The following is a 144,179-nucleotide window of genomic DNA, read 5'->3' as shown; positions in this document are numbered from 1 at the left end:
GCCATGAGCTATGTATTTATAGGCTCAGGATCGTACAAACCGAAATCCCTCATAATCGGGATATTTCTGTTACTCTCACAATATTTAATTAATAATAACATTTAAAATACAACAATATGCGACTTCTTTGGGATAATCTGAGAGATTCTCGCGTAGGTACGACTAATTCTAGCCGAAGCCATTACTGGAATTTCACTTGCATAACGATGATCTGTCTAGTCGTCCAACTTCACTCCTTGAAGAAAGACTGCTCGGCCAAAACAGCTGACTGGTGAGCCATGCACTCCACCGGTCGGCCAAATACTTCACTGGTCAGCCAAACACTTAACTGGTCGGCCAAACACTTAACTGGTCTGCCAAACACTTAACTGGACGGCCAAGACAGGTGACTGGTTAGTCAAAAATCTTTACCGGTCGGACATAAATTCTACCAGGTCGGACAAATCACTTCCAAACCAGATAAGCAATTTTCATATCAGTAATATCACCAGATTAATTAACTCAGCCATTTCTTGCCACTTGTCACTTTTATTGCCATGTCATCATTTTCAAATTTTGGGAATAAAATTTCTCAATATCAAATAGAATCCAATATATTTCCTAAATTCCCAGAAATACCCCTAGGCTAGCCTCGAGCCGGGTATAAATTCCCACCGTGACTTTTCGCTAGACCGCTCACTAGGATCGCCTCGTGTCACAAGTTACAAATATATCCACATAATAATGTGCTCTCAACAATTTATCACAAATATTTACATTTATGCCCTCAACGGGCCAAGATTACGAATATGCCCTTATAACCTAATCAGGGCCTACATGCATACTAATACACATAGTCATGCATCACATATATCCAAATAATAATATAAACATGATTTTAATCATTTAAATCACTAATAATCCAGTTATGCCCTCTCGACACACTAATCAAGGCCCTTCAGCCTTATTAGTAATTTTGGGTCGTTACACTGGCTCTGCTCTGATACCATGTAATGAGATGTGAAGAGAATTGTATTTTGTTTTGAAAATATAACATCTATTTATACACAACTAGAGAAGTTATTCTAGGAAACTAAATCAACTAATTAATCCTAATTTTTAACGTAACTAATATTCACACTATAACACAGCTAATATTTACACTATAACACTCTTCAAGATTCTTGAATATCCTCAATGGTGACTTCATTGAGCATTGATCCTCAAGTGAATGACTCCACCAAATATCGTCCACCTCAACAACATGAAGCTCCAGCAGCTCTAGCCATTTCAGCTCCAGCGAATCTAGCTCCGACCATTCCAGCTCTAGCAATGGTGATTCCTGGTCACATGGTGGCTCTGAATCTCCGTCTCACTCGCACGAACTACACATACTGGCGCTCACAAGTTCTTCCATCTATTCGAGCACATGATCTAGAAGGATTCCTCACTGGTGATCGTCTCTAGCCTCTGGCTACTATTGCCGATCCTACTTGTCTCGTTCAAAATTCAGGTTTAGCTCCTAGCCTCACTGGATCAATTCTTGATGAGCTGGCTTCTCAACTCCATATCTGAAAACATACTTGGACATGTTGCTCGCTACACTTCATCTGCTCAGATCTGGCGTGAACTTGCTCAGATCTTCTCCAATACCTCCAAGGTCAGAATTCTTCAGATTCATACACATCTTCAAATGACAAAGAAGGGTGCCGCTCCTATTGATGAGTATGTTCTTAAGATGCGTTGTATTGTTGATGCTTTAATGTCTGCAGGACACATCATTAGTGCTGAGGAACTCATTGTGTACATCCTCGGTGGTCTTGGACAGAGTTTGAATATGTGGTAGTAAATCTCACTTCACGAGAGAATGATGCTGCAACTGTGGATCTACACATTCCATTAGCAAACTATGCTGCTTCCAACAATTCTGGACAAGGCGGTCGTCCCAACACGAGCAACACTTCCAACAACAATCAATGATATCATGGTTGCGGCGGCTGTCACAACTCAGGTTGAGGGAACACCAATTCCAATTGTCCAATTCGCCAAATATGTGGCAAACAAGGCCATGTAGCCTTGAAATGTATCACATGCTTAACCTGAGTTATCAAGGAGATAACAACTCCTGTGGAACTGAAGGTGAATCTATTGAGCCTGTACCCCAAGTAAATCTTGTCTCTCCAGCAATAGTAGCTAATTCAAATTGGTATATGGATATTGGAGCCTCATCATGTAGCTTCTAACACCACTGCTCTCAATGTTCCCACGACATACAAAGGCAAAGAGAAGCTATTTGTTGGTAATGGATCTAAACTCTTAATTCAAAGTATTGGTGATACTCACATATTACTACCAGTAGATCTATGCATCTTAAGGATGTCCTTCATGTTCCTGCAATAAAGAAAAATCTCATAAGAATTTCTAAGTTTACACGTGATAACAATGTTTCTATAGAATTTACACCTAACTTTTGTTTTGTCAAGGACATTGTTACGAACCTGATTCTACTTCAGAGAATGCTTAAATACAGGTTCTATCAGTTGGTCCTAATTGCTAAGTCATCTTGTAGTCAAGGCTCTTGTGCATCACTCTATCTTAGTGATATTTAGAATTCTATTCATTCCTCAACGTCTACTATCACTTGTAATAAAGATACTTCTACTACTGTTTGTAATTCTTTCAGTCGAATTATCAATTTGAGACATAATAAGCTTGGTCATTCAACCTCCAATGTTCTTTCTAAAGTTCTAAATAAAATGTCAGTTTCTTGTTCCAAATCTGAGTTTAAGTTTTGTGATGCATGTCAATATGGGAAAAATCACCTTATGAATATTTCAAGTTCACAAATCAAAACCATTGCTCAATTACAAATGATTCATTCAGATCTATGGGGTCCTTCAACTCACCCTTCTCCTGAAGGCTATCATTACTATATATTATTTGTGGATGACTTTACTAAATTTTCATGGATATATCCTATGAGGCTTACATCTGAAGCTGTTAGGAAAACTTATATATGACCTTTATTTAATTTCATGTAGATCTAATATTAAACAAATTAATATACGATAACCTTGAAAATGTTTCTAAAATTGAATTCAAATAGAAATAATGATAAGAATAATTACATTATATGCAGCGGAATGAATGAGTCATTCCTTCAGTTTCTCTAACCCTTGTATCCTTTCTGTCGCAGAGTATTACCAAGAAACTGAACCAATCTTCAATTTTCTTCACAGCCTTCCAAAGTATCCTTAGAATCACCTAGACTAGAGTGGGAAATTCTCAACACATGAGATAGATACAGAGAGAAGAAGAATAGAAGAACAAAATTGAGGCTTAGAAATGACTTATGTTTAGAGAGAATCTAAAACCTACCAGAAACTTGTGTTTCAACTTGTGACTTGACTTCTGTTTTCAATTGTCTCTTAACATTCATTTTATAGACTCAATTATGTCATTTATTTAATTAAAAATCAATAAAATAATATCAATTTAATAGTCCTAGGTCAAAATTATCATGGGCTTTAGGCCCGTGAAATTTCCTATTTGATTATAAGCCCGTTGGACTTAAAATCAAGGCCTGTATTATTTTCTATTGATTTAATTAATTAAATAATTATTTAAATCATTTATCAAATTAATTATTTATAATTTGAACCTTGATTTAAACTTATTTATTAATTTAGATACCAATTTATCTTAATTAATAAATCTGCCCTTATTTCTCTTTTCTTCTCAAAGTTGTATAACTCTGTGAAACTATCCAAAATTGACCTGATCAACTTTGATAATTCTAATTGATAATTAAATCAATTAAATGAGACTATCTAGATGATTTTATCCAAGGTACAGTGGAGACTATGGGCCTATGAAATCAAGCTCCAATAAGTTATCATAAATCTAACAAATAAATTTACTAACTTATTAATTCCTCGCGATGCCACTAAAGACTCGAAATTGAACTCTTGAATTCATAGAACGCTCTATAAAAAATATAGATACACTATTAATTATCCATTATTACTATCATAATTGTCACTCAATCCTCTATAGACGGTTTACAATGAGATGGGACTAAAATACTATTTTACCCCTCATTGTATTTTATTCTTAAAACACTTAGTTCCTTGTAAATGATATTTGAGTAAACTAATATTAATTACTAAAATGAGATATCTATCATTTAACACATGAATCAAACTAAAAGAAAACCATCGTTTCACTTCTTCATCAGAAGCTATAAATGTTCATATCTATGATTAACACTCCCACTCAATAATACAACCGAGTTCCCAAGATGTAAGTATGGGCTAGTTCGTAGGGTAAGCTGGTAACGAACAAGTCAAAGAACTCAAATAATACAATTAGTTAGAATACTAACCACTCATAATTGAGATTGAATTGACCTATGGTTAACTATATGATATGACTAGAATAAATAATAACGGTATGTTTACTTATCTTATCAACTATCAATATCGTTCCAGTCCGATGTAACAAATACATCCGATCTTATCTACTTTGCTAATGTTCTGGAAAGAACATAACACTACAATGTGTAAGTAGATCATATCATAGATTAGCAAGTCAGTGTAAATCTCGTGCACTGACTAATCTTAGGACTAACTTATTTTGAACATATAATCATATTTATACTCCACTGTGATTATGTCACTATAAATACGATTAGCTATATGCTCGGGATTTAATAGAAGTTTATATTAAACAAATAATCATGAAAATAAAACATATGAGCAAAGTGATTGACCAAGTCAAAAAATAATTTCTATTCTTTTATTGATAATAAATGAGATTACAAAGAAATTGAGTTTTAATTAGGGCATAAAACCCTAACAAACTCCCACATGCACTAATTGAAACTAATGCCTTAATTATACCAATCTCATTTCCTTGATATGATTATCAAATGTAGCTTCTGGTAGTGTCTTTGTAAATGGATCTGCAAGATTGTCTTCAGATGCAATCTTCATAACCTTCACATCTCCCTTGGCCACAATATTCTCGAATAATGTGATACTTCCTTTCTATATGCTTACTACTCTTGTGACTACAAGGTTCTTTTGAGTTGGCGATCGCCCCTATATTGTCACAAAACAACACAAGCGATTTATCCATTTTTGAAATAACACCAAGATCTGAATAGAACTTCTTAGAAGACTATTTCTTTAGCTGCTTCTGACGCGACTATGTACTCAGCCTCCATGGTGGAATCTGAGATTGCAGACTGCTTTATGCTTCTCCATATCACAGCTCCACCCCCAAGACTAAACACCATTCCAGAAGTAGACTTCCTGTGATCGACATCAGTCTGAAAATATGCATCGGTGCAGCCTACAGGGTTCCGAACACCACCCTTGTAGACTAACATATAATCCCTAGTCTACCTTAAATACTCCAGGATATGCGTATCTGTTATCCAATGTTCCTGTCCTGGGTTTGATTGATACATGCTCACTACTCACACTGCATAGTAGATATGTGGTCTAGTATACAACATAGCATACATCAGACTTCCAAATGCAAATGTGTAAGGAACTTTTCTCATTGCATCTTCTTCTTCAGGAGTCTGGGGAGACTGCTTCTTTCAAAGATGAATTCCATGGCGGGATGGTAAACGTCCTTTCTTGAAATTTTTCATTGAGAATCGTTCAAGCACTTTATCTGTATAAGTTGCTTTAGATAGAGCTAAAATTTTGTTATTTCTATCCCTAATGATCTGGATACCTATAACATAACTTGCTTCACCCAAATCCTTCATTTGGAATTGAGTGCTCAGCCAATTCTTCACATCTGATAATTTCTTAACATTGTTTCCAATGAGTAAGATATCATCTACATAAAGAACCAGGAATACCACTATTTGATTTGCCTTTAGTTGGTAAACACAAGGCTCATCAATATTTTGTTCAAAGCCATAGGTTTTGAATATTTCATCAAACCTAAGATTCCAGGAACGAGAAGCTTGCTTAAGTCCATAAATGGACCTATTCAACTTGCAAACCTTTCCTTCTTGTCCAGCTACTTTAAAACCTTCTGCCTGATCCATATAAATGACTTAGTCAAGCTTCCCATTAAGAAAAGCCGTCTCGATGTCCATCTGTCAGATCTCATAGTCGAGAGCGGCTGCTATGAATAGGAGGATGCGAATTGATTTGAGCATGGCTACTGGACTAAGAGTTTACTCATAGTCCATGCCTTCTCTTTGGGTATAACTCTTTGCCACTAATCGAGCTTTATAAGTCTCGACAATTCCATCAACACCTCATTTCTTCTTGTAGATCCACTTGCACCCAATGGCCCAAAAGTCACTAGGTGCTTCCACAAGATCCCAGACTGAATTTGAGTACATGGAATCCATTTCCTGTTTCATGGCTTCGAGCCATAGTTCCTTTTTCAGGGCTAGCCATTGCCTGTTTGAAAGACAATGGATCTTCGTCATTAGTGTCACCAACAACCATATTGGTTTCACCATCCAAACCATAGCGAACTGGGTTCCTTGAAACCCTCCCACTACGACGAGGCTCCATGACTGTTTGCTCAAGAACAGTGGTGCTATCTTCATTTAAATCGACTTGATTGGTTGGACAATGTAAAGATCCAACTATTTCTAAGACCTTGGACCATTAAAACTACTAGACATAGCTGCTACTATTTGGATACAAACATAAGAAATAACATAACTTTATTAAAAACCCAAAATATTGTGCCAATACAAAATAAGATAAAAATATTAAATAAAATATGCTATGGTATGAGATCCCATTGTTTATAAAACATAAAACATAAAACATAAAACATAAACTTTAATTCAATTGTTTAAAAACTAAGTGTGGAATTACAAAATAACATAATTCAAAAGACTAAATAATGTCATCCTCGATCGACACGTAGTCCATTCATCCTTAACACACAAGCCAAGCTGCCAAGAATCCTTCCGCCTTCCATAATCATTTTCATGCATCACACTAAAAAGAAAGGAATGAGCCTAATGCCCAGCAAGGAAAAATCTACTAACAACATATAACATAAATCATAAGCATAAGACTATATCATAAATGTACACTATAAAACATATGACTATAACAAAAAAAAACATATATCGTATAGGAATACAATGTTAATGGCCATCATAAATTCTTGGGGCTTGTTAGCTAAGCAAGTCATATGCCCATAAATTTGTTGGGCTTGCTAGCTAAGAAAGTCATATGCCCAAGGACTAGAAAACATATTCTTGGGGCTTGTTATCTAAACAAGTCATATGCCCAAGGATTACAAGACATACTATACAAATACATATCATAACATCAACATATCATAACATAAACATATCATATAAGCACATAAAATCTATCCTATTTTCCTTACCAAAATCCGGGATATTTGGGAACAAGAACAGGATTAGAACACTCCTATCAACCAACAGTAAAAATGGTGAGAATCTAAAGAAAAGAGATGAAAAGAATACTAAACCATCCAAGAAGAAACTTACCAAGAAGAACCTTAAGTTTCAAGAACTTAAATACCTAATCAAGAATCATAAACAAGAGTTAGGTTTTGAATAAAAGAAAACTATAGAATCGTGAAGAACTGAACTTAGATAGGAATACCTTGAATGATCTTATGGATTGGTCTAAACCTCAATACCGAAATTACACTGAATATCACTTCCCAAGTGTTTAGAAAATCTTAGAATAATAATGATTTTATCCCAAACCCAAGTGTTTCTCTCTACAGTAACACTAGCACCTTGGAGGCTCTGATCAAATGCTTGAAGAATGAAGAAAATGGCTGAGTACTAAAAGACTTATTAATGAAGTTCAAGGAGAGAAACTAACCTCTTTTAATTTGAATAAATAAATGAATATAAAATGAAAAAGATTTGAATTTTCGTTCAACTGACGCCCATAACTCGGTCAAAATCGTTCAAAGGCAGGTCTAAGTAGTTAAGGGTAATTTTCAAAATTAAAAACCAAACTTTCAAAAAAACCATCTTGGAGGCAATATATCCCCCCCCCCCCCCCCCCCCCCCCCAATTGGCGATATATAACCTCCCCCTATATTCCCAATCCCCGTTCGATTGTTCGTGCAAAGTCGACGTGTTTTCCGTATCTTCCGTAGGCGATACATCGACCCCTATGCTGCGATATATCGACATACGTGGATATATCAAACACGTATTTGCACTTTTTTAATATAATTTGAATTGGATAAACAACTTTGACTGAGTCATAATACGATCCTAACAGCTGCTGGAAGGTTCTAGAGCTTCTAGATCTTTCTTTTAATTAAACTATTCATAAAAAATACTTAATTCCTCAATAATCATGATTATGACAAGTGTCATGCTCTTATTGGTTCTATCTAAACCTTAGGTTATAATAAATATATATCTATGACCAGCAATATTAATCAAACCTTATGTTATAATTAATATTCTTAAACTATAGGTTAAACTTATAAAATCTACAACTGTTGCTATGAGTTTCCAACTAAGTCCCGGTTTGAACCAAAATCCACGGTAACTAACATACTACAAACTAATACTAACTACTACTACTATCTAGCTAGCTAAGTAAATATTTTGAGATACTACAATTCTCCCCTACTTAAAAGAATTTCATCCCCGAAATTTACTTACCAAACAATTCTGGATACCGGGCTAACATGTCTTCCTCCAACTCTCACGTTGCCTCCCGTTCAGAACTATTACTCCATAGGATCTTGACTATCAGAATACTCTTAGACCATAATTCCTTCATCCCTCTATCTAGGATGCTAACTGGTCGTTCCTCATAACTCAAGTCTCTGGAGTGCTATCGTATCATACTTGAGGACGTTAGATGGGTCTGTCACATATCTACGCAGCATCGAGATGTGGAACACATTATGGCTATCTGCTAGAGCTGGCGGTAAGGCTAATCTATATGCAACTGTTCCCACCTTGTGAATTATCTGAAAAGGACCTATAAACCAGGGACTAAGCTTGCTTTTCTTCCCAAACCGCTTCACACATTTCATAGGAGATATCTTTAAGAAGACTTGATCTCCAACTTTGAATTCCACATCACGCCGCTTGGCATCTGCATAACTATTCTGACGGCTCTAAGCAACGAGCATACGCTTTCTAATCAGTGCTACTGCATCCTAAGCTTCTCTAACAACTTCGGGTCCAAGAAGTTGCCTCTCTCCTACCTCGTCCCAATGTAACAGCGATCGAAATATGTATGGTACGCTCAGACTGACCATCGGTATGTGGATGAAATGCCGTACTAAGACTTGACTTGATACCCATGGCTTGCTGCAAGTTTCCCCAAAATATTGATGTAAACACTAATCCTCTATCGGATATTATGGTCTTAGGAATTCCATGCAGTCTTACTATTTCTCGGACATAAACGTCTGTGCACTGATTTGCTGTGTAAGTAGTCTTGACAGGCAGAAAGTGAGCTGACTTGGTTAGTCTATCTACTACTACCCAAGCCGAGTCATGCTGCTTATTTGTTCGTGGAAAACCCGACACGAAATCCATAGCTATGTCTTCCCACTTCCATTCTGGAATACTAAGCAGTTGCAATAAGTCTGTAGGCTGCTGATGTTCTGCTTTCACTTGCTGGCATACTAAGCATTTAGACACATACTCCGCTACATCCTTCTTCATTCCCAGCCACCAATACAATGCCTTAAGGTCGTGAGTCATCTTAGTCGACCCTGGGTGAACTGAGTATGGGGTATTGTGCGATTCTTCTGAAATCTTCATCTTAATCCCATGATCATTCGGCACGCATACCCAATCCTTATATCTCTAAAACCTCTGTCTTGAGATCGAGAAATTTGTGGCCTTCCTTCTTTAACTGCATCCATATGTGCTACTAATGTGTCATCATGCCCTTGTCTGATCCATATATCTTCTAACAGACTTGACTGGATGGACAAGTTAGCCAGTTTACCAATGACTACTTCTATTCCGGCATTGATCAGGTTTTGCTGTAGCGGCTTTTCTATTCCAACTAACGCTGCTAGACTTCCATAACTCTTCCTACTTAGCGCATCAGCAACTACATTATCCTTTCCCGGGTGGTATAGGATTTCATAGTCATAATCCTTCACTAGTTCTAACCACCTGTGCTGCCTCATGTTGAGCTCCTTTTGTGTGAAGAAATACTTTAAGCTTTTGTGGTTTGTATAAATCTCACACAGTTCTCCATAAAGAAATGGCGCCAGATTTTCAATGCAAATACCACCACTGCCAACTCCATATCATGTGTTGGATAGCGTTGCTCATATTCCTTCAGCTGCCTTAAGGCGTAGGCTATTACCTTGTCATTCTGCATCAGCACACAACCCAAACCTTGCTTTGACGCATCACAATAGACTACAAACTTGTCATTGGGTGTCGGTACACAAAGTACTGGTGCTGAGCATAGCTTATCCTTAAGAAACTATAAGCTCTCTTCACACTTATCCGTCCAGTTGAACCTTTGTTGCTTCCAGGTCAGGTTAGTGAGCGGAGTGGCTATCTTAGAAAAGCCCTCTACAAACCTCCGATAATAACCTGCTAGTGCCTGAAAACTTCTTACCTCTGACGTGTTCTTAGGTCTTGGCCAATCCTTCATAGCCTCTACCTTAGATGGGTCTACTGCAACTCCTTCCTTGGATACTATGTGGCCGAGGAACGCTACATGCGAAAGCCAAAATTCACACTTCTTGAACTTGGCGTAAAGTTGATGCTCTTTTAATCGTAACAAGGTCAACCTTAAATGTTCCTCGTGCTCAACTTCGTCCTTTGAATACACCAAGATATCGTCGATAAATACTACGACGAATCCGTCCAAGTAATCCTTGAAGACCCTATTCATTAAATCCATGAATGCAGCTAGAGCATTGGTAAGACCAAAAGACATAACTAAAAACTAGTAATGTCCATAACGACTTCTAAAAGCTGTCTTGGTAATATCCTCTTCTTGTACCTTGAGCTGGTGATACCTGGACCATATATCAATCTTTGAAAACACAATCACGCCTCGGAGTTGATCAAACAAGTCATCAATTCGAGGTAGCGGGTACTTATTCTTAATTTTCACCTTATTCAGCTCGCGATAATCTATACACATCCACATGCTTCCGTCATTCTTCTTCACAAATAGAACCAGTGCTCCCCATGGTGAATGGCTCGGCCTAATGAAGCCCAAGTCTAAGAGTTCTTGTAGTTGCATCTTTAACTCCTTGAGTTCGGTCAGTGCCATCCGGTATGGTGCCTTTGAGATAGGTTCGGTGCCCGGTACTAGTTCGATTGTGAAGTCAATTTCCCGAGTCGGCGACAACCCTGGTAAGTCGTCAAGAAATACTTTTGGGAATTCCTTTATAATGTGAACGTCTCCAACCTTTAGCGGTGTTTCCTTTACCACATTCGTGACGCTGGCTAAGAATGCGTGACATCCTTTTTCTATCATCCTCCGAGCTTTGAGGGACGAAACAAACGTCGTACGTATTCCTGAAACCTTTCCCATAAAGCATAGTCTCTGACCATCAGGAGTCTCGAACGTCACTTTCTTGCGTCTACAGTTGATGGTTGCACCATACCTTGCTAGCCAATCCATGCCAAGTATCATGTCGAAGTCTTTGATCTCTAGTTCTATCAGGTCTCCTTCTAGTTCTACGTCCTCAATTTTGATCGATACGCCTCGTACTATCCGCGATGATAGGACTATTTCACCCAAAGGAAATTCTTTCACAAACCTAGTTCTAAATCTTTCACAAGGTTTGTCTAATTTCTCTATCATTCCTAACGAGATATACAGTGAGTGGTTCCCGAATAAAATAATACTGAACATACATTATTGAGGATAGGAATCTGACCTATGACCACTTTATTACTAGCTTCATCTTCTCCTTGGGTCAAGGCAAAGACTCTGGCAGAAACCATCTTGTTGTCCTTTTTCTCTTCTAGCTTGAGCTGGGGACATTCTCTCTTCCGATGACCTTCCTGACCACAATTGTAGCATCCCTTGGTGTATGCACGGCATTCACCAGGATGTTTCTTTTGGCATTTAGAGCACTGCGGGTATTCTACATAACCTGACCTACTACCTCCATTGTTCATCTGTGCTCTTTTAGCATTGTCGGATTGCTTATTGTCAGGATGCCTTCTCTTCTGACCATTATTGTTGCTTGGTTGATGGCTGTTGTGGTGGTTGTTCCGACCATTCTGAGGTTGACTCTGTTGCTTAGGCTCAGGCTTAATGGCCTCCTCCTTACTAACATTTGCCTGAAGCCTTTATACTTCTATAACCGTTTCTAGAACATCGACATAAGTAGTAGTTCCATGATTTTCTAGCTTAACTCCTAGCTCCATCATTGGTCTAAGTCCTCTAACGAACTTGGTAACCCTCAGAAAGTCAGTTGGAACCAACTCTAGTGCAAACTTGGCTAGTCGGTCGAACTGACGAGCATACTCTGCTACCGATAAGTTGCCTTGTTTTAGATTGGTGAACTCTTCCACCCTCGTAGCAATGACTACAGAGTTATAATACTTCTTGTGAAAGAGCTCAACAAATCTAGTCCATGTCATTGTGGCGACATTGTTAGTCTACTGTACTAAGTCCCACCATATTCTAGCATCCTTCTTCAGAAGAGAAGAAACACAAGATATGCGATCCGCATTGCCGAGATTCATGTGTGCTAGGATCGACTCTACATTCCTAAGCCATTATTTTGCCTCGAAGGGGTCCGTTGTCCCTTCAAAGTTTGGAGCGTGTTGCTTACGAAACCACTCGTAGATTGGCTCCATGTACTGAGCTGGGTATGGCGCATAGTTTGCCATTGGCCATCCCCCATAAGGACCTACTTGTTGGGATGCAATTTGCTGAGGCTGCGGTTGAGGCTGAGTCTGAGTTTGTGGCTGTGGCTGGGTCTGTTGTCGTTGTTGCTGCAACAATTCCTCCACTTGTTGTCGTAGCCTGACAATTTATGCAGTGTTGTCAACCGGCGGCGGCGATGCATTTTAGTTAGCAACAACAGTGGTAGTCTCTTGAGGGGCTACATTAGTCTCTTGAGTGACGCTGGAGGCATTGGTATTGGTTTGTGCAGACCTTCTGAGCGACATTTGAAGAAGAGTTCTAATAGTCGAGAAAAACATGTTAGAACATAACCTAATAGGCTCTAAAACAAAACTTAGGCTAAGCAAACATAACTCAGACCTACTAATTATGATATCTTATGAAGAATTATATAAGCCTTCTTTATAATTAGGGTGTGTTTCTATACTTAGAAAAATAAGCCATATTTATTATTTTCTAAGTCTGTTTCTAATCATCCTATATGACTTAATTCTCAGGCTCGAAACTCGTCGTTGTTCCAAAGTTAACCATATTGAGGGAGGGCTGGGATCAGTAAAAACGTTCCCACTACTATGGCCCCCTAACTCTCAATATAGAACCCGGTCCATTGATTTGTATCCACCCTCACCGAACTTGGTCATTATTTATTAACTTTATTATGATTGTAAAAAAAAAAAAAAAATCAAACTCATACATGTCATTCAAAAATAACAATAATATTCATTTGGAAAAAGGTTTTCACTAAGTACAATCATAAATGCAAAGATAATAAATAAAGAAATAAACTAATCTAAAAATTAGGATCTTCTACATCTGACCCTTCATCTAACATATCATCATCTATCTCCTCATAATCATCATTATCTTGAGCCTCAAAATTTCCTCGAGGAAGATTCATAGTGATTCTATGTTTTTGCTCATTAGTGAATTGGAATTCCATCTTAGTGGCGAACCTAAGTACGAGAAAATAATATCTCATTGCTACTGGTAATTCATCTTCATCATCTATAGTCTCCCATATTTCTTCTAAAGTTGCAATTACAGAAGGATAATCTTTAAAAAGCCTAATTACTAAAACATATTGCTCCGTTGCTCTCATCATGATTTGCTTAGTTGTTTGGAGGTGAACTATCTTCCTGTGGAATAGGAGTAATCTTCGAGTAATTCTTTCTAACACTCCTACAGTATTCCTTGGCTCTCTAATTCTTTTCAAGGCCTTAATGGCTCAGACATCCTCATAGGTCAAGGCTCCATCCATTCTTAACTAAAAATATAAGGGATAAAACGTTAGCTAATAACATAAACATAAACACTTACATTGGTGGTTAGATTCGAAACTTGAGTGTGTGTATCAAGGAGAACTTCATGCAAATGAACCGTTTCTCTGAAACCAACTGTAATGACCCAACTATTTCTAAGACCTTGGACCATTAAAACTACTAGACATAGCTACTACTATATGGATACAAACATAAGAAATAACATAACTTTATTAAAAACCCAAAATATTGTACCAATACAAAATAAGATAAAAATATTAAATAAAATATGCTATGGTATGAGATCCCATTGTTTCTAAAACATAAAACATAAACTTTAATTCAATTGTTTAAAAACTAAGTGCGAAATTACAAAAGAACATAATTCAAAAGACTAAATAATGTCATCCTCGATCGACACACTGTCCATTCATCCTTAACACACAAGCCAAGCTGCCAAGAATCCTTCCGCCTTCCATTATCATTTTCATGCATCACACTAAAAATAAAGGAATGAGCCTAATGTCCAGCAAGGAAAAATCTACTAACAACATATAACATAAATCATAAGCATATGACTATATCATAAACGTACACTATAAAACATATGACTATAACAAAAGAAACATATATCGTATAGGACTACAATGTTAATGGCCATCATAAATTCTTGGGGCTTGTTAGCTAAGCAAGTCATATGCCCATAAATTTGTGGGGCTTGCTAGCTAAGCAAGTCATATGCCCAAGGACTATAAAACATATTCTTGGGGCTTGTTATCTAAACAAGTCATATGCCCAAGGATTACAAGACATATTATACATATACATATCGTAACATCAACATATCATAACATAAACATATCATATAAGCACATAAAATCTATCCTATTTTCCTTACCAAAATCCGGGATATTTGGGAACAAGAACAGGATTAGAACACTCCTATCAACCAACAGTAAAAATGGTGAGAATCTAAAGAAAAGAGATGAAAAGAATACTAAACCATCCAAGAAGAAACTTACCAAGAAGAACCTTAAGTTTCAAGAACTTAAATACCTAATCAAGAATCATAAACAAGAGTTAGGTTTTGAATAAAAGAAAACTAAAGAAAACTATAGAATTATGAAGAACTGAACTTAGATAGGAATACCTTGAATGATCTTATGGATTGGTCTAAACCTCAATACCGAAATCACACTGAATCTCACTTCCCAAGTGTTTAGAAAAGCTTAGAATAATAAAGCTTTTATCCCAAACCCAAGTGTTTCTCTCTACTATCCCCAAAAAATGGAGATCGATGACGTGGCAATAGAGGTGACAAGTGGCAGTACATGGTCCGTAAAAGACACATTAAATAGTCAATAAATACATTGACTCCTCAGAGTTGTGATAAAATTTTGACTGGCTTGAGAAGTGTCATGATCGACCAGGCATGACCTTGTCCGACCAGTCACGACATTACTGCCCAGGAGTGACATTGCTGCCCAAGAGTGGCATGCAAGATCGAAGTGCCATGTTAGAGGAGAGACATGACATGCTAGACCAGAGTGCCATGTTAGAGGAGAGACATGGCATGCTAGACAAGAGTGCCATGTTAGACGAGAGACGTGGCATGCTAGACCAGAGTGCCATGTTAGACCATATGAGTGTATGTCCTACCAGCACTTGCATATGTCTAGCATGCATGTGTCCGACCAGCACTTGCATGTCCAGCATGCATGTGTCCGACCAGCACTTGCATATGTCCAGCACACACATGTCCGACCAGCACTTGCATGTTCTACCAGCACTTGCATGTCCTACCAGCCAAGTGCGTGACTGTCCAGTAGAGGTGTGTTCGACCAGCTTGAAGGAGATATGGATCAACTAGATAGAGGAGGACTAAGTCAAGATTCCCATAAACGACTTCAACAAGAATCGGTCTTGGCACACGCGGGAATCTCTCATTCTTCCCACAAATTGGGTGTTCTGTTATATTTTGAATATTTTTGTAATTTAAATGTAATAAATATAATAAAATATCCCGATTCTAGGGGATATCAGATGTATGATCCTAATCCTATAAATACATGGCTTATGAGATGAGATGGGGGCTTCTTCTTCTTTTTAGACTTTTTGGGAAATTTTGGATCTGAGTTTTCTAGAGAGAGAAAGTGCTTGTATCTGAAAGAATTCTTGTATTCTTGTAATCTGTACTGAAGAAACTCAGTTGGCTCAGTCCATCTGATCTTGAGTACAGATCTATAATCACAACTCTAAGTGGATTAGGCTATTACCAACATATTGGGGCTGAACCACTATAAAAATTGCACGTGTTATTTATTTTCTTTTCAAACTCGTCTGTGTCGTTTTATTTCTCTTGAAGGTTTGTCGTTTTTGACGTTCTCACATTGTTGGCCAAAAACGCGGTCAACACTCTCTACAGTAACACTAGCACCTTGGAGGCTCTGATCAAATTCTTGAAGAATGAAGAAAATGGTTGAGTACAAGGTCCTATTTATAGAGTTGAAGGAGTGAAACTAAGCTCTTTTAATTTGAATAAATAAATGAATATAAAATGAAAAGGATTTGAATTTTCGTTCAACTAATGCCCAGAACTTGGTAAAAATCGTTCAAAGGCAAGTCTAAGTGGTTAAGGGTAATTTTCAAAATTAAAAACCAAACTTAAAAAAAAAACCATCTTGGAGCCGATATATCGCCCCCCATAGGCGATATATCGTGTAACGACCCAAAATACTAATAAGGCTTAAGGGCCTTGATTAGTGTGCCGGGAGGGCATAACTGGATTATGTGTGATTTAAATGATTAAATGCATGATTATGTGATAAGCATGCTTATATGATTATTTGGATATATGAGATGCATGCTTTTGAGTATTAGTGTGGATGTAGGGCATATTCGTAATTTTGGCCCATTGAGGGCATAAATGTAATTACTTGTGATAAATTGTTGAGACCACATTATTATGTGGATATATTTGCAGCTTGTGACTCGAGGCGATCCTAGTGAGCGGTTTAGCGAAAAAGTCACGGTGGGGATTTATACCCGGCTCGGGGGAGCCTGGGGGTATTTCTTGGAATTTGGGAAATATATTGGAGACTATTTGACATTGAGGAAAATAATTGGTGATTAGTTAGGTGTCGGGATTTAAGCGATAATTATTAGGGACACTCGAGGAATGAGCGGGAATTGAGAACAAATGACCAAAATGCCCTTAGAATGTTTTAAGGCTTAGGTTTTAATGGGAGGGCAAAATGGTCTTTTAGGTGGTTAAAAGAGGATAAGTGATATTTTGTCTTTATAGACTTAGTGGAATTTTTAGAAGGTTGAAGAAACTGAAAGAAAAGAAAAGAAGAAGGGAAAACAGAACATTGAGCTTACCCCTTTCTCTCCCACTCGGTTTCCTCTTCCTTCACCATCTCTTGAGGATTTTTGAAGCTGTAACTCAGAGTAAGCTTAGGCTGGAGCTTGGTGCTAGGGTCCTTGGTGAAGCTAGAGGATTTAGCAGGAATTAGCTACTCAATTGAGGTAAGATTTAAAGGTTTTGATGAGTTTTCTGAGTTTTGTTAGAATTGATTTCTGAACTTGGGTTTTGGATGGAGTTTAAGGGAATTAAGCTTTGGGAACTGAGGAGTTAAAGGCTGGAAAGGCTTAGAGGACAACCTAGGGTCGAATTCCCCATCAAAGGTAAGGAATTCTGAGCTTGATCATCTGAGTTGCTGGGTTATTTCTGGTTTTTCTGATGAGTTCTTAAGTTTTAAGTATAAAGTTTAAATCTTGTTTTGCTATGTTTGATGGTGCATGTGGTCAACTTTGATGTTGTTGGGCCATGTGGGATGAGATGTAGTGGATGGTAGGCTTATTTTGAAGAGTGGTTGAAGTTTGGAGAGGTTTTAGGGAGGTTTGGCTTTGGGAAATTCGAAGGAAAATTCAGGGGGTTTTCTGGTGCTGAGAATAGTGCTATAGCGCTAGCTTTAGGGTGCTACAACGCTGGGCCTGGTTTTCCTAGGTGTTTTTGTCTCTGCTTGTAGCGCTAAGCACCCACTTTGTGGCGCTGTAGCGCTACCCTGTCTTCAGAAATGGATTTTTGGATATTTTCTTAGGGTTTTTGCCCGGGGGCTCGGGGTTTGATTCCACCACCCTATTTGGTGGAATTAGGGCTTCCCGAGGGCTTGGGATTGGTCTCGAGGTTAGGTTACAGAATTGATGTTTAGTGATGGTTCTAATTTATGGCTGTGACTAGGTGTATGCTAGGGCTCAGACGGGATCGTGCTTGAAGGTCGAGTTCACTAATCAAAGCTATCAGAATCAAAGGTAAGAAACTGCACCCGATTATGTGAATATGTCGGGAATAAGAGTTCCCTATATTTGTATGGGATGTCATGAGATGGTATTATGCCATGGGGACATGTGATAAACGGCCTAAGAGTGCCAGGATCAATATTTGCGCATAGGGCGCGACTCGGCCACTGGTAGCTGAGGTTAAGTACATAATCACTGAGCTCGGCCTAAGCGAGCCGAAGTCAGTGGGATAATTAGAGGGTGCGGCCTAAGGGCGCCGACCTTGGATTTTGGCGTGATATGTTTAATGTTGTTTAAACTGATGGTTGTGGCAAGTATGTTATCTGAATAACTGATTATTGGCTTGTAGATTGATATCACTGTTTATATGAGCAATATGACCTGTTTGTATCTGATTGATAATTCATGAAATATCTGACTGTTGTTTACCGTTTATACTCTATATTGTGGCTTTCTTACTGGGCCTCGGCTCACGGGTGCTTCGTGGTGTTATATTATTTTATAATATAATGTAATATTATATTATATTATAACATAATGTTTTAGATTAAATAAATGTGACAAAGAGTGTCACATATTGTAACATATAATAGAGAGTTACAATGTTTAGATATATGAGAAATATCAAAATATGTAACATATTTGGTGTTACAAATTCAGCTACAAATTTGTAACTTTCAAATATTACCCTTTATTGTGTAAATTTGGTGTTACACAATATTGAGATGAATTTCATTAAGCCATAGGTGAAATGGCTGCTAGAGATATGATTTTAACCCCAATAATGTGTTTTGGGGGTTACAAAATCATTTGGGAGGGTTTGGAACCGTTTGGAAAAACAACACAAAATTTTGTGCTGAAAATGGTCAGTGGCCGCGGCTTGTGGGACAGAGAGCAGTGGTCTTGGCCACTAATGTCCCTGGCCACGGCCACAGGCCAAAAACTGACCATTTTTTTTTCTTCAGTTTTTTCAATCTTTCTTGAACGGCTCAAAAAACCCAAATAACTCTCAAATCTCATTTTTAATTCCATAATAATCCAATTAATCATTGGTAACAACCATGGGGGTTGGTGAAATTTGAAATTCAAAGGGTGTCTCTAAACTCTATAAATATGAGCCTATTGCTCACTTGAAAGACACCATTTTTTCTATCTTTTAGAGCACTTGGCTAGAAACACCTTGTGGCTTGATAATTCAAGAAAGCATTTCCTATAATCCGTGAGAGATCCCTTAGTGCTTGAGTTAGGGGGAAATAAGCTTTTGCACAAAGGTTTCAAACCTTGTTCAAGTTGGTGATCCCCAACACTCTTCACTTTGGTAGTATGAGTGAGAGTTGTTTATTTTTTGTTTCTTGTTCCTTTCTTTTATTCTATTGCTTTTCATCTTTATATTCCTCTTCTCTATTTACTTGTATTTCTTGTTTAACGTTGTAATCTTTTCTTTTCTTTTGTTTCAAACACTTTATTTGTAATCTTTTGCTTAGAGTTGTATTTCACTATTCTCCTCTTCTTCTTCTTTTGTTCATTTGTATTTTCAGTTATAGAGTTGTAACACTTTATTTAATGAATCCTTGTCCATTGTAATATTTTTGCATAGAGTTGTAATTTTCTTACCATTTCCATTGAGACAAATACATATTTTCCTAACACGTGGTGCAGGTAAAGGCAAGAGCAAGGTGGACCAGTCTTGAGTTGGAGAGCTTTGAGGCTGAATGTACATAGTCAGCTGATCGACCGCCACGGCCGAGGAGTGGTACAAGACAGGAGAAGCCTAAATGTCTGTTTTGCCCTTAGAGTGTCCAGTACTTGTTTACAACCTGGAATTTTTGTAAACTGTCTTTTAAACTCTATTCTTTTGGGATCCCATGTACGAAATGTTTATCTAAATGAAATGTATCTTTTATGTCCAAAATCTTTTAATCCTAGTTCAATTATGGTTTCAGTAACACGTTTCTAACTAAATGACTTGATTAGCAAGTCTTGCACCTTTGTAAACACACAATGTAACAGTCTTGGCTACCCAGGGCGTTACATATCGCCTCCCCCTATATTCCCGAGCCCCGTTCGATCGTTCGTGCAAAGTTGACGTGCTTTCTGTATCTTCCGTAGGTGATATATCGGCCTCTATGTTGCGATATATCGACATATATTGATATATCAAACACGTATTTTCACTTTTTCAGCATAATTTGAATTTGATAAACAACTTTGACTGAGTCATAATACAATCCTAACAGCTGCTAGAAGGTTCTAGAGCTTCTAGATCTTTCTTTTAATTAAACTATTCATAAAAAATACTTAATTCCTCAATAATCATGATTATGACAAGTGTCATGCTCTTATTGGCTCCATCTAAACCCCAGGTTATAATAAATATATATCTATCACCAGCTATATTAATCAAACCTTATGTTATAATTAATATTCTTAAACTATAGGTTAAACTTATAAAATCCACAAATATTGCTATGAGTTTCCAACTAAGTCCCGGTTTGAACCAAAATCCACAGTAACTAACATACTACTAACTAATACTAACTACTACTACTATCTATCTAGCTAAGTAAATATTCTGGGACACTACAGACATGAAGAGTTGGACACGAAGAGTTGGAATTTCATCATCAACTTGAATTAATGATGATGGAACAATGGTTGGAGTCAATTCTTTAACCATCTCCTCTAAAACTACTTTGCTGCGCGGTTTGAAGTTTTGGACACAGTCATTTTTTAGAAAAGTAGCATTCGTAGAAGTAAACACTTTCTTTTCTGAATGACTATAGAAAAGTCCACCTCGAGTACCTTTAGGATAGCCAACAAACATGCAAACTTCAGTTCGCGATTCAAGCTTTCCTTCCTTTTTCCTCAAAACGTGGGCGGGACACCCCCAGATTCTATAATGGCGTAAACTAGGTTCACGACCATTCCAGCATTCTAAAGGTGTTTTGGGGATTGATTTAGACGACACGACATTGAGGATGCTGTTTATAGTTTCAATTGCATGTCCCCGGAATGAAGTTGGTAGAGTTGAGTAACTAAGCATGCATCTAACCATTTCCAATAAAGTTGCATGTCCCCATAACGAAGTTGGTAGAGTTGAGTAACTAAGCATGCATCTAACCATTTCCAATAAAGTTCTGTTCTGGCGTTCCATTACACCATTTTGTTGCGAAGTACCTGGGGCAGTAAGTTGTGATAAAATCCCAAGTTCTGTTAAATGATCTTGGAATTGCATATCCAAATATTCTCCATCCCTATTAGATTGCAAGATCTTTAACGTTTTACCTAATTGGTTCTGAGCCATTGCTAGGAATTCCTAAAACTTTGAAAATGTTTCTGATTTCCTATGCATTAGGTAAAGACATGAGTATCTAGAGTAATCGTCAATGAAAGTGACGAAATACTCAAAACCACCCCTGGCTTGTACATTCAAAGCTCCACAAACATCTGAATGCACAAGTCTACGTGGTTCTTTGGCCCTATCACCCTTTGCAGAGAATGGAAGCTTGGTCAATTTGCCTTCTAGACAAGATTCACTGACAGGTTATTCACCTAAGGTGAGTTCCCTCAAAGGCCCGTCCTTTGTAAGTCTTTGAATCCTATCATAGCCAATGAGACCTAGTCTCAAGTGCCATAAATACGTCATATTATCGTTATCGGTCTTTTGATGTTTGTTGGTCCTAGGTTTAGCTACTTTGAATAAATCATTGTTAAGAGCGAGGGGTTTGTTAGGTAGCAGAATATAAAGCCCATTTCCCAAACATGCAATACACAATTGTGATCCATTGAAGAAAATATATATATTAGAACTTGTGAAAGTCATAACAAATTGTTATAATTGCAACATGGAAATTGATATTAAATTTCTACTAAAATCTGGAATAAAAAATACATCATTTAAAATTAAAAAATTATTTCTGAACTTCAGACGAGCTCTTCCTCTAGCTTAGACTGCAACAAACGCTCTATTCCTAACTCTAAGCTATAAGCCGCCTTCGTCCACTTCCTCCCATGATTCAAGAAGCTGTAAAGAGTTGCAAACATGGTTGGTAGATCTAGAATCAACAATCCAAAATGATTTATCATTCTCAAAAACACATGTTTCTAAGATAAATGAACTATAATAATTACCTTTACCTTCCTTGTTTTTCTTGTTCTTACCCTTAAGCGTCTGCGCATTTGGTTGTGCACTAGTCTTTGCAGCCTTTGCAGGCTTGAGGTTGTTGATTTGTCCACCTTTCCTCTTGTTTCCAGCTTACAAAGACGAAGCTTGGTAAGCTTCAGCCTTAGCTGGATCAGAAGCAACATCAGTAGTCTTATTTTCTCCTCCTTTGCTAGGTCCGCCCATGATAGGCTCAAAAAATCTGAAGCTCATTCATGAGCTGCGTGAGACCATAGTTGAGTTGAACACGAACGTGCAGACACGATGCCATCCGAGCATTCATGGTGTCATCACGTATGTGCGGAGATGGTGCTATCCAAGCATTTGCGGTGCCATCACGAGCATTGATAGTGCCATCACAAATGTGCAGACACAAAGCTCGTTCTGGGGATTCCTCAATCATGACGAACTCGGAGTTGTCACCAATCAACTCTATGTTGATATTCTGCTTCTAATTAAGGAAGTTTTCTCCAGTGAGTTTCTCAATCGAAAGTTGAGAAAGGATATGAGTAGACACAACCAAACTTAAAACTACCAATTATCAATAAAATAGAAATCAATCACATTTGCTCAATAAAACTCCTATTCACACAAATTTCAAGAAATAGCACAACATATATCAAAATATGTAAGATATGAGAAAAAAATACAAAAATAATCATATCTCTATTTCTTTAGGGTTTTAACTAATCTATGATATCCTTGTCCCGATCGACAAGAGTAAAAAATACAACTAGTTAAACCAAGTTGTAAACTTATTTAATAATGGACACCATTATTAACAACCTACTATTTAATCAAAATAAGAAAACAAAATCTCTTATTTTATGAGCTAGACCCACGGTTTCGATAATCATATATTTAGTCCTAGTAGTCACCGTAGGGGTGAGTGTAGTAGAATTTGACCTATAATTATCTATCTTTCGAAATCTAACCTTATCAAAATAACTAATGAACACCTTTTGTAGGGGGACGAATCAAAGCGTCTCGAGGCCCCATTAAGCTATTGACTTTGTTAAATCAACGGTGGAGATCGAATATAATTCTTAAAATAAGCTCATTATAAAATTAAAATAGTATTTTTATTATTTATTTTTAGAAAATTAATGACTACAGTTTGCCAAAAATTCAAAAAAAAAAAAAGAATTTTAAAAACCAAAGTCCTATAATTTCCTATTAATTCTAAAGTGTCACATTGAAAAAAATTCAATTATTTTAGAATTAATTTGTTGCTAACCAATATTTAGGTTTAACTAATATAATGAACCTATACAATTCAGTCAAACTCAGGTAAATGGGCCTTAACAATTGAGCTTGTATGGAGGAGGGCTGAGTCCAAGATGTCGTTCCTACTACAAAGGCCCCTAATAGAGAGGAATTTAAACATTCATTTTATTAATTGTTATTAATTGGTTAGACCCCACTATAGTCATGCAAAGCAAATGGGCATTCACAAGTGAAATCACTCACAAGAGAGGAATTTAAACTTTACATTTTCTAATGGGCCCAAATAAAACATATTATTTTATGAATATTTTATTTGGCAAAATCCATATATCTAACAAATATATGGGTCACTATATGCATCTAAGCCCAATTGCAAAAATACCACATATAGTGCAAACAGACATGTTATAATTGGATGAGCTAATCATGTTACTATATGAGCAATTCTATGAATTTATGCAAAAATACCACAATTTATTTCATTTGCAAAAATATCACTATTAATTATCTAGAATTTATCAAAAAATTCGAATGAATTAAATTTTTACAAAAATAAGTCAATTTAAATGAAATTTATCAACAATTAACAAAAGTTAATTTATATTTCATTTATCAACAATCAACTTGATTTTAGGATAATTTGAAAAAATAATATTAATTTACTTTAAATAAGATTTATCAACAATTAACCAAAGTTAATTTAAATCCTATTTATTAATTTTTTTTAATTGGTTGAAAAAAATGATATTTTTCAAAATTTAACCAATTTAAAATTTTAAAATCAATATCTTAACTGTTTTTCAAAAAGTATCTTGTGTTGTTACAACTATAAGCTAATATTTTAACCATTTAAAAAATATAAAATATTAATATTTATAACAACCCTAAAATATCTTAAAACACTTCAACAAATTCAAATATCCATAAAAATATCTAACTAACAAATTTCAAATAATTTAAATATTAAAAACTATAGAATAAACAAATATTTATATTTTCAAATAAAGATTTAATAAAAATATCAAGTATTTAAAAGAAAATATCTTAAATATTTGATATCTTAATTCTAATATTTCAATTTTTTAAAAGATTTAAAATTAATTTGTTAGTCTTTTTTTTTAAATTTGAATTTGAATCTTTGTAGAAAATATCTAATCATTTAAATCTCAACTAACAAAAATATATTATTTTAAAAAACAATTTTAAATGATAAAATAAATATGATATTTTTGGTTTTGTTATAAATAATCAATTTCATATTTTTATTTTAAAAAAAATTTAAAAAAAATCTGGGATGAACAGTGACGCACGCATGTGCGCGCAGGGTGCGCGAATGCATGGGCAGCCAGACCAAGAAAAATTTCGAAATTTTTTTTTGTGCAATTTAAAAAAAAAAGGATGTTTTCTAATTTTTTTTTACCATGTTTTACACAAAATAAATCATATATAAAAGTTAATGGCATAAAAAAGACAACAAAATAACTTAAAATTTGCTAATAATCACATAAAATCAACATGCTTCATAAAAACATGAAAATCCATCAAATTATTCAAACATATCAAATAATTCAATTTTTAGCATGCTTATGCATGAAAATAAAGATTACCAAAAGCTCTGAGGCCAGTTGTTGGGAAAACTTATACACGATCTTTATTTATTTTCATATATGTCTAATATTAAACAAATTAATATGAGATAACCTAGAACATGTTTCTAAATTGAATTCAAATAGAAATAATGATAAGAATACTTACATTACACAGGAGAATGAATGAATCATTCCTTCAGTTTCTCTAACCCTTGTATCATTTCTGTCGCAGAGTATTATCAAGAAACTGAACCGATCCTTAATTTTCTTCACAGCCTTCCAAAGTATCCTTAGAATCACCTAGACTAGAGTGGACAATTCTCAACACATGAGATAGACACAGAGAGAAGAAGAATAGAAGATAAATGTCGAGGCTTAGAAAGGACTTATGTCTAGAGAGAATCTAAAACCTATCAGAAACTTGCGTTTCAACGTGTGACTTGACTTGTGTTTCAACTCTCTCATAACATTCCTTTTATAGACTCAATTAGGTCATTTATTTAATTAAAAAATCAATAAAATAATAGCCAATTAATATCCCTAGGTCAAAATTATTATGGGCTTTAGGCCCGTGAAATTTCTCATTTGATTATAAGCCCGTTGGACTTAAAATCAATGCCTGTATTATTTTCTATTAATTTAATTAATTAAATCCTTTATCAAATTTATTATTTATAATTTTTACCTTGATTTAAACTTATTTATTAATTTAGATACTTATTTATCTTAATTAATAAATCTGCCCTTATTTCTCTCTTCTTCTTGAAATTGTACAACTCTGTGAAACTATCCAAAATTGACCTGATCAACTTTGATAATTCTAATTGATAATTAAATCAATTAATTGAGACTATCTAGATGATTTTATCCAAGGTACAGTGGGGACCATGGGCCTATGAAATCAAGCTCCAATAAGTTATTATAAATCTAACAAATAAATTTACTAACTTATTAATTCCTGTGACTCCACTAAAAACTCATAATTGCACTCTTGAATTCATAGAATGCTCTATAACAAATATAGATACGCTATTAATTATCCATTGTTACAACCATAATTATCACTCAATCCTCTATAGACGGTCTATAATGAGATGGGACTAAAATGTCGTTTTACCCCTCATTGTATTTTTTTCTTAAAACACCTAGTTCCCTGTAAATGATATTTCAGTAAAATATTATTAATTAATGAATTGAGATATCTATCATTTAACACCATGAACCAAACTAAAAGAAACCATCGTTTCACTTCTTCATCAGAAGCTATAGATGTTCATATCTATGATTAACACTCCCACTCAATTATACAACCGAGTTCCCAAGATGTAAGTATGGGCTAGTTTGTAGGGTAAGATGGTAATGAACAAGTCAAATAACTCAAATAATATAATCAGTTAGAATACTAATCACTCAGAATTGAGATTGAATTGACCTATGGTTAACTATATGATATGACTAGAATAGATAATAATGATATGTTTACTTATCCTATCAACTGTCAATATCGGTCCAATCCGATGTAACAAATACATCCGATCTTATCTACATTGCTAATGTTTTGGAAAAAACATGACACTACAATATGTAAGTAGATCATATCGTAAATTGGCAAGCCAGTGTAAATCATGTGCACTGACTAATCTTAGGACTAACTTATTTTGAACATATAATCATATTTATATTTCACTGTGATTACGTCACTATAAATATGATTAGCTATATGCTCGGGATTTAATAGAAGTTTATATTAAACAAATAATCATGAAAATAAAACATGTGAGCAAAGTGATTGACCAAGTCAAAAAATGATTTCTATTCTTTTATTGATAATAATGAGATTACAAAGAAATTGAGTTTTAATTAGGGCATAAAACCCCAACAGAAGCTTATTCAATCTTTCTTTAGTTCAAAAACTTAGCTAAAAAAACAACTTGATTTACCTTTAAAAGGACTACAAGCTGATTGGGGTGGGGATTTTCAAAAACTTCAACCTCTACTACAACAACTAGGCATTATTTTTAGGCATCCCTGCCCTCACATACACCAACAACAAGGAAGAGTAGAGAAAACATAGCATGTCACTGAAATGGGACTTACCTTATTAGCTCAAGCCATATTACCCTTAATCTTTTGGTGGGATGATTTTGTCTCTACTGTCTACTTAGTTAATAGGTTACAAACCATTACTTGTCAATACAAGTCATGTAACGCCCTGGATAGCCAAGACCGCTACACTGTGTACTTATAAAGGTGCGGGACTCGCTAATCGAGTCATTAATTTGAAAACGTGTCACTAAACATGTAAGATCTATGGTTAAAAAGGTTTTGGTCTCAAAAGACTCATTTCATATATTTAAACTGTAGTAAACAAGGGATCCCATAAACACAAAGTTAAAATAAGTTTACAGACTTCCAAAAGTACATAAGTATCCACTAGCCATACTAAGGCAAAACAGACAGTCTTTAGGTTCCATGTCCTTGCCTAGACCTCAACCGAGGCGGCTGAGCACCTGGATATGTACATTCCTCTCGCCGAGCTCTCCAGTCAGGGCTGATCTAACTTGCCCTTGCCTTTACCTGCACCACGTAGCATCCGTGAGCCAAGGCCCGGCAAGAAAACATCACAGATAACTCAAACAATAATAACAGACAAATAGCTCAATATGCACGTATACTCACTAGATAGTCCACAACAGATAATCAGCATATACAATCCAACACAAGATACATTCTACCACATATACTGCTCATATCACATATTAATCAGGGCCGATGACTTAGGCCGCACCCTCTGTTTAACCCACTGACTCTAGCCCGCTTAAACCAAGCTCAGTGCATAATAAGCTGTCCTCGGCTACCATTTGCCGAGCCGCGCCCTGTGCGCTAGTGAGACCCTTGGCGCCCTTAGGCCGTTGGTTCACTAAATGGCTTGCATGGCATAATACCATCCTTTCAAGCTTTTACAATAGGGAGCCCTTAGTCCCGTCTCATATAATTAACCAGGTGCAGTTTTCTTACCTTTAGCTTTCAGATGAGTTAGTTATGGGCGATACTCCTTGAGCGCGATCCGATCCTCGAGCCCTAGCTTAACACCTAGTCACAACCATGAAGAAAGACACCATTAACAACCTTAAATGAGCTTCCAAGCCAAGTTCTAGTACTCGGAACATTGAACTTCACCAAATATGGTAAAAGACTCAACCCCGAGCACCCTAGGTTAAATTCCCAAGCCTAAAATCTTAAAATCCCAAAATCCCTTAAGCGCCGCGGCATAGGCCAGCCATGCCGCGGCATGGCCCCCAAACAGAGCCATCCAAGGCACAAAAACAGGTAAGGGCCGCGGCATTGCTTGGACCATGCCGCGGCCCGCCCTCCTTCCTCAGCATGCAACAACCTTGAAGGGCCGCGGCTCACCAAGAACCATGCCGCGGCCCGACCCTTCGAACCCAGAAAAACCACCATTTTCAATCTCTAAACCTCACCTTAAGATATCCCAAAGCCCCCAACTCAAAACCAATTAACTCCCAACTTCTTTAACATGATCTAAGCAACATAATTCCCAAGAAAACACAGTCTATCACACTCTAATCCTCTCCTTTCCATTTCTGAAACCCAAGTGCTACAAACACCTAAAACAGCCACTCAAACACAATCTAGAACCTCTAAACTTGGAGTTAGAACTCACCTTTGCTGTAGAATCACTTCACCAAGCTGTGGCCAAGTTAGGTCCCCAAGTTCCCTTCTTAATTCTGCCTTAGAACATCACAACTAAACTTGCTTCAGCACTTAACTAAAACCCAGCTAAAACTCATAATTCAACCACAGAAAACAGAGTTAGATGCTTACCTTAAATCTTGCTCCAGTTCCTTGATTAAACCCCTGAGCTAGACTCCCAAATCCACTCTACAAATCTCAGAATTTCCAACTTGCTTCTCCCTTAAGTTTTCTGTGTTTTTCTCTCCTTGGTTTCCTTTGAGCATGTAAGTGAGCTGAGAGAAAATGCTTAGTCGGTTTGTGTTTTTCTTCTAAAGGCTTCCTTAAGTCTAACTTATCCATTAAGTTAATCCCGAGGCTCGGGGTACCGGAACCGTCCCCAAGGCCGAAATGGTAAAATCCCCCAATATTCCCGCCTAGACACCCTAACCTCAAATATATCTCCAATTATTTATTTTCATCACCCGATAGTCTAAATCACTACCTGATACCTAAAATACCCCTGACTTGCCCAAAGTCAATTATAATACCCCGTTGTGACTTTTCCCGCTATCTAGCCCTAGGATCGCCTCGAGTCGCCGGCTGCTGATTTATCCACATCATAATGTGGTTCTCGCATATATCACATATCATATTACCACATAATATAATCAATTATCATATAAGCATCATTAAACATATAATTACTCATTAAATCACAATTATTCCAGTAATGTCCTCCTGGCACAATAATCAAGGCCCTTAAGCCTTATTAGTGAATTTGGGTCGTTACAAGTCACCTTTTGAATGTCTATATAAACTTGTCCCTGATTGCAAATTCTTAAAAGTTTTTGGTTGTGCATGTTTCCCTTTTCTATGACCTTATAATACACACATATTTGAGTTCAAAACATCAATCTGTGTCTTTCTTAGATATAGTCCTTTTCAAAAAGGGTATCTGTTGACGCGGTTCTTCGGCAACAGGTAATTAAGAGAAAGAGAGGAAGGGATTAGCGCTGAATGTAAAACCGAAACAGATATAAGATCTTAGTGAATGAAATAGGTGACTCAAGACACGTTTTTAAGTGGTTCAAAGGTTAGAATCCTTCTACTCCACTAGTCAATATTATTGATATATTCTGGGTATTTGGTTACAAAGTATATCTCTCCAGAGACTATTTTTTCCAACCCTTATCAACTCCCGGGGTCTCCATATTTATAGGAGAAGGCACCTGGAAGTTGGTAAGGAGGTCATCCCGTGACCTTCTTATTTGTCATATCAACTCTGTGACATTCATGATTAATTCCTAAACCTGACACATAAGTATGGTCAAATCGATGGGTAAGGAGATAATGGGCCGCACGGCCCAACCCAGTCGTGGATGTCTGAACACGCACGTTCCTGCAGCGTGTCCGAGAAGTCAGGGAGATATCAGACACGTGATGTCAGATATATGCACATTTATCTTGCGTGTGTTGACTTTACAAGGGGTCATAGCCTCCATATCCAGCTCGTACCACGAGCTGTGCATCTGACCCGACCTTCGGCCTTCCGATTCCTTGCTCCAGTCTTGCGAGTCCTTGAGGATTCCTCGAGCAAAGGGGGGTACGACCTCAAGACAGGAGCTCCGACCTGGGGGATGTTTACGGACTAACCATGATTAGTCCGAAGCTCGGCCTGCTAATCAGCCCGTGGGAAAAACAGGGCGTACAGTATCAATGCCTTCATCCTAGTGGTATAATTTATATTGCCTGAAGTGTCAATTTCAATGAATTTGAATTCCCTTACTATGCTCTATTTCCTAGCTCTCAAACACTTACCTCAGTCCAATTCAAACAAAATCTCACATCACCTGCCTTTGTCATTCCATCCGCACCTCTTGGTTTTTCACCAACACCACGAGTTTCTTGTCCTTCTTCAGTTTCAAACTCTGAGTCAAACTCACACACGGTATCATCACATAATCCTATGTCCACTTCACACCATGGTAGCATTACAGCTGATACTCCTGTACACCCTGAAGCTGAAAATTCTTCGGAACATATCCAAGACAACACTGAGGTTAGTGCATATGCTACTAAAACTTTGTCACCACATATTTCTAACGCTTTACCTAATGAAGAGAGAGTTGGCATGAATGCAATTCCTCCGAATCAACCGCCGTTACCATCAAGACATCCTATGCAAACCAGATCAAAATCTGGTATATACAAGCCTAAAGTGTACATTTTAGCTACATCATCACAAAAGTTGTATGAAGAGCCAACATCAGTCAATCAAGCTCTTCAAATTCCAAAATGGAAAGCAGCCATGGAAGAGGAATTTCAAGCTCTCATGAGTAACAATACATGGATTTTAGTTTCTGCCAAAGACAACATCAATGTAGTCAGCAGTAAATGGATTTTTTTGAACAAAGTACAAGGAAAATGGTTCCCTAGACAAGCTCAAAGCCAGGCTCGTTGCAAAGGGATTTCAACAAACACCAGCCTTAGACTTTATAGGCACATTCAGTCCTGTCATTAAGACATCTACAATCCTAGTTGTGTTATCTTTGGCAGTTACATATGGATAAAACATTCAACAGATAGATGTCAAAAATGCCTTTTTAAATGGTCACTTGAAAGAGCAAGTCTATATGAAGCAACCTAGTGGGTTTGTTGACTCCAAATATCCCCATCATGATTGTCTTTTGCATAAAGCTCTCTATGGTCTGAAGCAAGCACCTCGAGCTTGGTTTGAAAAATTAAAGAGTGCTATACTTAATTGCGGGTTTCATTATTCTACATCCGACACTTTATTGTTTTATACATCTACAAAAGGCCCTCCTCTAATTTTTCTAATCTATGTAGATGACATTCTCATCATAGGTGCTAACATTACAATGATTTCCTAGCTCATTTCAGATATTCATGCTTAGTTTTCTCTCAAGTCTCTATGGTCTATGAACTATTTTCTAGGATTTGAAGCACTGAAAACCTTTGCTGGACTTTATTTAACTCAGTCTAGATATGCATCTGAGTTAATTCGTAAAACCAACTTAGATGACTCAAAAGAGGTTCCTACTCCAATGGCACTTGGAAACAAGCTATGCCTAAGTGACAGTCCATTGTTTGATAAGCCAGAAGTGTATCGAAGTGTAGTTGGTTCTCTTCAATACTTGACTCTCATAAGGCCTGATTTATCCTTTATAGTCAACAAGCTTAGTCAGTTCCTAGAGGCTCCAACCACAAATCACTGGAATTCTTGTAAAAGGGTTCTTTGTTACATCTAAGGCAAACTTCATCTTGGTCTTCATTTTAAACCATCTACTATCTTGACCTTAGAAGCCTATTCTAATGCGGATTGGGCATCAATCCTTGATGACAGGAAATCTACCACTGGCTTTTGTCTTTTTCTTGGTGATAATCTCATCATATGGGGCTTCCATAAACAGCAGGCTATCTCCAGATCAAGTGTTGAATCATAGTATCGTGCTCTTGCCTCAGTTGCTACTGAGCTTATTTGGCTACACTCTCTGCTCAAGGAACTTGGAATTCAAGTTTCTACTGCTGTTCCGATCCTTTGGTGTGATAATCAGGGTGCTCAATCTTTAGCCTTAAATCCTGTTTTTCATTCCAAAACGAAACATATTGAGTTGGATGTTCACTATGTTCAAGCTCAAATTCAGGATAGGAAACTTGATGTCTAGTATATTCCCTGTGAATAACAGCCTACATATCTTTTCACCAAACCTATTTCATCACCATGATTTTAGCTTTTATGTCACAAGCTCCATTTAGAGTGCTCCATTTAGTGCACTACAAATATAGCTTGAGGGGGGCTATTAGAGATGTAACTGATTCTAGTGACATCTCAGTTAGTTAGGCTACTGTTACAAGTTGTCCAAATTGGTTTTCTGTTATAACCAATTCTGTTGTAGAAAACTTGTTATTGTCTAAGCTTCTTGAGCAATTCTTGTAATATATATTCAGTTAGTCAATGAAATCAAATACAATTTTCACAGCATTTCAAATCTCATTCTCTCTCTCAACTATAAGAACCCTTGGATAATCGGCAGTAGAGAGAAAATAGGGATTATTTTCAGAGGTGGTCCGACCGGCACGATCACTGTCAAGAACGTGAGTGGTAGAGTTGTCATTAGTGGAGTGAGGAAGCTTAGGATCAATGGTGGGAGAGAGAGGAGTGGAGCGGCCAGATCTTGTTCGAGCCATGGGAAATAGGAGAATTTGGAAGAAAGATGGAAAGAAAGAAAACAAGAAAATGAGGTTATTTCTCTGATACCATAATAGACCGGGAGATCAAAAATGAAAGAAAAGGAAAAATGCCTCTTGGGCTTTCATTCAGTAAAGAGGAGAAAATCACTACTACAAAAACACCATTTGAGGACACTTTTTTAGGGTACTCACCTAAAAACAGCTCATGGACTTTTTAGGGTTTGTGTTGTGAGTCCTTAAAAAATTTCTTTCGCAAGCCCTAAAAACTATGTGAGTCCTAAAAGTTTGAATTTTTTTTTTTAACAAACACCTTCTGGACTTTTTAGGACAATCATTACGAGTCCTTAAAGAATTTTTTTAGGACACGCGGTGCAAGCCCTAAAAACTTATGTGTATCTTAAAAGTTTGAATTTAAAAAAATCACAAATTCCCTCCAATCCCTCAAATCACTCAATATTATAAAAAAACACACACACAAAAATCACTCAAATCACTCTCTCTCTCTCCCTCGAAGCTCCCTCTTTCTCTCTAGCTCATCTATGCCATGACCAAACGACCGCCTTGCCGTCGCCACTGAACGCCACACGCTGCCCCACAAGATGCGCCGCCCCCCAAAACCTCCAACCACCAGAGCTCAGCCCCTCACGCGCGGCCTAAGGCCCTCAAAGTGCTTGTCGAAGTTTATGCGATTTTGGGGTTTCCCAAACTTTTCGACCACTTTCCGGCCACCTCAAGCCACCACAAGATGAACTGCCACCACCACCATATGTCTTGCATCTTCGGCTTCAAAACCCACTAAAAAATTAGACCCAATGGCCATCGTGGAGTGGTGCCGCCGCCACTTACTCCAACCATTCTTTTAGGGCTCACGTCAATTCTTTTAGGGCTCGCAATGCGAGTCCTAAAAATATTCTTTTAGGACTCGTAAAAAATCTCAGTTTTTAAGGCTCTCAAATAGAGGACTCGCGCCCCGCGAGTCCTAAAATGTCTTTTTTGTAGTAGTGAATGGACAAAAGAATGTTCTCTATGTTACTTGAAGTAAGTGAGAGCAAAGTAACAATATTTATATATGAGTAATGATATATGCACCCAAAATATACCCCAAATATTACACACAGTGACGTGTCACTTTTTTTTAAAACAGTGGGTCCTTGTTTTAATAAATGTGATTGACTATGTTAAACTGTCACATCACTGTATGTAATGTTTGTGTGTATATTCTAGGAACACATATCATTACTCTTTATATATACTATATAGGCAAAACAAAAATAGCCTAACCGACTAATAACAATAAAGAAACGGACTAAAAACAAATGTACGAATTATGTTACCTGTTGCTATTTTGGGGGCATTAATCATGACATGAATGTGAATTGTGTTTGTAAAATTTGTTTAACATGGTTTGAGACAATGTTTTTAATGGGGTTTTTTTAGTTTTTGTTTTTTTGCAAGAGTTCTCAACGAGATTAAGAGTGACATCATGGCTGACAAAATCTACGTAAAAAATTTAATTTTTAACGGTGGGTTGGGTTATCCTGAAGAATCTGCTTAGTGATGTAGAAAATTTTTATGAGAGCTACCTTCATGTTTCCATGCTATAAAATAATGCAGCAGAGTATTCATAATTGAAAATGGGACAATCATTTGACTGACATGGATTATTTTATTATCATTTCAGTTAATAATTACTACTCTAAACTTTCTTAAAAGACCAAGTGATTAAAAAAACTTAAGTTGACTGACTGACTGTAGATAATCATAAAACAAAATGAATGCACTCTTCTATATACAGAAGTTGTAACCATTGATAAATGAAATCAAATTCAAAGATAGGAACATAGCATAAGATATTGGCAAACTGATCAAACCAGTTGGAACGAAAAGAAAAATGATGGAAAGAAAGGTTTTGGTGCTACTCTCTTTTGTGGTCATTGTTTTCATCGTTGAAACAAGCAATGGAAAATCGGAGGCTACGAAAACGGGCAAACATTTCGTGCTAGTCCATGGGTCTTGCCATGGAGCTTGGTCATGGTACAAGCTGGTGGCCCTGATAAAATCATCGGGCCACAAAGTGACAGCGCTGGACTTGGCCAGTTCGGGAGTCGATCCGCGACGGGCAAATGAGGTCCGATTTATGTCTGACTACTTTAGGCCGTTGATGGATTTCATGGCTGGTCTTCGTCTTCGTGAAAATGAAAGAGTGGTTATGGTGGGCCATAGCCTCGGGGGATTGACGATTTCGAAAGCGATGGAGGATTTCCCGTCCATGATTGATGTGGCTATTTTTCTCACTGCCTTGATGCCTGGCCCCTCTCTCAACGTTTCCACCCTCTACCAAGAGGTAATCCTTTTTTCCATCAAAATTATATAAATGCAGATCATTTGGTACACACGAATCAAAAAAGAATATTGATTTTTAAACTCAAGATTAATTCATATTTTCTTTAGGATTTTGCTGGCCTCCTACTCCACCAGACCCCAAAAGGGAAAAGATAAAGGAATGATTTGTTTTTACATTTTAGACTTATCTTTTTATAATTTTTTTACTGTTACGCCCCCACTAATTTTTCATATTCAATTTTTGTATTTTACCTCTCATTTATATACATATACTACTGTGTCTGTGTCTGTGTCGTTATATAAATTTTTATAAATGCAAATATTTTGTATAATTAATATAACTATCTAAATTTTGTGCTTTGGTGGAAAATTTTGAACTTCCTTTAACTTTAAATTAAAGTTATTCTACAAATTAATAGTAGTGATTTTGAACTTCCTTTAACTTTGTGCTGTTATAGTCGTTAAAAATAACAGATGATCAAATGGACAATAATTACATATATGACAATGGTCCAAACAACCCTCCAACAGCTTTCATTTTCGGCCAATCGTTCCTGGCATCAAAGGTATACCAGAGAAGCTCGTATGAGGTAAGTTAACTTTTGGCAATTTTAAAACATCTATTAAGTGTTTTTACTAATTACAAATCTCCCTTGTCAGTATTGAGTCAATAAGAGAAATGATAAAAATGGTAATTTTGGTCATTTCTCTTTTTTTTCATATTAAATTCAATAAAAATAATAGCTTTTTGTGTCAATTACAATCATGATATGCATGTTTTTCCTTTTTTATATTTTCTTCCTCACCGATAACATAATTGGATAGTGATTTTTCTTATTAATCCATTTAAATGTACTGTATCTAGCATCACCCAAACATTCTTGAATGGTTTCAAGAAAGTTGTGGGATGTATAAGGCATCGTATTGATTTATGGTCTATTGTATAATAGGATTTGGAACTTGCAATCATGTTAATGAGACCATTACCATTGTTTAACGATGAGAACATGTCCAAAGAGCTAGTCTTGAGCGAAGACAAATACGGGTCAGTTGATCGAGTTTATATCATATCCGAGAATGATAAAGTGATGAATAAAGATGTCGAACGATGGATGCTCAAGAACAATCAACCTAATCATGTGGTTACAATTAAGGGTTCAGATCATATGGTCATGATGTCTAACTCAATTAGTCTCTGGAGTCATCTTCAAAACATCACAAAGGAATACAATTGATTAGAAAAATTAACGCTTGTGAGATTAAGTGATCTTGGTAGACTCTGCAATTTAAATATATATATATATATAAATATATATATCTTATTTTATATAAGAAGGATTTATATTTAACCGAGGACATTTGTCCTTTTGTATCTATTTTGTCTTTTTTATTTGCTGCTATTCTTTTTTTTTTTTTCTTTATACTTTATATATTATTAAAGAATTTTTAATTGTTATAAAAAGAGGTGAATGTTACTCCTATTAAATATAAAAATAAACATCAAATTTAAATGAAAAAGATAAAGATAAAGAACATTTCATTAAAAAAAAAAAGTAAAAGTAATTATGATTTTAGTAATATAAGTATCTAGTTACCATAAAGAACCCAGAAATATACACACATATCAGAATATGAAAGTAACCAGTTATCTCAAAAATATACACACAAAGAACGAGAAGGTAACCACTTACCCTAGAAATATACACACAGAGAATGAGTTTGTGTGGTTGGGGTTTGGACTCAAGTTTTAGCAGAAGAGTTTTTGTTATGTTAATTACCATAATATCCATCCTTTTGCTGATGTATTTTTGTTTAATTTTGAGTTTCTATATGTGATTAGTTTTCTCATAAATTGAGTTTTTATTGATTAAATTTTTCCATACAAATTAGAGAAAGTTTAATTTTCATATTTTTGCAAAATAATGGCTAAAAATCCATATTTATGAAAAATTCTCATATACTAGTATACCATATATACTCATCAATTAATATTTATAATTAATATTTATCTTTCTCTAATTGTTAGTGAATTTTTAGCCCAATTCTAATTCAGCCCAATTTTTTTTCTTTTGTTCTGCAATTTTTTCTTTTGTTTTTGGGATACATTTAACTTTGAATTTACCATATATTAATTATTAAAAAACTATTGTTATAAATTTATATATAAATATTATTTTAAAAACATATATATATTTAAACATATGATAAAATTATGTATAATAATGAGTAAGGGTGGCAATTTGGGTCACAACACGAAAATAAAGGAGTTTGGGTGACACGTTTAATAATCGCGTTTGTGTTCATGTTGAGTTTTTGACACGTTTAATAATCATGTCGAGTTCGTGTTTACCTTAATAGTGTCGTGTCATAATCGTATTGACCCGTTTAATAATCGTGTCGTGTCATAATCGTGTCAACATGATAACACGAATAATTATCATAGGTTTTATGATATTTTCATATAGTTATGATTAATTGTGCCAATTTCATGTTGTGTCATGACATATTAATCATGTCATAATCGTGTTCATGTTTTTGACAAGTTTAATAATCGTATCGTGTTCATGTTTACCTTAATCGTGTCGTGTCATAATCGTGTTGACATGAATCTAACACGTTACATAAATTGATAGCCCTAATAATGAGTATACTTTATGAATATCTAGTTTCATTGAATAATTTGTATAATTTTCATTTTTCCATTTTTAACAAAGTTATAGAATTTTGATTGTTATATGATTCAAAAACATCAAAATATTGCTTGGATTAAACAAAAAGGGTTATTGTTATCACCGTTTCCTCCCTCCATTCGCGGATCTGCACATTTAGTCCATGGGCCACCTGAAGGGACTTAAGGCCCAGATCGGGCCCAATAGACGAGGAAGGAGTGAGTCCCGACGGCCCAAATATCGGTAAAGCCCAAACGTTATCCTGGAATGAAAGTCGGGACTGCGAGGTTGGCATGTTTCAACTTCCCGGACCCTTCGTATGGTGTTGTCCGGGGTGCGATAAGGAAATTGTTTCCTCCAAGTCTAAAAATAAACCGAGACGACAGTAGATGAACCTGGATCCTAATAAACGAACCAGGGTCTTGGTAAATGAAGAGGGATGGTAGTAAACGAACCCGGACCAGGCGACCCAGATGGGCGTGATAAGTTGTCCCCGATACTGACATCACCCCAAGAAACACAGAGTTTTGTCCCCATAATATAACCTACAGAAAAGGTTACATACGAAATGTACTCCGTTATTTCAGAACCGTACTGCCACCACTTTGACGAATCATGTCCCTCGGTTCTCCTTAGAAGCCCACACGAACCAGACTGATGCTGCGTACTGTTTCCAGTCTTATAGCGTGGTTATGCTCCAGCCGGCCCAATGGGCCGTGATTAGTGCATTTTATTTATTAAACTCCTTTGTATTAAGCCTCCACCAATGAGCAAATAATGTTTACACCCTTATTGGGCTTGGATTAGTTTGACCCAAACCTATAACACTCAACTACCTATAAATATGAATAGTTGTGCACTATGGAGGGGGTCAGGTTTTTCTCTCGTAAGCATACACTTTGTCCAAACTCAGAGAAAAACTCCATTCCTAAAGCTCCTTAAGCTCTAATACAACAGACTCGTGGACTAAGGCTCTTTAACTCCCCAACCATGTAAAATTCCTTGTGTGATTATTTCTAATCCTTTCTTTCTAAGCTCTCTTATCTTTTCTAATTCTAGTTTCCGAAAAACACGGTAAACATTTTGGTGCTTTCATTGAGACCCGAAGAAAGCCTTTTAAAGAAGATATCGAATATCTGTAACGATGGTGAACACGAGACATACTGCGTTCGATCCTGCTCACCAAGAACAAGGCAATGGAGAGCCACTGCCCAATCAACCTCTCCCTCAAAATCAACCTAAGGATACACCTTATCAAATGCCCTAGCTTGATGAGTCCCAGAACTATGAAGATGGGGCAGATTACAAGGAAGGTTACTACGAGGAAGATGAGGAAAATGAAGTGGGATACCATGATCACGAAGCTGAGGATCCTGCGATCCCAGAAGAAGAATTAGACCCCGACCAAGAGGACCCAAAGGTGATTAAATTGAGACAACAAGTTGGATCAAGAGGACAGGATAGCCAAATAGAAAGAAGCCACTCGCCAGATGTAAGAATCCCTCTTGGCCCTACAGGCTTTCATTACTGCCCAAGGGTTGGCGACCAACCCTCCAGTTGTTCCTCCTCCAAAAACACGGCTGTCTACCCCGCCAGTTAGGGACAACGTTCCTGAAAAAACGAGGCCGATCCCTCCTCCGGGATAAGATCCCAGAGTCGGCCCATCTAACCCGGCTCAAGAAAAAGGGAAAGCCAAAGCGGATGACCCTGTGGGAAAAGCAAACCCCCAGAGGAAAACTCCTCCCATTCCAGAAACCGGGGCCAGCCTAGGGTTGCTCCCTAGGAAAGAGAAGGTGCGTCCCGTCCCAGGATGGGATCACCTGATCGATCCACGAAGGATGCGCCCGCAGGGTACTAGGCCCCGGGCTGTCCCTAGACAGACCAGACAGGAACAACATTTCCACCCCAGTGCCTCCGTGAATAAAAATCACCGAGGATGCCAGTGTGTTGACGAGCTAGACGCCGTTAGTTCAGGGGACGACACGTCCCGGGTAGACCTGCGTGACGATCTGAATGCTCAAAAGGAGCGGGCCCGCAAGGAGAAGATCTGCCCCCAAGGGGGAGACCAAAGAAATAACCTCAACGACAGGAGGAACAAGAGGGTCCCCCTGGACGATGGAATGGACAAACAGTTCATGGAACAACTGACCATGTTAAAGAAAGTCACGGACCATCTAATCCATAAACAGGAGGGAGGCGGTTCCGATTCTAAAGAAGAGGAAAAGGAACCATGCGCCAAACACATCCTAGATGTGGTGCTCCCTAAGGGTTTTAAAATGTCAAACTTTCCCGCTTATACCGGGAACACAGACCCAAGGGACCATTTGTCCCGTTATAATCAGTTAATGACCGTAGCCCATGTTTGTGACAATGGAAAATGCCTCTGTTTTTCCATCACTCTAGATGGACCCGCAGAAGAGTGGTGGAAGAGGCTTAAGCCAGGATCTATCTAGTCCTGGTCCGAACTACAGTCGGTGTTCCACAAGCAGTTTGTGGCTGCCATGAGGATGGACATGCAAATCAGCGCCCTCGCTAACATTAAACAACTCCCCATAGAGACTTTGAGGGCCTACATCCAGCGCTTCACGAAAGAGGCCTCAAAAACCAAGGTGGACAATGGGCAGCGCCTGGTGGCCCTACAGTCCGGGATCCGAGCCGGGTCCCCTCTCTGGAACGATAGGCAACACAATAAGGCAGCCACCCTCGAAGGATTCGTAAGGAGGGCACAAGGCTTTATCAACTAGGAGGAGGCCCGAATCCAGGCATTCGGATGGCAGCTGGCTCCCTAGCCGAGTGCCCAAACTTTTCCCGGGTACGGGATGCAGTACCTGGCCCCTCACTATTCAACACCCCTAGTGGCGCCAGGATCGATGGGTACTCCCGGAATGACTTTCGCAACCCCAACAGTCTACGGTCCTATGTCCTCAGGATACGCGCTGCCCTAGTCCACCCCGTTTTATGGATATGGGATGGCACTAGTTGGGTATAGTGCTGCTCCTGGCGGGGCCCAACCGTCCAAGATGGGGGGAGCAGAAGCAAGTGTAAACCCCTCCCGGGGGAAAAGATCGGGGAAAGGACAGGGCCGGTCTGAGCCCTCTAAGAAGGGCAAGAGGGGTTACGAGCCCCAATATTCAGAGTACGCCAACTTAGTGGATACCAGGGAAAACATATACCTGGCCAAGAAAAGGATGGTTCATTACCGGAAACCCACCCCCATGTTCAAAGGGGGAAAGAACTCGAGAGACACCAATAAGAGGTGTGCGTACAACAAAGACGTGGGTCACTCGACCAAGGAGTGTCGTCAGCTGAAAGACGAGATTGAGAACTTTATCAAGCTGGGATATCTCCACCAGTGGGTCAAGATGCCCGTGGGTGTTCCAGGACTGCCAGCGGCTCCCGGACAACCCACGTTCCCGGGTGCATCTGGATCGTACCAACCTCCCCAGGGAGGATACGCAACAGGCCTGGGAGCACAGGCCCTTCAGGGGGCCCCAATTGTGCAGGCACCCAGACTCGGGATGCCTTTCCCCACTAGAACCGCGCCCCCACAAATAGATGGTCACGTAGCCACCATCTCAGGCGGGCTGCACCTGGGGGGACTATCCCTGAATGATCAAAAGTGGTATCTCAACAAGCTTGACCACGACCAAGAGGTATGTGCCTTGGTCCAAGCCCTGGCTCAACGCCTGAAGTTGATGAACCTCCCCATCACCTTCACGGAAAAGGATGCCCGGAACGCCCACTTCTCGCATCATGACCCTCTGGTCATCAATGCCCAAATCACCAACAAAATGGTGCCCCGAGTTTTGGTGGATGACGGAAGCTCCATCAATATTTTGTTCAAGCCAGCCTTCGTCGCAATTGGCTTGACTGAGGCAGATCTGGCCTCGTGCCTAACTCAAATATATGGGTTCAATGGAGATTCAATACTCCCAATGGGGAAGATCCAGTTGCACGTGACATTGGGGAACAAGATCAAAGGCTCGTTCAAATTCTGCACGTTAGTAGTGGTGGACTGCCCCACTGCATACAACATCATCTTTGGTCGGCCCACTGTGGTCGATTTCAGTGCCATCACTTCCATCCGCCACCTCTGTATGAAGTTCCCCTGCAACAACGGAGGGGTAGGAACGGTCTGAGGACACCAGAAGAGCACCAGGAAGTGTTACCATGTATCTGCTCGACCTATTTATATGGTCCGCGAAGAACCTCTTGAGGAGGGAAACATCGATCCAGTCCCGCCTCCTCCCCCGGCACGAAGGATGGTCCGGGAAGAGGACGAACTGGATTTGTGGATAGGGGCAAACCGCGCTCTGGAGACCATGGAAGAAATTAAAGAGGTGTGCATCAGCGATACTGACCTAACCAAGGTAATCCAAGTCGGGAAGAACATGAATGCAGAGGTCCGGGCTGCCATCATCACTCAAGTGAAAGAGAACTAGGACGTCCTGGCCTGGTCTCATTCAGATATGACCGGGATAGATCACAACATCATCTGCCACACCCTAAACATCGACGAGGGCGCGACTCTGGTCTGGCAGAAACGGAGACCTCTGGGGGCGGAGAGGGCAAAGGCCCTCAAGTTAGAAGTTGAGAAGTTATACTCGATCAACTTTATTCGGGAAGCCTTGTATCCCGTATGGCTAGCCAATCCGGTGCTGGTGCCCAAGCCAAATGGGACGTGGAGAACTTGCATTGACTTCACGGACCTCAACAAGGCTTTCCCCAAAGATTGTTTCCCTCTACCTCAGATCGACCAAATGGTAGATGCAACATTTGGATACGAGATCTTGAGCTTCATGGATGCTTATTAAGGCTATAACCAGATCTCAATGCATGTAGCAGACCAGGAACACACCAGCTTCCAGACAGACAAGGGGGTGTACTGCTACATCATCATGCCCTTTGGACTCAAGAACGTCGGAGCCACGTATCAAAGGTTTGTCAACAAAATGTTCCAAGCCCAGCTGGTAAGGAATATGGAGGTCTATATAGACGACATACTGGTCAAGTCCAAAACCTCCGGAGGACAAGCCAATGATCTAGTAGAAGCGTTTGCCATCATTCGAAAGTATGGGATGAAGCTGAACCCGAAGAAGTGCACCTTTGGTGTGGCATCTGGGAAGTTCCTAGGCTTCATAGTAAGCTACCGGGGGATAGAGGCCAACCCGGACAAGATCAAAGCATTGATCGATATGCCCTCACCGCGGAAGCACAAAGACGTTTAAAGCTTGACAGGATGAATAACCGCCCTAAGCCGTTTTGTTTCAAAAGCCACGGACAAATGCATCCCGTTCTTCAACATCCTTCGGGGAAGCCAAAGGTTCGAATGGTCGGCTGAATGCAAAGAGGCTTTCTAGAGACTGAAAGAGCATTTGGCCCGAGCGTCAATCTTAGCAAAGTCGATGGATGGAGAGTCGTTGTACCTCTATTTGGCCGTATCTGAACACGCCATCAGTGTCGCGCTTGTACGGGAAGAAGAGAAGGCCCAGCTCCCGGTCTATTACATAAGCAAGAGATTATTAGGTGTGGAGTCGCGATACCTACTAATAAAAAAAATGACATTTTTCTTACTAATTGCTTCCCGGAAGCTTAGGCCTTACTTTCAGGCCCACGCCATAAGAGTACTGACCATCCATCCCTTACGGCAAGTGTTAAAGAAACCCGAATCATCGGGGAGACTCTTGAAGTGGGACATGGAACTGAGTTAGTTTGACATCGCATATGTCCCTAGAATATCAATCAAGGGGCAAGCTCTGGCCGACTTCATCATGGAGTGCACCGGGATCATTGAAGATGATGATCCCATCGACCCCACAACACCCTCATGGAAGGTTTTCGTAGATGTGGCCTCGAACGAAAATGGAGCAGGGGTCAGGATCATCTTAGTGTCACCGCAAGAACACTAGTTGCAAAGTACCCTGTGTTTCTAGTTTGACGCATCGAACAACGAGGCCGAGCACGAGGCCATGTTGGCCGGATTGCGTCTGGCCTGGGAGGTAGGGGCAGCGATCCTGGAGGTCTATAGTGACTCCCAATTGGTTGTTAGACAAATCTAGGAGGAATACCAAACGAAAGGGGAAAAAGGGCTGCTTATGTGACACGAGCTCGAGAGCTGCTTCAGTCTTTTAAGAAGTATTCCATCCGCCAGATCCCCAGGGAACAAAATGTGTTTGCAGACACATTAGCAAAATTGGCCACAGATGCTGAGGTGGAGCTCTTTGGGCTTGTCCCGATCAACCATCTTCCCGCACCAAGTATTTAAGCCCCCATGATCAATGCTATAGACTATTCCACGTCCTGGATGGGACCTATCATCCACTACCTAACAACCGGGGGGTTGCTTGCGGACAGGACAGTGACCAGGAAGATTCAGTACCAGGCCCCCAGATACATCATGATGGAAGGTAAACTCTATCGCAGAGGGTTATCCATGCCATATCTCTTATGCGTGTCTAGGATCGAGATGAGTGCAATCATGCACGAGGTGCACGAAGGTTTTTGCGGAGATCACACAACCGGAGTCAGCTTGTCCAAGAAAATCCTAAGGCAAGGATATTTTTGGCCAATAATGAAGAAGGATTGTGTCGATTATGTCCGCAAGAATGAACAATGCCAAAGGTATGCGAAGATCCTGTGGGCCCCTCCAACAGAAATAACCCTGATGACCAGTCCCTGGCCTTTCGCAGTATGGGGTATCAACCTAGTAGGGTCGCTCCCAACCGGGAAGGCTGGTGTGAAGTACGCCATCATGGCCGTCGATTATTACACTAAGTGGGTCGAGGCGGAACCAATGAACACCATCACCTCAAAAAAGGCCCTGGACTTCGTCATCAACAACATTGTGTGCCGATACGGCCTCCCTCACAAGACCATATCCGACAACGGGAAGCAATTTGACAGCGTTCACTTCAATGATTTATGTGAAAGGCATGGCATCATCAAAAGCTTCTTCGCAGTCGCTAGGCCTCAAGTAAACAGGAAAACAGAGGTCGTGAACAAGATCTTGAAGGGAACATTGAAGAAAAAGCTTTAAGCCTGCAAAAACAAGAGGCCGGAAGAGTTGCCCCGTGTACTATGGGCTTACCAGACCACCGAAAGAATGTCTACTGGGCATACTCCCTATTCCATGGTATACAGATGTGAAGCAGTCATCCTAGTGGAAATAGCTGTCCCGTCCCACCGACGGGACACGTATGATCCTGCCCAGAACCACGCCTTACTCCAAGAATCTTTAGACCTCATTGAAGAGATCCGGGAAGAGTCCCAGGTTCAGCTGAAGATGTATCAAGGAAAGATTGCCCGACACTTTAACTCTAAAGTTAAGAGCCGAAGGTTTGAAACCGATGATCTGGTCCTGAGAAGAGTCTTCCTTGCAACCCAAGATCTAGGAGTGGGGGTTCTGGGCCCAAGCTGGGAAGGACCGTACGAAATCCAACATGAAGTATGTCTGGGAATGTATCACTTAAGGAGACTTGATGGAACAGAGGTCCCAAGGGCATGGAACACATAACACCTCTGTAAGTATTATCAATAGTCAGGGAGGACGTGTTCCTATTCTTAAATTTTCTTTTAAATAATGTACGCCCCAGAGCAGTTTCTTATTTAATGAAAATGATGTGTACAAAACATCATAAAGAAATATTGTAAAAAATAATGGAAGTTCGTGTTCGTCTTCAAAAACAAGTGACCCAAGACTACAGTCTTCGCTCACTTGGAGGGGGGGTATAACCAATCGTACGAACAAGTCCGAGAACAAAAACAAACAAGATGAAAAACACAAAGTTTAGTCCTAGTAAGGACCGTACAGTTTGGGGGTAGCAGAACTCATCTCCTAACGAAAGGATGCAAGGCTCAGGCCTAGACCCTTACCCGGACATACATGGTCCAAGGGGTACAAACCCGATAGGACGAAAGGCTCAGGCCTAGTCCCTAACCCGGACATACATGGCCTGGGGGGTACAAACCAGAATCAGGAAAAATAAATTTGGTGACAATTATTAACTCCCTAAGTGGCCCAGGCCGTTGGAACCTGAGCAACAAGGTTAAAGTGAGTTAATAAGTCAAAATCTAAAAAGAGATCTCTGATGATCCAGGCCGTTGGAGCCCGTATCATAAAGTTGGGATGATTCACTCCAGGCCAAAAAGAGTCGAGCATGGGTCCCAGATGAGATAAATGTTTTTACAACTTTTCCCCAATGGTCCCGGCCGTTGGACCGAACATTCGACTCATTCATGCAAGGTGGTAAAACATTTAGTGAATTTCTAACGGATGGAATGGAAAACTTGTGCAAGAGATAAAATAGATACACATAAAAACTATCTTGGACGCACCCGCGTCCATAAAACTGTTACTAAAAATAAAGAAAAGCAAGTAAAAGACCCGGGCCTAGGCTCCGTCGTGCCTTGATGCCTCCGGGTTTGCTCCATCTTTCTCCTCCTCGGCCAAGGGCTCCGCGCCAGCTTTCTCCTTAGCCTCAAACTCGGCTCTCTTCACGGTGGGATTGGGGTAAAGCAGGAGGTTCATGTTCTTTTCCTGGAGCCAGGCCATGTAGATAGCCTCGTCGAAGGTGGCCTCCAACAAGGCATCCGCCTGCTCTTTCCCTTGGAAGGCCTCCTCGTGCATTTTCACCTCTTGTTGAAGTAGATTGTCCAGGACCTGGACCTGAGATTCAAGAGTGGTGATCTTCTCTCGATCCTAGCGAGACTGGGCTTCAAATGCCTCTAGGAGGATCTTAGATGATGCCTCAGTGCCCCGAACACGAAGAAACTCCACCTCCAAGCTATCCACCGACTTTTTGTGGTCAGTTTCCTTCCGGGATAGAGTCTCTTCAAGTTGGAACCGAGTTCAGGCGGCCTCCTCGCAGTCCACTTTGGCTTGAGAAACCTCCTTGGCTAGGGCCTTTGCTCGAGCGACCTCCTTAGTCAGGGCTTCTCTGGCGGCTTCCCATTGGTTCATAACCCCCTCCAACTCCAGCTGACCCATCTCCAGCTTCATCGCCATCTCCGCCACCAAGTCGGCATTCTGATGAGCCAGTAGGGCATCCTAGAACAAATCAAATTTAGAAAACACACGAGCTGAAAATGTAAGAAGCAAAGGAAAATATGGACATATGACTTACATCGGTGATCTGGTGACGGATGGCCTGGGAGATGAACAGGGTGTCCCGATTGGCCACGGTGGCGTACCATTTCAGTTGGAGGTTGGACATGGTAGTCCCAACCTGATCTAGCAGATTCGCAGTAAGTGGGGCCGTGTCCTGCCCCAGTTTGGGGAAAAATTCAAACTCGACAATGAGCCGGTCCACGATCAGCTGAGGGGCGCTGAAAGCAGCTGGGCTCTCGGATAATTCCACCTTGCACCGTGTCATCAAGGCCCTATAGACCTCCTCTTGCCTGTCTCGGCCATCTTCCCAGGCCCGGGATACCATCTTCGACCTCTCCTCCTGAAGGACTAGTCGCCCTCATCGAGGAAAGACGGATTAACTGAGAGAATGGGAGCCTCCGGGAGTTCCCGAATGGAGAGCTGGCTTTCCCCAGAAGAGTTCTTGGCCAAGTAAGAGTCCTTGGTCTTAGCCCTCTTGGCTCGATTTACGGACTCACCAGCAGCCGAGTCCGCAACTCTTTTCTCTGACCCTCGACTCGCCAGAGGCTTCTGCTCCAGGTCGATGACCGGAGGATGAGCAGGCTGAGATGAGGTGACTTCAACACATACTGTCGGGGGAGGGATCGCGGTTGGAGTCTCCTCGACAGCATCCACCTCTGGCGTCGAGCCCCCAAGAATTAAGTCCAGCACCTTGTTCTTAGGCACACCTTTGGTGGCCCTCTTCGTTGATGCCTGGGCCTCCACAACCTGTTTCATCTTGGCCACGGGATTGGACATGTTAGAATCGTCTAAAAAGACAAACAAAAAGAAAGTGAGCAAAATATACAAGTGAGGGTAAGAAGTAATTAAAAATCTAGTCTAAGGTCCTCCGAGAAGAACCCTTTTCTAGAACGGGCTCAACTCAACTCTCCTAAAGCGAAGGAATGGATTCAGTCCCCGATGTTGTCAAAGTGCAAGAAGTTACCATATTGAAGGGACCCAAAAGAGTACATGAAAGTCTCCTGGTCTATGACGATGGGGGATGACGGCCCCATTTCTCTAACGGCCCCGAACAAGTGGCCTCGATAAACTACTCTATCCCTAACTAAGTCCCCAAAATGGGGAGCATAAGTCAAAAGCAAAGGAGAATTACCTTGCCCCAATATACTAGCCCCGGGAGCCCCCGTGTTCGGCTGGGCCTCTTCAAAGAGGGCATCCAGCTCCTCAGAGGTGGCCCTCTCTGTTGGCTGGGCCTGCTCCCTTTTCCTCTTTTCTGCGTTTGCCTGGGCCACAACCTCCACGACCTCAATATGGACGAGAGCTAGCTCCTCCTTCAAGGCAGGGTCCTTCTCACATTGCAGCCCCCAGAGGCTAGGGGCCACAAATATCTGGTTAGCTGCCAACATCCCAATTGTTCGTAAGTTGGTGATGTTTACGTAGTCTCCTACATTTAGATCTTCTGCACTTAAAGTGGCATAGTACTTCTTATGGTCAAGGATTGACTGGGTGAGAGGGGTCTAGGCATATGGTCCTATCATCAAGGACTGTAAGTCAAAAGTGGATAACAAAAGAATAAAAAGAACGAACAAGACTAAGAAAAAAAAAAGATTACTTACCCACTCGCTGGAAGTCCAGCACCAATGTGGGGTTCTTATACAAAAGGAACCCGGATGTCATAAACCAACAATGTCTGACATCTGGGGGTGCTTCCAGGTGCTGGTAGGAGAAGGATAATTTCCGCGAGGCTTCAGTCTGTAGAAGCCATCCCGGGTCTTATCCTTGGCATTAAGTTGCGGCTCAAGCTTATAGAAGTACAACACCTCCACTGGGGTCGGCTCTGGAATCTCCTTCGCCACACAAAAGATACGCCATCCCGCAAGAAGTCGGTAAGCTTGGGGTAGGAACTGAAAGGGCACGATCCCCACAAACTTCAGGAACTGCGCGAAATAGTTGTGAAGCGGGAGAATGGCTCCTACATTGATGTGGCCCATGCTCCAGGCTCCGAATTCACCCATGCTGGTGTGGGCCTTTTCCTCCTTCCTAGCCAGGCGGTTATAAATGAATTCGGGAGTCAACTCCACTCCCAAATGCCTCTCCAGAACATCCAGCATCCAGTAGTTCCGGAACAAATTCTTCTCCCCGTCCATCTCCCATATGTTGCCACTAGGGGGTTTGTGTCCTTCCAGGACAAAAGGGGCCGATTGGACGTACTCTTCTAGATGGAGGGTAACGTCGTGACTCATAACTGGTGATCTAGGAACAAAAGAAAAGGAAGCAAATAACCAAGCAGTTATCACCAAAGCCCAAAAAGGTTGGTTAAGGTACAGGGGCTTTCCTACGAACTGCTTGGAAGAGTCCCCTCCAGATCAGATCAGGATAACCAAAGATCCCCAGAACCTTGATCGGGAACAAATAAGAGGAGTTTTTCAAAAGTTCTCCCAAGTTGGCCTATTACCGTTTGTCCAGGGACAACCCGGACCTGAGAGGATCCGGGACGACCCAGACAATTTGTTCTACTATTCTAGTATACCCAGAGCCACCCTAAAAGGTGGACCCGACTCTAACAACCCTATAGCCACAAATGTGATACCACAAAACGATAAGCACGAGAAAATAGAATTAAAAGGTTTGGGAAACTTACTGTAAAGTGTTGATCATAGAGGGTGTCGTGTTTCCGACGACAGGGATGGCAGAATCACGGTCTTGAACAGGCAGAGGCGACACAGAAGTTTGTCTAATGGTCGAGCCAAGGTCACACTTTCAGGCGAGGGCACAAAAATCAGACGCGCCGCAAAGAGACGGCGATGGAGATAGAGTAGTTGACGGAGAATTTTGTCGGTGAGCTCAGACATAAAAAGTTCTCTTTGTGGTTTCGGTTGTTCAGAATGCGTAAAATTTGTAAATTAAAATTTGGGGTATTAATAAGAACCAAAAGCGTGTTTTTGATCCAATCGTTCAGAACGACCCACCACATCGGACAGTCCAGGATCATGCAGAGATTTTAATTAGCCCACTAAAGTATCGGATCGCGGGTTCCCCAAGTCGTGATCCGCGCCATCTCGATCCAACGGTCCAAATGGAAAGTATTTCAAAAAACTTCCCATCCAACGGTTCTCAGTAATGCAGGAATATTAAAGGATCCGTTCATACATATGGGATGCTTCAGAATTTACACTGACGTTTGGTTGCCGACATGATAACCAAGAGAGTGTCTTTGAATCTGCCAGACGCGAGTGCCATCGACACATCCATTATAGGGAGACACGAGTGTGTAGCATGATGAAGTTGAAAGGTCGAGGATCATCCAAACGACCTTGAAGTAAACGAACCTGGGCTCTGGTTAACGAACCAGGGTCCTGGTAAATGGATCGGACCTTTGGGATTTGATCAGGGATGCTGACTTAAATGCTTTTTATACAAGTTCTCAACAATCAATCCCCCACAAAAACGGACCCGTCTCCTGAGGAATGAACCGGGATGCCAAGAATTGATCCGGGAAAGGAAGCAAGCCTTCACTGCGCAGGCATAGATAAAGGCTTGGGGGTAAATGTTATCCCTGTTTCCTCCCTCCATTCGCGGATCCACACATTTAGTCCGTGGGCCACCCTGAAGGGACTTAAGGCCCAAATCGGGCCCAATAGACGAGGAAGGAGTGAGTCCCGATGGCCCAAATATCGGTAAAGCCCAAACGTTATCCCAGAATGAAATCCAGAATGTGAGGTTTGCATGTTTCATCTTCCCGGAGCCCTCGTATGGTGTTGTCTGGGGTGTGATAAGGAAATTGTTTCCTCCAAGTCTAAAAATGGACCGGACGATAGTAGATGAACCTGGATCCTAGTAAACGAACCAAGGTCTTGGTAAATGAAGAGGGATGTTAGTAAACGAACCCGGACCAGGCGACCAGGTTAGGCGTAATAAGTTGTCCCCGATACTGACATCACCTCGAGAAACATGGAGTTTTGTCCCCATAACTAACCTGCAAAAGAGGTTTCATACAGAATGTACGTCGTTATTTCAGAATCGTACTACCATCACTCTGACGAATCCTGTCCCTCAGATCTCCTTAGAAGCCCACGCGAACTAGACTGACGTTGCGTACTGTTGCCAGTCTTATAGCGTGGTTACGCTCCGGCCGTCCCAAACCCAGAGCACTCAACTTCCTATAAATATGAATAGCTGTGCACATGGAGGGGGTCAGGTTTTTCTCTCGTAAGCATACACTCTGCTCAAACTTAGAGAAAAACTCCATTACTAAAGCTCCTTAAGCTCTAATACAACATATTCGTGGACTAAGGCTCTTTAACGCCCCAACCATGTAAAATTCATTGTGTGATTATTTCCAATCCTTTCTTTCTAAGCTCTCTTATCTTTTATAATTCTAGTTTCCGAAAAACTCAGTAAACAATTATAAAATATTAATAAGAACTATGATATCAACTCTAATAACATTCTAAATTAAAAAAAAAATTGCTTGAGTTGTCACTTGCAGAAAGACTAATTTCACTAAGGAAAACAAATTAGTTAATTACTTTAAACAAATTATTATCAACTATATTTGTAAGGGTTAAAAAAATGCGTGGAATGTGCCATAGGCAAGTCTTTAAAACCTAATATATGTACATATATAAATATATAATATATATAACGGGTTCTTCTTATTAGGAACAAAGATTTGGTAAAAATAAATATTGATTCTCATTAACTCTAACTCAGTATTACATAGTAAATATACATACATGAGTAAGTTAGTTCGACTAACAACTATACAAGTAACAAACTCTAACAACCTAACTAACTACATACAGTAAGCATAACTAATTCTAACACCCCCCCTAAACTGAGAGTGAGAGAGATTCTAAACTCTTAGTTTGTCATGAAGAAGCAAAAAATGAACATTGGAGAGGGCTTTAGTTAGGATATCAGCAGTGTGGTCTTGGGTTGAAACATGTTGCGCTATAATTTTCTTCCTGGCAAACTTTTCACGAACAAAGTAAATGTCCAATTCAATGTGCTTTGTGAGCGCATGCTGGACTAGATTAGTCGACATGAGGACTGTGCTCAAGTTGTCACACCATAAGATTGGAGGACTATGAAGAGGAACTTGGAGCTCAGAAAGTAAGGCTCGCAACCATGTTATTTCAGTTGTTAAGACAACTAAACTTTGGTACTCAACTTCAGCACTGGACCGAGAAATAGTAGGTTGCTTCTTGGAAGACCAAGAAATAAGATTTGTGCCAAGAAATACACAAACGCCCAAAGTTGACCATCTGTCATCCGGATTCGAGGCCTAATCTGCATCGAAAAAACCAGTGAAAGCTAAGGAAGAAGACCGTCTAAGGTGGAGTCCAAGATCTAACATGCCCTTTAGATACCAACGAATTCTCTTAATAGTGCGCCAATGAGCCTCCAAAGGAGTATGCATGAACTGTGAAACTTTATTAACAACATATGTGATCCCAGGTCTTGTAATTGTATCATACTGAAGCGCAACTAAACTTCTGAAAAGCTTTGGGTCCTGAATTGGGTCACTTCCAGACATAGAGAGCTTTTCACCACCAACCATAGGAGTGGGAATACTATTTGCAAATTGCATTTTGGCCTTGCATAGCAAATTAGTGATGTATTTTTTTTGAGACAAATGGAAACCTTCAACTGTGTGAACAACCTGAATGCCGAGAAAGTAGTGAACATTTATTAAATCGTTGAGTGCAAGCATTGAGTTCAAATGTGTGACAAGCTGCTTAATAGCTGGAATAGAACTTCCTGTAATCAAAATATCATCCACATATACAAGTATAAAAATTGTATGAGTAGAAGAGATGTGAATGAATAAAGATTGATCAACCCTTGATTCCTTAAAATGAAGGGAAATGAGAGTGGCTCGGAGCTTGTCAAACTACGCCCTTGGAGCTTGCTTCAATCCATAAAGCGCCTTGTGCAATCTACAAACCATCTTAGATGTCTCACCACTTTCATAACCCAGTGGTTGAGTCATATAGACCTCTTCTTGCAAATGTCCATTCAAAAATGCATTATTCACATCCAATTGTCTAACATTCCAGCCATGAGCAAAATCAAAAGTAAAAATGACCCGAATAGTTGTTGGCTTTACTACGAGACTAAAAGTCTCAGTAAAATCAAACATATATTGTTGGTTGAATCCTTTTGCAACCATTTGAGCTTTATGCTTACTTATAGAGCCATCCGAATTTTCTTTTAGTTTGAAAATCCATTTACACCCAATTGCCTTTCTATTTTCAAGTAAAGGTACTAAAGATTATGTACCACTTTGGATCAAGGCTTGATATTCTTCATCCATTGCTGCATTCCACAATAGATTCTGAAAAGCATTGTAAATAATTAGTGGCTCTTTGGAGGTAATAAAATCTTTTGGCTTATACACTCCAACATTGGACCTAGTCACCACCATGTGAGTGCTGTTGGGACTTGTAGTATTAGGAAACACAGTAGAATCAACAGGTACAACCATAGAAGAGGGAAGAGAAAGAGAAGCGGAAGAAGAATGAATGGAGGGAGAAGAAGATGGTATCCGAGTTACGGAAGAATGAGTAAGACTAACGAGCAGAGGTATGGAAGTGGGAGGTGGCATATTGGAAGCAGCTAAGGTAGAAGACAGAGATGAATGAGAGGTGGAATTTGGTGAAGTGGGTGAGTGAACAAATGGTGATAATAAAGACATGGTGGCAGACGTTTGAGGAGAAGAAGAATGTGAAGGAAGATGTTTCAGCTTTGAAATGAGAGGAATAGAAACAGTAGGAGATTTGGAAGACGTGGTAGAGTTGTCAGAAGAATTGGAAGCTGATTATTTTGAAAAAGGGAAAAAATATTCATATAAAAGAACATCCCTAGATATGTAAACTCTACCTAATTTTGAGAGGAATTCATAGCCTTTGTGCTTGAAGCTATAGCCCAAAAATGCACACTCCTCATACCTGAATTGTTGCTTATGAGTATTGTACGGTCTTGTATTAGGATAACAAGCACATCCAAAAATTCTAAGTTTAGTGTAATCATGATTTTTCTTAAAAACAATAGATAGAGGAGTGTTACCAGCAATCACAAGAGAAGGCAAGCGATTGATTAGATAGGTTGAGGTCTGAATGGCCTCATCCAAAAACATGAGAGGCATAGAGGCATTGACAAGTAAGGTCAAGGCAGATTCGACAAGATGTCGGTGTTATCTTTTAGCCAAGCCTTTTTGCTTATGAGTAGTGAGGCAAGAGACTCTATGATTAATGCCATTTTATACAAGATATTTTGTAAAAGCTTGATATTCCCCACCCCAATTAGTTTGTAAGGATTTTATTTTGAAACCTAATTCATTTTCAACTTGAGTTTTAAAATTGATAAAGGCTTGACCAGCTTCAGATTTAGCATTAAAACGAAAAACTCAAGTATATCTAGAAAATGAATCAATGAAATGAATGTAATACCTATAGCTATTTGAAGACTACGCAGGAGTTGGTCCCCAAAGATCCGAATGGATTAATTGTAATGGTTGTGTATATTCAGATAGAGAAGAAGGAAAATGAAGCTTGTGAATTTTTCCTTGACAACATGCAGAGCAAAAATCAATGTTTGTTTTATTGATATGTGGACTATTGCAACTAGTAAGAACATTCTTTACAACTTTTGCAGATAGATGCCCCAAATCTACCATGCCAATGTAAGAAAGGAGAATAATGCATAGAATGTCACATTGAAGAAGTGTTATTAGCTGTAAAACAACAATTGTTGACATTATTCGAATTCAAAAGATAAGAGGGAGACAAAACTGAAGTAGTAGAAATCACTAAGGAGGGATGAACAAAAATGAAGGAAGAAGGTTGAAACACACATAGACCATTATGGAGTTTGCCTTGCATCAAAACCTGCTTGGTGTCCAGATCTCGAACAAAGCAAGCATCTAAATAGAATTCACAAGAAACATGATTAGCACGAGTTAGTTGAGAGACACTGATTAAGTTTTAGTGATTTTTGGAACATGAAGAAGCTGATTTAGAAAAAGAGGTTTGGAGGAAAGTTTGGGTCATAATACTGACTTACCAACATTGTAAATGGACAAGCCAACACCATCACCAACATGAAGTTGATCAGGTCCAGAATAATGCCCCTTGGTCATGAAATTCTGGTCAATATTGGTGCAATAATTTGTAGCTCTTGAGTCAGGATACCTTGTTGGGTCATTAACCACATTTTAGGTAGCCATTAGAGCACTTAGAGAAGCTGTGTGATTATTAGACGGAGCAGCACCAAAACTTGGATTGTAACGCCACAAAATTTCCTGATAGAATTAAGTACTTCGATAAGAGTGCCAGGAGGACACGTGGGATAATTAAGTGGATTATTGATTTATATGATTATACAGTCGAGTATAAATGTTTATGTGTTTAAAGACTCGTCCTTGTTAGTAAGGGGCATATTTGTAATTTTGACTCGTTGATGGTATATTTATGATTTTTATGTAGTATGTGCATGAGACCATATTATTATTTGGATATATTTGTGATATTCGGCGCGAGTGGATCCTTTTGAGCGGTTTTAGCAGAAAAGTCACAACGAGATAAATGCCTGGATTGGGTCGAGCTTAGGGGCATTTGGGAATTTAAATTTTTTGGGATTAATTGGTGAAATAGTTGTGTTTGATGGGTTAAGTTGATAAATTGGAGATTAGTGGTATGATTGGAATTTTAAGCAAAAAAAAAAAGAGAGACCAAAACGCCATTGAGGTTTTGTAAGGGAGTAATGGGAGGTAGGGGCAAAATGGTCTTTTGACCCTAAAATTATTTATAAGCTATTAAGTGTGGAAGTCAATGGCATTCTCACGTTTTCTCTCTCTATCACTCATCTCTCCTTAGTATTATCTTTATGCTCAATCAAGGAAAGGCACACAAAGCTAGGATTGAAGTTTATGAATTTTGGTGGCCCTAAGGAGAATTGAAGCTTCTAAATTGAAGTGAGCTATATGTTTTATCTGAATGTTAGAATAGGGAGCATTAAATATACTTATAGGGCCTAGCCCTTAATTGTTAGGTGAATATGGAAGAAATTATTATTAACATTGTTGTTAAATGTGAGTGTGATAGAAATGCTTCTTAACATTATTGTTACATGTGAATGCCTTGTTTGTTTGGTTTTGACAGTGGGACAGTTTCTGGATACTGTTATCATACCTGATAAGCCGAGTCATTGATTGCAGACGTACTTGGAAGTTATGCATCCAAGGGGGTCAATCAGATTAAGCGACACTAATATCAAGGCTGGAGATGATAACCAGGGCCAGAACCTTCCACATATCTCTCAAAACTGCTGACAGATGTTTGCAAATATGAAAGAAAGACTACAAAGGCAACATGAAGAGATTAGATGGTAGTGACACCAGTTCTAGCATAGCCAGAGGTAGAGAATAGATGGGAACTGTTATATGAGAGATTCCAGAAACAGTAGCCTCCAACCTTTGGGGGAGGCCCAGATCCACTTAGGACAAAGCAATGGATGAGCATGATCACCTCCATCCTTGACTTTATGAGGGTGGTAGGTAATGACAAGGTGGCATGTGCCACATCTATGTTACGGGATAATGCATAGGCTTAGTGGGAAGTTGTATCTCAAACTCGGAACGTCGCTATGATGAGCTGGGAGAAATTTAGACAGTTGTTCAATGAGAAGTATTACAATGATGCAGTTTGAACTGCAAATATTAATGAATTTGTGAACCTGGTTCAGGGTAATATGACAGTGACAGAGTACGCCATGGAATTCGATTGGTTGGCCAAGTTTGCTTTTCACTTAGTGCTGCATGATGTGGCTCAGAGGGAGCGATTTTGCAAGGACTAAATTTTAGGATAACCCAGAGTGTTAGAATCGCTTCGGTACCTGGGATTTCTACATATGCTCAGGCAGTAGAGAAGGCCCTTATTGTTGAGGGCCCAAAAGATGAGATATGGAGGAAGAACGCTGCAACGCACAATACTCGAAGGGTGGTACCTCTGTTTGCTGGGTCTAGTTGGGGTGGAGGCCTCAGTGAACATAAAAGGAAGACTATGAATACAGTTAGTACCCCAAGTTCAGAGAAGAGGCTTCGGGGTACTCAGAGTGGCCGTCACGCCAAAAGTGAGAGTTGGAAGAGTTATCCAAAGTGTGCATGGTGCGGGCGATGTAATTTGAGAAAATTTCGTGTTAAGGCATGTTTTTTATGTAGAGTGGTGGGACATCTCAAAAAAGACTACCCATAGTTGAAGAAAGAGGAACCAAGGAAGGGTGACAGTCTGGTTCCATCTTGAGTCTTTATGGTGACTCAGACAGAGGTTAAGGCTAGTTCCTCGGTAGTTAGTGGTCAAATTTCCAGAACCGGTTCTCCTTATAAAGTATTGATTGATTCTGGTGCTATGCATTATTTTGTATCTAGTAGAGTGATAAATAGACTTAGTAGATCCTGTGATGTGTATGCTGTGGGGTTTGAAATTTTGTTGCCTACTGGGGAATTGTTAGTTTCTAGGAGATGGGTCAGATCATTACAAGTAGAGGTAGATAGTATGGAATTGTATGTGGTTTTGATCAAGCTAGCGGTGAGGATTTTGATATGATGTTAGGTATGATTGATTAGCCAAGTATGGGGCAGCCATTGACTATAAGAGGAGAATGGTGACTTTTGAGCTTGAATGAGATGACCCGTTTGTGTTTGTGGGTGTTGTGAATGGGCCTCACGTTCCTATGATCTCGACATTGAAGGCTAGAGACCTACTGTAAGAAGGTTGCATAGGATTCTTAGCAATTGTGGTGGATACCAATAAGGTTGTACCAGTTGGACCAGAAGAGACTAGATTTTGTTGACGGTGAGAACTCGTCAACGATAGATAGTCGGAAAACTCAAAGGGTGTTACTAAAACTAAGTAAATAGTACTTATGATAAGCTTGAAAAAAAAGAGTGTAGAACAGTAACTATGGAGGAAAACACGTATATTGCTTAACTACCTCTGTATACAATAAATTTTCCAACCCCTTTGTTAGAGGGGTGAGAATCTATTTATAGTGGAGCTCTAATGACTCCTGATACATGGTGGTCCCTAGGGACAAGATAGTACATGGGTACACTATCAAGGTAGTGGCACAGGTCGTAGTGGTGCAGAGGGTTGTGGTGTCGACCCTGGTACAAGGTCAGAGGCATGTAGTTAATGCCACCATTCTTTGTACTAAATCGTACCACTACTACTTGTTTGATACGAATTTCAGGGTCACGCCTCTGACCTCTTCAGGTTCGTACATCCCGTACCCATACGTGTACCTCGTATCTGATGATTGTTCTCAGATCTCCAAGATATACCTTTTCTCCAAGTATCTTTATATTATACTAAGTACTGGAGAACTTATGGGTTCTTTAGTAGGTTATAATGGGTTTCCTTAATGCAGCCCCCACGTTGGGGTGTTTTACTGAAATGGGCCTCGCTAGTGCCTAAGTGCGCTCGACCTCGCGTCTACCCCACATGCACTAGATTAGCGCCACACTTTGGCGCCACACTTTGGCATTTGGCATTGTATTACATCGTGAGGTTGCGTATCACGAGGCTGTGTATCGCAGGCCAGCCTTGGCGCATCAAGTTGGTGCCCGTCTTTCGAGAGGCCTCGCATAGCGAGATCCACCTCGCATAGCGAGGCTTTCCTAGGCGCATTTCCTTGTCTCATGGTTTGGGAAGTTTCGTGCCTAGCGGTTCCATGCGCGATGCCCAAGCAAGTTAGGCCTCGCTATGCGAGGTCTTTCCCTCGTTAGGCCTTGTGCAAGGATCATGTTAGGTTCATTTTAGGTTTATTTTAGAGATTGTTTTATGTTATGTTTTTAGTTATTTAGGATTGTTTAGCGCATATTTATGCTTGTTTTCTTCTTGTTTCAGGTTTTAATGGTCAAGTACATAATATGGAGTGAAATGAGAAGAAACATGATAAATAAGATGGATTTCGTGTTGATTGTGGAGTTTCAAGACATTATGTGTGGAAAATACTACATTGAAGATGCTCAACACACGTCGTTTATGCTCTATAACGCAAGTCTGAGACTTCAAGCCGCATTTTTACCATGATTTATTCACTTTCTGGAAACACTTTTAGAAATAGAAGTTGTAGATATTTCTCTTATCTTTCCATATCTTTTTTAATCATTCAATTCGAAGTTATATCGAAGGAGTTACCAACTGCATATTTGCGTACTATCCCATATCAAAAATTAATTTTCTTTTATCCTGCATCTCAAAAATAGAAGCGTTAGTAACATTTTCAGGATAAAGAAAATGTTTGGTTTCAAAATCGTGGAGGAAATTTGATGAATGTTTCATGGAAAATATGTTTATGATTTCCTCAACGATTAAGTCTATCATATCAGTATGATAGCTTCCATTTTTCTTTGGAGTGGTTGGAAGAATTTCGGTATGGGAAAGAGTTTCACTCCAAATGGTAATAGCATCATCCTCATCGGGTTTAGAACTGAGAGTAGGGGATGGTGTTATGACCTCAGGTTGGGACGGGAATTGACTTAAATTATGTGAAAGAATAGCGTTGGTCAATTCTGAAAGTTGAGTACTAGTTTCCCTAAAATCTTCCACAAATTGTTTATTGAATTCTCGTTGCTCCTCTATAAATGTATGTAAAGTATCCTATAAAGAATCCGTATTAGTGCATGCATTATAGGGAGGTTCATGTGGGAAGTTAGGGAAATTTTGCTCAAAATTCATGTGAGGCGGTGCATGGTAGTTGTACTCAGGCTTCCAACTAAGATCTACGGGGTTGGTCCAGCGAGAATTATGATTCCTATGGTCGACTCTTTCAAAGTCACAATAATGTTCATCATAATCTATCTCGGGAACCTTGTAACTTTCTCTTTCAAACTTAGTTTCTAAGACCTCAAGATCTCGGTACTCTCTCACACTAAGTTTGCATGCACTCCTAAAACGGCTAGTACCCTCAGTAGCACTAGAATTATAGTTACCCGAGGTTACTAAGTAAGCATGGATGGAACTTTACTCAAATTGGCCTTTAAGCGAAAATTGCTTATGTTGACAAAACAAGTTTTGTTTTTATTATTATTATTTTTGTATTTTATGAGTTTTTTATTTAAGTTTTAAAACCTAAAAATAAAATAAAACTAATAACAAAAAATAAAAGATAAATAAATAAAAAATAAATAAAGATACAAATCTAACAATAGAAAATAACAAAAATTATTTAAACAAAAGAAATAAGATGCTCACTAAACCTAAAAAATTATTTGGGGTTTGGGCATGAGAGGTTGCTGGAGAGTGGGAGACTAGTTGAAGGGCAGCTTGCTGGGGTGTTGAGGAAGGCTGTTAGGGACAGATGGCGCGCTGGGGCACGGATAGGTGGTGCGCAGGGAGGCTGGCAGGCGACTCGGCTCGGCGGCGCGTGGCTCGGCTCGGCTCGGCGTGGCTCGACTTCGGTGGGCTTGGGGAAGGATGAGCCTGGGCTTCTCCTTCCAATTGGGCCACTTACTTTCAAGAAAAATGCCACTTTCTATTCTCTTTTATTTTTTTCAGATTTAATTATTTTCTTTTCTCTTCATTTCAAAGTTTCAAAATACAACTTTAATTCCTACAAATTAACAATAAATTAAATCATAATTAAATATTTTAATTTATAAAATAAATCATATTAATTCCATGAAAATATTAATTAAAACTTAATTTATTTTGACTATTAAAATCAATAAATGTGTATTTTTCACCACTAATCAATAGGTGTGGTGGGATATGGGGTTAAGTGCCTAACTTGTCAGCAGGTAAAAACTAAAAACCAGAGACCAGCGGGATTACTACAACTCTTAGGTTTTTTCTGAATGGACAATCGAAGAGGATAAACTAGATATTGGAGGACATGCTTTGAACATGTGTATTGGGACTCGAGGGCTCCGTATGAGATGTTGTATAATTGGAAATGTAGGTTACCCATCTATTGGGATGAAATGGGTGGGAGGAAGCCTCTGGGTCATGAGGCAGTTCAGAGGACCAGTGAGGCCATTGAGAAAATTAGAGCTCAAATGCTCACCCTGCAGAGTAGACAGAAGAGTTACATTGATCCTAAGTGTAGAAACATGGAATTCCAGGTCAGAGACTACGTTTTTCTCTTAATCTAAAAAATGAAAGGAATAAAATGCTTTGGGAAGAAAGGAAAGCTGAGCCTTAGGTTTGTTGGACCTTTTGAGATCCTGGAGAGGATTGGGCAGGTAGCTTACAAATTAGTTATTCCTCTAGCTTTGTCGGGAGTTCATAATGTGTTTCATGTATCGATGCTTCGAAAGCATGTGTCGGATACTACACACATACTGATTTATGAGACCTTGGAGTTGCATCATGACTTGACCTATGAGGAGCGACCAGTATAGATACTTGACAGGAATGATAAAGTCTTGTGAAACAAGACTATCGCCTTGGTAAGGGTGTTATGGAGGAACAATAGGGTATAAGAAGAGACTTGGGAATAAGAGTCAGACATGTGGGATCAGTATCCCGGGCTGTTTAAGTAACTTTCGAGGACAAAATTTCTATTAAGAGATGATAGTTGTAACATCTCGAAATTTTCTAATAGAATTAAGTGCTCTGATAAGCGTGCCAGGAGGACATGTGGGATAATTAAGTGAATTATTGATTTATATGATTATACGGTGGAGTATGCATGATTATGTGTATTAAATGTGTTTAAAGACTTGTCTTTGTTAGTAAGGGACATTTTCGTAATTTTGACCCGTTTAGGGTATATTTGTGATTTTTATGTACTATGTGCACGAGACCACATTATTATGTGGATATATTTGTGATATTCTGCAGGAGTGGATCCTTTCGAGAGGTTTTAGTAGAAAAGTCACAACGGGGATATGCTCGGCTCAGGTCGAGCCTAGGGGCATTTTGGGAATTTAAATGCTTTTGGGATTAATTGGTGAAATAGTTGTGTTTGATGGGTTAAGTTGATAAATTGGAGATCAGTGGTGTGATTATAATGTTAAGCAAAAAAAGAGACCAAAATGCCCTTGAGGTTTAGTAAGGGACTAATGGGAGGTATGGGTAAAATGGTCTTTTGACCCTAAAATTAGTAAAAATCTGCTAAGTGTGGAAGTCTTGGGCATTCTCATGTGTTCTCTCTCTATCACTCATCTCTCCTTAGTTTTCTCTTCATGCTCAATCAAGGAAAGGAACACAAAGCTAGGATAGAAGTTTATGAATTTTGGTGGACCTAAGGAGAATTAGAACTTATAAATTGAAGTTAGCAGCTATTAAAGCAACCCTCACAGCTAGGATTTGGAATTTTTGCAGCAAGAGGTATAGAAGATTCTCTCTTGTTCTTTATTTCCTTACCTTAGTTGCTCTTGATGTTTTTGGGAAATTGGAGTTTAATTTTGATAATTCGTGATCCTAGGTTGTATAAGTGTGCATATTAATGATAGGAATTGTATAGGCTAATGAATTGAGGCATAAATTTGGGCTGAAATCTTGAATTTGTGTTGGGATTTTCGGAGTTACGGACAAAGTTTGGGTTTGGAACTCAAAGATGGCCCATTGTGTTTTTGATTGGGTTATGGGTACTTTGATTTTGTTTGGGGGTTTTGATGATGGTTTATGGTTGAGTTGGTGCTTGAAATTGGCTGGAAAACCCGTTGGGGTCGAATTTTTGTTATGAGTTTGCAGGGAAAATCACATGGATTTAATTGGGGAATAACACATTTTTGGGTTTCCAAGGACCTAGAGTGACCGCGCTAGTGTCCCAGAATCCCAGGATTTTTATTTCAATTTGGGGTTTCGAAGCTACCAGCGCGACCACACTGGGGTAGGGCGTGACCGCGCTAGCATCCTAGAAAGCCCCAAATTTCTATGGGCGGGACCGCGCCAGGTGCCCTGAAATGGTGATTTTATGAAACTTTGGGATTTAGCTCGGGGTTCCTAGGATCTAATTTGGGGGCCTGCTTGGAGGCTAGGGGGACGATTCCACTCCCGTGTTGAGTGAGATTGGAAGCCTAGCAGCTACGGTTTTGGTTTGAACTCGGGATTTGGATTTAATCCCTAATAAGTGTATCATTTACGTTGTGACTAGGGTTTCCGCGAGGCTCAAGAAAATGATCACAGTCGAGGTCGTTTCATCTTTCACACAGGACTCGAGGTAAGAAAAGTTGACATTGCACGTTGAGCTGGCATTGACCCTATTGTATCTAGAAACTGTTATAATCGTTTAATATGGAAATGAGCTAGGGTGGTGCATCCTTATTGCATGCTTTGTTTATTATGCTTATTAGTAATTGATTTGGTTATGGGTATAATTGTAATCTTAGTGCCGGGAGACACACTTTACTAGGCATCGACCGTATATATGGTGTTGGTGATGCCAGTTCCTTGGTATAGTTTATATTGAATGCTAATATGATTATTTAATATATGTGGCTATGACTTATGGGTTATGCGAATTGTTATTTGTAAGAATTGTTATCTGTTAATGCTGTGATTATTATGTATGTATTGTGGAACTATGGTGCAAGTAAGGACAAGGGGAAAGTCGACCAACATGAGTTGGGGGCTTTGGAGCGGTGCTTGCATCTTCGGCCGGTTCAACCGCCACAACCGAGTTATTTTGAGGGACTTAGGTTATAAGTTCAACTTTGTTGCTTAGATCGACTATTTTGTATCTTTGGATGTAATTATACTTTCTAAAACCTTTTGTGGGATCCCATGTAAATGGTTAAATTTTTAATGAAGAGTTTAATTCTTTTAGATCAAAATTTTTAACACCTAAACCTCAGTTTAATTCCAATTACACTTTTGAGTCCAAATGATTGCTTAACGAGTTAAAGACTATTTTTAAACACAAAGTGTAATGACCCTAGATTAGTTGGGCGTTACATGGATATTCCAGATTGAACCTTTGATAGCAATGTGATTCAAAATTACCTGGACGAGAACATAGCTGGCAAACAGGTCGACCACAACCTGTTGGAGAAGGCGAGAAGCTACTATAGGCACCAGATTTTCCAAAACAATTGTCAAAATTACCTCTACCAACAGCAAAACATAGCTTACGACTCAAATTGATCGATTAGTAACCTCGCTTTGAGAAGATAGGAATTGAGAGACAGAGAACCTTTCTTCAAATTTTGGAGTTTAGTGTGATATTGATATATTTTGACAAAGGTCTGAGTGGTAAAATATATAAGAATAACGGACCAGTCTTGAGCAGCAGTAGGACAACTTACCACTCGTGCGAGAATGCCTTCAGCCATGGCTGAGAGAAGCCATGTATACAACAATTGATCTTGTTGTTCCCAATTGGAGAAGAGTGGATTGACCTTCTTAGCTAGTCGATCGTCATCACTAAGAAATTGCAGAGGTGGAGTGATATCCGTATCTATATAATCTTGAAGCTTGTGACCTTTGATTGCTCCCAAGATCTGAGGACGCCAAAACAAGAAATTGTCACTGTCAAGCTTGACAAAGAGATTGTGAGTAAACACCACTGGAGTAGTGGAAGAAGCTGATGAAACAAAGAAGAGGAAAGCGAGCAAGAAAATGCAAGAAGAGAATCGGAGAATGAAGGAGAGAATCACAATGACACTGATATCATATTAGGAAAGAGATTTGGTAAAAATGAATACTTATTCTCATTAACTCTAACTCACTATTACAGAGTAAATATATATATATATATATTTATATATATATATGAGTAAGTTAGTTAGACTAACATCTATACAAGTAACAAACTCTAACAACCAAACTGACTATATACAGTAAGCATAACTTATTCCTAACACTTCTATAGTAATGATTTGTTTCTAATTATTGCATCATAATCTAATGGTAAATTTACATATATATAGGTTTTAAAAAAATTAATGTCAAACATAATTGTGTTTCAAAATAGTTATTAAAAATAAGTAATTTAAAATTATTAATTATTCTTTTCTAATATATATATATATATTAATTATTCATTCACTTTGGAAGAAGTAAAAATTTTAACAATGAAAGAAAACACCCTTTAATTTTTGGACGAATAAAAATATAGAGAAGAAAATATTTTATTTTTTAAAATTAACATTCATTAATATTTCTTAAATATATATTAATTTATATTCATATAAACATAATAGACTTTTTTTTAAAATTGAATAATAGATAAATTTATTGTATTAAATACTATATATGTTATTATATTATTCACATAAATTATGTTGTTTCCATAAAAATAATTTTTTAAAATAAAAAATCCTTAAATATTGAAGTACTAGGTAGGTATTAAAAGCGATTATTATTGAATAATTCTTCATATATCTACTAGAGACTCCCAATGAATGCTTTACTACATTTTTTAAAATATCTCCCAAAAACACACATTTTTTTATTTTACATCTAAGTTTTATATTATACCTTACATCCGTTTCTCTATATATTTCTCTACATCATTTAAATATTATATCTTTAAACATATTTTATTAATTAAAGTAAAATAAAATAATTGAAAAAGAAAAATATATATACTAAATGGGAGAGAAAAAACTTATAAAGAAAAATAATAATATTAAAATATTATATAAAAGATATCTAAATGTTATGTAAATGTAGATATGGATTAATTGGAGTTTGTGCATAACTATTATAAATATATGTATAAATGAGCTAAATATTATAGAGAAAATGTATTACAAAATACACCACCAAAACATATTTTTTTATAATTTACCTCAAACTTTTACATTATACCATACATCAGCTTCTCTATTTTTTCTCTACATCATTTAAATATTATATTTAAAAAAATATATTTTATTCATTTTAAGAAATAAAATAATTAAATATAATAATATCACACTCATATATATACAATAATTTATAAAAAAATAATAAAATATTTATATCTTGATAAATAGTATTTCACTACATATAGAGAAATATTATTCATTTAGGTAAAAAAATATAACTTTACATTACCTATTAAAATACTATTTAACAATTTTTTTCTCTATATTATAAAATATTAGATATTTTACCTCGGGAGTGCTATGATAAGCTACTGTGTCCATTTTTCGTTTTCCGGATTAAGTCTCTCACTATTTTCTTTTTTCTGCTTATTTCTTAATAAATTTAAATAATTTATTTATTTAACAAAGGAGTAAATAGTAATTTTGCTTTACACATTAGTAAGGGAGAAGCTACTACCATCTCTCCAGGTACGCAGATGTAGTAATATTTCTTTCATCCATTGTTTTAATTTCGTTAAGATATATTTGCTTTATTGCTTTCCTCTCCTTTTTTTATCAGGAAACATTCAAGCAAAAAAAATACAAACCTTAGCTCTATTTTTTTTATTGATTGCTTGCAGGAAAATCTATATGTAAGATGAAGGAATCAAACAACAACTAAGTTGGTTTAGGCTTGGCACCTTAGATTTTAAAATTTGATTCTTATGTTGAGATAACAACAAAATGCTTTTCATTTATTGTTTTCCTACCCTACTTAATTGATCTCAAGAATTATCATATAAATATATTTGTGTATAGAAGTCTTCCTTCACAGTTTATGTGCATTGATCATGATTCATGGTTAAATATGCTTGTTGCAAAAATAAAATGTTTAATCAAGTTGCACATAATTATAGATTATTGGCACACCATCTTGATAGAAGTTATGAGTTAAAATAAGATTTATTCAGTGATTTTTTTTCTTAATAACGTTGGGTCTAACATAGATTTATCTTTTTTTTTTTCTTCTTTCTGTTAATTTCGGGACGAAATATTTGTAATTTTGTTTTTGTAAATCTCATTCTCCGATCCTTTAGTTCTTGTTAATTTTATTTTGCTTATGGCATATACGATTGTTGGTCTACTTTGTCCATCTATTGATTAGTTTCTTTTTTTGGTTTTTCTGCACAATTTTGGTTTGGTTTTCTTGCTTTAAGATATATTTGATATTGATTAATTAGATTATTTAGATTATGGGTTCTTTGAATTGCAGGGTAATTCTTCATTCTTGACAAAACTAATATATATTAAATTATAATGCATATCTTACACAAGGTAAAAGACAAAGCCATAACTGGTAAGCTTTGGATATTTCTTTTTCTAAATCTGAGTTTTAAGTTTGAAATTTTATATTTATGTTTTCTCTCGTTATTTGTTTGGACTCTGTATTTTGTCAAATTACTTTTTGGACTCTATATTTTATAAAATGGTTCAAATAGAACATTAAACTCAATTTTGGTCAAAGTTTTCTCAACTGAAAACACAAATAATTCACTAAACTAACAATTCAGAACAAAAATAAAATCATTCTGCTTAAAAACTGTGTTGTTATATTCAATTTTTTTTCTTCATAAAAATTGAGTTTAGAGGCCTATTTGAACTATTTTACAAAATATAGGGTCCAAAAATAAATTTTTTAAAACACATGATCCAAACAGATAATCAGAAAAAATACAGGGTCCAAAAAAATATAAACCCAATAAAAAATTCGATCTTTGTATAATGTCCAATTCTTGATAACCCAGTAGCTCAATCCCTTCATATGATTTCTCAAGTTCTTAGGAGAAGAATAAAGATACACATATCATTGCATTCTTAGTGGTTTTTGATTGATGAATAGGTGCTGCCAAAAGCATATATATATATATATATAAGAATTCTCTTATATGGGTTTCACTTTAAATCCTGCCAGTAGGGCTCTCAGTTCTCTTGACCCGTTAACAGTTTTCGGCGCGATTTTTTTTATTACAGTGTATATTGTAGCTATTTAGAGCATCCTGCAAATTTTTAGAAAATTTCGAATAGTTTACAGTGCCGAAAACTAGGTTCAAACATGTTGTTGCATGCGTGACTAATTTTTTTTATGAGCGTGGAAATCAACATGTTTGAATCTAGTTTTCGGCACTGTAAACTATTCGGAATTTATAGAAAATTTGTAAGATGTTCTAAATAGCTATAATATATACGGTCATAAAAAAATCGCGTCGAAAACTGTTAACGGGTCGAGAAACACTGAGAACCACACCGATAAGGCTTAGAATGAAGTTCCTATAAAATAATTGTTATATATATATATATATGTATATATCTATATTATAACGAGTTAAGTTTTACATGATGATTTGGCGGATCTAAGTTCTGAGGGCTCTTTTTTTTGACACCACTTGGTTATGAATCAGATGTTGTGAAGCTCGTTTGAGAACCAAGAAAAAAACTTATCTGGAATTGGTTTGAAGGTTTAATTAAGCAAAGAAGAGAAGAGATCTATACAAGAAAATAGGAAGATTATTAAACCTGATTCAAACTCCATAGTCACTGGTTTCTTTTTGTATGATAGGTAAAACATATGTCGAAGGTGCAATTGAAATATAATCACGCATTCTTGCTATTATAACTGAGGTATTGAATACATATAGCTATATTAGTAATTTTGTTGTTCCATATTTACACATATTTGTCAAAACTAAATAAATTTTCTTTATTTAGACTTCAGGATGATACCAAAGGTAAACAAAGTGTCACCAACCCTTGCTCAACAAAAGAATATCAAATTAAAATGAAACATAGGGCATATAATTAAACAAAATCATATATTTTGATTTTGTTCTTTTTTGAGAAAGGCTCGTTCAAGAAAATAATATTGTCAAATATTTAGTTATTACACACAGCTAAATGTTTGTTTTTTGAAACCACTTTTCTTATTATCACATTTATTAAAGCTACGATTTTTGCTTGTAAATGTCAATATGATAATAGATTAGATTTGTGGACAACCGTTTATCGTTTTCAATTATCCTGAAAATTTATGCCTTGACTTATAAGTGTAAACTTTATTTTGATGTGGGTTCTTGTCATGTGTGAGTAGAGAGTTGGGGAAAAGTACCTGGTGTTCGCATGGTTCATGACCCATTCGCATTATTGACCATGCCATTCCTAGAAACTAATTGGAAACAAGCATGTGAGGTAGCACAATTCAATTTGTTCAAGCACAGATTCGTGATGGGGGATGATGCACGTATTCAAGCACACATGCTTGAAGAAGACATGCACATATGCACAAATCCGTTCAAGAAAGGAGGCAGAGTGAGAGTTAGGGAAGAAATACGAGAAAGGGAGTCGAGGAAGAAAGACAGAGAGAAAATAAAATTTTCTTGTTTTTTTATTATTTTATTTTATTAATTGATTTATAGATTTAATTACTTTTAATATTTTTAATTGTAATTTTTTCAAAAAATTATTAGTTACACCAATTAAAACATGACACATGGTAGGGCATTTTAAAAATAAATTTTAATTACTTATAATTGAAGGTAATGTTGTTGAAAATTTTGTTGACTAACATTGATCCTAGAATACTATTTTGTACAAATTTTGTATTTTCAAGGCACCACATGCTAACTATTCATAATAGAGAGTAGGTGTTTCACTTAAATACAAAGTACTAAATTAGTACAATCTTCTTTTAGTTAGATAACTTAATTAATTGAATAAATGTTATTACTCCATAGAATTTATTACAATATAAGTAATAAATTATATGGAGTGAAGATTTTATTTTTTCTATTGATTACATCAATATAAGTGTATATATTATTATGTTAGTAGTTGAGGTATATTATTTCATTAATTATATGTATTTATATCTAAGTTATATTTAATTTAAAATTTATAAAACAGCACGTGCAACTTTTACAATATATATATATATATATATACGTTGTTTATTAATTTGGTTATCAAATATTGCCAAATGTTGTCTTCTCTAGTTGAATGATTGATGAAATGAATATTTAAACTTATCCATTTTATGTAATTTTAATGTCTTGTGTAAAAATCATTGTGAATTAATTATATATTTGTCGGTTATTTCTATCCTTCCCAGTAACGAAGATTTAATTATGGAATTTACCTATTTAGTATTAAGTGTTTTACTTATGTATAAGTTTGGTACTTCTATTATGTATATTATAATAGTTTTCTAAATTTGCAAAATTGGAATAAAATAATTTTCCGACTTTAAATTTGATCACAAATGACATGGTACCAAATATGTATATTTTTATGATTAATAATGTACTATTTTATACTAATTTTTAAATTATAAATTTCTGAATGCCTATTATTCAGAATGTGGGGTACCATTATACCAATTTTTAAATTAGGGGATACCCAATTATTATTATTGAGAACATAGGGTATCAAAATTATATTTTGTTAAAATACATAGTACCAAATGAGTAACTACCTATTTAATTATAATAAATATTAAAGTTTAAAAATTTTAGTTATCTTTTGTGTCATCATAATTAGACTAACATCTTGTTTCACTAAGCAAGTTTTGGAGAATAATGCCATTATCGATTCTCAACAATTTTAACTAAATTACTTATAGTCTAACCAAATGGATACTTCAAAACAAATAAGACCTCATATTAATGGTACTTTAAGAAGGTACTTATATGTGTTGGTTTTTTGTGATACATGTGTTTTATCGGCTTTTCAAGCATAAGTACTTGCTCTGTAATGGGACTAAGTTGGGCTCGAGCTATTAGTCTACTGGTCAAAGCTTTTCTATCTGATTCAGTGTCATTTGTCTTAACTTTGGGTAGATTATTGTGCATCATAATGAATTATGAGTTATTTTTTCCGATATAAAATATTTATTGTTTAACTTTTCGGGACATCTCTTTCTCATGTTAGTTACAGCTTTAATTTTATGGCTCATAGATTGGCAAAACATGTCCTTAGGCTAGACAATAAGAAATTCTTTCTCCTATCTATAACTGTGTTCCTTTACTATCTTTATCTGATGCAATATCTTTTAACAAAAAAATATGGTATTTTTTGACCAAAAAAAAAATGATCCATTTTATGATTTCATATTAGTGTTTCTTTAATAAGTATCGGAAATCATCATTCCCGTTCGTTTATTTAAATTGAGAAATAAATTTAATAGCCCAAGATATATATTTATATCTATAAATTATGACATGTCAATCATTTGAGAAATAGTCTTATAAGTTAAACTAATAATTGTTTGAAAATTCCTTTAAAAACAAATAATTGTTTTGAAATATTTATTTAAACATGATACAATTAAATTTTAGGATTCAAACCATTTTGGATTCTTGTGTTTTAGCTTCATTCCACAACAAACCTTTTATTTAAAAAAAAAATTTTTTAGACCATATATTTGGTCAAATAGTTAAAAATGGTCCCTTAAGTCTGAATTATGTCGAACATGAAATAGATTTATCCCACACACCAAAATAGATGTATCATAAACCAAAAATACATATGTTATACCCCAAATTTTGAGAATAAAATGATGTATCTCTCGAAATGTAAGCTCGGGAAATAATCGATATGCTCAATTGTATGTTAATATTAATATTGGATCATTTAACCATTTCGACTTGAAAGGACCAAACCGTTGCAAGAAGTCGCCTCAGAAGGTTAATAGTTGTTGGCTCGAATAACAACTCAAGAGTTATCTCGAAGACAATTGCAATAGGCTCAAAATTGCGTCTTTGAAATGCCAGAAAGCCACATTTAAACAAATGAAGCCTATTTTTTAGGAACCGGTTTGGATATTAATTTAGTCAAATCGATTCATAAGGGATCAATATATTTCAAATTCTAATATGTTTATTGTTATGTAACTTCCCGAAAATTGTGCAAAGAGAATCTGTACCGAGTCGATAAATACTTGAGATTGTTCACTTGTAAGAGGTGCACGCATATCTTGTATTAGAACTCTATGAAATTGCTCTCATGCTTTAATGCAGATATATTAATAAAAGTGGCACGTGGACTAGGTAGATTTAACTACTAAATCACATAAAAATCCTTTTCTTTCTTTTGATTTATTCAGTTCATTTCTTTTGCTTAATCATTCTTCTGCTTTAGTTGATGAAAAACAACGTCGACAATTTGGTGCTTTAATTGAGAGCATTAAGCAATTCATATAAACGTCCCACACAAAATCTCATCTATTATATCAATGGTTGCATCCACTAGAAATATCCCCCGGATCTAGGAGTGGACAACCGCTACCTAGACTCCCTTAGGAGACTACACCACAGACAGGAACACCTTCGAAGGGCAGACAAACGGCATGTGAATGATGATCATACACCAGATGAAGAGAGTGCTTCTACAACACCACGTGATCCTGGCCAAAGATCAAGACCACCCCGTCAGGATTATTATAATTACGAGAGGTACATCTTAATTGTAGAACTCAAAAATCAGAAACTGCGAGAGAGGGGCAACTGCAAGAGATGCTGGCTGAGGCCACTCGGTTGAACAAGGAAATAGCAAGAAGGGTTGTTGAAGCCCAAGTGCCCCCTAGGAGGAATAGGGGGTGACCTCGAGGTAGTACTGCTGCTCGGGCAATTGAGTAAACGGCTCGACAGGCTCAAATAGGAGGAGCTACAACAAACCCTGGAGCTGGCCAACCGTGGGTTTCATCCCGAAATCCCTCACAGGTCAACACTAACTAGGTAACAGATATCCTTGCAGACACCGGGAATAACCAAGCTGCTCCACATGCAGCTCGAACCAACAATCTAGAGCCTACGAGGCTGGCCCGAAATAGTGAGAGGCCTCCATCATCGCCCATTCGACATCCTCCATCACCGATTAGGGACCCATCACCATTTCGAGACATTCCACAACATGTCCCAAGAGGAACTCGAACTGGCAAATGGATACCTAAGAGGTCAACTCGAAGCGTGAGGAGCGCCAGTGAAGATAAAATCCCAGGCATGGACATGGACAAAGGGATAATCGTGATGACCCCTTAGGAGCAAACTAGGGGGCGAGACAGGCGAGGAAACCCCAATAGTGAGGAAGTCACTTTTATAGGTCTAGAGCTACAGGGATCAGGGTACACGTTGATAATCCACCTCAAAAATACGCACAACAACAACAACACTGAATTGTTAGTTTTGTTGAGGGTAGTTATCAGACTAACGACTAGGATGTTAGCAAGTCGGTAAGCATGTACAACACCGAACCATGATACTATGAAAACTACCTGAATAATAGATCTAATCTCTGAAACCATTTGAATTAGAATTGGGGGCAATATAATCAGCTAAACCCGGACTTCAGGGCTCACCTGAATGCTCAGCGAGAGCCTATATAACCAGTATATGAGAATAATTATAACCCAATACTGCAATAAGAAGCTGGAGTTCCTTTAAAAAACAACCAGTTCCCTAGGGTACATGCACCACTTGTAATAGACCCAGTTAAGGAGAGAGTTAATATGCTCGAAAAGCAGTTCAGGCTCCTTCGAGAAGGGAAAAACAAAGAACATGCGTATGACTCAGACGAGGAGATTGAGGCTTTTTCTCCTCACATTTTGAGCACACCATTTCCAAAGGGTTTAAAATACCCCATGTGGCACTATACAATGGAAGTATCGACCTTGTTATACCCAAAAATTGGAGAATGCATCCTAGGAGGCTAAGGAGAATGCATCTAGGGGAGTGCCTCCTAGGAGAGCTAAGGGGAGTGGTCCTAGGAGACCCCAAGGGTGTGTAGGAGGCAAGCCTCCCAAGGTTTTCTAAGTGTTGGCTCGAACGTGTCCAAGGTAAATAGCTAAGGAGGAGGAGTCTCATGCAAGAGAATGGAGACTTAGACTTTCATAAGGAAAGTCTATACAATGTTCGATCGGACATGTTTGGGAGATGCTAAAGAAGGTTGCCTCAATGTTGTCCAAGGTGAGGTTGCCTCAATATTGTCCAAGGTGAGGTTCCCTCAATGTTGTCCAAGGTGAGGTGCCAAGGAGGTTGCCTCGGACCACCTTGGTCCGAGGAGAAGCCAAGGAGATTGGTTCAAGGAGGAACATGGCATGCTAGAGGAGAGTACATGTTCGAGGAGGACCATGCACGCTCAACCCACCCAAAGCATGTCCAACCACCATGCATATCCTACCACCATGCATGTTCAACCAACACTTGCATGGGTAGTGAGTAGGAGGTGGACCAACTAGCTAGAGGAGACTAAGTCAGACACAACTTCAACAACATGCGCGGGAATCTCTCATTCTTCCCAAAAATGGGGAGTTTGTTACATTTTGAATGTTGAATGTTTATTTGTAATATAAATATAATAAATATAGTAAAATATCCCTATTATAAGGGGATATCAGTTGAGGATCCCATCTCTATAAATAGAGAGCTTATGGGATGAGAGAAGGGCCCCTTCTGCTTCTTCTTTCTAGAGAGATAAAATTGGGTCTGTCTATTCTAGAGAGAGAAAGTGCTGAAATTAGAGAGAATTCTTGTATTTTCACAATTTATACTGAAGAAACTCAGTTGGCATAGTCCATCTGATCTTGAGTATAGATTTATAAATCACAACTCTAAGTGGATTAGGCTATTACCGACAATCGGGGCTGAACCACTATAAAAATTCTGTGTTATTTACTTTTCTTGTTTATACCGTCTCTTGTCGTTTACATTCTCTTGAAGGTTCGTCGTATTTGACGTTCTCACGTCGTTGGCTAAAAACGCAGTCAACATTTTGGTGCTTTCATTGAGAGCCTGAAGAGAAGAACAGACGGTCCCTGAAGCAAGATGGCGCCTAAGAACACCACTGCTGCTTCCAAGAGGACAAACTCCTCTAAAGAACCTGCTAGATCTGAAGGTCCTTGCCCACAATATCATGAGAATGAGCCTAGAGTCATGCTTGAGGACGTGACTCCAGGAGTCGAAGAGCTCCAAGAGACCATGGGGGCCTTCCAGGAGGAGATGGCACGATTCCACGCTAGGCAAGAGGCGTTTGCTGAAGAGATGGCCAGGCAGAGAGCTGCCTTAGAGCAGCAAAAACGCGATATGGAGGCCAGAAGTGAGGAGCTCAGACAACAACAGGAGGAGGTCAACCAGAAACATCGTGAAGCAGCGTTTGCTTTGGAGGCAGCTACCAAGTTGGCCCAAGCCAATGCCCAAGCTACAGCACGAGGGGCAACCACTCCAGAAGCAAGGACCACAGAAGCTGGTGGTAGGAGTAATGATAGACCAAGGAGGGGTGGTAATAACCCACCTAGTGAGGGAGATGGAGTTTGATCGCACACTACCTCAACCCAAGGGGAGCACTCTAGAACCCCCTCAAGAAGTCACCGATCGGGCAGTAAAAAGACTCCACCTGGGAAGGAGCAAAATAAAGCTCCTAGAGAGAAGAGGACCTCTCAGTTCAAAGATGGGCATGGTGGGGATGAGGCTGATAGTCATCCAACCAGCCAATCCAAGGAAAAGGAGGGCCACAACCCACAAGGAGGAGAACACTGCCCAGAGCGTGCCAAGAAGCCTCCATTGCACCCCGACCAGCGGCGTAGCAGGAGAGATGAAGTCCCACGTAGTAAGCCCACTGGGAAATCGAAGAGTACGGTGTTTGATCGGGTAGGAGAGCATGCTTCTCAGAAGGATCTGAGGGACGTTATCACCAACAAGAGGAGGACCGTCCCGGTCGAAGGGCAAAATCTGGACTGTCCTATCAGTCAATTAGAAATACTTGACGGTGACGTGCCAGATGGTAATGCCCGACCAGGCGGTCAAAACCTTGGAACCTCATCAGTTGCACCAGCTATCCAAGCCCAGCTTGACATGCTAGCAGCTGCAGTTCAAGTTTTGTCGAAGCGACCTTCCGAGATAGATCCGATAAACTACCGGAGTGGCAGCCCGTTCTCTGCTCGAATAAGAGCAGCCCAACCACCAGCAAAGTACAAAGCACCGGTACTGCCAATTTATACCGAAAAGGCAGACCCGATAAGACATGTTGGGAAGTTTGAGGACCAGATGGAACTACTCGGGGTGAGTGATGACTATCGGTGTAGAGTCTTCCCCACCACCTTGACGGACACTGCCCAAGAGTGGTATTGGAGGTTTAAACCAAACTCCATTACCTCTTGGGAGTCATTCAGGAAGGAGTTTTGTAGACAATTTAGCACTGCCCGGACTCCACCAGTTTATGCCAACGACTTGGCAGATATCAAACAAAGAAAAGATGAGTCTCTAAAGAGCTATATACAGAGGTTCATGAGAGAAGCCAATAGAGCAACCGCTGTAGGAGACGAAGGGAAGATGGTTGCCATATCTGCTGGGATAATTTATCGGAGTCCTCTATGGGACAGCATCCATCGCCATCCAATCTCAACACTTCAACAATTTCTTGACCGGGCGGAAAAATATATGAATTTGGATGATGCGATAGAGAAAGGGGAGAATGGCATAAACAACCCAAGTAGACCAAGTGACTCTCCTAGTGATGGTGGAAAGAAACGTAGAAGTAATGGGTCTGACCACCATGAAGAAAAGAAGGCAAAGGTGGATTCAAGTGAGAAGCCAACCAAGTATGAGCCTCAATTCACCAACTACACCACTCTCTCAACCAGTAGAGCAGAGATATATCTTGCTAGTCAAGAGGAGGTTCCTTACAAGAAGCCTCCACCCATCAGGAGAAAGATGAGGAAGAGAGACATGAACAAGTATTGTCGCTTCCATGAAGATTATGGTCACGACACAAATGAATGCAACCACCTCAAGGACGAGATAGAATTTCTTCTCCGGTCGGGCAAGTTGAAGAAGTACCGAGCAGAGACACCCCAAGGAGAAGGAGGTAGAAGCAACTCCGGATTCAAGCGACAAAAATCTCCACCCTTGCAGCCTGGACCCATGGACTTCACCGTAGACACTATATGTGGAGGTCCACCCTTAGCTGAGGAGAGCAACGGAGCAAGAGGAGGAGTATGCTGAGGAGGAGTGCTAGGAGCAGGAATCGTTGGAGTGGCGTGCACATAGAGTGTCGAAGGAGATATTATTTTTAAATACCGCTTTCAGAGTGGTAGCTTGGTTTCGAGTTTTTTAGACTTGTTATTTAAGTTTGGTGTATGAACTGGTTATTTGCTAACCAGTCATTTTATTTTGAACAATTTTCGTTGTTTAAGACTCGTTGTTAGACATGTTTTGTCATTTTTAATTTACGAGTAATAAAAGAGACTACGCGCAGCGTGGTCGATTCTTGCTACAAATATGCATGTGTGTTAGTTATCCGAGCAGTGTTCAACTGGTCGATGTGTTCAAGCAGTGTTCAACTGCTTGAGTATTTTCCATATATTCTATGTGTTTCATGAGTAGTTAACTGCTCGAACAGATTCAGTCATGTAGCAAGTGACTAAGGGTCTTTCAACCTCCAACCACCTGGGGGGCACATGGGGTATGCTGGTATATAACTTAACACAGGCAATAAGAGCACGAGGTAATATATCTGTTTTTAGGCTGACTTGTAAATTTTCGAAGTCCAAAAAGGCCATTAAGCTAACTTGCTTGGCAAAGCTTAAGTAACTTGGAATTTATAAAATTTCAAGTTAGGAGCAGATATTCGTGTGACCATAAACATCATGCTCATAAAATGTTAGAGCAACAAGAGTGTGAGAAAGTATACTTAGCATGGACTTATGAAATGTCTAAAATTTCTAAGTTAGAAAACTAGGTACTCATGCGAAAATGTAAGGCATACACCAGAGTGACTTTACTCTTCACAAAAAACTTATAACTTTTTAAGTCTAGAGGAGACTTAGAATGTTTTAAGTTAACAAGGAGAAGTAAAGTCTAAATGCCAACAGCTACAAGTTTAGCTCATCAGGTGTAAAGTTTTCTTGCTCAAGAGAGCAGATACAACTTCCCTGGTAGGCTAAGCATGTATCACCAATCAACTTCCCTGGAGTGAATCAAACAAATACGTGCAAAATAAATGCTACATGGTGAAAATTTCTCCTTGGGAGGAGAAGTCAAGTTTTCACCAAGATTTATTGAGAAAAATCAATCTCTCAAAATAATTTTGGGAGGCTCGAACAAAGGTGCTTCGATGGTCTTTCTTAAAAGGTCCTAAGAGTGCCTAAAGGTGAAATGTTTGGAAAAATTATAGCATGGAGTATACCATGTTTGGTCCGAAAGGTGTGTCTAAGGAGAAGCGTCCAAATGGTGATGCTGCCTATGTCCGATCGGATGTGCATGCTTAGAAGGCTGCCTACTGTTCCATGCATTGCATTCATGTTAACACGGCTTATGCCTGTTTGTCCATGCTCACGATCAATACAGGTGCTTAAAGTGTTTGAAAAATTTGGTGTCCAAGCATACTTTGAGATGGCTGATCGGATGCATGTTGATCCAAGGAGCATCTCACCTACGTCCAAGGATCTAGGCTAGAAATATTGGTGCCTAAGGTGCTACATCCGACCAAGAGGAAACAAGAAGTATCCAGTCGGACCTAGGTCTTTGGCACCATAAGAAAAGAAGTGTCCGATCGGACAAGAAGTGTGCCTAAGGTGCTACATTCGACCAAGAGATAGACTTGGACCTTGGCCAAAGAGAGGCCGCGAAGTGACCGATTAGACCTTAGTTGGAGGAGCCAAAAGCTTGGCTCGGACCATGTCCAAGGAGGAGCCAAGTCATTGGCTTGGACTTTGATTCAAGGAAAGGTCATGAAAGCTTCGATCGGATTATGTTCGAGGAGAAGGCCATGCATGTGTGCCAAGGGTCCGATCGGACCTTAGCTTGGTGAGCTTCCAAGAAGATTGGCTCGGACCAAATCCAAGGAGAGGTCCAATGCATGCCTGCCTTGTGTCTAAGAGTATATGCATCCGATCGGACATGATTGGAGGAGCCAAGAAGTGTCCGATCGAACCTTAGTTTGAACTTCCAAAAATATGTAGCTGGGACATGTCCGAGGAGAGCCAAGGTGATTGCCTTGGACCCATACCCGAGGAGAGTGCCTGCATTCGATCGGATCACATCCAAGGAGACCCTGTTTTGCATGGTGTAGGCCGAGCATATCCAAGGAGCCTAATGCATGTGTCCGATCGGGCAATGTCATGAAAGCTCAGTCTGAGGAGACCGTGCATCGGTTCCAAGATGGTTGGCTCGGACCAAGTCCAAGGAGAAGTCCCATGCATACCCAAAAGATGAACTTAGTTTTTGGCCAAGGGTATGCAATGTCCGATCGGACATGATCTGAGATGCCAAGATATTGGACCTAGATTTTGGCCAAGGAGAGGCCACACAAGCTTCGATTAGACAGTGTCCGAGGAGAAAGCCAAGTCATTGGCTTAGATTTTAGATCGAGGAAAGGCCATGGAAGCTCCGATCGGACCATATCATGAAAGCTCCGATCGGACATAGTTGGAGGAGCCTAGTGCGTTTGGCTTGGACATGTCCGAGGTGAACTTCCAAGATGTGTGGCTCGGACCACCTTGGTCCAAGGAGAATGCAAAAATATGCCCGATCGGACCCTAGTCTGAGAAGCCAAGAAATTGCCTCGGAGGAGAAGACAAGAAGCTCACCCATGGTCCGATCGGACAAAATTGCTAAAAAAAAAATCGAGGATATTCAACGACGTATCTCTATACCATGATGATTTTGCAACATATACAAAGGGAGCTTATGTTTTCATTACATCAAGAAAATAGAGTTTGAAGAAATCACAAGGCAAGTTCGAGACAAGTTCTGTCATGGGAGTTTACGTGAAAGTTATCAACCGGATAGGAGCTTTGGGATGACCTCAAGAGCATTTTGCTAGAAGAAAAGTTTATCATACGAGGGAAATCGTATAATAAACTTGGGGGGCAAATGTTATACCCAAAAATTGGAGAATGCATCCTAGGAGGCTAAGGAGAATGCATCTAGGGGAGTGCCTCCTAGGAGAGCTAAGGGGAGTGGTCCTAGGAGACCCCAAGGGTGTGTAGGAGGCAAGCCTCCCAAGGTTTTCTAAGTGTTGGCTCGAACGTGTCCAAGGTAAATAGCTAAGGAGGAGGAGTCTCATGCAAGAGAATGGAGACTTAGACTTTCATAAGGAAAGTCTATACAATGTTCGATCGGACATGTTTGGGAGATGCTAAAGAAGGTTGCCTCAATGTTGTCCAAGGTGAGGTTGCCTCAATATTGTCCAAGGTGAGGTTCCCTCAATGTTGTCCAAGGTGAGGTGCCAAGGAGGTTGCCTCGGACCACCTTGGTCCGAGGAGAAGCCAAGGAGATTGGTTCAAGGAGGAACATGGCATGCTAGAGGAGAGTACATGTTCGAGGAGGACCATGCACGCTCAACCCACCCAAAGCATGTCCAACCACCATGCATATCCTACCACCATGCATGTTCAACCAACACTTGCATGGGTAGTGAGTAGGAGGTGGACCAACTAGCTAGAGGAGACTAAGTCAGACACAACTTCAACAACATGCGCGGGAATCTCTCATTCTTCCCAAAAATGGGGAGTTTGTTACATTTTGAATGTTGAATGTTTATTTGTAATATAAATATAATAAATATAGTAAAATATCCCTATTATAAGGGGATATCAGTTGAGGATCCCATCTCTATAAATAGAGAGCTTATGGGATGAGAGAAGGGCCCCTTCTGCTTCTTCTTTCTAGAGAGATAAAATTGGGTCTGTCTATTCTAGAGAGAGAAAGTGCTGAAATTAGAGAGAATTCTTGTATTTTCACAATTTATACTGAAGAAACTCAGTTGGCATAGTCCATCTGATCTTGAGTATAGATTTATAAATCACAACTCTAAGTGGATTAGGCTATTACCGACAATCGGGGCTGAACCACTATAAAAATTCTGTGTTATTTACTTTTCTTGTTTATACCGTCTCTTGTCGTTTACATTCTCTTGAAGGTTCGTCGTATTTGACGTTCTCACGTCGTTGGCTAAAAATGCAGTCAACAGACCTAGGTAGCCATCTAAGCACCTTTAACACGTTGATGGGGCCAACAATGTGGTTTTCGAGCTCAGATGTATGTTGTCCCCAACAACTCTTACAGGAGCAGCAAAGCGTTAGTTTGATAAGTTCCACAAAAATTCCATCTCTTCATGGGAATAGTTATCCAAGGACTTTAACAAGAAGTTTCGATCTGCTAAAGTATTAAGCACGAGGTCTCATCTTTGGCCAATATCAAACAACAACCAGAAGAATCTCTCCAAAAGTATATTGAGAGATTCAATATTGAGGCTGCCTGTGCATGAGATGTTGACGACAATAGTCACCTAATGGACATTCGAGTTGGAATCTTGCCAGGAAGCGCCTTTTGGGATGACTTGCAGCGAGAACTAGTTCAAACCATAATGGAATTTACAGAGCGAGTCCAAAGATTCGTTGATGTAGAGGAGGTCAGGTCAGCACCACAGCTAGCACCTCCAATCCCTGTAACTATAACAATGAATATGAACCTAGTTGCAAGCTTGGCAACACCAATTGTTGTACACCCTTCTAATGATAACTCTTCCAAGATGAAGAAGAATGAGGGGAGTACTCCCAATGTGGAAGGGAGTAAGAAGAAGATAGTAGAAAAGTACATCTCCATATACACCGTATATACCGAGCTAACAAATACTCTAGAAAATATTTATGTGACAAATGAAAACCAGGTCCCATTACGGCGACCTGAGCCTATGCGCAACCAACGCGCCAAAAGAGATCTGAACAAGTACTGCAGGTTCCATAAGGAAATTTTCCACATGATGGAGGAATGTAGGAAACTCAAAGATGAGATCAAAAGTCTCATTTCAAGAGGTTGCCTCAGGAAATATGTGCAAAACATGGGTAATAACCAAGGACATTCCCCAAAAAAACAAAGGTGGCACCAGCTCAATCTCCAGCACCACCTCAACTCGCGATAATCGACCGCCTCCGTTAGATGGAGAAGACGTGATAACCATCTCCGAAGGACCACATGTGGCTAGAATAAGCAGGAACGCCTAGAAGAGTTATGTGTAGGAGTTAAAAATAGAGGATGGTAATCCTTACATTCCAGAGCCACGAGCTCCAAAATAACAATAGGTCGAGTCTCAGCCAATAACTTTCACTGAGGATGATGCCTCTCATGTACAATTTTCACATGTTGACCCATTGGTCATCACTATCCAGCTTCCCAACAAGAGAGCTTGGTGAATTTCTTGTACAAAACAATGTTGGAAAGGATGGGTTTATTAGTTCGAGACCTTAAGGCATGTGCGACGAACTTGTACGGATTTTTAGGAGTGAGAATTGCAAGTACATGGGCCATTGAACTCCCCATAACACTAGGGGAATGTCCAGTCTCGGTAACAAAGATGTTTGAGTTTATAGTGCTAGATACGCCATTTTCCTACAATGTTCTTCTCGGGAGACTAGCCCTGATCGGGTTGGGGGCAGCAACATCAGTGAGACATTTGGTAGTAAACTTCCCAACACCTAGAGAGATTGGGACTTTGAAAGGTGAACAATTGGTAGCTCGGGAATGCTACTGTATTTCCATGAGAGGAAGGGGCCAACCCAGCTCACAAGCACTGGTCATAATTGAAGAGATATAAGAAAGGGTTTTTGAGATTGAAAACGAGATTGATCCCCGCATGCAAGATGACCGAGCTGAACTTAGATTTATTGAGGAGCTAGAAGATGTTTAGCTAGATAGTAAGGATCCGACTAAAGTTGTAATGATTGGGAAAAATCTTTCCAAAGATACAAAATAGAAATTAACCCAATTTTTGCAGGAAAATCAAGACGTTTTCGCTTGGTCTGACTCAGACATGATTGAAATCAGTCCAAATTTAATAAGTCACACCCTAAATGTAGAAAAGTATTTCCCCCCGAAGCAACAAAAAAGAAGGTTGCTCAACGATGAAAGGAAACAAGCATTAAAGGAGGAGGTCGACAAGTTAAAAGCCAATCACTTTATAAGGGAAGCTTTTTATCCAGACTGGATAGAAAATCCAGTGTTAGTTCCCAAACTGAATGGGAAATGGAGAACATGCATTGACTATTTGGATCTCAATAAAGCATGTCCAAATGAAAGTTTCCCACTCCCTCGAATCAACCAGATCGTAGATGTTACCTCGGGTCATGATATCATGTCTTTTATGGATGCATATTCTGGATATAACCAAATAGCCATGCATGCTCTAGACCAAGAACACACGAAATTTGTAACATATAAAAGATTGTATTGTTACAATGTAATGACCTTTCGGTTAAAAAATTCTAGTGCAACATATCAAAGAATGGTAAATCAAATGTTTGATGAGCAGATAGGAAGAAACATGGAGGTGTATGTCGATGACATGTTGGTTAAATCTAAACACACCACGCAAGACCCTCGTCTAGCACACGAGGCTCTACCTTGCTTAGGTGTTGCGTGAGACCCTTGTCTCGCACACAAAGGTTGCTACCTCATAGATTCATCAGGCACCCATAACAGTCTCGGTGCCTTGCGCCCCAGCTGCCCTGTAGGTGCATTAGGCACCTCGAGCCAAAGGTGCATCAGGCGCCTTGCACCTCAGTCGCCTCACAGGAGCATTAGGCGCCTCGCGCCACAGGTGCCTAGAAGGGGCATCAGGCGCCTCACGCCAAAGGTGCCTTGCAGGTGCATCAGACGCCTCATGCCTTAGCCACCTCGCAAGAGCATTAGGCACCCTGCGCCATAGGTTCCTCACAAGTACATCAAGCACCTTGCGCCTTAACTGCCTCGTGCCCCAGCCACCTTGTGGGTGGCTTCAGCTGCCTCGCATGTGCATCAGGTGCCTCGTGCCCCATCTTCCCCTCCAGTGCATCAAGCACCTCGTGCCCCAGCTGCCTCGTTGGTGCATCAAGCACCTCGCGCCACAGATGCCTCACATGTGCATCAGGAACCTTTCACCCACTTGACTTGCAGGTACATCAAGCGCCTCGCGTGAGAAATCTTGTCTTGCCCCTAAGCATCTATGTGAGATGCCATCTCGCTAGCCTCATCTCATGCATCACCCTCCTCGTTGAAGAGGCCCTAGTTCACCTTCTTAGGTAGGTGCCGCCAAGGAGGCACACCCTTTCTAGTTATCCAGTCAAGACCTCTTACAAGATACAAAGTCCAAAACTTCATGAATATATGCAAGGGGGGATCAACTTATGAATAGATAAACATCCCACAATGATTTGATATCAAGTTGTTATTGATGAAGATAGGCTAAGTAACTACTAAGAACCACATTCCTCTCCTTACTAGAATTCTTTCATGCCTAATTCCTTCATACATAAGAAATGGCTAACTCCCAAGAAAGGTGCCATAGGGCTAATAGGTATAAGTGACCAAGCCATAACCAAGCACACTACCATAGGTCTAAAAGGTATAAGTGACCAAGCCATAACCAAGCATGCTAAGAAAGGACGAAAGAAGGGACCTAGGTACCAAGTACATGAAGTCAGGTACGTACGAACATGGAGAGCATAGAGTATGAACCAAGTACTCATGCCAGACAAGTAGTGGCAGTACAAAGGTAGTACAACGTGGCACTACCACCATGCCTCTGACATGGGCCAGAGCCGACCATCACTCCTCCAACACCATTATTATTTGCACCATGACCACCTACAACATGCTAGAGTACTATTTTGTCCCCTTGGGACCACTTTGTTCTAAGAGTTGTTAGAGCTCTCCTATAAATAAGACCTCACTTCATCATTGAAGGGGGTTGAAAGTTCTTGTAACACCACACTATTCTAAGAGAAATATACAAGCTTTCTCCATTGTTTTGTTACATTTTTTCTCCAAGTTTTTCTAAGTTCTTCTAACTTCATAGATTTCTTACTTATCTGAGTATTTTTTTACCATAACATAGTTGACGAGTTCTCACCGTCAACAAGTTCTATTAAAAAACAAATCATAGAAGCAAAGGGAGAATGACCTGAAGAATTACCACAAGTCCTATGGGCATATAGAACAACAACTCGAACTTCAACATGGCATACACCATTTTTATTCGCCTATGGATGCAAGGCAATGTTACCCATCGAGGTGGAAGTTTCAATGTTACAACGCGAGGCCTATGATCAGAACTCAAATCACAGACAACTCGAAGAGGCCTTAGACTTACTCAAAGAAAAATGATAAGTCTCCTAGCTAAAGAATGCCTTGTATCAACAACGCGCTACAAGGAACTTTAACAAGCGAGTTCGAGACATGCAATTCAGAGTTGGAGATTGGATACTTAGGCAAGTATTTTTGGAAACAAGAAACGAATCAGCTCGAGTGCTCGGGCCAAATTGGGAAGGGCCATATCCAATTGACTCTCTCATCCGACCAGGCATCTACAAATTAGCTCGGTTGAATGGAGATCTAATATCCTAAGCTTGGAATAGTGAACATCTATGACCTTATTATCAATGAATTTTGGGTTGATGATTATTGGTATGTAACGAAATGATGTAATTATTTGATTGATGTTAATAAAATCATATTTTTCCATTTTTTTAAATATTCTTTAATTTTTTCTCGCAACTCATTAACAAAAAAACCTAAGATCATAATCTTAGGAGTTATAAGGAGCATACAAGGTACATGATATAACCATACCAAGGGCTCAACAAATAGAAACAAAATAAATGGAAAATATTGCAATGAAATAACCTTGCACAACTTACCAACTCGGAAGTCCTTAGGCATTAACCATGTAGGAAAGGTGAAGTTTATAAACAAGTTAAATAACCGAGCTAATTCCAAATTCATTATTAAGAATGTTTTAGCAATTTTTTAAAAGTATTCTTGGGTGTTTTAACAAGCATGAAATTCGAGCACAATTATATATACAAACTACATAAATGAAATGTGTAGGAATGTACAAAAAGCTCAACAATACTTGTATGAATTAAACAAGTATAACAACTGCCATAAATAATGCAAGCTTGAAAAATTTAATGTAACATCCTCATAATCCAGAACCGTTACACTGTGTAATTAATAGTGCTTAACTTGCTAAACGAGTCATTTGAACTTAAAATGTGTAATTGAAACTAACCACAAATTTAGGTACTAAAAATTTTGGTCAAAAGTCAACCATTTCATTAAAAGAGTTTCAGTGCAATACATGAGATCCCAACAGAGTTTAAAATTGTTACAAACTTAAAATGAATACAAAAGCTGACCTAAGTGGAAAAATCAGGGTCTAACCCAGTTCCAGCTGATACCCTCGGTCGTAGCAGTCGAGCAGGTCACATATGTACATCTTGCCTCTGAAGCTCTCCAACTCATGGCTGATCCAACTTTTCATTTCCTTTACCTGCACCATTTAGCACCTATGAGCCAAGGCTCAACAAGAAAAAATAATAATGCTCATAAGCAGTAATTCATCAGATCACAAAATCATAATTAATATTCCTAGCAGTAATAACCATACTCGTGCATGCATTCAATTGAGATAAGTGACTATAGAGCCACAACAGGGCTTATTGCCCAATTCCCTGTATAACCAGCCTTAGGGCTGGCCAAGTGTACCTGACGCTTATTATTCCCGATGGCCATAGGCATATATCACGCTTCCGAGTTAGCTTACCCACATCGGCTGGCATTTAGCACGCTATTGCTGCCCTCGACTCATAAGTTGAGCCTTGTAAACCAGATATATCATCAATTAATAAGCCGAGCTTTTAATCAGATATCATAGATAGATTCTTAACTTATAAGTCAAGCTTTTAATCAGATACAATACATAGATCCTCGACTAATAAGTTGAGCTTTTCATTCGAATACAATAGATAACTCTCGACTTATAAGCTGAGCCTTTCAATTAGATATACAAATATCCTTCGACTTATAAGCTGAGCCTTTCAATCAGACATACAGATAAGCAATCATTACTTAACACAGGTAAGTACAACGCAATCAACATGTTTCATAAAACCATCTTAGCATGGTTCTAACAAGGTTCTATAGCCAGGCCATGCCCTAAACACAGACCGGGTGTAGTTTCCATACCTCAGGTCGTGAGTAAATAGTGTATGACGACCCTAATTACGGTCCTTTCCTCTCGAGCATAACGGTTCACCCTAGTCAAAACCATATCAAGGAATAATTATTAGGAAAAAACTAATAAAGGCTTCTGGACTGAGTCCTAGCCTCGGGGACCTTGAATTCCACTAACCCGGTTAGTAGAACCATTCCCGATCACTTAGGGTTGGGTTCCTACAACCCAAAACTTGATTTCTAATTTTTCCCCAATTAGAGCCGCTGCGTTCCCCACTAAGGGCCACAACACAACAAGTCAGAGAGCCCCAAGCCCAAAACCACAGGGCACACGCTGCTGCGCAACCCACCTTGCACCAAGGCGGTTCGAGGCACCTCCTTGCCTTTCTGAGTTCATAAGGGTCGTGTTGCTCCAAGAACAGCGCTGCAGAGCGACCTCTGAACCTAGAAAACCAACGATTTTAAGAATCACAAACTCAAACATATCCAAAATTGTCCCAAAACATGATTTAAACTAGTTTCGACCATAATAATGGTCCCATCAGCTCAGAAATACAAAAAAAAACCTTAAAACTCAATCAAAACTTCATTAAACCTAAAATCCAATAAAGCTTCAAAAACCATAGAAAAAAAACTAAACTTAGATAAATTCGAATTACCACAGTTAAACTATTTTCCCTAGCTGATTCCTAAGCTTGAACAACTTCCAAATCCCTTAGCAAGATTTCTTCCAAGCTCTAGAATCATAATTCTCTTCAAAGTTCAAAGAAACTTAGAGAGAAAGAGAGAGAACGTGAGAGAGGTGTGAGGGAGTGCTTTGAAGTTATGATTTTTATGAGTTGATAAACTCAGCTTAGCCTATATCATTCAAGTGGTCCAAATGATCAAAATGCCCCTAAGACAAAACTTCTCACTCAAAGCCCACTAAGGGAAAAATCGTCATTTTACACTCCCATCTCACCTTGCACTTATAATTCCTAGTTAATTATGCTAAACCTAGAATATCACTATTTTTCCGAAAATACGACTCATACTCTAGCGAGTCCCGATAATTTGTCGAATTACCAAAATACCCCTTGGTTCATCCCAAGCCGAGTATAAGTCCCTGTTGTGACTAAACCACTATCTTGCTCGAAAGAACCGACTCCTACCAAATATCTCAAATATGTCCACATAATAAGGTGGTCTCAATCATATAATCACAATAATACCTTCAACGGATCAAAATTACAAATATTTCCCTTTAAATTAAAGTGGGCCTATTTCCCACATTTAATACACTTAACACATGCATAATCAGTCATATAATAATACAACCCATGCAATTCACATATAAACACATAATATTTCAATATTTCCATCCCTGGCCCCTAATTAAGGCACTAAGCCTTATTAGGAATTCTAGGACGTTACATTTAAACACTTAGTAAATTTGAGCATATTATTATAAAAGATGTAGATATAAATAAAAGAAGTAGATATTTAAAGTTGAGCATATGGCTGTCTTTTCTCGGCTAAAATAAAAATACTACAAAAGAAAATAAAATGAAAAGCTTGAAAGAACTTGAGCTTAGAATTGTCTCGGTCACAGAGGCCTTAATTAATTACATTACAAAAAGTAAGGGGTCGTAGCCTTGATAAAAGATTAATTGATAAAAAAAAAAATCAGGCAGCTTTGCCTCCAGAGTCCACCTTGTCACCCAGCTCCTCGTTAGTGCTCGTATCTTGAGTAGTGGTTTGGGCAGATTCCTCAGCAGCTAGCTGAGCCCGCCACATCTCTAGGAAGGCTTCTTGTTGACTCCCCAAGAATGCATGTCTATGTCAGGATTCATAGACTAAATCCTGTACATGGCCATGTCAGTGGAGAAGTCCTTCTTAACTTTGAACTCCTTCCGGATTTGAGCTTTCTCTTCCTCCATCAGTTGGAACCCAATTTTATTCTCCTCCTTGAGTTGGGCATTGTATTTTGAAAGGCGCTCGAGCTCAAAATTTTGGCTGCCAAATTCGGACTTTAAATGTTCAAGCTCGGATTCAAGGGGTGTGGCCTTTCCCAGTGTCTCATCTCAAGCCTATTTCAACTCTATAAGCTCCGTCTTGAATTTTCCTTTCGCGAATTTATGAGCATCCTCAGGCTTTGTCTCTGCAGCCTTTGCATCAGTAGTGAACTTATGACTCGATGCCACTTGGGCAACTAGTAAATGAATGTGTCGGCGTAGGCTAAGAAGACCCTGAAAGTTAAAACATGTTAGCAAGGGGAATAAAAACAATGTAAAGAGAACCATTTTGTGCTCAAAATATGCTTACCATAGCTATTAGCTCCTCGCTCTTATCCCCAATGGAGGTTGAGTTATCCCTCTTTAGGAACTCCTAGTCAGAGCCTTGAAGGTTGTTTTAAACTAGACCAACTCGGGTCAAGACATTACACCTAACATTAGATCTGAAGGCGCAAGCCTCATTATCAAGAGTGAACTCCCTTTCAAAGGTGGAGAACGAGAATTTGCGAGTTGGTATTTGGACTGGAGGAGGTGTCTTGGGTTTGATGGATGGATTTACCTCCTTCTTCCCTTTGTATAAGGTGTTGGTATTAAATGAGAAAAATAAGAATATGTAGTGGAATAGGATCTTTTAAAAATTTATTAATACTAGCCAGGATCATACATATGTCAATATATTAAATAACACATAAAAGGAATAGATATTATCTCTCATAGCCTAACAAGTGACCTTGGATCTTTTTGTATAAATCAATGATCTTCCTATCCTTTCTAAAAGTTCACACCTTGGCCCTCCAAGCCAATCCTCGAAAACACAAGGACGTGTGTGGGAACGTAAGATTCAAAGGTTGATTTAGACTCTCTAGATGTACTCAACACATAAGATCTAGAGAGGATTGAGAAGAGAGAGGCTAAAGAAATTTCTAGAATTTTAGGTTTAGGAAATCCTATTGTTTCTTTCTTGAGCGAGAGTTTAACAGAAACTACTTCATTAAACTTCAGAAAAGTATCGCTTATTTTCAGGTTTATAAAGATAATTAACTAATTTAATTAATATTTATTTTATTTAAAATAAAACTAACCAGTTATAACCTATTTAATTAGTTAATTTAAATCATATTTAAAAAAATAATTAAATAAACAAATTAATTTGAAATTCAAATTTCAATTCCTAGGGATAGGAATTATCTATCATCGTAGAAAATGGACTGCTCTAGTACCTCATGAGATCCACTACTTATTTGATCTAAAGACAAACCCTTTTTAGCACAACTCGGGGTGCTTTCACTTCCACCATTATACGAGCAAGGGTACCGACACCTTCTTGGAAGAGATCTCTGGAAATAGCAAGGCGTTTAGATATGCTGACAACTATTTCTTCACTAAGGATGCAGGGGCCAACTACTCCAAGTTTAAACACGTTCGACCTTTTTATAGACCGCTCCCGACCCAGGCTATGACTGTTAGGGCTAAGGCGTTGATTGCCATGACCCCCGAGGAGAAGAATGTCAAGACCCTCATTAATTCAGAGAACCTTAGGAAGGTCTAGCTGTTTCCTTCTACTATCGCCAATGTTCCAGATGAAGATGGTCCCGAGCCGTGAATGTCATAGACTCCCTGGGACCTATTCATATTGAGGAGGTACCCTCTTCGCCCGTGCTAACTGGACAGGAGGGTGATGAGGTGGGTGCATCCACGCACTCACTGCTTGCTTCAGATGATTTTGGTGAAGCCACATTCGAACCCAAATCTCATTTAGAAGGTTTGACACTTTTATCATCTTTAGTTTATGTTTCGTCTGTATTTGATATCCCACTAATATTTGATCTTCTTTTGAAGGTTAAGATATGTTCGACTTTGTTCACACCCAACAAAGGTTGACTCCAACCGAGACTAGCCCTTCTGTCTGAGCAGCCAAGATGGCCAGGGTTGAGCCTGAGTCGATAACAGAGGTTCCTCCCAAGGTGCCTCCTTTAACTCCTTTGGCATCTAGTCCTGTATCAGAGGTAGAGCCATCCTTGCCTACGCCAATTCCTCCCAGTATCATTGATGTAGGTGCCTCCTCTTCTGCACCTGCTCCCTTATTTAAGTCACACCAGTCTGCCATACGAAATTTAGGCACCATCATGGACCAAGCGCCCCATCTGAAGTAGACGACAAATTTTTTTAATGGGATTAAGAATGAGGACTTGAGTACCATCCTCATGAAATCACTCCTTGACATTCAGAGTGTAAGTCCTCTACAATTTTCTTTTTTTCTGGTTAGCTTGTGTGATGACGTTATCTAACATTTGCATGTTTTTTACAGGCGCTGATGTTGGTCTCCCATGTCTGTGATAGGTTTGTAGAGCACGCTTTCCAACCTTTGTTCTGAGCTTGAAGCTGTCCTCCTGGAGGTGCTGGACCTTAGGCACGTTCTTGGCTCTAGGGATGCGGACATTGCTTTGAAAGATGAAAAGATCAACACTCTCCACAGTACCATGGAGTTTAAACAGTAGGAAGTGACCGAGTTGAACTCTCAGGGTAACCCATATGGAGGGGAAACTTGCCAATCAGCTCAAACAGTCTGAAGTTGAGAAGGAGAAGCTGATTGTCGACATGAATCAACTGTGGAAGGATGCTCTTGTCAAGAAGGAGAAAGAGGTCAAGGCTGCTCGGGACAAGGCTCGAGAGGAGTATTCAGAGACAACTTTCTCTTGCTTGTACTTGCTCTGGAAGTCCAACAAAGATCTAAACTTGGATTTCCTTCCCGAAAAGACGCAAGCAAAGGAGCTTAGGAAGTGTCTGGCTGGTGAGGTTGCCGAGACACAGGGTGGTCTTTTAGATGATACTCCTCGCCCTAGTTATTCTTCTTTTGATCTTTTACTCTGTCTTTCCTTTCGTGCCATTGGTGGGGCACCTTGTACTTGACAATTTTTACTTATGAAATTTTATGCCGTTATGCTTTTTTTTGTTATGAGTACTCAATGTATTGATTGAAAATTTTATTTCCAAGGCTTACTAAGTATATCAACTCATAACCCTCATTGGTTCAGGTATCAATATACTCTTAACACATGTATTTTACGTGCCATACTAACCTTACTCCTTTATGTTTTTCATGCTAACAACCATGGTAATGTGAGTAGTACAATACTTCACCAAGTACCATGAACAAAACAATCAGGTCGACCACCCCATGGGTGATCGACCGACCACCCTCTAGGGTTGATGATTTGGCCGACCACCCTATAAGGGACTTGGGTAGGAGTCTCCTTACTAATGCCTTTTTCATTTTTGTTATTTGCACTTTCAGAACATATGTTGAACAAATGTCCTAGAAAAACTTGAGCTTGCTTAGTACTTAAGGTCACGTCCTCATTGCTTGTGTATACCCCAATCAGTATGTACTATATGCCCCCCAAGTGATCATGGGTTTCAAAGCCTTGGTCACTTTCTACTTGACCATGCCTTGCTTCGAGCGTTTAGACACATAGTACTATCCTTTTCACCCAATGATGCAAGCAACAAATGCTTGCCCCTCATTGGTAGTCGGGTGATGGTTTTATATTTAGTAATAATGATACCTATACATAAATGCAGATTGTGTAGCAAGTGTCGATCATGATCTACATAATCTCTCATATCTCATTATAATGGCTGTAGACAGAAGTGTCTAAGTTGGATCAACCGGGTCTAGATGGGCTAATCAGCCTGTAACGGGTCTTAGATCAAATTATCTATCAGTACCTCAAGGACCAGATTTGATTATGATCCGATGATGGTGACTGGTAGTACCGACGGAGGTGTTCGTCACTCCAGTAGTTTTTTTATTAGTTCTCCATTTAGTCGAGCTATCTTGTACATCCTTGGTGGGATCACCTCCTCCACAAGTTATGGCCCTTCCCAATTAGGTCCTAGTACCCCTGCTGCAGTGTCCTTAGTGTTTAGGAACACCTTCCTGAGTACTAAGTCTCCAACTTGGAATTTTTGATCTTTCATCCTGGAGTTGAAGTATCTGGCCACTTTTTGTTAGTGTGCTGTTACTCTGAGACTTGCCTTTTCTACTCTTTCTTCGATTCAATCGAGCGACTCTTCTATTAGTTGATGGTTCCTCCCTTGATCGCATGTCTCTCGTCTATGCAATGGGGGGAGTGAATTCAACTAGAAACATGGCTTCATACCCAAGCACCAAAGAGAATGGCGTATGGCCTGTCGCCATTCGAGCCGTTGTTTGATGTGACCATAAGACCTCCGAAAGTAATTCTGGCCAGGCTCATTTGGCTTGTTCAAGGAATTTCTTCATAGTGACTTTGATAGTCTTGCTCACTGCTTCTACTTGACCATTAGCTTGGGGGTATGCTATTGAGGAAAAGCTCTTTGTAATTCCATGCCTCTTACAAAAGTCGGTGAACATATTACTGTCGAATTGAGTCCCATTATTCGAGACTATCTTCTTTAGTACACCGAGCGGTTCTGCTTCGGTCCATTTGGTGAAGCAGTCTACAACTACAACAGAAAATTAGACTCCTCCCCTTCCCGTGGGTAGCTTCCCGATCAGGTCGATTCCCCATACATTATGGCCAAGGGCTTTGCATTTGTGTTAATTCATTAGGTGCCGCCTGGGGTATCTTGGAGAACATCTGACACTTGTGGAATCTTCTGACATACTCCAAGTCTTCATTCATCATTGGCCAAAAGTATCCTTGTCTTAGGATTTTCTTTGATAGGCTCTGCCCCCCAGCATGATCTCCACAAAACCGCTCGTGTACCTCGATCATTAACAACTTTGACTAGTCTGGTGTAACACACCTTAGCAGGGGTAGGGAGTACCCTTGTCGGTATAGGACCCCTTTGACTATCATTTATCGTGCAACTTGTCTCACCAACTTCCTTGTTTTGTTCCAATCACTTGGTACTACTCCTTGGTTGAGATAATTAATAATAGGGGTCATCCATGTATCTCATAACTCAACAGGTAGTGCCTCCTGCTCGATTATACTTCTTTCTGCCAAGTATTCGACGGGAATGACATTCAGGGTGTTCGCATCTTTGGCACTGGCAAGCTTGGCTAAGGCATCAGCATTGGCATTCTGCTCCCTTGGGACTTGTGTAATCATGTATCTCTTGAACTGTGTCAACAAGTCTTTTACCTTGTTCAGGTACTGCACCATCCTAAGTCCCTTAGCTTGATGCTCCCCCAGTACCTGGTACACTACTTGTTGGGAATTGCTGAAGATCTCCAGGGACTGTGCATGCACATCCTAAGATAAGCGTAATCCTTCTAGCAATGCCTCGTATTCAACCTCGTTGTTTGAAGCATTGAATCCAAATTTGAGAGCGCAATGGATTTGATAATTATCTAGAGTAATCAATATGATTCATGCACCTGAGTTGTGTTCATTGGAAACTCCATCAACATATAGCTTCCATACGAGAGTATCTCCTTCCTTCTCGGTATTTCCATTCTCTGATTGGTAGGAAGGGTCTTCAAGGTTAGTGCCTTCGACTATGAAGTCTGCCAATGCTTGTCCTTTTATCGCCGTCCTTGAATGATATGTGATATCAAACTGTCCTAGCTCCACTGCCCATTTGAGTAATCATCCCGAGGCCTCTGGTTTCTGAAGAACTTGTCGTATCGGTTGATCTCTCAGGACTTGGATCGAGTGAGCTTGGAAGTATGGACGCAACTTTCAAGAGGTAATTACTAAATAGTAGGCTAGCTTTTCAAGAGGGGGACACCTAGACAACACACATACTAGCCTTTTATTGATATAGTACACAAGGTGTTGTACCCTGTTCTCTTCTTTCACCAAAGTAGCACTGATTGCATGCTCGATGATTGCTAAATAGATGAATAGTACTTCACCATTGTTGACCCTTGAATTAGCCAACGACACGGAGTCAATAATATGACAGGATATGGAACGACACTTGAAAATATAATCTAATGGAAAGGGAAAAAACACCAAGGAATTATAGTGGTTCGGCCCCAGTGATTGGTAATGACCTACGTCCACTTAGTGATATTGTTATTATTGAATCTTAAAGTCGTGATCAAAGAACTATGGTTCTTGAGTTTCACAAACCTTAGACGTAATACAATTAGATGGTGACAACTCACTTTAGCTCTTTTTCTCTTAATCTTAAGCCAAAAAAGCTCCTGAATCCAAAGTCCCTTCCTTGAGCTATTTCATGCATATTTATAGGCTCAAGGAAGGTTACACATGCTAATGTGTCCTATCTTTCCTTAACAATCGCGTATGAAGGATCATTATGAGGAAATATTCAAATGTAGTTAATATTAGATTACAACTTAAGAAGGAAATAAATCAGGCTTCACGACCAGCCTGGTCGTATAAAAAATTAACACTGACGATGAGGCAGGTTTCTGGTCGATAGTCGAATAGCACCTTTGTCCTTTAATTCCGCCACGTGTCAATCCACGTGTAAATAATCTTTGCCACGTCATCAAAAACCATTTTTGGGTAAACATTTGACCCCAAGTTTACTTATTGCGACCAGAGCAATCTCCTTTGCTTGGATGCTTGGTACAGATAGTCGCTCGACTGGTACTACGTTCAGAGTATCCGCATCCTTCGCACTTGCTAATTTGGCCAAAGCGTTCGCGTTGGAATTCTGATCGCGAGGTACTTGCTGGAGACTGTATTTGTCGAACTGAGCCAATAGATCCTTTGTATTGTTCAGATAGGAAACCATCTTTAAACCTCGCGCCAAGTACTCTCCCATGACTTGATTTACCACCAGCTGAGAATCACTGTAGATGTCGAGCACTTTTATATTCATATCCTTGGCTAACCGTAATCTAGCGAGTAGTGCTTCATACTCGGCCTCATTGTTAGAAGCAGTGAAGTCAAATCTGATTGCATAGTGAAATCGATGCCCTTCTAGCGTTATCAATATCACTCCTGCCCCAGCGTGGCACTCGTTAGAAGAACCGTCTGTAAATAATTTCCACGTGGGTGCTTGGATTTGACATTCAGGCACGTTGAGCTCTTTAGCCTGCTCACCATTCGTAAGTTCAGTGAATTCCGCAATGAAGTCAGCCAAGACTTGACCTTTTATCGCTGCTCGCAGTAAGTAAGACATGTCGAACTGCCCGAGTTCGACTGCCCATTTTAGAAATCTACCGGCAGCCTTTGGTTTTTGCAAGACTTGTCGAAGAGGTTGGTTGGTCAAGATCGTAATTGGATGAGCTTGAAAGTAAGGCCGTAGCTTCCTAGAGGCCAAAATTAGGCAATAGACTAGTTTCTCGATAAGCAGGTACCACTGTTCTGCTGCAATCAACCTTTTGCTTACGTAGTAGACAACCTTTTGCACGCCTTCTTCTTCTCTTACTAAAATGGCACTACTCGCGTATTCCGTGATTTCCAGGTAGATGAACAAAGTTTCTTTATCGACCGACTTTGACAGGATGGGTAGTTGCGCCATATGTGTTTTTAGTGCTTGAAAGGCCCGTTCGCACTCCTCTATCCATTCGAAATTCTTATTGCCTCTAAGTAGATTGAAGAATGGGACGCACTTATCTGTTGACTTTGAAATAAATCTACTAAGAGCGGTAATTCTTTTGGTGAAACTTTGAACATCCTTGACCTTTGTTGGCGACTTCATATCGACCAGGGCTTTAATTTTCTTGGGATTGGCTTCAATTCCTCTCGAGTTAACTATAAATCCCAAGAACTTCCCTGATCCCACTCCGAAGGAGAATTTTAGGGGATTTAACTTCATCCGATATTTATTCAAGACGTTGAAGCATTCCTGCAAATTCCTTACATGCCCTTCTGCATTCTTCGACTTGACTAGCATGTTGTTGACATAGACCTCCATGTTTGTGCCGATCAGCTCCTTAAACATGTGGTTGACGAGTCTCTGGTAAGTCGCACCAGCGTTTTTCATACCGAAGGGCATCACTTTGTAATAGTAGAGCCTTGTATCAGTCTGAAAGCTAGTGTGATCTTCATCAGGGGGATGCATACTAATTTGATTATACCCAGAGTATGCATCCATGAAGGAGAGGATCTCATGCCCTGCAGTAGCATCGACCAGCTGGTCGATCCTTGGGAGTGGGAAACAGTCTTTGGGGCAGGCTTTATTTAGGTCTGTAAAATACATGCACGTACGCCATTTTCCATTCAACTTGGGCACTAGTACTGGATTAGAGACCCACGATGGATAAAATGCCACCCTGATAAACCCATTCTCCTTCAGCTTCTCGACTTCCTCTTTTAAGGCCCTTGATCTATCTTTGTTGAGAAGCCTTTTTTTTGTTGTACTGGTGGAAAACTTTTCTCGATGTTTAGGACAAGACTGATGACTGCAGGATCTATCCCAACCATGTCTTTGTGAGACCAGGCAAAGACCTCCTGATTCCTCCTTAAAAACTCCACCAGTACTTGTTTTGTTGTTGTCTCTAAGTTTTTACCAACTTTCACAACTCTGGTCGGATTTTCTTTATAGAGTTGGACCTCTTCAAGGTCCTTGATGGGTCCCACTTCTTCTTCAAAATCCCCAAAGCAAGGATCTAAGTCCCTATCCTCACTTTGGGCAACGCCTTATTTGGTGACATTTTCACCCGAGTGGGCTTGGACATTAGTCACCACTTGCAACTCCTTTACGGTGGTGTCTCTCGATACACCCTTCTTTGCCTTGGTGATCGAGGCATTGTAGCACTCCCTCGCTTTCCTCTGGTTTCCTAATACGCATCCTATCCCTGCGTCTATTGGGAATTTCATGGCGGGGTGCCATATCGAGGTGACGACTTGTAGGTCGACCAAAATTGGTCTCCCGATTACAGCGTTGTATGCTGAAGGACAATCAACTACTATAAAAGTAGTGAGTAATGTCCTATTAGCAGGTGCAGTGCCTGTTATAATTGGGAGTCTAATCGACCCTATTGGGGCGAGCCCTTCTCTGGAGAAACCATAAATGGTTTGGTTGCATGGTTCCAGGCCCTTCACGGACAACTTCATCCTTTCAAGCGAAGACTTGTATAGGATGTTGACCAAACTTCCTGTATCGACCAACACCCTTTTCACCATCATGTTTGCAATCTGTACGTCCACGACCAGCGGATCGGAGTGTGGGAATCGCACGTGGTGGGTGTCGTCGTCAGATAAGGTTATTAGTTCCTCCTCTGTTTGAGCCTTTTTTGGTGATCGATCCTCGACACTCATCATCTCGATGTCCTGGTCTTGGCGCAGGGTTCGAGCGTATCGTTCCCTTGCCTTCCCACTATCCCCTACAAGATGTGGGCCTCCGCAGATGGTGAGTAGAGTGCCTGCAACAGGAGCTGGCTGTAAAGGTGGCTAGCGTTGGCGTCCAGGCGCCAGCTTGTTGCCACCTTGAGCCTCTCACTGAGAACCTCCTGCGGCTCACACATATCTTCTCTAATGTCCTTGGCTTATCAAGAACTCAATTTTGTCCTTCAGCTGGTTACACTCGTTAGTGTCGTGCCCGTAGTCGTTGTGAAAATGACAAAACTTCGTGGTATCTCTCTTAGAGATATTTTTCCTTATAGGTGCGGGTCATTTGTAGGGCTCACTTGAGCTAGTCCCCTGGTAGACCTCAGCTTGGGTTTCAACAAGGGTAGTGTAGTTGGTGAATCTCAGTTCATACCGATTTCCTTTGGGGCGCTTACTCTCGGAGGTTGAGGGTTCGCTGTTCGTCCGTTTTCCACCATTTCTACCATTGCCATTCCCGCTGCCTTTGCCATTGCCATTGGGTTTTTCCGACCCATTGGTGACTTTGGCGGGTTCTTCCTTGGGCCCCTTGTCCTTTGTTGGCAATTTCCCTTCATTGGAAATCGCGTCTTCGAGCTTGATGTACCGTTCAGCTCGATTTAAGAACTCTTGGGTGTTCCTTACCCCATTGTTTCTGAGGTTGCTCTTGAGGGGTGAATGGTGTCTAACCCCAGCAGTTAGGGCCATCATCTTGCCTTCATCGCCCACAGTCTTGGCTTCAGCTACAGCTCGCATGAAGCGCTGAACATACTCCTTCAAGGGCTCTCCCTCTTTCTGGCGTATCTCGACCAATTGGTTTGCCTTAGTGGGGTGCATGCGTCCCGCATAGAACTGTCCATAAAAATCCTTTACGAACATTTCCCATGATACTATACTAGCAGGAGGGAACTTAAAGAACCACTCTTGGGCGGTGTCAGACAGTGTTGCTGGGAAGATGCGGCAGCGGGCATCTTCTAACACCTTTTGTATATCCATTTGTATCTCAAACTAATTAACGTGAGATACCGGGTCTCCATACCTGTCAAAATTTGGTAGTGTTGGCATCATGAATTTACTGGGGGTTTTAGCCACAGCAATCCTCTGTACGAAGGGGTGCCTCTCCTCCGATCGTACTCAATGTGGGATGTTCGCCCCCCAACCAGCTGTTGCACCGCCTGGTTCAGGGCATCGATTTGAGCCTGAATAGCTTCTGGGATTGTTGGGGCCACTGGTGCCAGGGGAATGTACTCATCGTGCCTTTCACGGAAGTCGTTAAGCACGTCCCTCAGATCATCATCTCTTCGTCGCTGCTCACTGGCTCCCAACCGACTAAAGACGTTCTGCTGCCTGGGCTGCCCCCCAGCGTTATGGCCTGCTGGCTGGTCTTCTCTAGGTGGGGGGCTTTTGCCTCCACCTCTTTCTTCGTTCCTCCGACCAGCATTTCTTCTGCCAGAATCAACTTCATTGTAGTCGTAGCCATCTTTGAATTGTGGCTGACTATGGTGTGACCGGCTATCCACTTTGTTGCCTCCTGGAGCTGGCATTTCCTGGGCATCAGGGGGAGGCCTGCATTGGTCGATGGGACCCTGTGCATTGTCATGCCATGGGGGCCCCCTGACCGCAGAGCCTGTCTCAGAGTTCCCCCTGTTGGAAGAAGGACACTGCCCTCTGCTCGGTGGATGCGGCTCTTCATCCCCTGGGCGTCTAGGGCTGTGGGGCGGTTGCCCGGTCCTATTCTGCCTCGGGCGCTGGGGATTGCCTCGACCAACCTGAGATGGAGGCTGCTGCTCAGGATCCCTAGGCGGGACATCATCCTGAGGCACAGGAGGCTGCTCCGGCCTTTGTGGGCTTACAGGCTGGAGCGGAGAACTAGGATTAGGACCCCTTTGGGGTGGCTCATTTGGTGGCTGATCTGGCTGGGAGGCTGGCGCAACCTGATTCCTATCCAGTTGGATGGCTGCTTCAAGGGCGGCCATGGCATCCCTCTGCCGACGATCCATCTCAGCCTGCCGCTGGCGCTCTATTTCTCTTTGCAGCAATGCCATTATCTCTACAGCATTCTCTTGATTGGCCCTCAGATTGGCCAACTCATCCTGCAACACCCCCAGCGTTGCCTTCAAGGTTTCAGAATCTAACTCTTCCTCATCAAACTCCAAGTATGGTTCATCCTTAGCCACATTTGGAGGAGGAGGATGGGATGATGCAGCGCCAGCAGTCTGTCCTGTCCTCTTGGATTTTTTTGCCATTAGATTCTTTCACAAGCTCTCAATGAAAGCACCAGAATGTTAACCCTTGAATTAGCCAACGACATAGAGTCAAGAATACGACAGGATATGGAACGACACTTGAAAGGATAATCTAATGGAAAGGGAAAAAACACCAAGGAATTATAGTGGTTCGGCCCCAGTGATTGGTAATGACCTACGTCCACTTAGTGATATTGTTATTATTGAATCTTAAAGTCGTGATCAAAGAACTATGGTTCTTGAGTTTCACAAACCTTAGACGTAATACAATTAGATGGTGACAACTCACTTTAGCTCTTTTTCTCTTAATCTTAAGCCAAAAAAGCTCCTGAATTCAAAGTCCCTTCCTTGAGCTATTTCATGCGTGTTTATAGGCTCAAGGAGGGTTACACATGCTAACGTGTCCTATCTTTCCTTAACAATCTCGTATCAAGGATCATTATGAGGAAATATTCAAATGCAGTTAATATTAGATTACAACTTAAGAAGGAAATAAATCGGGCTTCACGACCAGCCTGGTCGTATAAAAAATTTACACTGACGATGAGGCGCGCTTCTAGTCGATAGTCGAACAGCACCTTTGCCCTTTAATTCTGCCACGTGTCAATCCACATGTAAATAATCTTTACCACGTCATCAAAAACCATTTTTGGGTAAACAACCATCAATTGGCTTCGCTAGGACGAGAGGTTTAGCGAGATGCTCCTTCAAGGCTTGGAAGGCTTTCTCACATTCCTCAGTCCATTGGATCTTCTTGCTACCCATCAATAAGTTAAAGAAAGGGACACACTTGTCCATAGACTTTGATATGTACCTACTGATGGTAGCTACTCTCCCTATTAAGCTTTGCACTTCTCTGATTGTGGCAGGTGACTTCATGTCGATCAATGCTTTAATCTTCTCGGGGTTAGCCTCGATTCCACGTGAGTTGACTATATATTCGAGAAACTTACCAGAACCAACTCCAAAATAGCACTTAAGAGGAGGATTTAACTTCATGATATACTTTCTACGTATTGCAAAGCATTCCTCAAAGTCTTGAACATGCCCTCTAGCTTCTTTGGACTTTACCAACATGTCATCGACTTATACCTCCATATTTTTGCCGATCAAGTCTCGGAACATGCCATTCACTAAACGCTGGTAGGTGGCTCCTACATTCTTCAAGCTGAATGGCATTACCTTATAACAGTACAATCCCTTGTCTGTTTGGAAGCTAGTATGCTCCTCTTCGGGAGGGTGCATACTTATCTAATTATACCCATAATATGCATCCATGAACGAGAGTATTTCATGTCTTGCAGTTGCATCGACCCGTTGGTCTATTCTGGGTAGTGGGAAGCAGTCTTTGGGGCAGGCCTTGTTCAGATCTTTGAATTCCATACATGGCCTCCATTTCCCGTTTGGTTTTGGGACCAGCATGAGATTTGATACCCAGTCTGGGTGGTAGGCCTCCCTTATAAATTTTTTTTCCTTGAGTTGCTCGACCTCCTCCTTTAGGGCTTGAGAGCGGTCTTTGTCAAGCAGTCTCCTCTTTTGTTGCACCGGTGGGTATTTTTTGTCCACATTGAGGACATGGCTTATCACGAACGGAGAAATTCCAACCATGTCCTTATGTGACCAGGCAAATACGTCCTCGTTCTTCTTCAAAAATTCTACCAACCATGCCTTAATTTCCACCTTTAGCTCCTTCACGACTTTGATTACTCTAGTCGGCTCCTCCTCATCTAGTAGGACTTTGTCAAGATCTTCGATTGGTCCTACCCCCATGACATCATCCCCAAAGTGAGGATCGATGTCGTTTCCCTCACTTTGGGAAACTTGCTATAATAACAAATCTTCATTAAAAAGAGCCCCCGACTCCAGTAGAGTGTTTCTTTCAATGTCAACTTCCATGTTGACAACCTCATCGGTTCCTTTATTCCTTTTACAGCAGGTTACTACCATGTTATTTACGCATTGTCCTTTCTTTGCCTTGATCACTGACGCATTAGAGCATTCCTATGCCTCCCTTTGGTTACCCAGTACGCATCCTTGTCCTACACTTGTGGGGAACTTCAAAGACAGATTCCAGATAGACTTTATCCACTAGGATGGGTCTCCCGAGCACTACTTTTTAAGCCGATGATAAATCTACCACTAGGAACTCTGTCATCACAGTATCGTGCCTAGGGGCATCCCCCATCATGACAGGTAGTCTGATATAGTTCCTGCTGGTTCTAGGCATTCTTCCGTAAACCCAAATATCACTTGGGAACAAGGTGTCAGGTCCTTGACCATGAGCTTCATCTTCTCGAGGGATGATTTGTAGATGATATCTACTGAGCTTCCCGTATCCACCAAGAATTTATTCACTCAGGCCTTGGCAATTTGAATGGTAAGGACCAGAGGGTCATTGTCGGGGTACCTCACATGCCTGACGTCATCCTCTGTAAAAGTGAGAGTTTAACTTTCATACTTCAGATTTTTTGGAGACTGTTCCTCGACTGCCATGCATTAGGTAGACCCTATTACCTCATGTCTTAGGGTCCTCGCATATCGTTCAAGAGCATTGTTACTGTTTTCTGCTAATTGGGGCCCCCCACATATGGTATCCAATGTGAAGTCCATAGCCGCTGGCGCTAGTGGTGGACTCATTTGCCTTCTGAACTCTAGATTCCTGCTTGGGGTTTCGTTCTTGACTCAGTACCTCAAGAGTTTTCTTGATTGGAGGAGAAGCTCTATCTCATCCTTCTACTATTTGCACTTTTTTTTGTCATGCCCATAGTCATTATGGAAACGACAAAACTTGTTCTTGTCCCTCTTTCCTTCTGAGCGTAAGGGTGGTGCTTTCGTTATGGTACCCCTTGGTATGTTTCCAAATAAATCGCAACCCTTGATGTAGTCAGGACAATATAGTTGGTTAACCTGGGATGGTAGGGCTAATGCTTAAGCTGTTTGTCAGTTGGTGCTGACTTATCCTTCTTTTCTCTACTCTACTCAGCCCTAGAGGTCCTCCTCTTCTTACCATTTCCCCCATTACTGCCCTGAGGGTTTGCGTTTTTCTTGCCTACCTTGATAGTAGTCAGATGGTTTATGCCTTTTTCTTCCTTTATGATAGCATCATCTAGCTTCATGTATTTGTCTGCTCAATCTAGGAACTCCTGCAAGATGTTGATGGGGTTCTTGTGGATGCCATCCCACAAGGGACTATGATAAATTACCCCTATCAAGATGGCAATGAAATTCCCTTCGTATCCTACTGTGGATGCTCAGTTTGCCTCTCTCATGAATCTTTGGATGTAGTCCTTCAGGGATTCATCCTTCTCTTCTTGATGTTAGCTAGATGATTGGCATAAACTGGTTAAATCTGTTCGACACTGAAGACCTTGCATAATTCCTTCCTGAACTGCTCCCAGGAAGTGATGGATCCAGGTTTGAATTTCCAATGCCATTCTTGAGCTGAGTTAGAGAAAGTGGTAGGGAATACCCTGCACCTATATTTTGCTCCACACCGAGTAAGTCCATCTAATCCTCAAACTTTCCAATGTGTCGTATTGGGTCCTCCTTCCCAGTGTATGTTGGAAGTTTTATGGTCTTGTATTTTGGTGGTGGTGGAGTAGCTTGAATCATGGCACTGAAGGGACTCCCACTTCTATGAGCTAGCTAGATTTCAGAAGTTTTCTTTGTCAGGCCCTGAATAGGCATGGTGAGTGCACTATTTGAGTCTGCACTATTGGTGGGATCGCTGCTCCAGGTGGGGTAGACGTCCTAGGTACCCCCTCTTGAGTGCTGGTTCTCTTATTGATGACTTCTCTTAGATCCTGAGGTTGTGCATCTTTCTCGAGCCTATCGAACATGGAATTGGTGTTGTTCATCGATTCCTTTCCCTTGCGAGATTGAGGGTGTAGGGGTGGTAGGTCCGCCTTGCTCTTGCCGGTACAATCCTATCCTCTAGCCTCTCCTCCTACATGACTGAGATTTTGAGCGACCATTTCCATTTCTGTCACGCCTCTCAGATGTCTGACCTTCTTCTTTTGTGCCATTTCGTCTGTCCCCTAGGAGGGGACCTTCGGGTTGGTAACACTTTTACTTCGTGAGGAAGTGTTATTCTTCTTAGTCATGGAGGAGGTAGTCTTGGACTCTGCCTCTTATTCCAGTCTCTGGGAAAGTGGCTCTGAGAGCATCCTTGGGGGGAATTATTACAATATCAGGTAACCTCGTCATATATTTAATCTCGCCCAAATATGTTTGCAAGTGAGGACTCTCTGTTACTACTGTCTTGCATCCCTACTACTTTGGCCTGAGCCTCCCTCATCGCTTGAGCAGCAACTTCAGTGTTAGCTCGGGCTAACTGGGTGGCCGCCTCCAGGGCCACAACAGCCTCCTGCTGCCTCCGTTCAGCATCTTGCTCCCTCTGTATCATCCTCTGGACCTGATCATCTATCTCCCATTTTTTTCGTTCCATAGTCGCCCTCTGGAAGGCAATTTATGCAGCAAAGGCCTCCTGCCTCACCATAAATTGCGCCATCTTCTCTTGGTGAGCATCTTGTGGGTCTTCCGCATCAAGTTGATCTCCAACCTCCACTTGACGTTCGTTAACAGGATCGATGGGATCCTGAGTGGTGGAATCCCTGGGAGCCGTCTTCTTTGTCTGACTGGCTTTTTGAGGCATCATAAACAGATGAAAGTGTGTTTCTTGATTTTGTACTCTCAATGAAAGCACCAAAATGTTGACCTATGAAATTGTCCAATGGTCGTATGTATAGTATACGACACCTTTTGAATGAAATGAATATAATATACGACAGAGTACAAATATCTTAAACAAACACACATAACTTTTATAGAGGTTCAGCCCTGTTCTGATGAATAGTAATAACCTGATTTTAGTCTTTAGTATTGAATCACTCGATAGACCATTGCATAGATGAACTGAAGTATTCACTCGTCACTAATTTTCCCAAAGTTTCTCCCTAGAAAATATCTCTCTCCAAATCGTTCCAAGAAAAGATCCAAAGATCTCCTTTATATAGCCCTAAGTCCTTTATTTATAGTACCTAGGGGTTGTTACATGATTAGTAATACTGGGATTGTGGTTTGGTACACGATTATTGGGTAGTGGAGATACGTGTCCACCTCCCCATGATTATGAGAGCGTGGGTCTTCTCGTTGTTTCTTTGGATCGTGGTTGACGATGCACGATTGAAACCTTCGGGAAAACGCTAAGTCTTGGTTGGCCTATGAGACTTAGGTGCTAGGCCTGATGACCCTTTAGAGCTTGGGTGCTAGGCCTGATGACCCTCCTAAGTGCTAGGCTTGATGATCTTCTAGGTGCTAGGCCTTTTGATTTCAGCTTGAACGAGCGTGAAATTTATCCAGCAAAGTGTATTTGGGAGTTTAGGCTGACCACCCATGTGGCTCTTGAGCATGTCAACCCAACCACCCCTTGGGGTTGGGGTCAGGACGACCACCCCCAGGGGCTAGGGCCAGGCCGACCACCCCTCAGGGTTTTAGGCCTGGTCGACTTCCCTATAGGTCCTGGACCTATCTTTTTTGCTCATCGATCTTTTTTCAATACTTTGTCATTTTTCCCTGACTTGTGATGCCATGTGCCGCTTTCTCATTCGCCACGTCATCTCTTGATTTTTGTGGGATAACATGAAGGAAACACAGACTCTGGTTTTTTCTTTTTTAGAAGAGAAAAAATGCAAACTTGGAAAGTTGATGAAAAAGGTCGTGAGAGGGTTTATATAGAAAAGTGAAAATCCCTATGTGAGTTATAGCCCTCAAATTTTTTCTACTTTTGATCCATTGGATAAAATTTAATCTCGAAAATGGCAGTAATGTGGCAAGAGAAAAGACATGAGCAGTAAGGACAGTACTCAAGTACTGCGTTACCCATTTATAAGCCAACACGTGTACAAACTCGAGTGTAATAGGTGGGCACGTTTCCCGAATAGAGAAGTTCAAAAGTTTCTCTTTCAGGGTTTGAGTAGACACTTTTGAGGGGGCAAAATGTTATACCCCAAATTTTGAGAATAAAATGATGTATCTCAAAATGTAGGCTCAGGTAATAATGGATAAGGTTAAGTGTATGTTAATATTAATATTGCATCGTTTAACCATTTCACCTAGAAATGGAGGATCGCTCAAAAGGACCAAACCGTTGTAAGGAGTCGCCTTAGAATGTTAATAGTTGTTGGCTTGAACAACAACTCAAGTGATAGCTCGAGGACGATTGTAGTAGGTCGAAAGCACATCTTTAAAATGGCAGAAAGCCACGTTTAAACAAATGAAGCCCATTTTTTAGGAATCAGATTGGGTATTAACTTAGTCAAACTGATTCATAAGGGATTTAATATATTACAAATTCAAATATGTATATTGTTATGTAACTTTCTGAAAAATCGCGGGAAGAGAATTTGAACCCAGTCTATAAATACTTGTGATTGTTCACTTATAAGGGGATGCACAAATCTTGTATTAGAACTCTATGAAATCGCTCTCAGGCTTTAACACATATATTAATAAAAGTAACTCGTGGACTAGGTAGATTTAACTACTGAACCACGTAAGAATCCTTGTCTTTCTTTTGATTTATTCGTTTAATTTCATTTGCTTAATCACTCTTCTATTTTAGTTGACGAAAAACAACGTCATCAACATGTATACCAGAAACTAAAAGTCCATATATTTACGACAGAGCCCAAACAAATATATCATAAATTAAAGAGAAAATACTATTTCAGCCCCTGTGTTTTGCATGATTACCTATTTGGACCCTATGTTATGTTAAATTACATTTCACACCTTGTGTTTTGCAAGGCAGATAAATTTAGTATCATTGACTTGATTTTTTGGTCAAAATAATTTCAAATATAAGATCATTAATCGGGTCCTCAATGATGCAATGAGCTCAAAGAAGCGGAGAAGGTGGCCGAGAAGCAGAGAAGGAAATATTATATTTGAAATTATTTTGACCAAAATATGGTTCAGGGTACTATTTTGATCCATTTTGTAAAACACGAGGTCTGAAATGTAATTTCACAAAACATATAGTCCAAACGCGTATTTGGCCAAAATATAAGGGCCAAAATGATATTTATCCAAAATAAAATATATATACTAGTGACCAAAAATGAATATACTATAAATTAAAATATATATACATGCGTATGGGAGAGCACTAGAAAAGTCTATAGACAAAAAAAAAAACATGTATCACTTAATTTCCACTATAAATTAACAATGGAGTTTAGTTGCCAAGAAAAAGTTATTTTTAAGTTAAAAATACCAAAAACATTGTAACATTTGCAAAATTATGAAAAAAAAACTATTAATCGATTTGCCCCCTCATTTTTTTACAGTGTTTTCAGATGCCTCTTAAATGACAAAATTAATCTTATTTTACCCTATAATTTGTTCTCTTAATATGAATTTATTCTCAAACTTTTATCTATCATCAGTTATTACCCATATTGATAAAGTTGTTTCATTTTTACCCTTATATTTGACTTTTCTTATGAATTTAATTATTCAGTCTTAATATATTATATTCAAGTATTATTTAAATATTAAAATTATTTATTATTTACCCTTAACACATATGTTATTAGAAAAAATATCAAAAATTAGTTACACAAATATCTATTGACTTACGTTACAATATATAACTAAGTAAAATTGATTCAAAACATGAAACATATAAATTAATTGTAATTTAATTAATGTTACGAATTTTCTACACGCATGTATACACGTTCATTTAACAAGTAATATAATGTAAGAAAGGTCGAACCCTCAAGGACTGTAACCAAGTACCAATCATTAATCCTAATATTCTATTTGGTTAACGATAATTTGATTATAAAAATTAAGTAAAACTATTGAAATAAGAACGTAATTGTAGGAATAAAAGATAACAAAGGAAATAGAATTCAACAATTAAATGAGCTAGGACAATTAACTTCATCTATTTCAGTAATACCAATTATACTATTCAATTCTCTCTCGTGATAGAAGGTCAACAAAAGTAACTTATATTCTTACTAGAATATACAAGTCTCAACCTTATGTAAATTTTCTACATCTCTGTGATAAATGAACATAAGACAGGCATTAAGTAAGACAACCCTAAAGCTACACATATCAAATAGGTCTTCTTGTCCGATAATGAAATCTATGTATATTCAATTACAACATAATCAATTCTCACTTCTCATATTTCGAATCAAAATCATATAAATCATTTAGTAGATAGCCAGTCAATCACAAGCATTAATCATAAATTCGAATAAATCACAAGATAAAATAGAAATCATAAAACTTGCATTAATTCAAAATAAAGTTTTAGGAGAATCCATTAACACCCTAGAAAAGAGTTTAGTTCATGACATAATTCATAATAACTATAGAAGAATTAAAAAGCATCCAAAGTACAGAAATTAAAAGTAAAAAAAGCAGAAAAATTATGATAAGTTCTTTGATTCGACTTGCAATCCTCCACAATGTGCTTCTATCCGTCTCCTAGGGTTAATCTCCTCTAAAAAACGTCATTAAGAAAGATTTTATATTCCCTAATTAATTCTGTGTGAAAAGACAAAATTGCCCTTCAAAAATGTCCTAAATTCGGTTTCTATACGGACTGGCATCGTGGCGCTGGTGTGTAGAGTCGCGGCTCTAATGTGCTTCACGTTCCATATTTCGTCTCTGGAGTATGTAGCGTCGTAGCTCTGTCTGGTAGAGTTGCAGCTCTAATTCTGGTTGACTTTTGTTTTCTTCTCTGTAACTCTTAGGGCTGTGGCTCTACACCATAGAGATGCGGCTCTAATTCCAAATTTTCACCAAATCACCAATTTAATCCCTGATTTTGCCCAGTTTCCATTCCTAAGCTCGTTTAACACCGTTTCTTCAAGAATTAAACACTTTTCCTCCAATTTCAAGCTATTTCCTTAATAACCACACTTAATCCTGAAAAACACAATAAACACCCACATAATATCGCACAAAACCAAATAAAAGACAAAAATTGCATCTTAAAACACGCCATAAAAACATACCAAAACTAATCCTAACAAATTCCCCCAAACTTATCCTTTACTCACCCTCGAGTAAAGAACACAACTAAGACTCGATAAAACCTAAACAAACCAAATTGACAACCATAAAATAGCCTCAAAAATCATGAATACCATATGCATATAATTCTAAAAAAAAGTAACGTGCCACTTCAAATATTAATCTAGAATTTCAATCAAAATACTTCACCCATTCACTGTAATCCATCAGTAATCATGCTCATTCACTCATAACCAATAAATGTAAACAATTGAACCAATCTATGTATGCCAAATTCTCACCATCAATCCACTCAACACTGTTATTCCATATGCTTGATATACTTACTATTCTCCACTAATGTAAACAAATACACACTTAAAAATCAATAGGAGTTTACAAAGCTTGTAATAGATGCCTTAGGTAAAGGTGGATTAGAAGCCATTTTATGGTCAAGTATACCATAAACATTCAAATCAAGCAACCTATCCCTTTAACTCAACTTCACATCCCACTGTTACCCCTTTTTTTCTTTTTTCATTTTTTCAATATTAAGATTTTTTTTTCTTCTTCTTTTTCAAACTACATTCCCCATAAACTTAGATTTTTTAGTAAATAACTTTAGGAATGTAGTTTATTCTGAATTTATAATTTCTTTTCTCTTTTTTTTTTTAACCTTCTTCAATCTTTTTATGCACTGAGCAACCACATGTTTCTACATATGTCCCTTAAATATTCACTCCCCCTCTAATCAAAAGATATATTTTTATGCTCATGGTATAAGACAAAGGGAATAATGAATACATGGATGCAAGTATAGGATCAAAACATGTGTTAACAAAATGAAAAAAAATATCAATTGTTAGGCTCAAATAGGGTAACTAGAGATAAAAATATATAAGGGTTAGCTTGAAAGGCTCAATCAGTCCAAAGATGGCCTATATCCTCGCGTTAAGTGTGTATTGTTTAGGATTTCGTCTCAAATAGCAAGCAAGAAAGTTCTAGAAAAATTTCAACTTGTACAATCCACAGTCCAAATTCAACATGCATATACAAAGTTCAACTCCCACATTTACAACTATGAGCAATAGTTCAAACAAGTATTCAATTAACCACAGTTAATGTGACAAAGTATTTCAATCAAGCACACAGATTGTTTTTATATGCACAACTCTTCCTTTAGATTATACAACATAGCATTTACTCAATCTCATTGGAAACAAATTATGAACTTGGTTTACACTCTAATAATACCATGAAAAAAAAAACAAAGAACAACAAAGCTAAAAATAAATCCCTTCCCCCAAACTTAAGACTAACATTGTCCCCAATGTTAAACTCAAATAAAAAGAAGAGACTTACCTGAGACCCCATTGGATAACATTAAAACGGAGGAGGCAGTGGAGGCGGGTACTGTTGTGCTAATTTTTTATTTTAATAAAACCCTTAAATTGCATTTCTGGGCCCAATTGGCATCGCAGCGCTAGTATGTAGAGCCACGGCTCTAATTCTAAGCTGGGCGAATACTGGGCTCGGATTCTTCTAGGGCCGCGGCGCTATACCATAGAGCTGCGACTCTAATTCTAACTTTTCTCAGCACTTGCTCTCTGACTTCCCTAGAGCTGCGGCTCTAATTTCTCCCAAAATCCTCAATTCCTCTGACTTAGGCAGCACTGCAGCTCTAACTCCTTGAGCTGCGACTATAATTCAAATTTTCTGGCTCCTCCCCTTCTGATTACATTAGAGTTGCGACTCTAATTTTTAGAGATGCGGCACTAATTCAATTTTTGTGCTTTTTTTTTCTTTCACGTTTTCATGGTTATAATTACATAAAATATTTACAAAAACTAAAATAAAATAAAATAGTTCAACTAAAAATAGCATAAAAATAAAAAATTATAAAAACATAAACTTGAGATGCCTCTCAAAGGCGCTTTCGTTAAGGTCATTTAGCCGGACGCTGACCATTTTCTTACATTCAACTCAGATCCAAACCACCCCTCATGTCCTTGAGAGCCATAGTGTCATGAGAAGACGTTCGTTTCTTGATATTGCACATTTTTTGAACTTTTCACCACTCATGAAACAATTGAGCTTTTTCACTAAATATCTTTTTCACTTTCTGATGAACTATTCACATTCCACCTTCAACCATAGATTTCTTCTTAGTATCTTCAAGCTTCTTACCCTCACTTTCCACCACATCAGCTCTAAAATAAGTTAGAACCTCCGTTGCTGCAAAAACATTAAATGTTACCTCTTCTTTTTACACTCGCAACTTCAACTCGCGTTTTTGCAAATCTATTAAGGCCCTACAAGTTACTAAAAATGGTCCTCCAAGAATAATTGGAATATTTTCATCTTCCTCCATATCAAGAATAATAAAATTTGCAGGAAAGATGAATTTATCGACCTTTACTAACACATCTTCTATGATCCCCCTCGGATGAGCTAGTGATCGATCTGCCATTTGCAAAGACACAGTAGTAGGTCGAGCTTCTCCCAATTTTAACTTTCGAAAAATAGATAGAGGCATTTGATTTATACTAGCCCCTAAATCACATAAAGCCTTTGTCACCATTGAACCCCCATAGAGCATGGAATATTGAAACTACCTGGATCTTTAAGCTTTGGAGGTAGCTTCTTTTGAAGTATCGCATTGCACTCCTCAGTGAGTGCCATTGCCTCATAATCCTCTCGTTTCCTTTTTTTTTGTCAAAATTTCTTTCATAAACTTCACATAACTCGGCATTTGTTCAAGTGTTTTGGAAAAAGGCATGTTGATGTGAAGCTTCCGAAAAACATCTAAGAACTTAGAAAATTGCTTGTCTAGTGTCTTCTATTGAAGCCTCTGAGGATATGGAATTTTGATGTGATGATCTATAGACTCCTGAGGTACCACTTCTCTTTCTGGAAGATTATCAGTAACCTTCTTTTCGCTAGTCTTCTTGTCCTCAATAGTAGGTCTCTATTGATCCTGCTTCTGCTCAACTTTCTTCTCCATACTTGGTCCTTCATACACTGTTCCGCTCCTCAAGGTGATAGACTGACATTGTTCATTAAGATTTCCCTTAAGATTCACTTCAGTAGTGCTTGGCAAGTTACCTTGATCTCGGCTTGCCATTAATGTGGCCAACTGTCCAATATGAATTTCCAAGCTCCGAATTGATGATCTCATTTCTATCATAAATTGAGTTAATACATCAACTTGACCATCTTGCTTTGCTTGCATCGGTTGTTGTCCAGGTCTTACTGGTTGCTACTGATAAAACACGGGAGGAGGTCATGGATATTGCGGTTGATTCTGCTGAAATTTTTGCTGACTACCCTGACCACTTGTCCAAGAAAAATTAGGGTGATTCCTCCACCCGTGATTGTAGTTTATTTAGTATGGATTATTTGAGGGCCTTATTAAAATCTCTTGATGTGCATTGTTCAAACAAATGAGGTCTCCCACATAACTCACACATAACTTACATCCGCATAACTAGAGCTTGAGCTTGAATGATGTTCTGCTGTAACTATTGGGTTAATGTTGCCACATGAGCGGACAACATTGAGATGGCACCCAATTCATGCATCCCAGCCACCTTCTTTGGGGTCTCCCTTTGTGATGGCCACTGATAGTTATTCATAGCCATTTCTTCCTATAGATCGTATGCCTCATTAGTGCTCTTACTCATGAACGCTCCTCCAGACGCTGCATCAATGATTGTACGAGTAGTACCGCACAAACCATTATAAAAAATATGGACTAACGTCCATTTCTCAATTCCATGGTTGGGATATTTTCTTAACAACTCTTTAAATCTTTCCCACGCATTATACAATGACTCACCATCTCTTTGGTGAAAATTGTTAATTTCACCTCTATACCTTGCAAATAATGATGGTGGGAAAAATTTGGCCAAAAATTTCTGAGTGAGCTCCTCCCATGTTGTAACAGAGTTGGTGTAACACCCTACTTCCTTAGATCCATTACTAAGTGAGTTAAAAACATGCCATTAGCTTGCTAATCAAGATTTTAGGTTAAAAGTGTAGCTAAACTATACTAAAAGTCGTTTAAAGGCATTTAATATACAAATGTGGTCATTCGTTGAAAACGTAAAGAGTTATACATTTGGGATCACAAAATACTGTTTAGAAAATACTTTACTTCTCAAAAATACATTTAAGGTCGACTTAGGTGACAAATCTACCAATACATTACATCTTCCCAATATAACCCTGGCCATGGCAGCCAGGTAGGCCGAACATGTACCCGTCGCTCAACACTCTCTGTACTCATGGTTGGTCGACCTTTCCCTTGCCCTTACCTGCACCATAGAGCACCCGTGAGCCGAATCCTAGCAAGAAAACTCAACACAAAACAAATAACATATGCATATCTATCAAAAACATATAACAAAGCAACCAACAAGCTAACCACATAGCGATCATGCTGTCCCAAGTGCTTTACCAGACCCTAGGTTCGCAGTCTTCACCGAGAGGATGTCTCCAGCATCCTAGGAAGGTCTCACCCTAATGGCCTGCACTGCACGTGCTCAACGCCGATCTCGGCCCCTTGCCTTGCCATTCTCGACCTTTTCCATTCCCGGCCTTTTCTGTTTCTGGCCTTGGTTGTTCACTCACAAATATGCATCTCATAGCATAATATCAACATATATTTAAACATATACTAAACATAAACAATAGGACTACACCCTGTAATTCAATCAAATAGGGCTAGGCCCTGCAATACAAATAATAGGGCCACGCCCTACTCTATGGGTACAACAGTTTTCTTACCTATGTCCTAAGCTATCTGAGACCTGCAATCCTGAGCACAGTCCTCTAACGTGAGCCTCATTGAAAACCTAGTCACAACATATTTAGAATAGCCATCCATCAAGTTCTAATCCAATAAATAGCTTTGAGATATAAATCTAGCCTTTGGCACCTTGGATTCTACCAAACTGGGTAGTGGAAACCATCCCGACCCTTAACATTTGAGTTCCCGAGCTAAAATCCTTCAAACAACCAATATTCCACATTTGAGCCGCGTCCCATCCCTCCTTAAGGGCCGCGACGCACTCAAGTCAGAGGCAAATATGCCTCTCTGCTGGGGAACACAGGCCGCGACGCGCTATACCTTTCGTCGCAACGTGGCTAGGCAGATAGAGGCTCCCAACCTCCTCGACACACACAGGCCGCGGCGCCTGAAGAACAGGGCCACAACTCGAGCTTGAAACCTAGAAATTACCTCCATTTTAGAGTTCTAAATCCCCAACAAATCAACCCAAACCTATGATAAAGCTAGAATTGAGCCCCAAACCACTTATACCATACTCAGAGCGGCACATAATCTTAAAGAAACTGAACAAAACCCCACTCCAACCCAAATTCAATCATCTAAGGTTCCAACCCCCAAAACTCCAACAAAGCAAGGAAATTCAACAGAAAACAAGTTTCAATTCTTACCTCTGTGATAGTTTCAGCCTGAACTAATTCCCCAAATATTCAAGCTTGTTATTCCCCAACAGATCCTAGCTTTAAGTCCTCAAATCTCTGGGCAACTTCCTTCAAGTTTCTCAAACCACCTCATTGACCAAGAGAGGGAGAGAAAAGCGAGAAATAGAGAGAGAGAGAGAGAGAGAGACTTCTGTTTTATCCTTTGCTTAATTCCAGTGTTTTCCTCAAGCCTCTCAACTGCTCAAGTGATCAAACCCCTCCTTAGTTAAAAGTCCAAAATACCCCTTAAGGTTATCTAAATCTTCAAGTGCCACCAAGGGAAATTCTGTCTTTGCCATATCCTCCTAACTCCTTGAGTGTTCCTATAAATCCCCGTTTAATCCCACCATATCCAAATTATAGCTAAATTACTACACACATAACATTCCCGAAATACCCTTAGGCTCCTCCTGAGCCGGGTATTCGACCCCGTTGTGACTTTCTAGCTAAACTGCTCCGGGACCGTCTCGGATCGTGCATCACAAATATATCACCACTCACTCGTGGTATCAATCACAATATTCACAAATATTACATTTATGCTCTCAACGGGCTAAAACTATAAATATGCCCCTAATAACCAAATGGTGCCCACATGCATATTTAATTCACCTAAACATGCATTTCTAATCACATAATCATCAAATTCATATATTAACATAATTAAATCAATTATTACCCTCCCGACACGATAATTAAGGCCCTAGCCTTATTAGCAAATTTGGGATGCTACAATTATCCCCTCCTTACAGAAATTTCATCCTCGAAATTACTTGAATAACTCGGGATACCGATCCCGATCCCGCATATCTATCTCAAGTTCCCAAGTCGCCTCTTCCACTTTGTTGTTCCTCCACAACACTTTCACTAAGGTGATGGTCTTGCTCCGCAAGACTTTATCTTTTTGGTCGAGAATCTGAACTGGCTTCTCTTCATATGATAAAATTTGATCCACATCCATGTTCTCATAACTCAACATGTGCATAAAATCTAATACATACTTCCGGAGCATGGATATGTGAAACACATTATGAACCCCTGATAGAGCTAGAGGCATCACCAATCTATAAGCTACCTCTCCAACCCGCTCTAGAATCTCAAAGGGGCCAACAAACCTAGGGCTCAGCTTTCCCCATACACCAAACTGTTTCACCCCTCCCAAGGGAGAAACTCTGAGAAACTCATGGTCACCTACTTAAAACTCTACGCTCCTGCGTCTCAAGTCTGATTAACTCTTCTGTCGACTCTGAGAGGCATGCATTCAAGCTCTAATCTTCTCAATCGCCTCATTGGTCCTTTGGACAACCTCAAGACCTAGATATCTCCTGTGACACGTCTCATCCCAATGAATGGGTAGTCTACACTTCCTCCCATATAACATCTCATTCGGAGCCACTCTAATAGTAACTTGATAGCTGTTATTGTACGAAAACTCAATCAAAGGAGATACTTACTCCAAGATCCCCCAAAATCCAGCACACAGGATCGTAACATATCCTCCAGTATCTAAATCGTCCTCTCAGACTATCCATCTATCCGAGGATGATAAGTGGTACTGAACCGCAACTGTGTGCCCATAGCCTTCTGTAGGCTCTCCCAAAACATGGAGGTGAAGGTGGGGTTCCTGTTGGATACTATCGACCTTAGAGCCCCATGTAGTCGCACAATTTCCTTCACATACAATTCAACATACTTCTCCATAGTATAAGTTATTCTAACCGAAAAAAAGTGGGCGGACTTGGTTTACCTGTCCATAATCACCGACACTCAATCTTGTTGTCCCACGGTCTTCGGCAATCCAACCACAAAGTCCATGGTAATATCCTCCCATTTCCACTCTAGAATCCCTAGAGGTTGCAACAACCCTGCTGGCCTCTAATGTTCAACCTTTACCTGCTGACAAGTCAAACACTTGGCCACATAATCCACCACATCCCTCTTCATTCTGGACCACCAATACAAAGTTCTCAAATCTTGGTACATCTTTGTCGTACCCGGATGTAAAGAATAGGGAGTGGTATGAGACTCATCCAAGATCTCTCGCTTGATATCAGAATCCATCGGAACACAAATTCGGCCTTTGTACTTCAGTAATCCCATCTCCAAAGTAAAATGTCTTTAGCCGCTCCGGCTAAGATGCTCCCTTTGTGATCTCTCAACTGGGGATCCTCCCCTTGTGCATCCTTGATCCTCTCAAGGAGCGTAGACTGAAGAGTGATGTTGGCTATCTGACCAACCACCAACTCTATACCTGCTCTAGTCATCTCTTCAGCTAACTCATCTCATTTCTGCCTCTAACGGAATAATTATCCTGGGCCCTTCCGACTCAGCGCGTCGGCCACCACTTTGGCCTTCCCAGGATGATACAAAATATCACAATCATAATCCTTTACCAATTGCACCCAGCGTCTCTGGTGCATATTCAGATCCTTCTGAGTAAAGAAGTATTTCAAAGTCTTATGGTCGATATATATTTCTCACTTCTCGCCATATAGATAATGTCCCCAAACCTTAAGTGCAAATATCACCACCGCCAATTACAAATCATGTGTGGGATATCTCTTTGGTGCATATTTAGATCCTTCTAAGTAAAGAAGTACTTCAAACTCTTATGGTCGGTATATATTTCGCACTTCTCGCCATATAGATAATGTCTCCAAACCTTAAGTGCAAATACCACTGACGCCAATTCCAAATCATGTGTGGGATATCTCTGCTCATGCTCATTCAACTTTCTTGACGCGTAGGATATTACCTTTCTGGCCTGCATCAGTACACACCCTAAACCCTGTCTGGAAGCATCACAATAGACTACAAACTTTTCATTGTCTAATGGCAGACTCAATACTGGAGCAGTGATCAGTCGCCGCTTCAATTCCTTGAAACTGTTCTCACACCTGTCTATCCATACATACTTAGTCTTCTTATGCGTCAATTCGATCAATGGTGTGGCTAGCCTAGAGAATCCCTCTACGAACCACTGATAGTTCTCTGCCAATCCCAAAAAGCTCCTAACCTCCAGTACACTACTCGACCTAAGCCAATCTCTCACTGCCTCAATCTTGCTTGGGTAAACCAGAATCCCATCCTTACTGACAATATGACCCAGAAATGTTACTTGGGGTAGCCAAAACTCACTCTTGCTGAACTTAGCATATAACCTATACTCCCTCAACTACTGTAATACCATGCGTAGATGCTACTCGTGGTCTGTCTCTGACTGAGAGTACACCAGTATGTAATCAATGAATATGATCACAAACTTGTCTAGATAATCCTTGAAGACCATATTCATCAAGGCCATAAAGGTTGCTGGGGCGTTGGTTAATCTAAAGGATATAACCAGGAATTCATAGTGTCCATACCTAGTGCAGAAAGTGGTATTTGGTATGTCCTCTTTAATCCTTAACTGGTTGTAGCCTGACCAAAGGTCAATCTTAGAGAACACTGTCCTCCCCTGTAGTTGGTCAAACAAGTCATTGATCCTAGGTAATGGGTACTTGTTCAGCTCTTTGTAATCAATACACATCCTTAAGGATCCACCCTTATTCTTGATGAACATCACTGGAGCACCCCATGGTAAAAAACTCGGTTTGATGAATCCTAAATCTAGTAACTCTTGCAACTGAATCTTCAGTTCCTTCAAATCTGCCGGAGCCATTCTTTAAGGTGTTCTAGATACTGGCTCCGCCCCTGGCGCCAACTCTATGATGAACTCAATCTCCCGGTGTGGTTGCAACCCTGGCAAGTCTGCGGGGAACAAATCAGGAAACTCCAGTCTGGTTTCACTCGGTCCAACTGACACAACTCTAGAGGTATCCACAATTTTGTCTAGGAATTCTATACTACCGTCCTACATCAGGTCTCTAGCTTTCAGTGCCGAAATCATAGGTACTCGCGGTCCACTCGCGGTCCACTCACTGTCCCCATGAATACAAATTGTACCTCCCCTTTTGGTTCAAAGGTCACCATCCCGCGCTTGTAGTCAATCGTCGCCCCATACTTTGATAACCAATCCATCCATAGGATCATATCAAAGTCATCCATTGCTAGCTCAATCAGATCCACTTCCAACTCCCTACTGTCTATCTCTACTAGCAATGCTCTAACCCATGTCCTAGAGACTACCAGTTCCCTAGTTGGCAACAAAGTCCGAAATCCCCTAGCATACAAATAACTAAGTCTAAATGTTGGGGTTTTATTCCCTAATTAAAACCCAATTTATTTGTAATCTCATTTATTATCAATAAAATAATAGAAATCATTTTTTGACTTGGTCAATCACTTTGCTCACATGTTTTATTTTCATGATTATTTGTTTAATATAAACTTCTATTAAATCCCAAGCATATAGCTAATCGTATTTATAGTGACGTAATCACAATGGAATATAAATATGATTATATGTTCAAAATAAGTTAGTCCTAAGATTAGTCAGTGCACATGATTTACACTGACTTTCCAATCTACGATATGATCTACTTACACATTGTAGTGTTATGTTCTTTCCAGAACATTAGCAAAGTAGATAAGATCAGATGTATTTGTTACATCGGATAGGATCGATATTGACAGTTGATAGGATAAGTAAACATACCATTATTATCTATTCTATTCATATCATATAGTTGACCATATGTCAATTCAATCTCAATTCTGAGTGGTTAGTATTCGAACTTATTGTATTATTTGAGTTCTTTGACTTATTCGTTACCAGCTTACCCTACGGACTAGCCCATACTTACATCTTAGGAACTCGGTAGAACACTACAAGAAAAAATGCTTTTAATAACACCGAAAATGTGTTATCAAAACATACCATAACACTTTTTGATGTGTTAAGACCGACTATGTTATCGTAGGTCAGGGTATTTTACATAAAACTTTATCATTGTTATAAAGATATGTTATTATACTGTCAACGATAACACACTTTCTGTGTTATTTTAATATATAGATAAGTGTTTAATTATGTTATTTATAGTCGATTATATAACACATTTCAATACTTATAAATTTGTGTTATACTACACTTTAGTATAACACTTTTTTTGTGTTATACTACACTTTAGTATAACACTTTTTTTGTGTTATACTACACTTTAGTATAACACATTTTTTTGTGTTATACTATACTTTAGTATAACACATTTTTTGTGTTATACTACACTTTAGTATAACACATTATTTGTGTTATATAATGAAGTTTGCATAACACAATTCTTTGCATAAAAAGTGTTATTGTAATAGATATTATAACACAATTTTAACACAATTTTCGTATTATTGTAATAGATGTTATTGTAATAGATATTATAACACAATTTTCGTATTATTTTAATATTTAGATAAGTTTAAATTCTCATTATATATTTTATTTATATAACACTAATTTATTCTATTATATTTTAATTTTTTTTATATAATTAAAATTAGCTTTCTAATATATACTAGCATCATCAAATGAACTTGATTTTCAAATAACAAAAAGTAAGAACATTCAACATTGTATCAACAATCCACAAATTAGTTTAAAACATTCAACACTGTCATCAACAACAAAATGTTCTTTAAGTATTCAAGGAGTCTTAAATATTCAACATAGTTAAAAGTTACTACTTTCAACACAAAGAAATAAACAAAGTTACTACTTTCAAGGAGTCTTAAGTATCCTTTTCTACTTCGCTTGTCACATCTGCAAAATAAACAAAGAAATATTTTATTGTTATTATCTAGCATCACAAATTACTTCAAGAAAAATGCTATGGAAATTATATCCAAGAAAGGACACCAAATACAAAATAATGAATTCACAACTACACCAAAGCAAACAAAGAAATCAAACACTAAATTATAAGACATTGGTTATTTTTTGAGTATGAAAATGTACCTCTTGGAATAACTTTTTTAGAAGGCCATGCAATTGTGGAACCAACTGCTTCTTGTATTGTAAGCATCGCATGATTAGGACGAAATAAGTAAGATTCTGGTACAATATCAACATCAACACATACTCACATAAAGTCTGGTCCAAGAGGCTTTCCATGTACATTTATCTTTGGATCACTAGAATCCCAACGACCTTCAGCAACAATTACATCTGCCCAATCAAGCAAGTAGCAAGCATCCTTCCCTTCTGTAAAGTTGTGTCTTTTTTCTAGTGCAATACTCTACCAAATTTATTTTAAAGACAATATATTAGTTTTTGTATTTGTTCTTCTAAAATGAAAATTTAAAACAATAACAACTTTTATAATTTACCTTAGGGGACTGAATATTGTTTGACTGCGGTACATTGCGAGACTGTCCTTCACTTGGTGTCACTTTACCACTAACCTAAATATAAAACCAAGATAAGTTTCATTGGAAGAAAAGAAAACTAAGGTTTATAAGTGCAAGATAGAAATACCACCAAGTGTTCTTTAAGTAGATTCATCATTTCAGTCATTTTGAGCTTCATATTATGTTGCTCTTCTTCTAACTTGGAGATCTTGCTATTACACATATTAACAACAGTTAGCTTTGACCTTGTTACGCCTCTTCCGTGTCTGATTAAACGACCAGATTTTGGGTTACCAAACAATTTTGTCAAGGCATCCTCATCAGCGTTGTCTGTAGTTCCAGATTTTGGGTCTTCAAGGAGAATCTCATTCAATGAACCCTGCATATAAATTAGTATAACTAATGTATGCATTATGGAAAATAAGTAAAAATTCACAAAAATTAAATGACTAATACTCACAAAAATATCAGATGCCGTTGGGTTTACAGGTTCACCATTTTTCTTGGTATGGGCTCTCCGAAAAGCATCGATTATAGATATTTTAACATCCTCATTTTCTTTCTTCTACACAATACATCAATAGAGATTATAAAATAGAGACTACAATAATGGAAGCAAAAATACAAACAGTATAAAACTTAATTATTACCATATCATCGATTGTTCGAGCATATCCTCTTCCACTTAAGGTGTGTGGAACAACTTTCTTTCTTCTCTCTTGGTATTTGGCCCTTATATTCTATTTAATAAATAAGTAAAAGATGCATAACTATATTTAATTTAACACCAACAGAGATAAAAGAGGCAGCAACATCACTTCTTACATCATATTTCTTACCAAATGTTCTTTACTAATTTTTTTGGCAACAAATGCTCTCCATTCTACATCACTTTTTATGCATTCCGGATTTAAGGCTAGTCGTTCATTCTCATTTTTTGCATTGATAATATCCTTTACAAGTCTAGATTTCCCAGCTCTCCATAGTTCTACCATCATTTCAAAGCACATCTTTTTTTTTCCAATCATCATGTAAGTCATATTGTGCCTACAATAGAATATAGAATAATATATTATATGTTTAAGTGTAGAGATGAATATATATAAAAAAAAAATGCACTCATAAAACTTGTAATTCTACCTAAATAGATGCCCAAAGAACATCTCTCATAATTGGTGAAACTTTCCTCCAATCTGAAATAGTGTAAGGAACAACCTCTCGCACAAGAGCGCCCACAAAAGAAGAAAATTGCACTGAGTTAGTACCAACTAGTTGCCTTTTTTCATTCCAATTTGTTATCCTTATGTCATTGTTCCTCTTGGTAAGATTTGCCAATAGAGTTTTTCCCCTTGTCCTCTTGGCTAAGTTCATTACATTCACATCTACATCTTGAGGTATTTCTTCAATCTTAGTTTGATTGGCCTCATCAGTTGTTTTTTGTAATCTAACAGATTTTCTAAGATGTTGTTCAAGTTCTATCTCAGCCACTTCCTCACATTCTGCAGTAGCCACTTCTTCACATTGTGCAACAACCCCTTCTTCGAATTCTACACCAACCCTTTCCTTATCAGCTATCTCTTCATGTTCCTCCCTTACTCCCTTTTCACAAACACTATCAACTACCTTATCTACTTCATAATTAAGAGATCGTCTAGTTTTTGCACTTCCAAGTGACATCTCCATGTCTTCCACATCATCATTTGGATCTGGCTCTGTATTATAGACCATACGACGAGTTGCTGCTCTAGTACTAAGAGCAGGTGGTGAGTCAATTACAACTCTAACAAGTGCAGAAAACCTACGAAGAACACTCTTTTTCTTTAAAATAGGGCTTCCAAGAAACATATTGTCACAATCAGCTTGAGTCTTCAATGATGCTTTTCGCTTTTTGGCCACAAAATTGCATAAAGCACCTGGACGAAAGTGTTTTTTTGGAGATCTTCGTAATGTACTCATTTTTCAAGTTGAAATTGCTGCAATATAAAAAGAAAGATAACATAAGAATATAAATCAGAAATGTGGATCACCAAAGAGTAATAAACATACACCAAAACCATAAAACCAAAAGTATTTCATTCAAATTAAAATAAAATCATAAAGTACACCATAGAGAGTAATAAAACCAGATTTGTTTCATTCAACAAAAGAGTAATAATACACCAAAATTACATACAAAAAGTGTAAGAAACAACAGGAAACTCAATTTTCTTCATTGGATTCAAGTCCAAAACACCCTCTATTTGAATCCTTTAAAGCTATATACCAATTACTTGACTCATTCACCCTTGCATAAAAAGCTTTCTTCACTTGTGAAGCTAATACAAATGGATCCCTAATGGATTGAGCTTGTCCTATATTAAAATTTACAAGCATATAGAACTCCAACTTCTTAACACCCATTCGAATATTCGCCCAATCGCACCAAAACAATGGCACCTTAAAAGTACGATAATCAAGCATAATTATATCCTTGATAACACCAAAATACTCTTCTTTATCATTCAATTGCCCACTGTCATGTGCTTCCAAGTATACAACGTTGTTTTGAGTTGTTTTTTCAGCTCCTTTTTTATGGAATCGAATTCCATTAATCATGTACCCTTTGTAGGAAGTGACACCGCGACATGGACCTTCAGCCAATTGAGCTAACATGTCATCTACTTTGTTCATGTTAGAAATCTGAAAATAAAAATATACTTGTAAGAAATTTGTACATTAAAACAAAACGTAAACTTTTATCTTGGCAATAGAATACAACCTTTTCATAAAACCATAACGGGAACCCTTCAGAATGTCGATTCCACAACAAAGTTTGAATGTTATTCAGATTTGAGTGTCTTTCTTTCAGCTCATCCATATGGACATTGAGAAATGGTTCTACAATATCCGAGTTAAACAACACATACCGATGCGCTACTGCCAAGTTCAATCGGTCAAGCTCAAAGCACTCTGCTGCTGATAGTGGATTTTCTTCTAGTAATGTACTATCTTGATTATCATTTTGTTTTAAAAATGTTTCACAAAAGCGTACACATTCAACAGCAAGATAGCGATTTGCAATACATCCTTCTGGCCGTGCATAATTTGCTACAAATCCATCCAATACTTTCATATATCTCTCAAAATGGTACATCCATCGAAATTTCACCGGACCACAAAGTCTAACTTCTCGTGCTAAATGAACAACCAAGTGAATCATTGGATCAAAGAAAGAAGGAGGGAAATATTCTTCTAGTTGACAAAGAATGTCAAAGGCTTCTAGTCCCAATTTCATAATTTCCTCCTTATCAACCACACGCTGACACAATCCATGGAAAAACTTAGAGAGCCGAAGAATTGTCTCTCTACAACCTTCTTCCATTAAACCCCTTATAGCAATAGGCAATAGTTGTTGCATAATCACATGACAATCATGAGACTTAAGTCCTGTCAGCTTCTGTTTCTCCACATCTACACAGTTTCAAATGTTAGAGCTATATCCATAAGGCAATTTCAAGTCAAATAGCCTCTCACAAAGCAACTTCTTATCTGTTGAAGGTGATAACTCGTCAACTAAGTCAAATTAGAAAAATAGAAACGTAGAGATTATCAAAATAAAAGCTTTAGAAATCTAAGTAGAAACTCCAAGAATAATTGTAGAAGAAAAATGGTGAACTCAGTTTGTATTGATTATGGTGCAATGCTACAGTAATTTTTCCAACCCCCTTCCATGTGGAATTGTGGTTCATTTTATAGTGGGCTCTAATGGCCCTGGTGGTACACAAGTACACTGTTAGGAGAGTGGTTTTAGAGGTGGTGATGTTGATACTAGTACATGGCCAGGTACCATGAGGATGTCTCCACTACTCGACCGTACGAATGTCAGAGGAGTGGTGCAGGTGGTAGTGGTGTCGACTCTGACATCTAGCCATAGACACATATGCCATGCCCCCTCTCTTGGCGTTCCCATTACTTGTCTGGCAGGGGTACCATATTCGTACTCTGACTCCTTTAGGTTTGCAGGTACATTCCATATTCATGCGTGTACCCTACAACTAGCGAGTATTCTCACCTTCTGAAGGTGTGCCTGTCGACCTAGCCCCTTTATGTCTATCTAAGCATCAGATTGCTTAATGACGAGAAAATGATACGTATGAGAGTTAAACTTTGCTGGCTGGGCTAAGGGGGCTAGGTGTGAGAGGTCCCGCAGGGTGCCCAGGCACGTAGCGAAAGCGAGGCCATCTCACGCGAGACCCCTAAGGACATCACTGGCATGCACGGGTGCTCCTGGTGGTGTGGCATGGCATGTGCGAGGCGGGGCCTCGCGTGACCCCTCGGGTGCGCAGGGTCGAGGCAAGGAAAGGCGTGGCCTTGCGTGGCCCCTCTGGTGCACGCGGATGAGGCAAGGCAGGGCCATGCGTGGAATCCTCGGGTGCGCGAGGTCGAGGTGAGGCAAGGCCTCGAGTGGCCCCTCGGGTGCGCAGGAGCGAGGCGAGGCGAGGCGGGGCCTCGCGTGGGACACTCGGGTGCGCGCAGATGACGCGAGGCTGGGTACATAGCCAAGTTTCCATACGGACACGGGTCATGGACGACCGCGTATAGTGAGGCCTGTGTGGCCTTGGCAGGAACGCGTGCATGTTGGGTACCCTCGCGTGGAAAGGCTCTCGAGTCTCTCGGGGCATCTTCATTAAGGCCTTCTATGAGACATGGGTTGTGGGGAAAAATACTGGGTTGCTTGGATTGCCAGAGGCTAAAGAGGGTAAGCCTCCATATTTTCCCTTGGTGGAATTTGAGCATCCACACTTGCCCCCCAGTCTAGGAGAGGACCTTTAGGTGCTTTGGTAGACTCTTCTCTCTAATTCTTATAAATAGGCCTTCATGCAAGGCTTATTATTTACACCTTACTTCCTTAGCTTAATGGTTTTGAGATTCCTTCTTCTTTCAAGAGGTAAGGGGTTCAATCCCCCACATCCTCACTTTTGCTATAGTTTCCTCCATTTTCTATTTATATATATGAGCTAATTTTTGGTCTATTTATGTCCCTTCATATATTTGAAGGCTAACATATCTTTTTTCTGTTTATTTTTGCAGACGCGTACTTTCGACCACTTGTCTCTATTTGACCGTGACGACGCTTTTGGCCCTCGACCTCCTTTTGACCACGACAGCGCCTCATTTTACGTGCTTGAGGTATATTTTCTTTTTCCCTTATGTTCATTTTGTCCAAATTAGCATTACTCAGGATGGGGTACTTTGGCCTGAGCTTTCCGTGAGTTAACCCAGTTGCATGCCCCCTTGTTTATACCCTGTAGTGGATCATTTAGGGCGTTTGTATCTAGAGGTTTTAAGCCCATTCCTTTGTGTTTTGTAGAAATCCTCTCATTTATACGTGAACCCCTTTTTGCTTTCGGGACGAGGTCTCATGGCCAGTGACGGTCCGTTTGGCAGACCTCCGGGGGTTGAGTTTGTTGACTTGTCTTCAGACTCAGAATCCCCTGAGGAAAACCTTTACCAAGACTATGACTCCTTAAGGCAGGCCCGTATCTGTCATCTTGAGCACATGGCTGAACTTAGACATAAAATTTGGGTGGTGGAGAGTGAAATTGACTCGGTGTTGAGAGGAGACGGAGCACCTTTCCCCCTGACCTTAGTGACCATGTAGCGAGCCTTAGGGCGACCCTTTTAGATTTGCAGGGGGAGTTGGAGTTTATGGAGAGACATCTTCCACTTGAGCCTTCCACCCCATCCTTTCCCGACAACTGTCATGGGGCCGCTTCCGCTTCTCTTTAGCCCTTACTTTCGGTCTTCCCAAGCTTAGCGCTTCCGCAGCCGGTGCCCTGGTGGAAGACTCTTGCTAGGAAGAGAAAATGGAAGGTCAAGTGTTCTATCTCTTCCTCACCTTTTTCTTTTGGTTTTGCAGATATGGCGAAAGGAGGATGACGACAGGTGTCCATTAATGATCGGGATGACGCCACCCTATTGGCATCGACCCTGGTGCCCCACGTCTCCGAGAACGAATTGAGGGAAATTGTAGATCACTATCGTGTTCCTCCGGAGTATTCCTTATACACCCCTTCGGGCAATTGCCGGGCTGACTGCCCTGGTCCCGACTTTGTGGCCCTCAGTGAGCATATCCTGAAGGCAGGTGGTACCATCCCATTACACCCGTTCTTCGCCGCGATCCTCAACTACTTCGACCTTGCTCCACTTCAGCTGGCACCCAACAGTTGGCTGACGTTGAGCTGCCTCTTCATCATGTTTGCGAAACTTGTCAAACGTGCCCCTACGACGTTAGAGGTGCACTTCCTGTACAACCTCATGCCCTCTCCCAGATCCAAGGGCTTTTACTTCCTGCAAAGAGACAACAGCGAAGTCCCTTTGATAGATGAAGCAGTGTCCAATCCGGGGTCTTGGAAGCAGGACTTTTTCTTCGTGAAAGGCCCTCTTTCTGTTCGCGAGCATTTCCGTTCCGCTCCCAGTATGTACCTCGAGCTGCCTTTATTTCTCTCTTTTTTACTTTTTTTGAAACTTATTATTTTACAACTTATGTGTGTGTCGACAATGGTGTGGATTATGCCGAGCAATTCGCCGTACCCGAAGTTGTTGGGTCGGAAGCGGACGCTGTGAATAAGCTTATCAATGCTGACCTTGCTGTGAAAAAGGCTGCGTACCTATTCACTATGGAAAATCTGAACCTCCACAAGCTGTCCCCGATTTTAGATCCCAGGTTGCTGTGGACCGTCCCTGGGTCAAAGAAGATGAAGGTGGCATTGACTGAGCCTTGCCCGGATGAAGGTGAGGCTGAGGATGTGCCGGAGGAAGCCTCCCTTGAACGCGGGGGACCTCACCAGCTGTCCTCATCTCCTGGGGGATGCCCTTCCTTTGTCTCTTTCAACCCGGACATAGCCTCCCAATCCCAAGGCCAACATGCCATTCCAAGGCATTTTTTTTGCCCCGACCCCGAGGACTTTGACGCTTTCCCTCAGGCTCCCCTGGACCCCAGTCCATCGGGGGCTTACTTTGCCAATCTTCCTGCACCCCCTTCTGATCTACCAGGGCCTCACTTTTCCAATTTTCTTGCGCCCCCTCCCGTTTCGGCGAGTGGGTCATCTGTCCTTACCCAGCCAGGTGCCCTTGACTCGGAAGGGACGCCCTGGGTGACTCGTATGGCAGCCTCTTACGGGCGGCGGTACGTCCAAATCGCCTCAGAACTCCCCAAATTTGACTGGAATGGTCTTGGGAGTTTCGCCTTGTCGGACCTTGGGGAGACTCTAAGGCGCTCTACTGCTTGGGCGAGTTCATGCATCTTGTGTCGGCCTTATTATATATAGATATATATACACATTTTTTTTTGTTACTTATCATTGTTGTTGTTAACTTTCTTGTGCAGGCCTATACTGTGGCTCAGCGGTTTGCCGACTCGGCCCACAATCTTTCTGCGTCGAGTACTGAGAGGGACCGCCTTACGGCCCGGGTCCAGGAGCTCCAGAGAGAGCTTGGTGAAACCAAGTCTAAGCTAAAAAAGGCTTGGGAAAAACTTGATGTCTCATCAAAAAGGAAGAAGAAGGCGGTTTCCAAAGCCATGATGCTGCAGGAAAAAGTCACCAGCCTGGAGGGCGAACTCCAGGGTACCAAGGCTATTGCGGCTGCTTCGTAGGAGAGAGTCACTTCCTTAGAGGCCGAACTCGAGGCTGCTAGGGCCGATGTAGCCGCGTCGTAGGAGAGAGTTGCTTCCTTAGAGGCGGATAAGATAAATATTGAGTACAGGTCCATAGAGCGCGTCCTTTACGGCGTGTGGAGGCAGGATCCCAACTTTGATTTTTCTTCTTTTGGAAAGCACGCCGTTGCTCGGGCGGCTGGGTGGAGCGCCCGTGGCAGGAGGCCCTGAGGTCGTCATTTCATCATTTCTGTCAGCTATCCCGTTGTGGGTGTATGCTCATTTGAGCCTTTCTAATATTATTGCTATTATTTTTTTTTTTGTAAATCTTGCCATGTCCAAGTCTCCTTTTTTAATATATACATGTGTGGTTATTCATCTCTTATTCATTTGTGTTTGAGGTTTTTTTTTGAGCCTATATGATGGGGTTTGGTAGGTTCCCCTCTTTTATTTATCAGACTAGAGGTCCTTTGGAGCCCATGTGAAAGAGTTCAATGGGTCCTTTTTTGGTGCCTCTTGATTATTTTTATAAGGATATTTTGACCCCTTGGGTTCTAGCTATCCTTTTATATATTTTTGCGCGCGCTTATTATTTTTTTGCGAGAAGCGTCCTTCTCGTCATTATTCATAGTACTATTTTTGCAAGGGCCTCTTTTAGGACCCTTTTTGGCTAGACGGCTTGGTGGCCGCTCTAGGCTTATTGGACCTTTTGGCTTCCTTGATGTTCATAAAGGTAGCTAGTCCTTGTGAACTTCAAGAGATGCCTTGCAAGATCCCTTCCCTGTTTGTTAGGGTTCACCGCGAATTGCATTCCTCTTTTAAAGAATTCTGTTTAAGGCTCTGATGCAAGGGGTTCTTTTTAGGATCCTCCTGTTAGAGGGCCCTTTTTAGGATCCTCTTGATAGAGGGCCCCTTTTAGGGTCCTCCTGATAGAGGGTCCTTTTTAGGATCCTGGTGCAAGGGGTCCTTTTTAGGATCCTCCTGTTAGAGGGTCCTTTTTAGGATCCTGGTGCAAGGGGTCCTTTTTAGGATCCTCCTGTTAGAGGGCCATTTTAAGGATCCTCTTGATAGAGGGTCCCTTTTAGGTTCCTCCTGATAAAGGGTCCTTTTTAGGATCCTGGTGCAAGGGGTCCTTTTTAGGATCCTCCTGTTAGAGGGTCCTTTTTAGGATCCTGGTGCAAGGGGTCCTTTTTAGGATCCTCCTGTTTGATGTGTGCTTTTCCTCCACAGGCCACTATTGCCCCCCCAAGTGTCTGGTGAAGTTTATTTCGGTAGGCACTTTGATGGATGCCCACATAAAGGAGAAAAAATAACATACGAAGATGTGAACAGTTTCATTCATAGTGGGTAGGTTACAACGATATGTATACATATAAAAAGTTTACATCTTCTTGGGGGGTTATCTAGATGCCCTCCTTGATTCTTTTTTACTGAGCTAGCTTAACACGTAACAAACTAAGCATGGATACTTCTTGCATTGGATGTGGAGGTCTCACTGGTAGTACTTCTTGAGGTGCTCCTCATTCCATGCCCGAGGCACGATGGTGTCGTCCATGCGCGCCAGTTTATAGGTGTTTGGTGGTATGCACTAAGCGACCTGGTAGGGTCCTTCCCAGTTTGCTCCCAGTACCCCTGCCCCCAGGTCTCGCGTGTTGGGGAGCACTTTCCTCAATACTAAGTCTCCTACTATGAACTTTCTCTCCCATATCCTTGAATTGTAATACCTCGCTGCCTGCTGTTGATATGTAGCCAGCCTTAATTGTGCCTTTTCTCTTTTGGCTTCTACTAGGTCCAAGTTCTCGACCAACGCTGCGGTGTTAGCCTGGTCATCGTATGTTTGCGTGCGGAAGGAGTTTACCTTCATTTCTACTGGAATGACAGCCTCGCAGCTGTAGGCCAAGGCGAAAGGTGTTTCCCCAGTGGTGGAACGGGGGGTGGTCCTGTAGGCCCAGAGTACATTCGGGAGCTCTTCGACCCAGACCCCTTTCAACTTCTCCAGCTTAGTTTTCAAGTTCCTTTTCAAGATCTTGTTGATGGCCTCTACTTGCCCATTAGCTTGGGGTGTACTACTGCGGAGAAACTCCTCCTGATCCCTTTGGCCTTGCAGTAGTCTTCGAACACTCCTCCTTCAAATTTTGTTCCATTGTCGGAGATGATCTTGTAGGGTACCTCGAATCTGCAAACAATATATTTGTTGACGAAGGTGGTGATCTGCTTAGCCGTTATATTGACTAGGGGCTCTGCTTCCACCCACTTAGTGAAATAGTCAACCACTATTACCGCGTACTTGGCTCCTCCTCTTCTGGTTGGCAGTGCCCCTATCAAGTCCATCCGCCACACAGCAAAGGGCCATGGGCTGGTCATGCTCACCAGCTCATTTGGGGATTGCCGTGGGTAAGTCGCATGTCTCTGGCACTTGTCACACTTTCTCGCGAAGTCACTCGCGTCTTTCTCCATGGTAAGCCAGTAATACCCTTGGCGGACGGCCTTTTTTGCTGTGGACTGCCCCCCAGCATGGTTCCCACACTCCCCTTCGTGTATCTCTTGTGAAATTTTTTATGCTTCTCCCTTATCAATGGACTGCAGGAGTGGAGTAGAGAAGCCTCTCTTACACAAGATCCCGTCTAATAGGGTGTACTGGGCGGCTCTGTAAGCTAGTCTGCGGGCCTCCTTCTTGTCCAAGGGTGAGGTCCCGTCATTCAAGTACCTCCTAATGGGGGAAAACCATGGCTCCTCTCTTGACCATGTTGATCCTCTCTTTGGCTATACTTGGCTTAGGGAGATATTCCACCGGTATAGACTCAAGCATATCTTCATCTCTTGTGGAGGCGAGTTTCGCGAGTGCATCGGCGTTCGTATTATGCTCTCTGGGGATTTTTTCTATCGTGTATTTTTCGAACTGGTCCAAATACTCCTTCACCTTGGAAAGGTATGCAGCCATTTTTGGACCTCTGGTTTGGTATTCGCCCTTCACTTGAAACACCACCAACTGTGAGTCACTAAAGGCATGCAAGTGGGATACCTTTAATTCCTTAGCTAGCCGTAGGCCAGCCAACATCGCCTCATATTCTGCTACATTATTGGAAACCTCGAATCCAAATCTCAAGGCACAGTACATCTTGTGCCCTTCGGGTCCTGTCATCACTATGCCAGCACCGGCCCCCCCTTCGTTAGATGCCCCATCTACTTGGAGACTCCATTCTTTGACGTGCCTCTCCTCTTCAGGTGTCAGATCCTTCTCCTCTATTTCCCCCTCCTCTTGGGGTCAGTATGTGAACTCGACTATAAAGTTTGCAAGTACCTGCCCATTGATGGAGGTCCTTGGGGTGTAGGTGATGTCGAACTGACTCAATTCAATTGACCACTTTAGCAATCTTCCTGAAGTTTCTGGCTTGTGCAAGACTTGATGCAGGGGGTGTTGGTGAGCACCTCAATCGCATGAGCATGGAAATGGGTACTCAATTTTAGAGAAGCCACTACCAGGGCATATGCTAACTTCTCTATTTCCGGGTACCGGGTCTCCGTGTCTACCAACCGCTTACCCATATAGCAGACCGGGTGGTGGTGCTTCTTCTCACCCTTGACCAAGGCGGCACTTATGACATGCTCAGATACGGCTAGATACAGATACAACTTCTCTCCTTTTTCTGGCTTGGCCAAAAGGGGTGGCCTTCCAAGGTGCTCCTTCAGCTTAGTGAAGGCCTCCTGGCATTCGTCATCCCAAGCGAACTTTTTGTTCCCTTTCAGGATGTTGAAAAAAGGAAGACATTTGTAAGTCAACCTAGAGATGAATCTATTGAGGGCTGTCACTCTCCCCGTCAGGCCTTGTTGAGGCTGGTAAAATCCACGCACGTCCTCCATTTTCCATTGGGCTTTGGAACCAGCACTGGGTTCGACACCCATAGTGGGTAAAACGCTTCTCGAATGAACCAGTTCGCCTTAAGCTTGTCCACCTCCTCTTTTAGGGATGCGTATCTTTCTGGGTCTAGTGCTCTCTTTTTCTGCCTTACCGGCCTTGCTTTCGGGTCAATGTTCAGGTGGTGGCACATGACCGCTGGGTCTATCCCTACCATATCCTCGTGACTCCAGGCAAATACATCGAGGTTGTCGGCAAGGTTTTTTCCTACTTTCAATCTCCTCAACGGCTAATCCATGACCGTTACTTCCTCCACTTCCTCTACTGGTTCAGCTCTGGGCCCTTCTATGACTCGTGGGTCCAACTCGCTTGGGTTCACGCCTTCGTGCACAACCATTGCCATAGGTGCTATTGGCTTTGTGGCTGTGTGTAGGGATGTATTGTAGCATTCCCTCGCTTCCTTCTGTTCTCCTTTCATGAGTGCTATTCCCTCGGGGGTTGGGAATTTCATAGCTAAATGGTACACAGAAGTTATCGCCTTCAAATCTCTTAGGGAAGGTCTCCCTAATACCGCATTGAAGGCTGAGGCGCAATCTACCACAACAAAGTTTGTCATTATGGTGGTTTGTCTGGGTTGTTCTCCCATAGTAAGGGCCAACTCGATTGCCCCCAGGGGCTGTATCGAATCTCCCGTAAATCCATACAAAGACGTAGCACAAGGCTTTAGGTGGCGGAGGCTCAATCCTATCTTCTCCAGTGCTGGTCAATATAAGATGTCCACAAAGCTCCCGTTATCCACCAAGACCCGATGTACCCTCATGTTAGCAAGCTGGACTGTCAACACTAGGGGGTCATTGTGGGGGAAGTGCACACCTCGAGCATTTTCTTCAGTGAAAGTTATTGAGTCATTTTCACCTTTGAAACTCTTCGGGGGGCGCTGCTCCAGACTTAGGATGCACGGAGGTGGGCTTCGCCTGGCCTCCCTGGCATATCTATCTCGTCCCTTCCTCGATTCGCCCCCGAATCCTGGTCCTCCAAAGATGGTACTGACCTCTCCTTGCACTTCTGGGGCTACTTCTCGCGCCCGCGGTGAGGATGTTCCTTCTTCTAGCCAATGGTTCTCCTTGCGCACATATCTGCCCAAATGCCCCCTACGGATGAGCTCTTCAATCTCCACCTTCAAATGGTTGCATTCCGCAGTTGTGTGGCCTATATCTTTGTGATACTGGCAATACTTGCTGGGCTCACTCTTAGATTGGTCTTTTTTAATCAGCGGGGGCCTTCTGAAAGGGATCTGATTTTCGTTCGTCACGAAAATATGCTCTCTCGCATGAGTGAGGTCAATATAATAGGTGTAGGGGCCTTGTCTGTGCTCATCAGAGCACTGGCGCTTTCGGGGTCGATCATCCCTTGCCCCCTCATAGACCCTATTTTTCTTGGCATTGCCTTGGTTCTCCCGGATTGAGGGCTTCGGTGAATTTTGGTCTTTTCTGGCCTTGAGGCTTTCGTGACCATCTTCCACGCGAATATACTTTTGCGCTCACTCGTATAAATCATCTAAGTTCGTGACCTCCCTCTTGAGCATGTTATCCCATAATTTAATTCCTGGGCGCACTCCAGCTGTGATGGTCATTTTCAGCTCTTGGCGGGTCAGGCTCCCTACTTTAGCTGCCTCCATGTTGAACTTGTGAATGTAGCTCTTTAGACTCTCATTTTCTCCTTGCTTCACATTGGCAAGGCTGGTGCCTGGCATCGTGTAGTCCCGCACGACGTGGTGCTGTTGGATGAATTCATCAGAAAACTGTTGCCAGGACCTGATGGATCCCGGCCTGAGTCTTTTGAACCATTTGTACGCAGGTCCTTTCAATGTGACAGCAAAGCAGTGGCATCTGGCCTCGCTACTAATTCCCCTTAGTTTCATCAGATCGTTAAATGCATCCAGATGGTATTTCAGATCTATGCTTCCTTCGTAGGGGGTCATATGGGGCTCCTTAAAATTGGCTGGGAGTCAGATGGCTTGGATCTCCCTAATGAAGGGTGACTCATGGTCGAACTCTTCCTCAAAAGCTTGACCTTCGGAAGCGGTGATGATCTTGCTTCACAAGCTCCTCATTTCTGTGTCTAGGTCCTGCCTCCTCTTGCTTAGGGAGTCTCTTAAAGCGGACGGGTTAAGATCCCCCTTTCCTTTGCCCTCTCGAGGCGTCATAGGGGGCGTGGTCCTTATACCCGCCCTCTTCTTGTTGAGCTCCTCCTGTAAATCTGAGGGTGCTCTCTTTGAGGTGACCTCGTCATCGTTGCGAGGGGAAGCATTGGTCTTTGGCTCTAGTTTCTGGGCCTGCTTCGGTGGTCCGGGATGTTCACGTTGCTTCGTTCGGGGGGTGTTACTAGTGCAGAGTCACGTCTTTCCATCGTCTACTGGGATAGTAGTTTCTACCTCCCTCTGGTCTTTCTCTTTGTGCTTAGGGAGTGTCACGTTTGATCTCCCTTGCAACAGCCCATTTAGCACCTCTTGCATGTTTTCCAAGGTGGTCTCTAGCCTCTGGTTCTTGGAGTGAAGTTCTCGTATCTCGTCTTCATAGAATTGAGACTTCGAGCTTGAGCTGACGGAGTGGACCTGAGGGTGTTTGTCAGCTCGGAGCTTCGATGGGCCTGGATCCTGTCGACCGTGGTTTGGCACCTGCGGCGGCTTTGGAGGCAGGAACTCATCGGCGCCCCTTGCCGGGGCAGTCGCCGACCTTGGGCGATCCTCCTCAGGTGGGACTGCTGGGGACGAGGCCTCTCTTTCATCTCTGGGTGCCTCAGGCTCCCTTGGGGCCTCCATGTTTGCAGGTGGAGGAGGATCCCTCATGGAGGCTTTTAGCTGATCTCTGTTAAGGTGGACTTCCTCCTCGCGTGGCTCTCTCAACCGTTTCGAACGTCGTGGCATTTTTTCTTATCGGAATCGACGGAAGGACAGTGACTTGCAATCTATTCTTCCCACAAACGGTGCCAAACTGTTGACGGTGAGAACTCGTCAACTAAGTCAAATTAGAAAAATAGAAACGTAGAGATTATCAAAAGAAAAGCTTTAGAAATCTAAGTAGAAACTCCAAGAATAATTGCAGAAGAAAAATGGTGAACTCAGTTTGTATTGATTATGGTGCAATGCTACATTAATTTTTCCAACCCCCTTCCATGTGGAATTGGGGTTCATTTTATAGTGGGCTCTAATGGCCCTGGATACACTGTGGTCCAGGGGACCAGGTGGTACACAAGTACACTGTCAGGAGAGTGGTTTCAGAGGTGGTGATGTTGGTTCTAGTACATGGCTAGGTACCATGAGGATGTCTCCACTACTCGACCGTACGAATGTCAGAGGAGTGGTACAGGTGGTAGTCGTGTCGACTCCGATATCTAGCCATAGACACATATGCCATGCCCCCTCTCCTGGCATTCCCACTACTTGTCTGGCAGGGGTACCATATTCGTACTCTGACTCCTTTAGGTTTGCAGGTACATTCCATATTCATGCATGTACCCTGCAACTAGCGGGTATTCTCACCTCCTGAAGGTGTGCCTGTCGACCTAGCCCCTTTATGTCTGTCTAAGCATCAGATTTCTTATTGACGAGAAAATGATATGTATGAGAGTTAAACTTTGCTGGCTGGGCTAAGGGGGCTAGGTGTGAGAGGTTCCGCGAGGTGCCCAGGCACATAGCCAAAGTGAGGCCATCTCACGCGAGACCCCTACGGGCATCACTGGCGTGCATGGGTTCTCCTGGTGGTGTGGCATGGCATGTGCGAGGCGGGGCCTCGCGTGACCCCTCGGGTGTGCAGGGTCGAGGCGAGGCGAGGCGTGGCCTCGCGTGGCCCCTCGGGTGTGCGCGGATGAGGCGAAGCGAGTCCTCACGTGGCCCCTTGGGTGCGCAGGGGCGAGGCGAGGCGAGGCCTCCGTGGCCCCTCGGGTGCGCGCAGACGAGGCGAGGCGGGGCCTCGCGTGGGACACTCGGGTGCGCAGGAGCGAGGCAAGGCGAGCCCTCCGTGGCCCCTCGGGTGCGCGCGGACGAGGCGAGGAGGGGCCTCGCGTGCGAGGCTGGGTGCGCAGCCAAGTTTCCATACCGACGCGGGCCATGGATAGCTGTGTATAGTGAGGCCCTTGTGGCCTTGGCAGGTACTCGTGCATGTTGGGTACCCTCGTGTGGCAAGACTCTCGGGTCTCTCGGTGCATCTTCATTAAGGCCTCCTATGAGACATGGGTTGTGGGGAAAAATACTGGGTTGCTTGGATTGCCTGAGGCTAATGAGGGTAAACCTCCATATTTTCCCTTGGTGGAATTTGAGCATCCACATTATCAGATTTTGATAGAGTGTAAGCTGCAGCAGGAAGACGAGTAACACCATTTTCTTCATATGGATGGAGATGAGGCATAATGCCCATCTCTGTCAAATCTAATCTCGAGTTGTAGTGATCTTTAGATTTTCCTTTGCAATCGAGCAATGTGTTAAGTATGCTTTCACAAACATTCTTTTCAACATGCATAACATCAAGGTTATGACAAACAACTAATATTTCCCAATAAGGCAGCCTAAAAAAAATTGAATGCTTCTTCCAGATTTGTTCTGTGTCTATACCACAACTCCTCTTTTTTCCCTTTCCAAAGTCATTAGTCACTTTGCTTAACTGCTCAGCTACTTCAACACCTGTCAATATAATTGGACATTGTGGTGCTCTTTCCCTTGCCCTAGCTGTTGTATATTTCTTCTTTCTATAACGGTGTTCTTGTGGTAGAAATCGAATATGATTGCAAAAGGACATCTTTTTTCTATGCTTCAACCAAACAATATTTGAGTGCTCGCCACAAACAGGACAACCATACTTCCCTTTAGTCGCACATCCAGCTAAGTTTCCATAAGCTGGAAAATCATTTATGGTCCATAGCAACATGGCCCTTAAATTAAAAACTTCTTTGTAGAAATATCATATGTATAAACACCATTCCATAATTCAAGCAACTCATCTATTAAGGGCTCTAAGTAAACATCTATGTCATTCCCGGGTTGTTTAGGTCAAAGAATCAACATAGATAGAAAGGTAAATTCATCCTTCATGCACAACGCAGGTGGCAGATTATATACAATGAGCATTATAGGCCAACAACTATACGTAGAACTCATATTTTTGTATGGATTGATCCCATCAATAACAAGTCCTAATCGAAGGTTGTTAGGTTCAAGTTGAAAATCTGGCCATCTCTCATAAACTACATCCCAAGCATCTGAATCTACCGGGTGCCTCATTTTCCTGTCTGTTCTTTTATTGTTTGAATGCCATTTTCAGCTTAAAGCCATCTTTTCTTTTCTAAACATCCTTTGAAACCTTGGTATAATAGGAAAATATCTCAACAATTTTGCAAGCTGCCCTTGTAGAATCTCTTTTGTCTGTTCATTTTGCTTCCATCTTGGATATTGACAAGTGGGACATACTTGGGTATCAGCATTCTCTTTTGTATACAAACAACAATCGTTGACACAAGCATGTATATGCTTATAGCTCAGATCAAACATCTTTAGAAACTTTTTAACTGCATACATTGATGCCAGTTAGAGATTATCTTTCGGCAACATTTCTTTGATCATCTCCAACATCTCACTAAAGCTAACATCTGAGATTCCATGCTTTGTTTTTAGATTATACAGCCCAACGATAGACGATAGAGCATACGTCAATAATCAAGCACGGACACTTAAACTTATACCCAAAATAAACTATATGATTTTGGTTACTAACCTGTTAAGATGGATCCAACTTTTATCCATCTCCAATGAATTTGAATTTGATGTTGTTCTCTTAATAAAATCTTGTTTTTTGTCTGGGTTTAACAACTGTTAGACAAGGCAATCACATTATTTGCGGTTGTAATTTCAGGGTCATGACAAGGTCATTAACACACATGTTTTTAAAAGAAAACATACCTTGGTTGAATTTTAGGTCATCTTAAAAGAGAATTCCAGGTCATACCAGTTAAAAAGATCCTTTTCTTCAGTTAAATATCCTATTTTTGCTATTTATCCTATGAATGATTAAAAATGGAAGAATTCCTTTATTTTTGCTGAGTTTAAGAAATTTTTAATATTTTTTCATTTCATTTCCTCTGATAGACATTGCAATAGGTAGTGGATCATCAAATTTTAAGGGGGTCTTCTTAGTATCTTTTGAAAATAGCAAGCAACTTATGTTTTAGATCATCTATATTGTTTTGGGGTTAGTTGCAGAAGAAGAAGAAGAAAAGAAAGGTCATTAAGTCAATGTTTTTTAATAGAGAAGTTGACCATATTGTTATTTTCGATCTCAATTGTTTTGTGGGTTGTAAATATATCAATGAAAAGGCCTAGTGGGCACTGGCCCTTTTAATTTGATTAAGAAAAAATGGATATTATGTCTAGTGGGCAGCAGACTCTACATCATGTGTTCTTAAGAACTTGTTCCTTGAGAGTATAATATGATTAATTCAGTCTTTTAAATCTGTAAAAACAATTGGTTATATGATCCAAATGGTGGTAACCAACCAAAAGGAAAGAAAAGGAAAACACATTGATCTCTTTTGTTTTTTTTATTATTTTTTTTTGCTCAAGATTATTATTATATTTCTTAGTATTTAGAGTGGTCCCCTCCAAAATTCCATTGCCATGTTAGCAGCTTGTGGAGTGTGGAGTGTGTAGTGTGGAGTGTGGACTATTTTTGTATGATAGAATAGATCACATGAAGGATGAGAATGTCAGCCTCATCACCATCTTTTCTTTTATAAACAAACATATTTAACCTTTCAGTATCATCAATGGTCAGACTTAGATTTTTGTCTTTGTATAATATGCCATCTATGATCTCTGATTTCTCTTCCTATTTTTTATTTTTATGAGAAAAAATATAAATGGTGGGTAAAGTTTTACTTGGATTATGGTGAACCTATTTTCTTACATATGTACTAATTTTAGCATATTATTTGTTGATGCGGTTCTTCGCCAACAGGTAATTAAGAGAAAGAGAGGAAGGGATTAGTGCCGAATGTAGAACCGTAACAGATATAAGATCTTAGTGAATGAAATAGGTGACTCAAGACACATTTTTAAGTGGTTCAAAGGTTAAAATCCTTCTACTCCACTAGTCAATATTATTGATATATTCTGGGTATTTGGTTACAAAGTATCTCTCTCCATAGACTATTTTTTCCAACCCTTATCAACTCCCAGGGTCTCCATATTTATAGGAGAAGGCACCTGGAAGTTGGTAAGGAGGTCATCCCGTGACCTTCTTATTTGTCATATCAACTCTGTGACATTCATGATTAATTCCTAAACCTGACACATAAGTATGGTCAAATCGATAGGTAAGGAGATAATGGGCCGCACGGCCCAACCCATCCGTGGGTGTCTCAACACGCACGTTCCTGCAGCGTGTCCGAGAAGTCAAGGAGATATCGGACACGTGATGTCAGATATATGCACGTTTATCTTGCGTGTGTTGACTTTACAAGGGGTCATAGCTTCCATATCTAGCTCGTACCACGAGTTGTGCATCTGACCCGACCTTCGGCCTTCCGATTCCTTGCTCCAGTCTTGGGAGTCTTGGCGAGTCCTTGAGGATTCCTCAAGCTAAGGGGGGGTACGACCTCAAGACAGGAGCTCCGACCTGGGGGATGTTTATGGACTAACCATGATTAGTCCGAAGCTTGGCCTGCTAATCAACCCGTGGGAAAATCAGGGCGTACATCTGCCCCCCAAGCTTCTGCTCGTGGTATACGACGTCGTATATAAGACCATAGCAGGGGATTTTAGACTTCCCCACAACTCTTCGCATTCCACTCTTTATGCAGGCGCCTGATATGTGGCACATCGTGGGTGGTGACGGTACGTCTTACGAGAACCGCATTTAATGGCCTAGCCTATGCCCAGCCGTTGTTTCGTATTTCGAGTGGAAGGCCTCGGATCCCTCATCAGGGCCATCCAAGAGCCTTCTACACATGATCCTTCACGCATATAAAAAGGGGGTGGCCACCCTACGCACAAGCCACCCTTTCATTCGAAAATTTTCAAACCTCTTTTCCTCTTTCCTCTCCATATTCCAGAAGAACGAAACCCTTGACTCTGTTGCTGCCATTTTCATCGTTCAAGAAGCTTAGGTGCACGGATTTCTCCGAAGCTTTGGAGGGTGACAGCCTTTTTAGGTTAGGGTATATTTGTTGTAGGAGATCGCTTTAGAGTATGGGTTTCAGGATACTTTTTCTGGGGAAAATTTCTGGGTAGGAGTTTTGGGAATTTTGGGTGCAAAACCGGGTAGCTTAGGGAACACGCCTCATAAGCGGTTTTGTAATTTTCTGCCTATTGAAACTTTCCCCCCAAGGCAAATTCTATTCTGAACCCCCTGACACACGAATTCCGAGTAATCTGGGATCTGTTGGGAGTATATGCGCGTGTTCACTGAACCGTGTGGTTCCACACTCCACGAGCTGGGCTTACCTCAGCTCGTGCAAATAATAATTGCTTCTTCCTCCTGCTTGGGTCGCCTTTTCTAAAGTGTTTTATTTTGTTCGTTAGGCGACGAGATGGCTCCAAAAAGGAATCTCCCTCAAAAGAATGTTGGAAGCTCGGCCTCCCAGCAGGAGAAAGGGAAGGCGGCGATGCCCAGCTCCCCGATCCCCCGTTTCGGGCCGGCAGTGGAGAAGGAGGTCAAGGTGGCCCCTGATGCATTATTTGAGGCGGAGAGAATCGTCTCAAAGATAACCGATCAGACGAAGATTAACAAACTCTTCCTCACTCACAACATCGCGCTGGGGAAAGCCTCCGTCATTGCCCGACCTGCTGCGGAGGGCGAGCAGAGCTGCTCGCCGCTCGACGAGTCGTTCGCGGCCTGGAGCGGTGAACACTTTAAGGTAGGGGCCTTCCTTCCCCTGGATCGGTACTTTGCTGATTTCTTGAACTTCGTGGGGTTGGCCCCATTTCAGCTCCCCCCCAACTCCTACCGTCTGCTGGCAGGGTTGAGGTACTTATTCCAGAAGCATGAGTGGGAGGTCCCCACTCCTGCGGATATTTTATATTTCTTTTGCCTCAAAGCCAGCCCGGACCAGCGGGGGCGAGGCGACGGGTTTTACTATTTAACCTGTTTTCCCAACACGGCGGCGGTCATCGAGCTGCCTAGCCACCCTAATGATTTCAAGGACCAGTTTTTCATGTCGACTGGTTTCCGGAACTGCGAGCACCACTATTTCAATCGTCCTCGTAAGTTGCTCCAGACCTTAGCTCGCCTTTTAGGCATTATTTTAGCTCCTCCCATACTCCATTCTAACTCAAACTAATCTTGCAGCCATCTTCGCGAGGACTGAAAAGTCTGTGACCCTCGGGGGCCAATATGACACGCTGGCGGGCTTGCCCCCCAGCGAGAAGGATTATCGCGCGCTCGTGACGGACGAGACGATGGTGTTCTGCAAGCTGATTTTTCCAAATCAGACCTTGAACCTAAAGAGGCCCCGGGGGCCGCCCCCAGCTCGGGACACCAGACCTGTCATCATGGAGGAGGTCGCGGGTGAGGAAGACGAGGAGGACGAGGCGGCCGAAGTTTCGCTCGTGAGGAGCAGGAAGAGGGCCTTGGACGTCTCCCCAAGCATGGGCGAGGAGAGGATCCAATCCGAAGCAGCCGCGGGTCCTTCTGGCCAAGGTAACTCTTGCTTGTTTAGGAGTCTAGATAGGGCCGCTGCAGACCCCCGGCTGACTAGGTTCAATCCTAGGCAGCTCGTTCATCGTCACAGGAGCGATCCAGACTTGAACACACTTCTGCTCCATTGTGTCGACCGGCTCGTGCTGGATCACTAAGAGAGCCGGCCTAGGGGTACCGTAGTAGTAGATAATACCCTAGCCTTTAGGTCGATCCTATTCGAGGAGTATGGGACCAACCTACGCACATGGCCATCACTCCAGAGGGGTATCTATGCTCCGAGGCTTAGGTAGTATGTAGAAGAATCTAGCCCCGAGTCAGAACCGGACCCAGAACTTGCACCAGTTCGGGAAATAATCGTCTTAGGCTCTTCCAGCTCGGGGGGTAGGGCTCCCTTAGTATTCGTATACATTTTAGCGTTAACCCTTTGTCTTTATCTCTGTATGATTGCTAACTTGTAATAACCATGTTTTTTGTTTGACAGAAGAGATGTCTTAGCCCGAGGATAGCTTGCGGGGCGTGGTCTTCGGGGGGAACCCCTCAGCCGGGCCAAGACAAAAAAGGCTCCGGGGTTCCAAGAGCACTGTTGGGGTCTCCACCAAATCTCCGGCAAAGGAGAAGGAGAAAACCCCGTCAGCCCAGGTCGGGGGGGCGATCCTTCCTGCTGCCGGAGCAGGACAAATGCCTCCACCACCTCAGCGAGCTCCGCCTGCCACCCAGGACGTGGGAATGGAGATCGGAACTTCGTCTGTGGTGGCCTCCGATGTACGCATCCCGGTCAATCCCCAGGACCTGGAGAAGATCCCAGAGGCCTTCCGGGGAATGGTGTACGAATCGGTGAACTACGCTATTAGCCATATCTATAAGTTCACCGAGAAGGAACTCCGGACTATTGAGACAATGAGCCCGGTTGACGTTATGGACTCTTCAATGAGCATGACCCTAACGGTAAGCTGCCCTATTCTTTTAAAGCTTTTACCATTACACTCTGCCTTATTTTTCCTCTGAGCCAGTTTATCTTTCATTCCTCGCAGGGTGTCGTCGCCCTTCACCGGAGCATCATTAGGGCCAGAACTTAGCTCGATGACATGAGGACCGAGCACCAGGCCACCCTTCAGGAGGTTAAGGCGACTATGGATGGCCTGGCGACCTCGAAGGTTGAGTTGGAGAAGACCCAGGTCGACTTGGAGAAGACCCGCTTGAAGGTCCAGGAGCTCGAGACCTCCCTTGCCACCTTGCAGGCAGACCTCGAGGCAGCGAAGACTGAGATCCAAGCCGCCCAGGCCGCCCTAAAGGCCAAACGGACCACCTCGGAGCAGTCCATGCAGGATTTGTTCTATCACTGTTGGGTCTACAATCCGGAGGCTGACTTCTCTTTCATGCCACCGAGTCTCTGGGCGCGCTTGCTGGTGATGTTCCAAGCTCGCCTCGACAAAGAGGCGCCGCCTTCGGAGACAAGGGAAGCCTCTGGTGCGGCGGAGCAGGGTGAAACGGCGACCTCCAAAGGGCCAACTGACGGGGCCTAGGGCGCTTTTTCTTTTTGCCTTTGAGTATTTTTAAGTTTTTTTTTTTGTA

The 144,179-nt window shown here is 40.5% G+C and overlaps 1 protein-coding gene across 1 annotated transcript; it reads left to right on the top strand.

The window, feature by feature from the left end:
* Nucleotides 1–35,106: 35,106 nt before the first annotated feature.
* On the top strand, nucleotides 35,107–37,001 carry LOC133818609 (methyl jasmonate esterase 1-like). Its single transcript, XM_062251600.1, has 3 exons — nucleotides 35,107–35,630; nucleotides 36,088–36,219; nucleotides 36,580–37,001. Exons 1-3 carry the CDS (start codon nucleotides 35,178–35,180, stop codon nucleotides 36,862–36,864), a joined length of 870 nt encoding a protein of 289 aa, XP_062107584.1. The 5' UTR covers nucleotides 35,107–35,177; the 3' UTR covers nucleotides 36,865–37,001.
* The last annotated feature ends 107,178 nt before the right edge of the window (nucleotides 37,002–144,179 follow it).

The sequence above is a fragment of the Humulus lupulus genome, chromosome 1, assembly GCF_963169125.1.
Source record: "Humulus lupulus chromosome 1, drHumLupu1.1, whole genome shotgun sequence".
Taxonomy (NCBI): Eukaryota; Viridiplantae; Streptophyta; class Magnoliopsida; order Rosales; family Cannabaceae; genus Humulus; species Humulus lupulus.
The sequence above is the reverse complement of the archived record's forward strand: the minus strand, read 5'-3'. Positions and strand labels throughout refer to the sequence as shown.

Excerpts from the sequence above, each read along its gene's own strand:
- LOC133818609 (XM_062251600.1), top strand. The coding sequence starts at position 35,178 with ATGATGGAAAGAAAGGTTTTGGTGCTACTCTCTTTTGTGGTCATTGTT. Across the intron at positions 35,631-36,087 it reads TTTCCACCCTCTACCAAGAG|TCGTTAAAAATAACAGATGA; the intron begins GTAATCCTTTTT and ends GTGCTGTTATAG. Across the intron at positions 36,220-36,579 it reads ACCAGAGAAGCTCGTATGAG|GATTTGGAACTTGCAATCAT; the intron begins GTAAGTTAACTT and ends ATTGTATAATAG.